Source organism: Chrysoperla carnea, chromosome 2, assembly GCF_905475395.1.
Source record: "Chrysoperla carnea chromosome 2, inChrCarn1.1, whole genome shotgun sequence".
In the NCBI taxonomy this organism is placed as follows: domain Eukaryota; kingdom Metazoa; phylum Arthropoda; class Insecta; order Neuroptera; family Chrysopidae; genus Chrysoperla; species Chrysoperla carnea.
Genome location: NC_058338.1, coordinates 90,882,936 through 91,027,114, shown reverse-complemented (window position 1 = coordinate 91,027,114; position 144,179 = coordinate 90,882,936). Strand labels below are relative to the sequence as shown.

The 144,179-nt window shown below is 30.7% G+C and overlaps 13 protein-coding genes across 19 annotated transcripts; 5 read left to right on the top strand and 8 right to left on the bottom strand.

Annotated features, from left to right (window-relative positions):
• Positions 1 to 5,912: 5,912 nt before the first annotated feature.
• On the top strand, positions 5,913 to 10,355 carry LOC123291910 (peptidoglycan DL-endopeptidase CwlO). 2 transcript variants are annotated; one of them, XM_044872372.1, is made up of 3 exons: positions 5,913 to 6,091; positions 8,604 to 9,343; positions 9,377 to 10,355. In XM_044872372.1, exons 1-3 carry the CDS (start codon positions 6,073 to 6,075, stop codon positions 9,614 to 9,616), a joined length of 999 nt encoding a protein of 332 aa, XP_044728307.1. In that variant the 5' UTR covers positions 5,913 to 6,072; the 3' UTR covers positions 9,617 to 10,355. The 2 variants fall into 2 exon arrangements, with proteins under 2 accessions (XP_044728307.1, XP_044728306.1); XM_044872371.1 differs by having other exon boundaries at positions 8,604 to 10,355.
• A 1,659-nt stretch (positions 10,356 to 12,014) lies between these two features.
• LOC123293037 (bile salt-activated lipase-like) lies at positions 12,015 to 12,340 on the bottom strand. Its single transcript, XM_044873753.1, has one exon. It carries the CDS (start codon positions 12,243 to 12,245, stop codon positions 12,015 to 12,017), a length of 231 nt encoding a protein of 76 aa, XP_044729688.1. The 5' UTR covers positions 12,246 to 12,340.
• Positions 12,341 to 13,103: 763 nt separating this feature from the next.
• Positions 13,104 to 14,070, bottom strand: LOC123293036 (acetylcholinesterase-like; the record flags this gene model as incomplete). Its single annotated transcript, XM_044873751.1, has 3 exons — positions 13,932 to 14,070; positions 13,442 to 13,824; positions 13,104 to 13,382 (listed from the first exon to the last, which is right to left on the bottom strand). Coding segments are annotated over exons 1-3 (786 nt in total), but the record flags the coding sequence as incomplete, so codon positions are not given.
• A 6,461-nt stretch (positions 14,071 to 20,531) lies between these two features.
• Positions 20,532 to 23,711, bottom strand: LOC123293035 (bile salt-activated lipase-like). The gene is made up of 6 exons (XM_044873750.1): positions 23,406 to 23,711; positions 22,962 to 23,102; positions 22,637 to 22,793; positions 22,147 to 22,529; positions 21,742 to 22,086; positions 20,532 to 21,002 (listed from the first exon to the last, which is right to left on the bottom strand). Exons 2-6 carry the CDS (start codon positions 23,052 to 23,054, stop codon positions 20,532 to 20,534), a joined length of 1,449 nt encoding a protein of 482 aa, XP_044729685.1. The 5' UTR covers positions 23,055 to 23,102; positions 23,406 to 23,711.
• Positions 23,712 to 32,659: 8,948 nt separating this feature from the next.
• LOC123291888 (atlastin) lies at positions 32,660 to 44,117 on the bottom strand. Of its 3 annotated transcripts, XM_044872332.1 has the most exons (11): positions 43,974 to 44,117; positions 43,759 to 43,906; positions 43,086 to 43,321; positions 42,873 to 43,022; positions 40,618 to 40,773; positions 40,215 to 40,503; positions 38,076 to 38,260; positions 37,772 to 37,993; positions 36,377 to 36,591; positions 34,305 to 34,371; positions 32,660 to 33,106 (listed from the first exon to the last, which is right to left on the bottom strand). In XM_044872332.1, the coding sequence occupies exons 2-11, from the start codon at positions 43,811 to 43,813 to the stop codon at positions 32,969 to 32,971; spliced, it is 1,713 nt and encodes a 570-aa protein (XP_044728267.1). In that variant the 5' UTR covers positions 43,814 to 43,906; positions 43,974 to 44,117; the 3' UTR covers positions 32,660 to 32,968. The 3 variants fall into 3 exon arrangements, with proteins under 3 accessions (XP_044728267.1, XP_044728268.1, XP_044728269.1); XM_044872333.1 differs by lacking the exon at positions 43,759 to 43,906 and having other exon boundaries at positions 43,974 to 44,115; XM_044872334.1 differs by lacking the exons at positions 43,759 to 43,906; positions 43,974 to 44,117 and adding an exon at positions 43,438 to 43,456.
• A 5,001-nt stretch (positions 44,118 to 49,118) lies between these two features.
• LOC123291908 (septin-2) lies at positions 49,119 to 58,207 on the top strand. Its single transcript, XM_044872367.1, has 8 exons — positions 49,119 to 49,284; positions 52,761 to 52,896; positions 52,964 to 53,272; positions 55,074 to 55,224; positions 55,291 to 55,456; positions 56,534 to 56,690; positions 56,765 to 56,840; positions 58,013 to 58,207. Exons 1-8 carry the CDS (start codon positions 49,278 to 49,280, stop codon positions 58,106 to 58,108), a joined length of 1,098 nt encoding a protein of 365 aa, XP_044728302.1. The 5' UTR covers positions 49,119 to 49,277; the 3' UTR covers positions 58,109 to 58,207.
• Positions 58,208 to 63,143: 4,936 nt separating this feature from the next.
• Positions 63,144 to 85,040, top strand: LOC123291877 (serine/threonine-protein kinase ULK2). Of its 2 annotated transcripts, none has more exons than XM_044872314.1 (15): positions 63,144 to 63,277; positions 63,386 to 63,478; positions 64,388 to 64,471; positions 77,311 to 77,347; positions 77,542 to 77,592; positions 77,826 to 77,951; positions 78,015 to 78,088; positions 78,959 to 79,119; positions 79,194 to 79,345; positions 79,408 to 79,530; positions 80,650 to 80,707; positions 80,772 to 81,036; positions 82,153 to 82,674; positions 82,737 to 83,022; positions 84,679 to 85,040. In XM_044872314.1, the coding sequence occupies exons 1-15, from the start codon at positions 63,188 to 63,190 to the stop codon at positions 85,032 to 85,034; spliced, it is 2,478 nt and encodes an 825-aa protein (XP_044728249.1). In that variant the 5' UTR covers positions 63,144 to 63,187; the 3' UTR covers positions 85,035 to 85,040. The 2 variants fall into 2 exon arrangements, with proteins under 2 accessions (XP_044728249.1, XP_044728248.1); XM_044872313.1 differs by having other exon boundaries at positions 80,581 to 80,707.
• Positions 65,928 to 74,193, bottom strand: LOC123291890 (slit homolog 3 protein-like). The gene is made up of 5 exons (XM_044872335.1): positions 74,028 to 74,193; positions 70,266 to 70,800; positions 69,517 to 69,792; positions 68,589 to 69,042; positions 65,928 to 66,338 (listed from the first exon to the last, which is right to left on the bottom strand). Exons 1-5 carry the CDS (start codon positions 74,093 to 74,095, stop codon positions 66,052 to 66,054), a joined length of 1,620 nt encoding a protein of 539 aa, XP_044728270.1. The 5' UTR covers positions 74,096 to 74,193; the 3' UTR covers positions 65,928 to 66,051.
• Positions 85,041 to 86,463: 1,423 nt separating the features above from the next.
• Positions 86,464 to 97,273, bottom strand: LOC123291895 (uncharacterized MFS-type transporter C09D4.1-like). The gene is made up of 6 exons (XM_044872341.1): positions 96,889 to 97,273; positions 94,381 to 94,747; positions 93,939 to 94,159; positions 93,435 to 93,538; positions 91,723 to 91,833; positions 86,464 to 86,797 (listed from the first exon to the last, which is right to left on the bottom strand). The coding sequence occupies exons 1-6, from the start codon at positions 97,243 to 97,245 to the stop codon at positions 86,494 to 86,496; spliced, it is 1,464 nt and encodes a 487-aa protein (XP_044728276.1). The 5' UTR covers positions 97,246 to 97,273; the 3' UTR covers positions 86,464 to 86,493.
• Positions 97,274 to 102,749: 5,476 nt separating this feature from the next.
• Positions 102,750 to 122,469, bottom strand: LOC123291873 (5'-3' exoribonuclease 1). Of its 2 annotated transcripts, XM_044872306.1 has the most exons (22): positions 122,395 to 122,469; positions 120,849 to 120,980; positions 119,741 to 119,835; positions 119,282 to 119,660; positions 118,286 to 118,447; positions 117,759 to 117,879; positions 117,427 to 117,689; positions 117,194 to 117,315; positions 115,367 to 115,733; positions 113,675 to 114,132; positions 112,577 to 112,714; positions 111,817 to 112,093; positions 111,244 to 111,391; positions 109,875 to 110,178; positions 109,547 to 109,742; positions 108,110 to 108,431; positions 106,643 to 107,133; positions 106,404 to 106,571; positions 106,186 to 106,341; positions 105,315 to 105,725; positions 103,963 to 104,310; positions 102,750 to 102,973 (listed from the first exon to the last, which is right to left on the bottom strand). In XM_044872306.1, exons 1-22 carry the CDS (start codon positions 122,467 to 122,469, stop codon positions 102,845 to 102,847), a joined length of 5,262 nt encoding a protein of 1,753 aa, XP_044728241.1. In that variant the 3' UTR covers positions 102,750 to 102,844. The 2 variants fall into 2 exon arrangements, with proteins under 2 accessions (XP_044728241.1, XP_044728242.1); XM_044872307.1 differs by lacking the exon at positions 103,963 to 104,310.
• Positions 122,470 to 124,593: 2,124 nt separating this feature from the next.
• On the bottom strand, positions 124,594 to 127,202 carry LOC123291917. Its single transcript, XM_044872379.1, has 3 exons — positions 126,875 to 127,202; positions 126,524 to 126,734; positions 124,594 to 124,982 (listed from the first exon to the last, which is right to left on the bottom strand). The coding sequence occupies exons 1-3, from the start codon at positions 127,058 to 127,060 to the stop codon at positions 124,594 to 124,596; spliced, it is 786 nt and encodes a 261-aa protein (XP_044728314.1). The 5' UTR covers positions 127,061 to 127,202.
• A 1,428-nt stretch (positions 127,203 to 128,630) lies between these two features.
• LOC123291913 (retinol dehydrogenase 14-like) lies at positions 128,631 to 135,961 on the top strand. The gene is made up of 3 exons (XM_044872374.1): positions 128,631 to 129,004; positions 129,143 to 129,679; positions 135,566 to 135,961. Exons 1-3 carry the CDS (start codon positions 128,729 to 128,731, stop codon positions 135,728 to 135,730), a joined length of 978 nt encoding a protein of 325 aa, XP_044728309.1. The 5' UTR covers positions 128,631 to 128,728; the 3' UTR covers positions 135,731 to 135,961.
• Positions 135,962 to 137,692: 1,731 nt separating this feature from the next.
• Positions 137,693 to 143,968, top strand: LOC123291900 (F-box only protein 9). Of its 2 annotated transcripts, none has more exons than XM_044872353.1 (8): positions 137,693 to 137,772; positions 138,463 to 138,540; positions 140,059 to 140,190; positions 140,253 to 140,418; positions 140,485 to 140,630; positions 141,730 to 141,893; positions 142,012 to 142,453; positions 143,398 to 143,968. In XM_044872353.1, exons 2-8 carry the CDS (start codon positions 138,505 to 138,507, stop codon positions 143,587 to 143,589), a joined length of 1,278 nt encoding a protein of 425 aa, XP_044728288.1. In that variant the 5' UTR covers positions 137,693 to 137,772; positions 138,463 to 138,504; the 3' UTR covers positions 143,590 to 143,968. The 2 variants fall into 2 exon arrangements, with proteins under 2 accessions (XP_044728288.1, XP_044728287.1); XM_044872352.1 differs by lacking the exon at positions 137,693 to 137,772 and adding an exon at positions 137,888 to 138,021.
• Positions 143,969 to 144,179: the final 211 nt, after the last annotated feature.

The following is a 144,179-nucleotide window of genomic DNA, read 5'->3' as shown; positions in this document are numbered from 1 at the left end:
TTTTCATCTTTAATTGTTTATAACTTTTGCATTTTTTTATACGCCGAAAAACGCTTCTAGCACATTTTTCCAGACATCGTTCCGATTACAACCAGCTATCACACGTATTTTTACAACCATTTTTTCTATTTTTCACCAAATTAAAATTGTTGATTAGACTATACGTGGTAATAAAACTATTTTGTCTCGCTGTAATATTTTTCTAATGATAATTGATTTTTCTGCTCCTTATTAGAAAAATAGAACTTATTTTTGATTACACATGAAATTTATTATGTATATTTGTAAATTTAAGATTTACTTACTAGTAATTTTCATTATTGAAGCAAAATAAATTTATATGAAAAGTTTTAAAAGCAAAATAATGTATCACGTATTTCTAAACTACACAAAAATTGCTAAAAATTCACTTTTTAATGATTTTCTTTAGGTACTTTAAAATGTATTAAATAAAATCACATATGGAAAAAAAATTACTTTTTACAACACAAAAAATCAAAATTGTATTTGTCGAGTTGGTTTGGAAAAATATACTTAAAATTAGCCTTTAGGTAAATGCAATTTCAAATTCAAATCTGTAGTTGATTCATATTTAATTTTATTTATAGTTTTAAAATAATGTCTTTTGCCTTATCTTATTTATTGATTGATATTTTCTAGTTATGGCTAGTCTCACACGATCATCATTATTGAGCCAATATCGATATTAAACAGTATATGGGTCACTCTACGATAACAGGTATTTTTTCATAAAGAAAAGCGCCACGATAAAAAATTTTTCATTTTTTTACCGTTTTATAAGAGACCAGGAATTTTTTGGTCTCTTCTAAAACAAGTGAACAAAATTAAAAAATGACTAGCTATCTTTTATATATATGAGTATATTAAAATGTGAATATACAGGTCACACTAGAAGACACGCAAAATTATGGCTAAACGGCTTAATTTTAATAAATTTTCCTTCAGAAATAGTTGGAACGTTTGTGACTTTACATTTTAAAATTATTTTCGTAATATACAGGGTGGCCAGAAACGAAAAATGTCATTAAAGTTGTATTTTTTTTTAAATGGAACTCCTGTTTATTATTTTATTTCCAGTTCAGTTCTATGATAAAAATAAAGGTGTTTTTCATGTTTACCTCACTTTAACTTCACGGTTTTCCAAATATTCTATATTTTAGCAAAGCGTATATCAGTTTTTCAAACCAAATTTAACTTGGAGTCTACTAATCGATTGAGTTTCTTGTCGCAACTGCGAATAATTGAATTACGTACACAGATTGTCCCAAAATTATGACTAAAGAATTACAACTTTTAAAGGATAATAGCTTGTTTAACTTAAATATAACACATGGTTTATGCAAACAGCAAATGTAAATTGTTGCTTTTAACTATCAAATACCAGCAACTTTCCTAGGCAGCTAGGGTTTCCTCTCTAGCACGTAGACCAAAAAGACCTCTGTGCCCTCTTTGAGACAATCCTGTCACCCGAGAGGTGCTAATTTTAGCATATGAAATAATCCCTCATTCTTTTAAGTGAACCATTAAAGCCATTCTGCCATTTATTATGAATAAATGCGTTGCATCGAGATTTATGATATAGTTGCTTACTGTTGGCTTCTGTTAACTTTTAATAATATTTATAACACATTTTGATAAGCGAAATATGAATTTTAAGGTCAGTTTTAATGACGAAATTCAAATATATCGTTACGGATAAAATGATCCCTTTTATATTGGTTAAAATAATCCCTATTTTGTGTGTAAAATTAGAATAGGTAAAATGATACCCCGTCATGTGGCGGGTCTTGAATGTGCTGATTTAGATGCTTTTACAAGTGATTATTGTGTTTAAATCATTCGTTATGCAATTATAAAAGAACAATTAATATTTTATGTGAACTGTTTGATAAAAAACGCAATGGGATCATTTTACCCACTATTTTTACAAGAGCGATAAAACGATACATGTCAAGAAATATTAAATAGTTTTAAAATTGCTAATATCATCACTTAAATAAAGAAACAAAAATATTTCTACTTTATACATATCTCGAATAGTATGACTATAAATTACATTTTTCTAAGGGGGGGGGGTGGTCTATAAATTACATTTTTTTTACATCTTTTCCTACTTTTATTTCAAGATTATTATCATTTTTAAGAATTAGCAACAATTATCCACCCTAGAGAAGATTGTATATTTATTTTTATTTCCAAAAATAAACATTATCTTTTTATCAAAAAACCTATTTTCAATCACTTGCAAGAATTCATTCAAAAATAAATTTACTAAACAAAGATGAATAAGTTAAGACCTTGTAGAATTAATCTTGAAAGGTTATCTCACACAGATTGCAATTAAAACATGACCTTAAAATTTTATAATAAGTGTATCGAGAAAAAAATTTAAAGGTAGTAATTATTTTATCTAATAAATTCCTCAATTTAACAAAAAAAAAACATATATATATATAAATACATTCTTTCTATTTATTCGATAAAACTGAACTAACTACTAACTAGGTGGGTAGATGAGTAATAAAAATTATTTTAACTAACATATATGGAAGAATATTATATTTATTTTATAGTCCAAGAGGTACATTACAAAAAAATCATAAGTAGTAGAGCAAATCTAGTCCATCGCTGGGCACCGGTTATTCAATCTACTCAGTAAACACTCCAGATTCAATTTACTTAGTAAACACTCGAATGAGAGTAAGCAAGGGAGGTATGTTCTGAGGTGAGACTCCCTCAGTGTAAATACAGAGTACCTACCAATTATTTTTTTTTAAATTAGCACATTTATCTGAGAAAAAATAACTCTGTGCACAAAAAATAAGGTGACATTGTATTTATTTTGATAATTCTTTATTTATTCTTCCAAATCAATTTCATCCCCTACAAAGTAATCCCCCCCCGATGTAATGCATTTATGCCAACGGATTTTCCAATCTTCGAAACACTAGTTGTAGTCACTTTCCGGGATTGCCTTCAGTTCCATCTTCGCTGCGGCTTGAATCTTCTCTATAGTATCAAAACGGTGTCCCCGGAGCGGTCTTTTGAGCTTGCTGAACAGCCAGAAGTCACACGGCGCCAGATCAGGTGAATACAGTGGTTGCGGAACGATATGGGTTGAGTTTTTGACAAAATGATCACGAATTATGAGTGTAGTATGGGATGATGCATTATCGTGGCGTAAAAACCATGAATTGTCTTTCCACAATTCCGGCCTTTTTAGGCGGATAGCGTTACGCAAATGACGCATAACGTTCAAATAATATTCCTTGTTGACTGTTTGGCCAGGCGGAAGGAATTTATAATGCGCAACAAACGCGCGCAGTTTAAATTCAAATGTCACCTTATTTTTTTGGACATAGTATATTATAATAATGAAATACAAATTTAATTCTTTTTGTAGATTGAAAAGCAACAGTATTTTCCATTATTAAAATCACATTTAAAAAAAAAATACTATTTACTTTTTCAATTCAAAGTAACCCTCGAAGAAATTCAGAGATGAATGAATAACCAAACAAAATTATCCCCAAAAACACTATCCCCCTCCCAAACCTTATAATTGACATGTGTATAGTAGCTAAATTGAAATTCCTCCTGTAATCCTTTTAACTACAGTAAACTATTTTCTGTTTAGATTTTAAACAGGTAGACACTCTGTACTTTTTTTATGACTTCGGAACATACCTTTCTTGTTAAAAGACATAAAGAGTAAACCAAAGTTAAAGCCTGCCCAGCAGTGATCTAGTCTATTATGATTATGGCATATAAAAAAGAACTGTGGCGTTCACGGATTTTTATTTCAGGAATCGTACAATGGGTTATTAAAAAAAAATAAACCGCGGAGTGCTATTAAACGAGAGAGTGGAAATTGAAGATAGGGGTGAAAAATCACCCCTTTTGATTTTTCCAAATATGTATCTCGTGAACTAAGCAAAATTTCAAGAAATTTTGTATAAAATTATTTGTTGAAAATAAAATTTTACATCGGATTAGTACGTTTTAAAAACTAAACAGTTAAAACAAACAGGAAAAAAAAGATGAGATATTTGGAAAGAACTAAAAGAAGCTCTTTTTCACCCCATTTTTTCTTCTTTAATAACAAAGAATTAGGAAAATTCGGAAATAAAAACATTTTTTAATCGAAAAGATAAAAAAATAAAAATAAAATTAATATACAGTTGTGTGTGTGTTGAGTATATGCATACATCCTACTTCTAAGTATTATGTACAGTAACATGATTATTGTCACAAATAATGCATGAATGTATGAGCATGTTTTTATGAACTCGACTATAATGGCCATATACTACCTTAAGAATAATTTCATACCTGAGACACGTTTTGCTTTGATATCCAAAAGTACAATACAAATGTGTCTAAAAATATGTAATAAAATTCCAAATGACATAAGAATATTGCAATTTAAACTGTTAAAAAATTAATTAAAAATTGCTAGTCGAAAAATTGTATATTCAATGGACAATTTTTTTTATTTCACATTTTTTTATTTTTAATAATACATTGTTTCACAAAGTTTGTATACTTTTATTGAACAAACAAATTAATTATTATAGGTATAAAGTTAGCGTAAATTTCTTGAAATTATTTGGAATAATATAGTCCTTAGGCAGTCCAATAAGGACAACAATGAGCAAATGAGCAAGGACGCTATTGTGAATTACGAAAGCTAAGCATTTTTGTCATACGCTTAAAATTGAAGATAATCTGTTCTTTTCTTTTGCAGTATGAGTATGGTTTTCGAAAACGAGTTTTAAAAAATTCTTGGTATATTTTAAAAAACATCTTCGTAATGCTCAGTGAGCATTTTTCTAAAATTACGCGTCTGGCTGAATGATTTTAAATTTTAAGGTAGTACGAGGACCAAGGCAATTTTTAATTTAGGATTGAAAATATTTGCTCCTTATTTTCAACTTAGATGATGAACTTGCTATGGGCCAAAAAAGCCCATTATTATAATCCAGTTTTGAGGTGATTTTTGAAAATTTCAAAACCTTGACAATATGCAACAAAATGGGCCAGAAACGTACAATTGGAGGTTTTCGGGATCACTGATCACTATTCTGAAGTCAGAATTTCGATATATCCCCCTCCTCCTGGTGTAATTCACCCCGCTGTTCCAAATTGAATATTTACAGAAAATTGCAGTGTTAGGTCAACGAAGGACGAAAAACCCCTAGAAGGGTAGAGTATATCCCCATTCTAACTTCGGAATCGAGATCAGTGACCTCAAAAACCCCCGAGTATAATTTTTTGCACCATTTTGCCGAATATTTACAGAATTATGCTGTTTTGAACAAGCGGGACGAATAACCCCAGAAGTGGAGAGTACATCTTCATTCCAACTTCAGAATCGTGATCAGTGACCCCAAAAACTCTCAAGTATACTTTTTTGATCCATTTTGTTGAATATTTACAGAATATTGCAATTTTGGACCAGCAAGGTAAATTACCGCAAGGGGGGGAGATTATATTGAAATTCTGATTTTTGGAAAATTTCAAAAATCACCTCATAAATGGATTCTATTGATTTTCATATATAGCCCATAACTTTCTAGCGGCAAAAATTTGGATGTAGATTCCGATATATGGACCTTCCTGATCATTTAAAAAAAAACTGGCCCGATAGGTTGAGGTCCAAAAAAGTTCTCTATGAAATGCTAAAATGACACGACTATAGTTCAAATAAAAAGAATTAAATTTTTATTTAAAATTGTCTTGCTGCTCGTATATCCTTAAGATAAAATTTTTTGTAAAAAAAAGTGATGATATATCTCTTGGACTATTTTAAAGAATCAAACAACGCATGCGTTTTGTTTATATTATTGGAAGAAATAAACCAGTTTCTTTTTATTGCATATAATGTTTGTAACTCGAAAATACTCAATAAACTGATTCTGTGGTTAGACCGATCCAATAAAAAGTGTGTATATTATTCAATTCTTCTTTTGTGTGAATTAATAAATTATATTCATTTTTTTAAATTTAATAAATCAAAAATTTAATTATTAAAATTAAAGTGAATTAAAAATGTTTTCAAGTTTAACAGGTAATTGTAATAGTTTTCTTAAAAAAAAGTTAGAAAGTTTTTCTCTTTTCTTTAATAAATTTTTGTATATATTAATAATATTATTTAATTTATTTTATTGCGATGTTACAATATTTTTATTGTAACATTTTATTATAATATGTAATAGGTATTGACCTTCATACTAAAGGCATTACGTAATATAATTTAATTGTTGTGTAGGGTATCATTTCCGTGGTTTATTATTATTATAATTATATATGAATATATTAATAATTTATGTTTATAAAAACTAATGATATAAAAAAATCAATTATTTAAAAACATATATATATTTTTTGTTTAAATGTTTATTATGCGTATATTTAAAAAAAAATAAAACGCATAATAACAATCAAAACGCATAATTTCTACGCAGTTATGAAATGCGTACACGCATTATTTGAATTTGAAATTGAGCTCCATTTTTTGAAACATAACTGTTCACTACATGTACTAAATTTGTAATTCGCCGCCAATAATAATTAAAAAATATTACATTATAAGAAAAAATATTTTGTTTATAATAGCTCAAGTCTTTATCTATCGTATAGTGAAGTTTCGGTCATAATTTACCGTGTAAATTTTTGTGAAAAATTTATTTTCAAATGGTAAAATTTGTTGGCAGTCTTACGAGAAAGTAACTCCCTACCAACTTTTCTTGAATTATACTACCTGTTATCGATTAGATGGAGTAAAAAAAAAACTGAAAATTAGTTTTTCAAAATATTTAGATTTCTGTTTTTGCAGTAAAATATATAATTTACCGTGAAAATTTACTAGCAGGAAAATTTGTTCTTAATGCAGCAAGTAAATATTTTGATTTAAGACAATATTTTCTTGTCAAATACTTATTTTATTGAATTAAGGAGGCCCTTTGGCCGCCAATGTTAATTTTAAAAAAATGTACAATTTACTTTCAGACAGATAAAGGACTACCTTAAGATTTTTAATGGAAAAATACATTACTGTAATTTCAAGAGCAAAGAAAATCATAGACTTTTCTGTGATTATATCTTGAAATTATTCGTTGTTTATTATATTGTAATATTTTTCTCGAGCACTCGGTACGCTTTATTAGGATATTAATTTTCATTTGATATGTAATTATTTAATTGTTTAATTAAAGTTGAACCCACTCGGTAAGAATATACATGTATAGTGAATTTTTGCATTCCAATCTTATGACCGAATCACAATAAGTTCGAGTTCGGTTTTCCTATAAAATCAAGAAAATTATTTCTTTATTAACTTTGCATTTTTTATAAAATGTATCGAGCGTTTGTTATTATTACAGCTTACTTTGTAGAACGTTTAACTTTGTTTTCTATACATACTCATATTAAACTTGAATTAACCTAGAATTAACTAGAAAAGAAAAAGCATTTTTAATCATCCAATCATTTTTAATTATTTTAAATTGTCTGCTACGATTCAAAACTATTTAAGCAGAGAAAAGGTCGATTTTTTTGATTTTTTGATTTTCTGATAAGTTAACTTATAAGAAATATTCCCGGAAAATTTGAAGCCATTAGGAGCAAAACATTCCGCGTCATAGACAATTGAGTCTCCCCTCGGACGCTCGGTCCCTCTGACCGTCATTAAGCGATTTTGTAGATCATCGGCTATTTTAAAATTGTTCTAGATATGGAACCCTAAAATCGCACTTGAAACATAGCTAAGAACACTCCCTGTTAAATTACCTTTCAAACGAAACAAAAAACATCCAAATCGGTTCATCCGTTTAGTCACTACGATGCCGCAGACAGACATACACACAAACACACAAAGCGGTCAAATTTACAACACGTCTTTTTGTTTCGCGGGCTAACAAAAAGAACTATTTTTGGCAAAAACTCAAAAATTTAATCAGAGTTTTTTGTTGTACCTTTTAGTACAGTGAAATAAGTTATATATTAAGGAAAATGAAATAACCCCCGCTCGCTTTTCGCTAAAACCTAGTAGAATGTGTTTCTTGAGCGTCAAATATCATTAGTAAGTCATATGCTAGTTCCGCAAATGTTTCTATTTGGTAATAATAAATCGCTTCTTAGTGAAATTGCCTACGAAGTTGTTTTAAAAATTAATAAATAGGCAATTTGTATTGCTTATATGTTATGGGGGATAAAATCTTTGACAATTTTCTATCTTACGCATCCTTCACGAGAAAGCTTTTTTAATTATTGTTTTTAATTTGAAATTTTTATTGTTTTTAAAAATTGAAATTTTTGTAAAAAGTAACTTTTGTAATAATAGAAAATAAAATTTACTACAATTTATCATTTTACCATTTTTTTGTTATTATGTTTACAAATATATTTATGTTACCATTAATTTTTTTTATATATTACCTATTAACAATTTAATTATTTTTAAATCGAGGCCTTTATATCTAGCCCCATAAGAAATCCAAGCCCGAATTAATCGTACTATTTTCTCGCTCTGATTTTATCCTGGATATACTAAATATATGTTAATTATTTTTTTGTCTCAGGTTCATTCAAGAGCATAGGCGCAAAGACTAGCGCACTTTTTGAACGCAAAAAGAAAGAAGTCGCTGAAATTGTTGAAGAAAAGGAAAAAGAATTAGTAAAAGCAATCGATGAAACAGTTAAGAAAACAGCTGAAGAATTGGAAAAAGCAAAATTAGATGTTGAGAAAGTTGCAATCGAAACCGGTACTGAAATTAAGGAAACGACATCTGCAGAAGTAGCCAAAGCCGGTTCAGAAATTGAGAAAAATTTACACGAAACTGCTAAAACACTTGATAATAAACTGAAAGATACTGTGACTAATGTTGATAATAAGCTGAAAGACACTGTAACCAATGTTGATAATAAATTTAAAGACACAGTGTCAACTGTCGACAATAAATTGATAGAAACTGGTAAAGCAATTGATTCGAAATTACATGAAACTGAAGAAACTCTAAAGAATACTGGAAAAGCTCTGGATTCAAAACTAAAAGAAACTGAGAAACATGTAGCGGATAAAATAGTTACAACTGCAAACACAATTGATACAAAAATCGCTGAAACTAAGAAAACCGCAGCTGATACAGTAATTAACACAGGAAAGGCAATTGATTCAAAAATCGCAGAAACTAAAAAAGCAGCAGCTGATAAAGTAATTAACACAGGAAAGGCAATTGATTCAAAAATCGCAGAAACTAAAAAAACAGCAGCTGATAAAGTAATCAACACAGGAAAGGCAATTGATTCTAAATTACAAGAAACAGAAAAAAATCTTAATGATAAACTCGTGAATACAGCTCAGACAATTGATAATAAAACAGCTGAAATTGGTAAAAATATTGATAATAGTTTGAATAAAACCAATCAAAAAGTTAAAGAAATCGATAATGCAATTAATACGAAGATTCAACAAGCGAATAAAACGACACACGATACCTTAAGCGATTTGAAACAAGAAGTTGATACCAACTTAATAAATACTTCAGATAAGCTTGCCACAACAATAGGTGCATTAGATGCACATCTCAAATAAATGCGAGCTTTTATAAAACGCTTTTGTTGATATGGATGTCTGCTTTTTATATAAATTTTTTAGTATATAGGAAAATGAAACATTTTTATAAAGTGTTTTAAAAATACGCTTAAGTCTCAATCAAACATCAATATTTTAGAGCCATATATAATTGCCGTTTTATGCGAAGTTTTTGGCAGCAATATATTTTAATATCGAATATTTTACGTTTGAACTTAACCATGGACGAATAAAATTGAATGTATGCATGCGGTAAGGTCAGGGATGGCGAACCTTTCGGAATTCTTAATTAGGCCATAGACGTGCCGTCAAATAATTTTGACTTCGCGATTTTAGGGATTCGCAATTAATTTTTTTTAAATGATATTTCCTACACAATATATCGAGCAAAAACAGCTAAACGTGGAGATTTATAGTAACGTAGTTTCTTCAAAAATCTCCTTTTTGAAAGGTTTACTATCTCGAGCAATGACATTTGCAGATCGAGTAATTTGCCGCGCTCGTATGACAATTACCAAAACATTTAATCATAGACGTCGACTGTTTATTTCTGTTTTCATTGTACTTGTAACTAATTGCTTTGGCTCTGATTCGTTTTTTGACTAACAGATTTTGATTTTCTTTCCTCTGAAAGCATGGGTGTTGACAAAGGGGGGTAGGTAGCTTAGTTCCTCCCCCTCCAATTGCCCGATTTCTTTAAAAAAGTAAAATTCTACTGAATTCAAAATTTTAGTTATCGGGTGGGTTTAGTATGAAATTAGAATCAATGACCTACAAATTTTAAACTCACCATCTTTTATAGATTTCACGGGAAAACAAAGTTATTTAAGAAAAAATGTTTCACTTTTTTATATGAAACAATTTTTACATTTAAACTTTTGTTCTTCCTATTGTGGTTTACAAGACTCAATAGACCAATGTGGCCCATTTACGATTTCAAACTCACTTTATAAGTCCTGTGCACGATATAAAACAAAATTTCATATATATCTCTTTTTGTTTTTGAGTTAACGGACAGGCAAACGGAAATGAACTAATTACGTTAATTTTATGAATACCTATATCAAAATTTTGTTTGTAGCATCAATATTTCTAAGCATTACAAACTTGGGATTAAACTTAATATTGAAATGCCAGTGTATAAAAACTAAATAAAATCATTTTTAACAACAAGTTTTTTGGAAAAGGTTGCTACGATGAAAGGGGAAAAATGAGTAGTAGAAAAAGAAATTTTTAGGTAAGGGCCCCTACAACGAAAAAAAAAAAAATAGGCCACGGTTGTCACCACTATAAATCCAGATTCCAGTTACTGTTAACCCCCAAAATTTAACTCTAAATGAACACGTGATTTCATTGTTTTCAGGTAAATTATAAAATAGGTCTAGTTTTAAAATTTTCGGTTTTGATGTCATCTACTCAGCTCATTTTATAAGTCCATGAGATTCATGTATCAATTTTGTTTGAATAGTGAAATTTTAGTCCACAGCGCTTGTTACCTTCACAATATTCACATGAAAAAATTTTATTCTTGTATACCTTACACTTGATGAATTTTTTTTCAGCTATCATTTCTATGTAAATTTCGTTTTATTTTACCAAATGGAATTATTTCAAATTTTATCCGTCCCCTGCAAATTTTTGAATTTTTTTACGTAGAAACTTTGAAGCCTTTAAGGCAAGAACATATATAATAAGAAAATGAAATCTCCTATGCCGAGCTATAAGCGCCCGTGGCTGAATTTGCGGCGCCTATCTGGCGTTGCGTAATTGGTACAGCGAATCAGGCTGCCTTTCTCTCGAACGAGAGTAAAAAAGATGTGCCTGATGTGCAGTAAAAAGTACGCAATGAGATAACAAAAAAGAATGACATATTTTCGAGTTATTCCACTTTTAAGTTACGATATTTCATGACATCAAAACGATTTTATTTGCAAAAAAAAAAGTATCCAATTTTAAAACATTAATCGATATAGGCAATATACATTACATATTTGTATAATTTTTGCAGGGAAAATAGTTTTGATTTCGTGAAATATCGCAAGTCGACTAAATACATCTCTTTCTACATAGAATTTACTAAACAATTCATCACGTGCAAGAAAATTTTTACAACTATAAGTACACTGTTACAAATTTTAGAGTATATTTTATTTTGTATCTGTTTTATTTTGTATTTTATTAAATAAAAAATTTGTAATAAAAAATATAAAAACAAATTTTTATTTATCTCAAAATAATCTCCATTAAAAATACTAATTTAAATATTAAATCCTTAGCAATATTATGATACTTCCAGTGTATATGGCTTCTTTTCTATCCGTATTAGAGGGATTTATTTATATTGGAGATACTTAGCATAATTTTTCCAATATATCTTGTCATTCAATATTGATTGATATTAACGTAAACTCGAGTGCGCAATAGCAGCTTCCACATAAAGCTGATCCCAAAATTTCATACGATCTTTAAACAAATTCTGTTTAAGAGATAATTTTTTATCAATATCCATATAAAATGGTTCTTCCAATGTATATGGTTTCCATTCTATATTTATGTAGGCGTCGTAATCGTCTGGAGTTGGTGGATTCGGATTGGAATATTTAGCAAAATTTGTCCAATATGTTGTCATTATATGTATACCAATCGCTTCGGGTGTATGTGGTATAATACAAGGTGTTTCAGGTGTTTTAAATAAATATGTGATTTCGTCATAGTGATTTGTACCTTTATATTCGGTACCGTGGCGTAATCGTTCGCCATTGATTGATGTATCAAGTGATATACAATAATTGTAAACTGGAATCTTATGCTTAGCGTAATATTTTGCGGTTAATTGAACTTTTTGGGCAAATGCAACGTCTGTAAAATACTGAAAGAAATATAAAAAACTGTGAGCAACGGAGCCCTATGGATGGAATATCTAATTAATAATTGACACTACTACGTGTGAAATTTACAAAATTATAAAAAAAAAAAAAAAAACGATGAATTTTTTGGGTACGGAATCCTCGCAATTGAAAAATATCGAAGAACACTCTCGTTTGAAAGGTAATTTAACCTTTCAAACGATATAAAAAAATCCTAATCGGTTCATCCGCTAACGCGCTACGATGCCACACACAGACAGACACATATGGCGGCCAAACACCCCTTTTTTGGTTCTGGGGTTAAAATAGCTCTTCCTTAATAATCGTTTACTCCTCTATTTCAAGGGGGTTATAGCTTGACACAAAGCCTTGAAAATCCTCTAAAATGATTACAACATAACGAGTGAAATTTACAAAATTAAAAAAATTTTTCGTTTTTCCACTGGAAATATAAATGACCAAAATGGAAATAGAAGGACGGCTGGCTTGAGCAGAATAATTCTATTCTGGAATCAGGATAGAATTCATCATCAGAAATTTAGTTTGTTACTTACGTCACAATATTTGTCTAAATTGGAAAGCGATGGACAATCACCGTTGTAATAAAATTTCTTGATTTTATCACTAAATTCCTTTACTTGTTGATCTGTCCGCAACATATTTCTCAAATCCCTCGGGATTAAAAGAGTATTATCGATAAATTGTGGTGAAATTTTTTGAAAAAATTTCGCATTTAAAAACGATAATCCCTCGTTTCTATTCACACCAATCATAATTGGAACATGATGAAAATTTCCGGTAGCCATTTGACATTCAGGTTTTTTTGAAATAAACGATCCAAGTAATGGCGGTTGTTCTACAGTCGGTGTGGCTGTGCATATTTCTGCTACCATTCGTTGCTAAAAAAATATGACTATGTACTGGGATCTATGAAGAAAACGCAGAAGTCTAAACTAACCGAAACTGGAAATATAGCATGTTCTTGCTGGATAAATCGTTGCGGCTTGATTTGTTGTAAAAATTTTAAGATTTGTTTATCATCATTGGATTTACAGCCAAAAGCACGAGCCAATTCATAATCTTTACGTATTTGAAATGCCCAAGGACATAAACCAACACCACTTTGTATGATAGCTTTATGAAATAGGCCTTTTGTAAGAGGTGATAAAGTCATTAAATGGACAGAAGCACCTCCAGCACTCGAACCAAAAATTGTAATATTATTCTTATCACCACAAAAAAATTCAATATTATGTTTTACCCAACGTAAAGCTTGAACTTGATCCTTTAGACCTGCATTACCAGGAGCACCTGCTTCTGGGTCATTTAGCTTCAGAAAGCCTAAAGATTGAGAAATTATTTATAAAAATTCACGATGCCTAAATACGTTTCTAACGGGAAGTTGAGTTTACAAAATATATTAAAGAACAAGATCTGTTGAAACTAACCAAAATAACCTAATCGATAATTTAATGTAACAAGAACAACATCTTTTGCTACTAAAAATTCAGGCCCAAAAAGCTCACAGCTTGAAGAACCTTGATGAAATTTCCCACCATGTATCCAAACCATTACAGGAAGTAGTTCAGCATGCTCTTCTGATGGTAACTGTTACAGAAATTTTAGCATTGATATGGGTATGTCGTCACATCCTAAATGTTACTAATAGATTTTAAGCAAAACAAAAATTTTTCCTTCTATGAGTTTTAAAGCAGCTTTGTTAAAATTGAAAGGTTGTTTCCGCAACCAGACATTAAAGGGATTGCATCAGTGGTCTAAATTTAAGCAACCAGCAAAAGCGAACAATGTTTACTCCTCAGTTTTCTTAGCAAACGACTATGTAAGGAAAAAAAAGGTCAAGTTGGTGAAAGAAATTTTTTTTCTTTTGCTCAAAATCCAGTAAAAAATATACGACATTATTATAATTTGCTTACATACGGTGTATAAACATTTAAAAATAAACAATTTTCATTTCCACCTGGAGTTTTCATATCACTATTTACAGCAAAACATGCATCACTTTCCATACTGCAATCTAAAATTTCATCACTCCAAGAATCTGGGGGTACTGGAGACTAAAAACAATTCATATTATTGTTAAAATTGATCGCACCATAATGGCGGAAAACGGTTCGTCATATTCTCGCTTCTTTCTCAGAAAAGGAAGCTGGAAAATATAGTTAGGTGCCTAGGTCTGAAGTAGAAGTGAGCAAGGCAATTTGCTCGCCTAGGGGATAATCTTTGGGCCATACATGTTACTGCCTGAACTTCCCAACTTGCCATGGTTCAGGTATAATAAGGGCCAGAGAAAAACGAGAGTTCACCATATAGAGAGATTACTTAGTTTAGTAAGTGCTCAATGTTTTTTTTTTTTTAATACGTACCAAAAAACGTAAATGTTCAAGCGGGGGTTTTGCATATGGAATACCTTGAAAACTATGATACGATCTCCCATTTAAATCTGCACATACTTTTCCAAATAATTTACCCTGATGTATTTCAATTACTGGTGTAGCAAACCATGTATCATTTTTACCACAAGGGCATTTTTGTTGAGCAACAGTATCCGGCCAAACGCCACATTTTTTCGTAGTTCCAGAAGTTTCGGTTTCTTCTTTCTTATTAATAGAGCAGCCACACTCGTTATTTGTTAAGGCTAGTTGAGTTTCGCTAAGGTTTCTGATCGGTAAACATTTACATTTACAGACTTTACTCATATTGATTTTTTAAAGAAAATCACTCAGATATAAAAATTATTTAATAATCATTTTTTAATTTTATTCGTCTTTTTTATATTTTTTATATATATTTAAAATTCACCCCAAAGATTTTGACAGAGTTGCTAACTAAGCTAAGCCTACTATGAGATTTTCAGGTAAAGAAAGATTGACGTCAAGTCAAAATTTCGTTTTAGTCTAGGAAATTACGTGCAAATTTTATTATGAAACTTTACTGCCAATCCATTTGGTATTGATAAAAGGTACCTAAATAACCTGGTAGTCTAAATTGGAACTACTTAAAAAGAAACCCACTTCCTGCTTAATTAGTACGAATTTGTATCGCCAGTTGGCGGAATTTATCTGATTTGAATTTGAATATTTTGATTGGCCTTTAAAAATGGTAAGTACATTTGTTGCTATCTGGTAGTTTAAATTGGAAGTACTGAAATCGGACCCACTTAATGTTTTAATTAGTACGAATTATAATCGCCAGTTGGCGAGTTGTAACTACCAGTCATCAATAGTTCTTAACTATTGAGGCTAGATTTTCTAAATGACCTAGGACGAAATAGGCATGGGAACAATAATAAGAATTGCTGAAAGCTGGAAATACTTCAAAAGACAGCACAATATGATTCAGGTTTCTAAGCAAGCACCAACACCGCTGACCAATCATTCAGGTTATCCATACCTTCTGGCAAGTGAAATGAAAAGCTAATTGAAGTGTCGAATATTTTCCTTTCCAATAGGAAAGAGGAATAAATTGATCCACAAATTTGGATTAAAGTGGAGCTAATTACGTTAGCACGCGAAACTAATTAAATAGAAAATATCTATTTTGCCAGGTAATGAACGGTAACCGAGATTGTCATCTCGGTTGACTGACAATAATCATTCGTTATCGAATCAACATTCATTTTCAAGAGGAAATATGCTTTTAGATATGTAAGGCATACCGTTATAATTTTCTCTAACAATAAGTGAAAGAGTCATCCATAAAGAAAGCAATTATGAAGAAGTAAAATATTGTTATTAATAAAACAAGGCTCGTACTTGCCGTATTTGGTGTAAATTCTGATTTGAAGTGTCGGTATTTGGTTGTCGAAATGTTGCCATGTTTATTGAAAAGGAGTAGCCACCAAAACTGCAAGTTAACAGGTGCTGAAACATTTAAAAAAATATTTAATAGCCAACTGAGGAAACTACAGCACGCTATTTAGATATCTTCTTGGTTGAACTTTTCAGGCCAACACACAAAAAATCATTATACGACTTGCTGAAAATTTCTGCTAACGCCTCGTTCATAATCTAGTCAATGCGTAACGAGTAAGCAACCGCTGATATTTGAGAGATAGGTTCATAAGGAAATTGACGATGGAAATTTCGTTCATCAAAATTAATAGACCTTTTTCATGAAAAACAGAAATGCTTTTTGATAATTTTTTATGAAAATATAGGTCGAGTAGAGTCTGTAACTCAAAAATTACGCATTTTTAACAATAAAAACACTATGGAAAAAATTGTAAAAAAGTCACAATATTTGAAATATTTTAAAACGATTTTTTTTTGGTTCCACCGCACACGTGATCTGTGATGTCAATCCGACAAGCAATGACAATAAAACAGTGTCAACAGTTGTATTAATATATCACTATTATCAACTTTAAATGACGTCAAACCAACCTTCGTGTAACATCGTGTGCTTCCGGATCGTTTTCGCCAATTTTTAATGATTTTCATTGTTTTCTCGGTCATATGGCTTCAAAAAAATCGGAGAAAAAAATTAGTCCATTTATCAAGACATTTAATTTGAAAAAGGTCTATTCTACTTGTATTCTTAAATAGGTGTACCTACATTATGATAACATCGTTCGGGGAGATGCGATCGCTTTTGAGACATTCGAACAGATATATTTTTGTGAAGGAACCCATCTGAACTGTGAGAAAAAGTGTGTTAGCAAAATAAAAACTCAATAAAATTCTTTAAAAAAATGTATTTACATATAAAAAGTTAATTTTCACGATATTATTTTACATTAAATTTTTTATTTTTATTTACAATTTTTCAACCATATTCACATGCAAAATTTACAATATAAGTACATGCAGGACTAAATAATTTAGTGTTTACAATATGAAAATTTGCAATCTAAATGGTAAGACTGGTAGTCCTGCTTTAATAAATATCTCTTCTAATAATAAATTAAAACCACTAATTGGTAAAATTTTTTGGTAATGTATTACGATTTTTTAACATTATTAATTTTTTTTTAAATAAACTTCTTTATCAACTTTAAATAAAATTAAAAATGAATTAATAATTTTTAATCGGTGCCAATAAAATATTATATAGAAATACACCAAGCATATATTTTTATAAAATCCAAAAAATATAAATTTTTTGATGAACTATTTTTTTAGTTAAACTTTTCTTTTTGACACGTATTTCCTTTCAAAATAAATGAAAGATTAGGCACTGCGGTATAAAATAACGATATTTTCATTTTATTAAAATTATAGACCAGTTCAAAAATTAAAATCTCGGAATTATTTCGATTACTGGCCCTTAAACGTAAGTATTGCACAGTAACGTAGGATGGCGGAACCACTGACATAAACGCTGAGCAACTTCGTACATTATTTCCTGCGAGAGTGAGAAATTCAACTCATGGGAACAATATTTAAAACTGTAACCTTTCGTGGGCCCGCATAGAGATTCGAGGTTTATGTTTTTTTGGTTTTCAAACAAAAGTCAATTTTGTGGTATATTGCCTACCAACCCTGGTTAAGAAAAACCTTTTCAAATCGTTCAATCATTTTTAATACAGTGGAATCCTCAGTAAAGTTGAAAAAAATGTCATTCCCTTCCAAAGAACCCCTAAATACGCGGTATCCCGAATTATTTAGACTTTATAACTCGAACAAAATGCTATTTCCCTGTAAGTATGACATGTTCGAGTTGGTAGACATGCTCATCGGATCGGTGCAGCATTATTGGCGAAAAAAATATTTTTTTAAATAATTATTAATGTTATCAAGTGTTCATGGTATCTGCCAAATTCCCTGCTGCGTATTTTCAGAACGATAAGTCAAATATGACATCATTATGCTCATTTAAAAACGCTGCACGTTCGAAAAAAATCGTAGAAAAAAGTTTGGTCGACTCGTCAAAAGGAAGCCACCTACAAAGTTTCAAGTATGTATTTATCATTTTTTTTAAACCGTGATGTCCCAAGGTCTAAAACTTTACACCGATTTTAAAGTTTGTAGCATAATTTACCTTTCATGCACATTGTAATAAATACCAACCCCTAAGTAAACTTAAAATTCCATCGAAAAAATTCCGATGTTAATTTTGACTGGTTAGTTTTTGTTATTACTTAAAACAAGCGAAATTCTAAATGCATATAATATGTTTATGTTAATATATCCGGTCTGGTTTTGTTTACTTTTTCATTTTTAATGTTATTTTGGTCATTATCAGAAGCCAGTAGTTTTATATAGCGTGTATGAGAAAACGATTGAATTTTGCATCAACATCACCCGGGAAAAACTAGATTATAATCAGGATATCTCCGTTGATTTCTTTTAATCATCAAGCATCAAGCATCTTTCAATCATGTTCTCATTCACTGTATAAGAAATATCAAAATAATTTTTTATAAACGAAAATTCAACAGCTTTTGGATAAGCGATGATTATTTTTCGTTACTTTAATTTCGACTTATATTTCTTGCTTGGCGTACTATTTGATGAAAATCGTTTAACGTTTGCCAATTTTTAATAAATGTTGAAAGTTCGTAAAAAATATTTGAGCCTCCCTATGTCATTGTGAACAAATTCAAACGAAATTTTGATATGCCAATATTATTAGAATAAAAGTGGCAGTGAAATTATAGGCATTTGAAATGAATTCAATTTTTATAAAATAATGACACATTACAATACTTTGAACTACTTTTATCATTTCGTTTTTAATCAAATGTAATTGAAGTTCTAAATTGGCACACTGAACGAGTTTTATTTATTTATTTTTTATTTTAAAAGAAAATGTAGAAAATAATGGTTCTTCAGGTACATTTTTAGCAAAAGTTAATTGCATAATTCTATATGGAAAACCTGCCCCACTATATAAAAAGGACGTGAAACTCGAGTGGAGAGGGTAGCAAGAAAAAAGAAGCCTATCTGGGCGAGACCCAGTCCTCAGTCGTTGCGTAATTTGCACTACGCATCAGGCTGTCTATGTTTTGTTTTGAATCAATTGAAAGTGATTGAAAACAATTTTGAAGTGATTGAACACAATTGAAACAGTGTAAACATCTCTTTCTCTCTCGTTCGAGAGAAAGCCAGCCTGATGCGCAGTGCAAAGTACGCAACGACCGATGAATAGACCTCGCATAGATAGAAAACAATTTCAATTGTGTAAACATCGCTTTCTCTCTGGTTCAATTAGACCCCGCCCACAGATGCTTAAACCTCGGCATAGGAGTTTTACGCCCTTGTTATATGGGTTCGTGACCTGCCCCGATAAGACTTAACAGACATAATCCTATATTTACAGGAATTTACCACATGGAATTATTTCAAATTTTATCCGTCCCCTGCAAATTTTTAAATTTTTTTACGTAAAAATTTTGAAGCCTTTAAGGCAAGAACATATAAGAACATGAAACCTCCTATGTCGAGCTATTAGCATCCGTGGCTGAATTTACGGCGCCTATCTGGGGTTTCGTACTGGGAATCAGGCTGCCTTTCTCTCGAACGATAGTAAAAAAATGTGCCTGATGTGCAGTAAAAAGTACGCAATGAGATAACAAAAAAGAATGACATATTTTCGAGTTATTCGACTTTTAAGTTACGATATTTCATAACATCAAAACGATTTTCTTTGCAAGAAAAAAAATATCCAATTTTAAAACATTAATCGATATAGGCAATGTACATTACATGTTTGTATAATTTTTGCAGGGAAAATAGTTTTGATTTCGTGAAATATCGCAAGTCGACTAAATACATCTCTTTCTACATAGAATTTACTAAACAATTCATCACGTGCAAGAAAATTTTTACAACTATAAGTACACTGTTACAAATTTTAGAGTATATTTTATTTTGTATCTGTTTTATTTTGTATTTTATTAAATAAAAAATTTGTAATAAAAAATATAAAAACAAATTTTTATTTATCTCAAAATAATCTCCATTAAAAATACTAATTTAAATATTAAATCCTTAGCAATATTATGATACTTCCAGTGTATATGGCTTCTTTTCTATCCGTATTAGAGGGATTTATATTGGAGACTTAGCATAATTTTTTTAAATATGTTAACGTAAACTCGAGTGCGCAATAGAAGCTTCCACATAAAGCTGATCCCAAAATTCCATACGATCTTTAAACAAATTCTGTTTAAGAGATAATTTTTTATCAATATCCATATAAAATGGTTCTTGCAATGTATATGGTTTCCATTCTATATTTATGTAGGCGTCGTAATCGTCTGGAGTTGGTGGATTCGGATTGGAATATTTAGCAAAATTTGTCCAATATGTTGTCATTATATGTATACCAATCGCTTCGGGTGTATGTGGTATAATACAAGGTGTTTCAGGTGTTTTAAATAAATATGTGATTTCGTCATAGTGATTTGTACCTTTATATTCGGTACCGTGACGTAATCGTTCGCCATTGATTGATGTATCAAGTGATATACAATAATTGTAAACTGGAATCTTATGCTTAGCGTAATATTTTGCGGTTAATTGAACTTTTTGGGCAAATGCAACGTCTGTAAAATACTGAAAGAAATATAAAAAAAAACGTGAGCAGCGGAGCCCTATCACTAAGGTCATTTTTTCCCCTCAATACATGCTCTCTAATGGAATTATAACTTCATATTTTAGAACAGATGGAATATCTAATTAATAATTGATACTACTACGTGTGAAATTTACAAAATTTAAAAAAAACCCGATGAATTTTTTGGGAACGGAATCCTAAACTCGCACTTGAAAAATATCTAAGAACACTCTCCATTAAATTACCTTTTTCATTAGAACCTTCTCTAAACTGAATTTATTTTCGGAATCATTGTCTATTTTTTAGTTTTTTCGGGTACGGAACCCTAAACTCGCACTTCAAACATAGCTAAGAACACTCCCCATTAAATTACCTTTCAAACGAAATTAAAAAAAAATCCAAATCGGCTCATCCGCTAACGCGCTACGATCCCACAGACAGACAGACACATATGGCGGCCAAACACCTCTTTTTTGGTTCGGGGGTTAAAAAAGCTCTTCCTTAATAATCGTTTACCCCTCTATTTCAAGGAGGTTGTAGCTTGACACAAAGCCTTGAAAATCCCCTAAAATGATTACATCATAACAAGTGAAATTTACAAAAGTTAAAAAATTTTTCGTTTTTCCACTGGAAATATAATGACCAAAATAGAAATAGAAGGGCGGCTAGCTTGAGTAGAATAATTCTATTCTGGAATCAGGATAGAATTCATCGTCAGGAATTTAGTTTGTTACTTACGTCACAATATTTGTCTAAATTGGAAAGCGATGGACAATCACCGTTGTAATAAAATTCCTTGATTTTATCACCAAATTCCTTTACTTGTTGATCTGTCCGCAACATATTTCTCAAATCCCTCGGGATTAAAAGAGTATTATCGATAAATTGTGGTGAAATTTTTTGAAAAAATTTCGCATTTAAAAACGATAATCCCTCGTTTCTATTCACACCAATCATAATTGGAACATGATGAAAATTTCCGGTAGCCATTTGACATTCAGGTTTTTTAGAAATAAACGATCCAAGTAATGGCGGTTGTTCTACAGTCGGTGTGGCTGTGCATATTTCTGCTACCATTCGTTGCTAAAAAAAATATGACTATGTACTGGGATCTACGAAGAAAACGCAGAAGTCTAAACTAACCGAAACTGGAAATATAGATTGTTCTTGCTGGATAAATCGCTGCGGCTTGATTTGTTGTAAAAATTTTAAGATTTGTTTATCATCATTGGATTTACAGCCAAAAGCACGAGCCAATTCATAATCTTTACGTATTTGAAATGCCCAAGGACATAAACCAACACCACTTTGTATGATAGCTTTATGAAATAGGCCTTTTGTAAGAGGTGATAAAGTCATTAAATGGACAGAAGCACCTCCAGCACTCGAACCAAAAATTGTAATATTATTCTTATCACCACAAAAAAATTCAATATTATGTTTTACCCAACGTAAAGCTTGAACTTGATCCTTTAGACCTGCATTACCAGGAGCACCTGCTTCTGGGTCATTTAGCTTCAGAAAACCTAAAGATTGAGTAATTATTTATAAAAATTCACGATGCCTAAATACGTTTCTAAAGGGAAGTTGAGTTTGCAAAATATATTAAAGAACAAGATCTGTTGAAACTAACCAAAATAACCTAATCGATAATTTAATGTAACAAGAACAACATCTTTTGCTACTAAAAATTCAGGCCCAAAAAGCTCACAGCTTGAAGAACCTTGATGAAATTTCCCACCATGTATCCAAACCATTACAGGAAGTAGTTCAGCATGCTCTTCTGGTAACTGTTACAGAAATTTTAGCATTGATATGGGTATGTCGTCACATCCTAAATGTTACTAATAGATTTTAAGCAAAACAAAAATTTTTCCTTCTATGAGTTTTAAAGAAATCTTTTTTTTTTTTGTTCAAAATCCAGTAAAAAATATACGACATTATTATAATTTGCTTACATACGGTGTATAAACATTTAAAAATAAACAATTTTCATTTCCACCTGGAGTTTTCATATCACTATTTACAGCAAAACATGCATCACTTTCCATACTGCAATCTAAAATTTCATCACCCCAAGAATCTGGGGGTACTGGAGACTAAAAACAATTCATATTATTGTTAAAATTGATCGCACCATAATGGCGGAAAACGGTTCGTCATATTCTCGCTTCTTTCTCAAAAAAGGAAGCTGGAAAGTATAGTTAGGTGCCTATATAGGTCTGAAGTAGAAGTGAGCAAGGCACTTTGCTCGCCTAGGGGATAATCTTTGGGCCATAGATGTTACTGCCTGAACTTCCCAACTTGCCATGGTTCAGGTATAATAAGAACCAGAGAAAAACGAGAGTTCACTTAGTTTAGTAAGTGCCCAATGTTTTTTTATTATTTTTTTTAATACGTACCAAAAAACGTAAATGTTCAAGCGGGGGTTTTGCATATGGAATACCTTGAAAACTATGATACGATCTTCCATTTAAATCTGCACATACTTTTCCAAATAATTTACCCTGATGTATTTCAATTACTGGTGTAGCAAACCATGTATCATTTTTACCACAAGGGCATTTTTGTTGAGCAACAGTATCCGGCCAAACGCCACATTTTTTCGTAGTTCCAGAAGTTTCGGTTTCTTCTTTCTTATTAATAGAGCAGCCACACTCGTTATTTGTTAAGGCTAGTTGAGTTTCGCTAAGGTTTCTGATCGGTAAACATTTACATTTACAGACTTTACTCATATTGATTTTTTAAAGAAAATCACTCAGATATAAAAATTATTTAATAATCATTTTTTAATTTTATTCGTCTTTTTTATATTTTTTATATATATTTAAAATTCACCCCAAAGATTTTGACAGAGTTGCTAACTAAGCTAAGCCTACTATGAGATTTTCAGGTAAAGAAAGATTGACGTCAAGTCAAAATTTCGTTTTAGTCTAGGAAATTACGTGCAAATTTTATTATGAAACTTTACTGCCAATCCATTTGGTATTGATAAAAGGTACCTAAATAACCTGGTAGTCTAAATTGGAACTACTTAAAAAGAAACCCACTTCCTGCTTAATTAGTACGAATTTGTATCGCCAGTTGGCGGAATTTATCTGATTTGAATTTGAATATTTTGATTGGCCTTTAAAAATGGTAAGTACATTTGTTGCTATCTGGTAGTTTAAATTGGAAGTACTGAAATCGGACCCACTTAATGTTTTAATTAGTACGAATTATAATCGCCAGTTGGCGAGTTGTAACTACCAGTCATCAATAGTTCTTAACTATTGAGGCTAGATTTTCTAAATGACCTAGGACGAAATAGGCATGGGAACAATAATAAGAATTGCTGAAAGCTGGAAATACTTCAAAAGACAGCACAATATGATTCAGGTTTCTAAGCAAGCACCAACACCGCTGACCAATCATTCAGGTTATCCATACCTTCTGGCAAGTGAAATGAAAAGCTAATTGAAGTGTCGAATATTTTCCTTTCCAATAGGAAAGAGGAATAAATTGATCCACAAATTTGGATTAAAGTGGAGCTAATTACGTTAGCACGCGAAACTAATTAAATAGAAAATATCTATTTTGCCAGGTAATGAACGGTAACCGAGATTGTCATCTCGGTTGACTGACAATAATCATTCGTTATCGAATCAACATTCATTTTCAAGAGGAAATATGCTTTTAGATATGTAAGGCATACCGTTATAATTTTCTCTAACAATAAGTGAAAGAGTCATCCATAAAGAAAGCAATTATGAAGAAGTAAAATATTGTTATTAATAAAACAAGGCTCGTACTTGCCGTATTTGGTGTAAATTCTGATTTGAAGTGTCGGTATTTGGTTGTCGAAATGTTGCCATGTTTATTGAAAAGGAGTAGCCACCAAAACTGCAAGTTAACAGGTGCTGAAACATTTAAAAAAATATTTAATAGCCAACTGAGGAAACTACAGCACGCTATTTAGATATCTTCTTGGTTGAACTTTTCAGGCCAACACACAAAAAATCATTATACGACTTGCTGAAAATTTCTGCTAACGCCTCGTTCATAATCTAGTCAATGCGTAACGAGTAAGCAACCGCTGATATTTGAGAGATAGGTTCATAAGGAAATTGACGATGGAAATTTCGTTCATCAAAATTAATAGACCTTTTTCATGAAAAACAGAAATGCTTTTTGATAATTTTTTATGAAAATATAGGTCGAGTAGAGTCTGTAACTCAAAAATTACGCATTTTTAACAATAAAAACACTATGGAAAAAATTGTAAAAAAGTCACAATATTTGAAATATTTTAAAACGATTTTTTTTTGGTTCCACCGCACACGTGATCTGTGATGTCAATCCGACAAGCAATGACAATAAAACAGTGTCAACAGTTGTATTAATATATCACTATTATCAACTTTAAATGACGTCAAACCAACCTTCGTGTAACATCGTGTGCTTCCGGATCGTTTTCGCCAATTTTTAATGATTTTCATTGTTTTCTCGGTCATATGGCTTCAAAAAAATCGGAGAAAAAAATTAGTCCATTTATCAAGACATTTAATTTGAAAAAGGTCTATTCTACTTGTATTCTTAAATAGGTGTACCTACATTATGATAACATCGTTCGGGGAGATGCGATCGCTTTTGAGACATTCGAACAGATATATTTTTGTGAAGGAACCCATCTGAACTGTGAGAAAAAGTGTGTTAGCAAAATAAAAACTCAATAAAATTCTTTAAAAAAATGTATTTACATATAAAAAGTTAATTTTCACGATATTATTTTACATTAAATTTTTTATTTTTATTTACAATTTTTCAACCATATTCACATGCAAAATTTACAATATAAGTACATGCAGGACTAAATAATTTAGTGTTTACAATATGAAAATTTGCAATCTAAATGGTAAGACTGGTAGTCCTGCTTTAATAAATATCTCTTCTAATAATAAATTAAAACCACTAATTGGTAAAATTTTTTGGTAATGTATTACGATTTTTTAACATTATTAATTTTTTTTTAAATAAACTTCTTTATCAACTTTAAATAAAATTAAAAATGAATTAATAATTTTTAATCGGTGCCAATAAAATATTATATAGAAATACACCAAGCATATATTTTTATAAAATCCAAAAAATATAAATTTTTTGATGAACTATTTTTTTAGTTAAACTTTTCTTTTTGACACGTATTTCCTTTCAAAATAAATGAAAGATTAGGCACTGCGGTATAAAATAACGATATTTTCATTTTATTAAAATTATAGACCAGTTCAAAAATTAAAATCTCGGAATTATTTCGATTACTGGCCCTTAAACGTAAGTATTGCACAGTAACGTAGGATGGCGGAACCACTGACATAAACGCTGAGCAACTTCGTACATTATTTCCTGCGAGAGTGAGAAATTCAACTCATGGGAACAATATTTAAAACTGTAACCTTTCGTGGGCCCGCATAGAGATTCGAGGTTTATGTTTTTTTGGTTTTCAAACAAAAGTCAATTTTGTGGTATATTGCCTACCAACCCTGGTTAAGAAAAACCTTTTCAAATCGTTCAATCATTTTTAATACAGTGGAATCCTCAGTAAAGTTGAAAAAAATGTCATTCCCTTCCAAAGAACCCCTAAATACGCGGTATCCCGAATTATTTAGACTTTATAACTCGAACAAAATGCTATTTCCCTGTAAGTATGACATGTTCGAGTTGGTAGACATGCTCATCGGATCGGTGCAGCATTATTGGCGAAAAAAATATTTTTTTAAATAATTATTAATGTTATCAAGTGTTCATGGTATCTGCCAAATTCCCTGCTGCGTATTTTCAGAACGATAAGTCAAATATGACATCATTATGCTCATTTAAAAACGCTGCACGTTCGAAAAAAATCGTAGAAAAAAGTTTGGTCGACTCGTCAAAAGGAAGCCACCTACAAAGTTTCAAGTATGTATTTATCATTTTTTTTAAACCGTGATGTCCCAAGGTCTAAAACTTTACACCGATTTTAAAGTTTGTAGCATAATTTACCTTTCATGCACATTGTAATAAATACCAACCCCTAAGTAAACTTAAAATTCCATCGAAAAAATTCCGATGTTAATTTTGACTGGTTAGTTTTTGTTATTACTTAAAACAAGCGAAATTCTAAATGCATATAATATGTTTATGTTAATATATCCGGTCTGGTTTTGTTTACTTTTTCATTTTTAATGTTATTTTGGTCATTATCAGAAGCCAGTAGTTTTATATAGCGTGTATGAGAAAACGATTGAATTTTGCATCAACATCACCCGGGAAAAACTAGATTATAATCAGGATATCTCCGTTGATTTCTTTTAATCATCAAGCATCAAGCATCTTTCAATCATGTTCTCATTCACTGTATAAGAAATATCAAAATAATTTTTTATAAACGAAAATTCAACAGCTTTTGGATAAGCGATGATTATTTTTCGTTACTTTAATTTCGACTTATATTTCTTGCTTGGCGTACTATTTGATGAAAATCGTTTAACGTTTGCCAATTTTTAATAAATGTTGAAAGTTCGTAAAAAATATTTGAGCCTCCCTATGTCATTGTGAACAAATTCAAACGAAATTTTGATATGCCAATATTATTAGAATAAAAGTGGCAGTGAAATTATAGGCATTTGAAATGAATTCAATTTTTATAAAATAATGACACATTACAATACTTTGAACTACTTTTATCATTTCGTTTTTAATCAAATGTAATTGAAGTTCTAAATTGGCACACTGAACGAGTTTTATTTATTTATTTTTTATTTTAAAAGAAAATGTAGAAAATAATGGTTCTTCAGGTACATTTTTAGCAAAAGTTAATTGCATAATTCTATATGGAAAACCTGCCCCACTATATAAAAAGGACGTGAAACTCGAGTGGAGAGGGTAGCAAGAAAAAAGAAGCCTATCTGGGCGAGACCCAGTCCTCAGTCGTTGCGTAATTTGCACTACGCATCAGGCTGTCTATGTTTTGTTTTGAATCAATTGAAAGTGATTGAAAACAATTTTGAAGTGATTGAACACAATTGAAACAGTGTAAACATCTCTTTCTCTCTCGTTCGAGAGAAAGCCAGCCTGATGCGCAGTGCAAAGTACGCAACGACCGATGAATAGACCTCGCATAGATAGAAAACAATTTCAATTGTGTAAACATCGCTTTCTCTCTGGTTCAATTAGACCCCGTCCACAGATGCTTAAACCTCGGCATAGGAGTTTTACGCCCTTGTTATATGGGTTCGTGACCTGCCCCGATAAGACTTAACAGACATAATCCTATATTTACAGGACGAAAATTTTTAAATATAAAGATTGAAGTCCCTAAAAAATTTGAGCTAAAAAGCTTTGTTTCTATATTATTTATATATAGGTTGTTTTATTTTAACTTGACATATATGTGAAACTCGAAAAATAAGTTTAATCGAGCAAAATGCTTCAAGCGTAAAATGTTAGTTTTAAAGGCGCACATCTTATAGTATGAAGCATTTTTTTTTTTAAATCGAATACTTAACACAGTAGTTGGTAGCAAAAATTTCGTTTTTTGCGGGTTTCTTCATTCAATTTGAACGAAAATGTGGTCTTCATAGAAAAACAAACCACTTTTATAGGAAAATTAACTTCGAAGAGTATCTAGATTTCACAGAAACAATTATACGAAAGAACAATTTTGGGTAAAACTTTGCAGCCCGTTTTTGCCTAAGCTGTACGGTTTGCGGGAAAATGTTTCGAACAAAAAATGTTACCTTTTTAATTAATAACAACTTTCTAATTTAAAATGTTCAGCTATCTATTACCATGTGACTATACACCCAATCTTTTTTGCTTAAAGCATTTTTATTGATAAAACTTATTTTTCGACTTTCGAGTTTCAAGCATATCTCAACTTAAAAAAAAAACCCTGTATACAGACAAAACTAACATTTAACATAAATGGGAGGCTCATTATTGAATTTCTAAAACTTTGTAAGGATCCAGAATTACCAATAAGGTAAGTTACTATTTTTTTTGTAAGATCTATTAGTAAACATCGTTGTTTTTATTGTTTATTAAATAACATATCGAGGTTAACATGCTCAAAGAAATTAAACCAAAAAAGAAACCATAAAAACAAAATTAGACAAAAGTACATTTTAAAATAATCGTTTACACATTTCATTTTAATTGTTCCCGGAAAAATGGATCACTTATAATTATTGCTTCAACCCAGTAAGGCTCCTTCTTTAATTTAACCTCATTTAACATTTGCAGATCGACAAGGCAGCAGAATTGATTTAGATTCATCCTAAATACTTTATTTCCTCGATACTCGATATCAGTACCACGCATAATCCAAATCAATGCGGTGTGTCTTTTTTTTTAGCTTAGAGGCCCAGTCACCGCGGAGCCTCTAAGCAGTTGCCTAATTCGTCACTGCTCGTGGAATTTATGATGGAAATTAATCATAAGCCAGTTTATTGATTCACTATGCTCTCCTTAAAGTTTCAAGAAGCTTTTAGAGATCTTAGAATTTATCAGTGAAGAAATTTCGAGCCACAAATTTTCGTAGAACCAATTTTAATATCCGTATTGCCATGTTTTGCTAACTTCGAGTAACAATGGCATTTATAAAATCAAAACAAATACATTTTCACATCATTTACCAAAATCAATCCATTCGTTTAGAATATCTAAACATCTATCTACCTTTTTTTTACTTCACTCTATCATTTATTCGGGATTAAACTTAATCATTGAATTTATCCTGTCGTTAAATCCATTCCTATGTCTCTCATACTTACGCACACAGCTAAAAATCAGCTTCTCACTCTTGATATACGCACAAAAAATTATTAAATTCGCAAAAAAAGCTGATGCAATACATTACGATGAGACTTGATACTTTTTCTGAAATAAACAAAGCAAAATGAATTTTTAATTAAAACGTTGAAATATTTTCTAATGTCTGCATGCTATCAAAAGCTTGTAAATCTCGAAAATATCGAAACATCAATCAATTTATAGCTACTAAAAAAATTCAATCAATAAAGGTTAGAAATGAACACTACTTAGGTTAAGGTTAGGTTATCGTGGTTGTCATGGATACTGGATACATGGATACATACTTAGATCATAGAGTCCGTTGTGATACCGAAAAAGATTTGGCCCATCCCCGGCCAATACTTTATGAATCATTTGCAGCTGTTAAAGGACAGTAGAATTGTGCTTTGGCATCAACGAACGTCAGCCTCTTCGTGGCAAGAGCTGGGCAGAGACAGAAGATGAGACATCGTTTCTTCCTCCTCCCCACTGTGACAGCTACTGCAGTAGTCATGATACACTGCCAGGCCCAATCGTGCTTGCCGCCTAGTCTAACAAAACTTAGTTCTCAATAAAATAATTCAATATCGAAATTAAATTTATTTGGGTACATAAACTATTATTGGATACCTTTGGTTTAATTTATGCCAAAATCATTAGCATTTTAAAGGATATCAATGAACGACTAGGATATCATTGAACGACTTTTATGGTTAACGGTTTTACCTAAGTTATAATTCAAAAAAATAAGAATGCTATGAATGGTCAAAGTTTGTCGAAATTTTACAAGCCTTTCCTTCCGAGAGGATATGATAGATACTCTCGTTTAAAAAAGATATTTTAGAACTTTTCTGAGAGTATATTTCTCTTTCCGTAAAATTTGATAAAAAAAATAGCTGTTTCCATCAGCAAGGATGACTTCAAAGCGCCATTATTTCCTTCTATTCTAGGTAACAATCAAGCGAAACAAATATTTCTTTATTCCATAGAACGGCATCTTTCACGCTTTGGACTCCCAGCCTAGTAGAGGAATACAATTTTCGAATTTTTGGCGGATTAATGATGAGGTGAGGAAGTTTTGTTAATGAAAGAGAAATTACATTCTAAGAAAAATTGGTGCTCGATACATTACATTAGGTGTATAAAGAGCTCTCGCGAATTAGGCAGCCAAGTTACAACAGCTGAAATCTTTAGCCACCGACCGATGACCAATTATTATCGTTTGCGTTCAATCGATCGAAATAGACCGACAACTTACCATGGAGTTTCGTCTGCTTTGAAAATTTCCATGTTTGTTACAATTTGAATTCGCTGAAGTTGTGCGCGATCTGACTATTGAGCAACTAGGCTGCCTAATGCGTGAGTGCTCCTAATAATTATATAATCATGCTAAATATTTTTTAAATAAACTAACAAAAGAAAGACGTGCACTTACATGTAGTTACAACAAAAAGAAATATGAAAATAAATTAATAAAAACTTAGGTACACATACACATAATCACGGATGTCTATACTACAGTTAGATCGCCAACATATGTTTAACATATAGAGCCCCATGGCGGACGATAATTTAACTTTATAAACAAACTAAAAAGTAAAGCCTGACAAATCGTTTCCACAGAAAGGGTGCTCAGCTCTGTGTGATACTGTTTACAAATTATTCCTATAAATAACGAAAATATGATGGTATATTCATCTTAAATGCCACACACTGTAGATACGGTATAATAGCTTTCATCTGTAGATATTAGCCACTCTGATGGTATATGAATCTTACGATATTAATTGCTAGCGACTGCTCGAAGTGAATAAGCCTGACTGCATTTATTTTATAATCAATTTTTAATAAAAAAAAATCATAAATTTGTCATAGAATTGACTCTTCGGACTAATGATACAGTAGTTAAGAATTTAGCGATTTGAAATCTATTTTGGGTTCGAAAGTTATAAAAATTAAAATTAAAGGGTCGTATAATAATTTGTTTCGATATCTCTAACCATCGCTGACGCTAGGAAAAATATTAAGAATCGTCCCTATTTGTTAATTTGTAGTAGGCTGAGTTTTAAGTTCAGATCTCCGTTATTATCTTAAAAAATGTGAACCATCACCCTGTATGACTGTGCAAAATTTCGTATCGCTATCCCTAGAAATAACGAAAATATAAGGGTGTCTTCATCTTAAATGTGACACACTGTATAAAAAAAAACCTGATTACTTGCAGCGTTCACGCTCTTTTCATGTTTAGTCAGACTGAATTAATTTTAAATTTATGGAAACTTTCTAATTCTAGTTAATACACTTTTAGACTTGTACACTTTTAAAAATACAGTGGACCCGCGGTAATCTGAGCAAGATTTTGCAAGGTGGTGTCGAATTATCGAATTTGTCGGACTATAATGGAGTACTGTCTCAAACCCCCTGTAGTCCGGAACTTTTTGAAAAGAATACTTTGTAATCCGACAAATTACATATCAAAGTGATAAGATTTGAGATATATATTATAAATGCAGATTTATAATAAATCTGCATTGTAATTATCGTTATAGTTATGTCGGATTGCAAGGGGTGTCGGATTACCGCAGTTTACTGTATATTAGTATAGACATCTGCGCACATAAAAAAAAAATTTAAAAAAAAAGAGAAAACAATATATGAATGCATTTATTTAACAGTCATTAAAAAAAAGAAAACAAATCATAATATAAATAACTTGTATCCACAAATGTAGTAAACAGGTGCAAATAATATAATAATTGATAAAATGAAAACTAAATAAACAGTACAAGGAGATAAACATTAATTAATTAATTAATTAAATTATTTTTTAATTAATAATAATAATAATAAAACAAATTCACAAATACCTAGTTTAGTTGGGGATACTCAGTATATATTGTTTTTTTTTTTAAAAACGGTTTTTGTTTTAAATCTGGTATTTAATATAAAGATTCGTAGAGAGCGGTACGGTATTTTTTTAGCTGTTTTTTTAATGTTTTTTGTTTTTTAGAGTATTTTAGTAAATTTTCAATACCGTACGATGTAGAAATGAATTATTAAAAACATTCAATTTTTAATTAAGATAGTTATTTTTTTAGAATGTTGGTTTTTTTTTTGTTTGTTTGTGTCTATAGAACTACATTGAATACAAGGAGAATCACGATCGATGTAATTTGCCATTTGGTGTTGAAATGGAAGACGTTGAATTTGAACCAGATACCACATAATCGACGGCATTTGCTGTTACATGTTGTATACTTCGTTCCATTACGCCTTGATATATTGGTTTCATTCCCTACGGGAAAAACACCTTTATTATTTTCCGTTTATCGATCGAATTTTAGGTGAAAAATATTCACACGTTTAATTTATAATTTTCAGTGCCGTTTCGCGATTTTCTTACATTAGTTCAATATGATGAATCAGTTGTATAAAAAACACAAGTGTAAGTTCAAAGATGATCGAAACATGTCTAGATTGCTCATCAAATAGAAGTAATGAATTTTTTTCTTTGATATTCGTAACTCCAGCATAAATGCGTTCTGGCAGAAGATACAACCAATAAAGAACACAATTTGACAAATATGAAACGTTTGAATTTACGACTAAATATAATTTAAGTGAGTCATTTCAAAAAGGCTGAGAATTTCTTAGGTCAAGATATAGCCTTCTTAAAGCGGGGGTCTTTGGCCCCAAGAGAGAGCCAAAGATGTAGCTTCTGTCTCAAGTTTTAACAGGTTCCAGAAAGGATAGAACCGGTATTAATCTACAGATATTCCTTAGAGCGTTCTCCGAACTTAGCCGATTTTGACGATCATAGATTATTTTGTAGTTGTTCCGCATACGGAACCCTAAACTCGCACTTGAAACATAGCTAAGAACACTCTTCATTAAATTACCTTTCAAACGAAAAACAAAAAATCAAAATCGGTTAGGCGTAGTTAATCTTTCTCTTAAATAGTGGACGATATGGTTTTTGTGATTTTTAGACTTAATTCTTTATGTGAGCAGATATTCAGCCATTCTGAAATCAGTTTCCTCGATTAAAACTGGTTCTACTCTTCTGGAATCAGTACAAACTGGAAATAAAAGCTATATCTTTGGTACTCTATCGGGGCCAAAGCTCACCGTTTCGAAAACGCGTAATAGGCTTACGATTGACAGCACGGTTTTGGCTCACTAAAACTACTCTTGGCCTCACACCTATTATAATGTTTGTAATACATGACAAATGACTTCCATTAAACATCGATATTTACCGAGCTTGAATCCGTGTGACAAATACCTTCCTATATTAACTAAAATTTTTTTGTTTGGTCTCCTTAAACTTAATTATTTTAGCTGAAAGCTGACACGTGAAATTTTGTGCTAATTATGTACTAATTGTTCAGAATGTGCGGATATTTAAATAGTTAAACAAAAAAATGCTGGGCTTAATTTAAAAAAATTTTCTGGTGTTAAGGCGCAGTCAAAAATATGTATTCAGTACTTACTTGATCCCATATTAAATTGGCTAGGTCATCTATTTGTGCACCAATTTCCCGTAATTCACCACTATACCTAAAGAAAAAGAAAAATAATTAATTAATCTTTTATTTTTTTTAATGATACTAACTGCATAAAACACAGGTTTCATGCAATCATTTTCGACTTAATACCTAAACTGTAAAATTTTTTCGAGAGATTGCATTAATTTTTATTATTTTATAATACGAAGCAGGCGACAAAAAAGCTGGTCAGTCAGGTTGAAATATATATTACGTTAAACAAAAGCACTAGCTCTGTTTTGTCTTACTATTTATTTCCATAATTAAAATGTAAATAATAATTAATTTACTAACTTTGTTGAAAATTATTAGATTTTAAGACGCGTGCTCTTCGTCTAATAAAAGACAAAGTTTTATCAATAACATCCAATTCACGGACTAATACATAGAGTGTCCCGTAGTTCAATAGCCATAGTTTAAGAGCGTATTCTTGGGATAATTTTAAATCGAAAGTGTCTTATTAGTCACATAACGAAATACATAAAATAACCATTCTAAGGGAATCCTGAATAGCAGCTCCGATTTTGATGAATTTTTTGAAATGTTTCTTTTTATATATTGTTTAAAATCAGAAATCTTTCAGAGGAGGGAAATTATCTGGAGGGGGTAAATGTAATGTCCCGACTGGTAGGTTTATTAACGCCCAGACTAAATCGCTAATGATAGAAGTTTGAAATTTCGAGATGATATTGATTTTATACCATAGGTGTCATTTAACAAAAGATATTTTGAAATATATCACTCTAAAAGAGTGAAATAGGGGATGAAAATTTGTATGAAAATATTTAGAAATTATTTTTTAGTTCTCTATTTAACCGATTTTAAAAATTCTTTCACCGATATAGTGCTACATTATCAGCAAATAACATGGGCTGTATTATATTATCAAAAAAAGTTCCGCACCAAAGGTAAAAATCCATTAAAAAGTGAAACCGTATATATTTTCATCCCTTATTTCACCCCTTTAGGGGATGAATATTAAAAAATCCTTTCTTAAATGACACCTACAGTATAAAATCAATATCCTCTCGAAATTTCAAATTTCTAACATTAGCGACTTAGGCCGGACGTCGATATATTAGTCAGGACATTGCCTTTTCTCCCTCCCGATTATTTTCCTCCACTGAAATGTTTCTGATTTTAAATAATATACAAATATCATTTTGAAAAAAAAAATTATCAAAATCGGAGCTGCTATAGAAGACTCCCGAGTAAAAACATTCATTGATGCGACTATATGTACTTTTGTCCAAAACCCAATCGTTAAGGAGTTGCACTATTTTTAACCAATAAAGTAAAGACATTGTTGAAAAAAGTAGTTTAATAAATTTTTTGTATTGTTAACACAAAGAAAGTTTTGGTTCAATATGCTCTCACAACACATCATTGCTTTACTAATAATTTAAGATTTAGCTCTTTGAAGAGTATCTGGGTTTACCTCGTATGGATGCAAACTATAGGCATAATATTTTGAATTATGGTTTGTTTGAATATACTACATTTTTCATTTACCCCCATGTTAATAGTGTACATAATTCCTTAACTATTCGGTTTTGGACAAAAGTATATAAGGTACTCATCGACTTAAAATTGTCAATAGAATACGCTCTTAAACTGTAGCCTTCGAGTTACGAGACATCCTGTATACTCATCAAAAGTATTAACGAAACCTTTAAAAACATAAAATTGAAAAATTTTATATTTTTACAAAAGGGCTGTATATCTGCGAAAATTCATCGAATTTGGAACCGTTAGATATAGATAAATTATGTTTTTTGGCATTTAAAAAGAACGATAAGTAGGAAAGTGATTAAATTTTTTTACAAAACTATATACAAGGGCTTAAAACAAGACAGTTTAAGTTTTCGAATCATAGGAATTTTAATTCAAAAATGTCAAAAGCTATTACGGGAATTTTATCTAGCTATTTTTCAAGAAAAATAAACGAACTTTCGAATGGTCTTAAAATACTTTTGATGAAAAAAAGTTAAACTTAATAATAGTCTGTGATAACTTACCTAATATATGCCCATAAAATTAATGTAAGTAAGGCAACGCCCATTGCTAAATTACATGTATTAGCTAAAGAATATACACCAAATAAACCAAAGACACCACTCAAAATATAAAACATCACAGATAATGCACAAAAAACAGCTGGAGTGCGTGCTGCTTTAAATATATTTTTACTTTCATTGTGAGCACAAAATTGATCGTACGTTTCATTCATATCCTGCAAAAAAAACCATGTTATTCAAATTTCTTTTAATTTTAGCTCATCTGTCCGTGGGACAACAAACAAAATAGCGACGATATATATTATAAATTTTGTAGCCCAAGAGCTGGTGACATATTTAGAGCACGGATTTTATCTAATATATTATTTCTCTAACCTGTTTTTTTGTCGGTACCAGAGAAAAAAAATCTTCAAAATAAGGAATCCCTTATTTGTTTATCAAATTGCATAATTTACCCCTCATTTTAAAGCTTATCGTGACGACTAACGAAAAACCGACCCACGGTCTAAAAATGAACCGCTTTGGTGCACACTGCGGAATTCCGCACGGGTAGAGTAGTCTAGTTATACAGGTAGGATCATTTTAATCTATTAAGGTAATAGCTCGTTTTGTAGGTAGCCAATCAAAAAATAACTTAAACAAAAGTTGCAGAATTTGGTGGGGAGGGGGCCGCATTATCTGTTGTGCATCATGTTTAGATATCAGATCAGACCTGGTTCTTCGGGTTGCTTTAATAGTCAATTTAGATCCTATAAGATAAGATAGATAAAATAACACTAAGTTACAGGCGATCTTTATTCCTTGATGATTTTTGTCAAAAAAATTTTTCTAAAGTAAGCGTCGTGTTTTCTTCTGATTAAATGCAATAATGACATATTTTTAAATTGCACTTTCTCCGAAAGCTAACGTTTTTCGAAAAAATGTTTTAAATAAAAAATGTATGAGGATGAGCTTTCTAATTTAGACTGTTATTCTTCTATCTCTTACCTAACGAAAGCTAACGTTTTTCGAAAAAATGTTTTAAATAAAAAATGTATGGGGATGAGCTTTCTAATTTAGACTGTTATTCTTCTATCTCTTACCTTTTAGGATCTATATTGAATATTAAAGCAACACGGAGAACTAGGTCCAATCTGATGCCAAAAAGTGATGTTCCTGCAAACAAAACAACCTGGAGAACTAAATCCAATCTGATTTCAGAACATGATGTTCCCCATCAAACTTTTTTTAAAGTTATATTTTGATTGGCTAACTACAAAACGAGCTATTTACCGAATAGACACAAGTATCATAGACTATACTTTTAAGCTATATAACTAGATGGGTCAAATCAGTGCTCTAAATGTGTCACCAACTCTTGGGCTATAAAAAGAAAACGGGTGATATAAGACTTACTTTTTCTAATTTTGCTCTATAATTTTTACTAAATTCTTTTCCACCCATTTTACGTTTTGTATCAAATTGATGTAATGCTTTATCCATAATTCGTAAATGTTCTGATTCTAGATGACCTGCACTTAAATACGGTTTTGTACCGCCACATATTTCTTCCATTAATTGTTGATATATTTCTTTTGCTTCTGCAACAGCTGTTAAATTATTTGCTTCTGCTGTAGCCTATTAAAATTCAAATTATCATCAATAGATTTTTAAATTTACTATTCCAGTGGTGACAGAGAGGGAGGAGTGCAATACTTACAACAAGCATTGATTTTGGTTCGGGTAATTCGTTACCACTATATATTGCCATATATGATTTAAAATATTGTACAAGATCTCGTGCTTTAACACGTTGTCCGTTTATTTCTTTTAATACTAAATTTTCTGGTGCTAACAACATTGGAACTAATATTAACAAATATTTCTTAAATTCTGATTCAATATCTAAAAAACCGAAAATAAAATTAATTCAATATTTATTATTACTTATGGTATGAGAGCTGGCAAACGTTTTCGAAAGTTCATTTTAGGGATATTTCTTTTCTTACTGCAATCAGGAAGATATGAAGTACGTCTTGTATCTGAGGGCAATTACATTAATTAAGGATGTACGAGCACCAAGACAATTTTAAATAAAAGGCTTGATTTTTTTTTTATATAATAGGTTGGCTGATAAGTCCCCGGTCTGACACATAAATGGCGTCGCTAGTATTAAATGCATATTATTTTTATATAGTACCAACCTTCAAATGATTCGTGTCAAAATTTGACGTCTGTAAGTCAATTAGTTTGTGAGATAGAGCGTCTTTTGTGAAGCAACTTTTGTTATTGTGAAAAAAATGGAAAAAATGGAATTTCGTGTTTTGATAAAATACTGTTTTCTGAAGGGAAAAAATACAGAGTCCGGAAACTCATTATCAAGCCAAGTTTTTGCTTCCACTGTATTTTTTCCCTTCAGAAAACAGTATTTTATCAAAACACGAAATTCCTTTTTTTCCATTTTTTTCACAATAACAAAAGTTGCTTCACAAAAGACGCTCTATCTCACAAACTAATTGACTTACAGACGTCAAATTTTGACACGAATCATTTGAAGGTTGGTACTATATAAAAATAATATGCATTTAATACTAGCGACGCCATTTATGTGTCAGACCGGGGACTTATCAGCCAACCTGTTAGAGTTGGACTAAGTCTAAATCAATTCTGAAAATTTTAGGGAGGGAGGGGGGTTGCCCAATTATTTAAACAAATAACTGACTTTAAAAGTGAGCATATTTGACATTGGTTTTATAAAAAAGTAAAACGGTAGATGGATGATATATTTTCATTAATTTTTCCAATACTAGTCGGCGGAAATTTAAAAAAACTATATTAAAGTTAAAACCTTAATAAATTATTGAAATCAAAAAATCCGTGCCCGATTAATTAAGGATGTTTGAGCACGGTACTGGGGACACAATTTAAAAAAAATAAAATTTTTCAATTTTGATGGTGAACTATGTTATAACTTGACAATATAAGACGAAAAGTAAGAATAAAAATTTTTGAAATAATTTTCAAATTATGGAAAATAAATTTTTTTTTAAATTATTTATCTTTCGATATTTTGAAAACCAAGGCAGATACCGAAAAATTGTATTCTTATTTTTCGTACATATTCATTAAGTTATAATAAAATTCATCATCAAAGTTGAAAATTAGGTACAAATAATTTCAATTTTAAATCTAAAATTGCCTTGGTGCTCGTACTACCTTAATGCGATGAGATAAGTCGTATCTGTGGATTTTTTTGCAACTGCCTAAGTCCAAACTCATTCGTCATTTTAAAAAATGCCAATGGATTTTGTAAAGATTTTTTACCAGAGAAAAAATTGTTTGGGAATCTCGAATGAAATTTTGAGTGTGATATGTATGCCGAATGTTTGAGCTTCATAGTTAGCAATTTCAAGAGCACGAAAAGCATAGAATTTAAAAAAAAAATCGACAAATTTTTGGGTTACGGAATCCTAAACTCGCACTTGATATATGTCTAAGAACCCTCTACATTTAATTATCTTTTTCCTTAGAGCCTTTTCCAAACTGAAACGATTTTGAAGATCATCGCCTATTTTTTAATTGTCTCGTGTACGGAGCCCTAAATTCAGACTTGAAACATAGCTGATAACACTATTAAATTACCTTTCGAATGAAACAAAAAAATCAAAAACGGTTCATCCATTTAGGCACTGCGATGCCACAGACCGACAGGAACACACACATAGCGGTCAAACTTATAACGCCCCTTTTTTTCGTACGGGAATTAAAAATTGAAGCCAAAAACTCATTGAGATAGTCAGGTAAAAGCAAATATGATACTTGGATGAAAGAAATATACACATACTTATTACAAACTTACCAACTAATCTACCATCAAAATTTTGATTGGTGGCAACTTTTAAACCTGGATGTGGTAATAAGAAACATGCAATTTCTGTAAAACATGATGTAATATGTTTACGTAATGCCTGTAATTCTGGATGTTGTTTATCGTTAATTCTTAAACGTCGATCTAAAATTTTTTTACCACCAACTGCACCATATTCAGCTTCATATGGAAAACTCCAATCTCTTACCAAAAATTGTAGACGTTGAAATGGTGCTTTTCCTGTATCGGCTAACGCTAATCGACCATATTCCGTAAATAGCTAAAAATATAACACAAAATGAAGTAATTTGTTACTAAAACAAAGAAACGCGCTGAAGAATAAGACGCCCTAATTAAATAAGGCTGGGTCTGGTTGAATATAATAAGAATTTACCTGCAAATGTTGTAGATCATCTTCTTGAATATTTGCAGATATATTGTAAACTTGAACTGAGCTCACCATTGTGCTAAGTGCAAATACAGTAGCGCAATCTCGTACAGTACTCTCGCTGTCAAATGTACCTTGTGTGTCTAATAAAATAATAGCTACCTAAAAAAATTAATAATTCTTGTGAATATTCAAATTCAAGGTTAATATTCAATTTTATTCAAGGTGGGACAGGAAAGTGTAATATTTTGAAATAACTGTTAAAAGAAATTTTATAAAGGACCTCGCACGGTTAGATAGGAAAATGACTTTCTGTGAAACTTTTTATTGCAGTAATCATTCAATTAGGTTAGGTTATTCAAGAAGAAAAAGCGCGGAGTGCTTTTAAATTCGGGGGTGGAAATTGAAGATGTTTATTTTTATTTAATAAAATTCCATGAACACCTTAGTTCCTTACTACCCTGTTTTTAAGATATAATCAATAGCCTATTAAGAAAATCAAGTACTCCTGAAAAAAATTAATTTAGTTTTTAAGCAAATTTTATCGCGTTTTTAAATAAATTCAGTTAATTTAGTAGGCTAGGTTAGAGTAGATGTCCTGGGGTGGGACGCACATAGACCATGGAACCCGTTGTGATACAAAGAGTTGGTCCATACCCGACCATTACTCCATGAACCATTTGGAGTTGTTTAAGAACAGCAGGAGTATTTTGACGTCAACAGACTTCAGGTCGGAAAGATCGTCAAAGAAAGGCTTCGGAACGACTACGATTGTATTCAGATCATATATGTATTGTACTTCCACAAATGGGTTCTTCCCTCTTTCTAAGATTGACCTTTTTTAAGAAGATACTCTCTTTGAGGAGCAACTTGCAGTTTGCAAACGAAACTTCCGAGTGTCTATTAACCCTTGTGTCCGACAGTCTTATGCCATTTCTAGCAAGCTCGTCGGTTTGTCATCCGACCCGATGATTGTCACCATCGGAATCGCCTCGGGGGACAATAGCCAGAGATCTGAGATAGTCTTTACTTTCTCCCGTAGTGTGTATACTATTTTTCTGCTTGGTGCCACAGGACGAAATTTGACACTTTCAGTCCGGAGAGAAGAAGAATAGTATTTTCCCCAGTATTTAATTTTCTTAAATGCTTTTTTATGCATACTCTGTCACAAAAAATACACGTGTTTTACCATTCTAACTGTTATATCTATAAAATTATATGTGAATTACATGTACTGTTATAGTAATATCACTTAGAATTATTCAACTTTTGCGTTTATTATGACTTGTGTATATTAAGATTTGAAAAAATAGATGGAATTTCTTTTAACAACCGTTTTAAAATCGCTCACTTCTCTGTCCCACATTTTATTATATTATTCTCTAAATTCAAAAAACATGAAAAATTAATTTTATTATTGGATAGTTTCCAAGTTTTATTGATATATCCTGGTTTCCATAATAATTCACGGCCAATCATATTCCCTAATAATTAAGTAAGACTTTTCCGGTTTGACCCCTGACCATTCAGTAGTTAAAATCTCATTCGTTTTATTTTGTAATCATTGAAAAATGTATTAAAATAGTATACATAAAATTTCATTCAATTTTGGCAAGATATTTAGTTTCGTCATTATATTTAAATTTGTCATCGCGTAAAAACATCGCAAAGTTATTAAAAGAAATTTAATCTATCATCGCTGGAAAATAGACAATTCTAAACCAAAGATTACATCTTATATATTAATACTTTAGCAAGTTTATTTTTGTCCTACCCTTATCTTCCTTATTCCTTTATCAAATTCCAAGATTCACCCCTCATTTTCAAGCTTATTATCTCTAAGTTTGACGAAAATATACTCGCGGTCTAAAAATGTACAGCTTAGGAAAAAGCACGCTTGATAAATAATTTGAACGAAAATATATCATAAATTTAAATAATAAGTTTATTAGACAAACATGTTAGTTTTTATAGATGTTCTTCCTAATACAGAGGATATCATTAACCCGGAACAATAGACATTTTAAGCTATTTTTATATAAAATATTTTTTAGACCTGTTCTCCTAATACTAATTTAAACAATTAAGTTGTTGTTTTTTAGCATGGGTACAGTGTATTCACGGGTACCGGTAGCACAGCGGAATTTCTCGCGGGTCTAGCTACTTTTTATGAGGCAATACTTTTATGGTTATGTTTAAATCATGTTTAGAAAATCGTGATTAAAAAATCGTGCATTTAATATAATAAAACTTTACAATACCTTTTCACCTGAAGGTAATTCAGTTAAAAATGGTTCTGACCACATTAAAATTCCAGTTGTATCTCGTTCTGATCCACCACGCCATGAAAATCCTTCTAATGGTTCATCGTCACCACCAAGCCATTCTTTACTCCCTTCTGAGGTTACATACTACAAAATAATCAAACCAAAATTCACAATCACAAACTTTCAAGTAAATATTCGAAAATGTACCTTAGCATACATATACCGTAGAAAAAAGTCCAGAAGAAATGATTTTCCTTTTCGAAACGCACCAGCCACCGACACAACGACAACATTTCGATCACGTATTTCTTTTCTTAATAAAATATTTGATAATGCATCTTCATCTAACTTAAAAGCATGATCTTCCGTCGAAAGTACAACAGGTATTGCATGTCCCGATATCATTTTAATTGTATTTTCCGTAAATCTTACGGGGCTTTGCCCTAAAAAAAATTTTTATAAAAATTTATTTGGAATATTTCCAATTTATGTACAATTTTTTTTACAATATTTATAAATTTAGAAAAGGTCCTTGACAAATATGAAGTTTGTTCCTAACCTTATATTTCATCTTAACAATACTAAGAATTTTATGAACAATTTTAAAGAAAAATCTACAATAAAACACTTTATTTGAATGAAATTCGTACCAAATTGAACAATTAATTAAATAAAAACCATAACTGTAAAATCCCCATCATTATTTTTAAAAATACAATGATTTGGCACTTTAAAATTGTCACATAAATTTTTTTTTATTTTGATTTTTTTCCAAATAATTTCATTTTAAAACACAATTTTTTCGATACATATTTTTAGATAATACTTCACACAATCGTTAACTGAATTTTCTTGGAATTATTTCATTTGAAACTCTTACCTTCTTTTATTGTTTCAATTTCACCTATGTGTTTACGTTGTTGACTGTCAGACATATTGGTTGTTAATAAAAAGTTTATATAATAATCTTTTTGAACAAGATAGAAATTTTTATGCAGCAGGGTACTTAGTCTGATTGATTCTTTGGACTTTGAGTATATAAAAAAATGCGAAAAAATAATTAAACTGAATGTTTTCTTCAAATATAATTCTTACCCTTCTTTAACAGCGTAGTTACTTAAGTTTTAAGTCGATTGAATTGTAATTGTTATTACTCAGCATTTGAATTATGTCATACACGGTAAATCCAACTTATTTTTCAGGAAGGTAGGTTGGAAACTTTAGACGAAAATAATGCATTTATCTTTCAATTTGATAAAAATACTCTGTTTATTGAACTTTCATTTATATATCTCTATCCTATAAAACTTGTTTTTGTAATTATATGTTTCAGTTTTTCTTGATTAGGTGGGTATGTGACGTGGTTCAGATTCAACCTACGTAATTAAGAAGCTTCTTAAGTCATGAAATGACATGTCCTTCAAATGTTGTTGTATGGAAACTTTTTAATGAGACCCTTGAAACAAGTTCAAAATAATCTCAAACAATTTTAATTTAGCTCAAATAAAAATATAAATAGAAAATTTATTTATCTTAAAGAAATCCACGTGAATAAATCGTTTTAATAACTCTTTGTTAAGTTAATTAATAGTATGTTAATTTATTTAGATTCTGTAAACTAGGCCATAATAATGAATTTTTAAGATTTTTTATGTTACTTGTGTTAGCACCAAAACCCGATTTTTGTACTACTAGAATAAATGCTCAAAATAGTAATAAATAATGAAATATGGCGGAATATGTTTTAAAATGACTTTAATTCTTACTTCTCGTATTCGCATCCATTATTCAATTTTCAAATCAGATTCAATTGTACACAAATTTACTGTTATACTCTTGAGAATTCTAAAAGTTAATGATTGGATAGCGCTATTTTTGTTCTGAATATTCAAAACAGAAAAATACTAGTTCTGAGCAATTTTTTATGATAATGTCCATAATCGGGTAATGATACTAGCTTATATATCATCAACACGCATCTTTTTGTAACAAAGAAAATAAAATGCGTGCTTAACAATCGTGTAATAATGAATTCCAAATTAATTACAAAAAACCGCCCGAAGTATGTGAGATAAACTCGCGCATAAGCATTGAGAGATTTTTTTTCTAAGTTTAGGAAAATTATTTTGTTTTTTAAAATGGGACGAGGAAAGAAAACTTAGCGATTCTTTGTAAAATATTTCAATCTCTAAACCGATTAAACGTCCTCTGAATCAATTTATAGAACGAAATTTGAGTTTTTAATATGTTCTTAGTCAATAGTGAATGTATTTTAATTTTTTGAGAAAACTCTGACGTGAAATAAATTGGAGATATATTTAATTGAAATCTAGACCTTAATTCAACTTGTCGAAAAAATTAAATTCTGAATAATTTCGTTTATGAATATTACAATAAGATTTTAATTCATACCTACTTAATGAAAATTGCGAGAGCTAGTTCAATAATAAAAAAATGAAAAAGGAATTTTTTTCTATAGAAGAGCTTTTCTAAAGTATAGGCAATTAGTTATACAAATATGTATTAATATTTGTATGTACTACTCTAATAATAGAAGACAATATTTAGAGCATATATTTATAAATTGGGGGCACACCTGCGGGGTACATCTAGTTAAACTACTTAGAGTTAATAAATTAGGCCATTAATAAAAGGAACTTCCTATAATATTTCAATTTTTATTGAAAGTGGGTATTATTTTATTAAAATTTAGAATTTGAATAAAAAATTATATTTTTATACTTAGTTATATGAAATTTTATCCGTTCAATTATATTAATTATGATATTTTAATTTACTAATTATCTACATTTATATTCGACATATAATATACAGGATGTCCTGAGACTTATTGCAAAAGTTTTATAAACGAATTTCTTGGACAATTTTAAGTTCCTAATACACTTTTGCATAAAATTATTAAGGAGTCAATGTTTTATTTTATTTAGTTGATTTTTAATAAAGTTCTAAATCATACTTTTCTAATATAGGTACTTGATAGGCATGTATTTAGATACTTATTTTTAGAATGCTTTGATAAATTTTATGTATTGGAAACTGTTTAGATATTTTTAATTTTTCAAGTAGCTATAATTTAGTTAAAAACGTGATCGACAATTTTTAGTTAACCAAAATTATGCGTATAAATAGATTAATTAAAATGGTAAATATAGAAAAATTTCTGTACTAACGAAATAAGCAAGTGGAATTAAATGTAATCACACGTTAGCGGAATAGATATAATCATAAAAATTATTTTCACGTTAATTGTTAGGCGTGAATCCATCCAGTGAGAGGCACTTGGAGCAATTGATCATTCCTCTTGCAAAATAGTAAGTGAAGTCAATATTATTTACTCAAAGATATTTTGAGATTTTCAACTTTTTTCTAAGGAGAAAAGGAAATGAAAATTTTATTCGGCTCCGATTTGGATACATATTATTTATAGAGTACTTTTTACTCGAAAAATGCAAAAATCCAGATCATTGACAATAAAAATAGTATATTTCGACATACCTTCATGGTCCAAGATCCCAGGACCTCCCGACCTTACTTATTTTCTGATGGACAAAATATGTACAATAGAGTAGTGCTAGTGTGTACAGTGAACTGTGATCATTCGAAAACCACACCCCTCCTCGTAAATTCGAATTTTTCCTAACGACTAGAAATAAAGTCAAATTAACAGAATAGTTCCAAAAATTGCATTACCCACATCGCAACCCTCCGGAAAATGAACACCTATAACATAAAACTACTTAATTAGCCCATTTCCGTATGTCAGTCCGTCTGTCTGTTTGTTTTGCAACTCAAAAACAAAAAAGATATCATTACATGGGTTAAATTGGTTTATTTTCTATAATTTTGTTTATAAGTAAATTTCCATTTACTTATACTAACCGTGGTATTTCAAATTTAAATTATATAATTCCAATTGATTTGGCAATGATGGATGAAGCTAGAACAAAGTCAATTTGTCCAATACATTATTAATCGCTATCGTGAGACCAGACCTGGCGAATTAATGTAAGCGTGAAACTTGAATGCATTTATAATTGGTAGATTGAAAAATACACAACGCGCAGTCGAATACCTAACATTAAAACTATGTTATAAATAAAATTTGAATATTTCAATCAAATTATTTACTTTGAATTTATTTAGTAACGATCCACGCGTCTGTACGACCATTAGTTTTTAATCTCTAAGTAAAAATATCGATTTCTAAAATCGTTGTGTAACGTGATAGCTGATTAGTGAAAAGTCAGCTGCTTTCAAAGATATAACTTTATATTTTTCTAACGATAATTGCTTTCAATTTATTTCTTTTTTTTTTTTCAAAAAAACTTATGAGGTATTTTACTTCAAATTACCAAATTAAAGCGAGTCGTTTTAACTGGAGTTGTAAAAGGGAAATTTCTTCTAATTGACTTACGAACTACAACTCTGAATGATATAAAAAAGATTTTATGGTTTATGGTTTTTTTGTTTGCTTATACCTTTGGATTTTTATACCCTTCTTTAACCGCTATTTCATTCCAAAACCTTTCAGTAAATTAGAAGAGCACATCTCCCAATAGGAGACTCCAGAAAATAAGAAAAAATGAGAACCGCATTGTTCCGGATATATTTCCCCAGACTGGAGAAAGCCAGAAATCTGCTCAATTATGTATACTAGATTATTTGATCTATTTTACCTATGTTTTTTCTCCTGCGAAACTCCCAATATTTGCAAAGAAACTCTATAACCATTCTTAAAGAATCCCACGCGATTGGATAAGAAAAGCTTTCTGTGAAACTTTTTCAAACCACCCCCAAAATGTTCTTCGCATCGTTCTGATCAAAAGCTCTGATGGCCACAAAATTTTTTATCGCTTAGTTTTCGAGCTACGGGTGATCAAAGCTACATATATAGTTATAGTATATGACTACCTTAGACTTAGACCATTAAGTACATAGACTGAGCATCGTCTATCTTTTCATACAATGAGAGATGTGCCAACATTTGAGGTAATTACTTAAGGGTCAGTTAGGGACATTTATTAAAAAAAAATACATTTATTAAAAGAATATAGGGACTTTTATCAAAAAAATATAAATTAAATGTAGGGAAATTTATCAAAAAAACATACATTGAATGCCAAATTTTCATATCACAAAATGTTTTACATAAAACATCGTGATTTCACTGAACTTTTTCGCTTTTGACTTAAAAGATAGTTATCACGTATCACTTTATATTTTCTCTTACGAATCTACTATGACAAGTATGACAACAACACTTGATATTTCCACGCCGCCGTGATGGATTTGACCCAAGCAATTACCTCAAATGTTGACACACTTTAAATCGTTTGACGCTAAATCATGTACTAGTTGTATTGATACTGTGTTGTATGATGTATTATAGGTATTAAGACGGTAGTCATGTACTTATAACTATAATATATGATTAGCTTTGATTGACTGTAGCTCGAAAACTACTCGTTAATAAATTTTGTGTTGGTGAGAATTGAACATTTTGGGGGCGGTTTGAAGAAATTTTAAAGAAATCCATTTTTCCATCTAATCGTGCGAGGACCTTTACTTCAGATTCTGTTATTTTAAGGATATTTGATAACAGGAACATAATAAATTATTCAGTTTACCAAGGATGTTTGAAATTGGATATTCGAAAAGTCTTAAAATGTCTTATAATGAATTCATTTCAAACAATGCTTTAATAACATTGAATTATTTAATAATATTTTTGAAAAATGCAACCCATATACAATAACAATAAATTCGAGTCACTCCTACTAATATCAAAGCACATAGTTCTAGTACTTACATGTATGTATTACAGTGCCTAAATAACACGTATGGAGAAATTAGATATAGAAGTTTTTATTTAATAAGCATTTGTGTGCAAAAAGGGGAAATTATTATGTTAGAGAGATTATTGATTTGTTTTGATACCGAGAACATACTACAAACTCACTCTCACAATAATACATGCAAGTACAATATTGCGCGGGCGTCACTGTTTTTTTGTGTGTAGTATTTTCACAGTGGTACAAATAAGTTAATAAGTTTTTATTCCATAAAAGACATTTTATTAAAATATCTAAATATAAACAATCTATTATTACTGGTGGTTTTTTGTTAATATACAATTCATACGTGTAATTATTGAATTAATCGTCTATTTTAAATTTGTATTATTAAATCGAACGACTGATAAATAAGTTAAATGTTTGATTAGTTGTTAAAAGTGTTTTTGTATCAACAATAAAGATGAAATTCATTAAAATTTATATTGTGGAAATTTAAAAGTGATTTTCAGAATCTTTTAAGTGGTTTTGTTTGTTTGTTTGTTTTTTTTCTGGAATACAGAATTTAAAAACGGATTAATATAGAATGTCGGGTAAGAATAATTGTTTCTTGTATTTGTTTAATAAATAAACAATACAAAAGGAAATTGCTAGTTAGGTATTTATAATAATAGATTTTCAAAATTATTTACATACTGTATTATTTTTGTGTAAATATAGGGTGGTTGCTGAAAAATAATTTAGCAGGTGGTAAAATTTATAAAAATATATTAAAAATGTTTTTCAATGAAAATCACAGTAAGGGAAAAAATATCTTTTTGAGTATTTCAAATATTTTTATGTTTTGTTTATTATTTTATTATCAATATCAATACATAGTATACAACAAAGTCGCTTCCAACTGTCTGTCCCTATGTATGCTTTGATCTTTAAAACTACGCAACGGATTTTGATACGGCTGTTTCTAATAGATAGAGTGATTCAAGAGAAAGTTTTTTATGTATAATACATGCATAATATAGTAGAGAAACACTAATAATTTTAGAGGCTAAACGAAATTGTGAACAAAAGGAGTAATCTTTGTATTTAAAATTGAAATTGCTCGGCGAAGCGGGTAGTTCATAGCTGGTTATAGGTATAAAAATAAATCGTTTTCATATCCATTTAAATGTTTTATAAATTTTTCCACATTCATTATTAATAAAGTTGCACACAAGGCTAAAATATTCTAAAAGGAAGTGACTAGCGTTCACTTTGGCCTGAACACTTGTACCATGCGAGAATCGAATCCAGTACCACTGGAATTCCGGGAAGCATTCTCACGAAATGATGTGTAAAATTATTTTCTCATTTCCGCGCAGAAAGTGTCAACTTTCTGCCTACTGTGCAAAACGAAAGTTGCCACTTTCCGCCTTCATTACTTCCAAATTGCGATAGAAATTAAGATGCCATTTAAAAAACCAATTAAAAACCGTTCCCAAAAAAATGAGTGTATGCAAATATTTGAGACTTACGCTTCAAACTTTGAGCGTGGATTCTGTTAGAACTTGGGAAAATTAGACGAAAATAGAGAATAAAATTTTTCAATATATACCATAGTTTTTGAAGTATATTAATGCCTAAAGATGCGAAAATCACTTATGGAAAAAAATAACACACAAATATCATTTATTCCATCACTTTAAATGTATTTTATGGGAAAACGAGTGCCACTTTTTATAATTTTCTTTATAGGAAAACATTTGTCATTCTTTTAACTAATGAATATTAGTTTTCCAAATTAATCTTAGAAAAATTATTCTTGTTACATAATAAAACATACCTTTAAAAACACTTCAATATAGGATTTACATGTTCCTATAAGACGATTCTAAGAAAACGTGATTTTTTGGGAACGTTCTTAAGTTGTGAAAAGTTCCTCAAAATCGTAAACATGAATCATAAACAGCAAGACAAGAAAGATAATGAATGCTGCTTCTTTGTTGAATCACACTGTATCTGCATAGCAGCATAGGTATTTTGTTCATTTTGTTTAAATTTCTCTGGAGACCTAATCGTTCGGTCCCTGATGTCATAAAATATAAAGTTTATTTGGCACAGAATTATTTAATAAAATATAAAAGCAATAAGCTTGGTAATTAACGAACGTTCTTGCTAGATAGATAAATTATAAGATAAATTATTAAACTATAAAATAATTAGACCAAACCAGAGATGTATTTGTTAAGGTTCATTAGTTGAATTAATAATGATAAATGTCACAATAAATGTATCATAATAATATGTTATTACATAAACATATGTCTCTTCCTACCTCCGCCTACTTTTAACGAATGCATCGCAGGCTAAGTGTCTATATCTAAATTATTCTTTTATAAGACCGGTCCTTAGCCCAAAAAATTGGCCGGGTCTGAACCTGACGCAATCACATCAATTCTTGGGATTCTTTCAAAAAATCTTTTCTAGCCAAATCTGACAATTTGTGTTCATGTTTATTTGTATTCGTTTATATCGATTTACGAATCCGAAAACCAACCGTTAAATCGAAGTAAATCTGAATGAGAGGATGGTCGAAGATATAAAGGTGTTTTCTCTACAAAAACTTTACAATTATGTAACGTGTATTGCCTATATCGATTCATATAAACAATGAATTCATTTTTAATATATCAATCGATATAGGCAATACACATTACGTAATTATATAATTTTCTTAGAGAAAATCGTCATAATGTAGTGAAAACTTCTCAGTAATTTTCTTTAGGCCAATGGTAATTTTATTTATCGAATAAAAATACAATCTTAGAAATAGTGATGAGCAAAATTATAGTCTCGATCTTGCAGTCTTGGTCTTGCAAATTTTTCAAGACTACTCCGTACGCAATATGCCTAGGATAGCGGGCTCGATTCCCACCGTCATATTAAAAATTAATTTAATTAATAGTTAACCAATTTTATTTAAACTTGTATCTTACCTAAATTTTTTTAAGGCATCCAGATATTACAGAGTATATTAACAATTGACTTTGTTTGGAATTTCTTTTTTTTTTGTTTTTATGTATAAAAATTTGTTTAGGTATCATAGAAATACTTTTCCATATTAAAACAATGTTTCAGATACCGGTTTATCAACATTTAAATTCCAATAGTATGTCAAATAAATAATTTTATTATCAATAATTAGAGTTACAATTCGCATAACAAATTTGAATAGCAAATTTTTTTATATTATAACTAATTACATTTATTTGCTTATAATGGAAAAGAAACCTTTAAGTGGCACAAAACCTTTAAGCACAATTACTACAATTATTCGGGTAGTACCGTCTTTAACCCAACACTAGCTCAAAAATGATCGAAAAAATGTATGAAAGTGAATGGAGAACGAATACATGGTCCGTACGATTTGCCTATCCTAGCGAAAAGAAAAACTTCCTATCTAGAAGTTTTAACACAGAATATATATATAGCTGCAGCAGGAATTTCTCTCGTCATCAAATATGAAAAATAAAATTTTATGGGAACTATCTATAGAAGTTTTGTGCAAAAAACCGTATTTTAATTATAAATGATATCGCAATTAAGGGCTATATACAGATATGGGGCTACAAACAACCTCAGTTATAGTCCCTTAGATGTAAAAAAAAGTCCTATCCCACTCTAAGTCGTTTTTCGAAATTTTTACACAATTCGTGACCATGGGGGATGGGTTCGTAATGTTATCAAAAACAAAAATCTAAAAATATTGCACATTTGCCCAGGAATGATCTTTTTTGTCTCACAATACCTATTTTTGAATTATCTTCAACTTTCCTATTTGATGTTATCAGCGAAAATCAATATTTTTCCCAAAGAACCGCTTTTTTCAAAAATTTTCAAAAAAGGTCGTTCCGGGGCAAATTTTTGTGCAACTTTTTTGGATTTTTGTTTTTGATAAAATTATAACCAAAAGTTGTTTTCCATATTGAGAGTCTGAACTATTATCCCAGATAAATAATCATATTCGTAAGTTCCCAACTGTTTTGTTTAATTAGATACCAGATATGATTCTTGACTTTGTTTTATACAGACAAGGGAGAAAGAGACTATATTGGATTTGCTACACTGCCAGAACAAGTACATCGAAAATCAGTGAAACGAGGTTTTGATTTCACATTAATGGTTGTTGGTGAAAGCGGCCTTGGTAAATCAACTCTAATAAATAGGTATTTAAAATTATTTAAGTCGATTTTTATCGGATCTATAAAATTTTATTTTCTATTCTGTTTACAGTTTATTCTTAGGCGATTTATATAAAAATCGACATATACCTGATGTGAGTGAACGTATTAAAAAAACAACATGCATTGAAAAGAAAACAATGGATATTGAAGAGCGTGGAGTAAAATTACGATTAACTGTTGTGGACACACCCGGATTTGGTGATGCAGTTAATTGTGAGGATAGTTGGCGAGTCTGTACAGCATATATTGATGAACAATTCCGTCAATATTTTACTGATGAAAGTGGTTTAAATAGACGTAATATACAAGATAATCGTGTACATTGTTGTTTATATTTCGTTCCGCCATGGGGCCATAGGTGAGTCATAATTTATATGGGGATATTGCTTGGATGCTAGTCGCAGAAACGAAACACCGAAGTTTGAAAATTTTAACAGTAAAACGGATTTGAATGCGGTTTTCTGCATTCGATTCGTAAGAACATCAGGAAATTTTGTGAACTAAATTGATTTATAAGAGATTAAAAATATGCAATTTGCATAAATAATATGCATTTTAAATTAACCGCGTAAATATACTAAATTCACAATTCGGTTAATAGTGATGAAAATGGTTCCAAACTTAGTACTCGGAAGTTTTTGGGATCGATGAGAAAGACTATCGCGTCAGGCCGTCTTTTGAAGTTTTCGGGAAATTCTATATAATCAGTCCTAACTATAAGTCAGCAACGAGTTTGAATCGATTATCTAACGAATTTCCCAAAAACTGCTAGAGACGACGGAGATACCGTTCACCCTGGGCATCAGGTACCTTGGGGACCAATTCTGATACCAATCTGATATTCGTGCTCAGCGACTCCAAAAACCCCGGGTAACAATTTTTAACTTAAAATCAGGGTTCGAGGATATATATCAATGGATATATATCATGATATATATCCGATATATATCACTTGAATCAATACAAAAATAATTTTAAAAATTTAATATTATTTAGTAATTTTTGGCGTTTGTTACCGTATTTCTACTTCCCAAATTTTGATGGCATTGGAGTAGAGTTAAAACCTACTAATACTAAGCTCAAATCGTGTCGTGTCAGAAAAAGTTCGCACAATTATGAAACGACATTTTTTTTTTATAATTAACAGTTTATTACGAATGACTGATGACTGATTTATAATTAAAAGATTGATTATACTCTAGAGTTATTATTTGTAATGTTTATTGTTTTGTTGCCTAAGTGTAGGTATGACTGATAACAATTTATAAAATTGTTTTTTGTTTTAAAGTTGATTTTTATTTATAAAAATTTTATTATTTTTAATTGATTTTGCCTGATCTAGAAGAATATTTTATGTTTTGGTTTCATTTGTCTGATTTGAAGTGTCTAAGTAAATAAAACCTTTAAAACATTTTAGTTTTTTTTAAATAGCAAAATTTTGATATACATATATCGGATATATATCGGAAATATATCAAAAATATTCGATATTTTAATATTTATAATAAATATCGGATATTTTCGAACCCTGCTTAATATGCACATTATTTTTAGAAAACCGCATTCAAATCTCATGTCTTTTTTAATAAGCCTTAATTTAAATAGTTTTTTTTTTAAATTTCCTCCGACTAGTTTTAGAGAAATCTATGAAAACATATCATCCATCTACCGTTTTACCATATAAAACCAATGTTAAATATGCCTACTTTTGAAGTCATTTATTTATTTAAATAATCGGGCAACACCCCCCCCCCCTCCATAAAATTATCAGAATTGATTTAGACTCATCCCAACTTTATATTTAAAATTGCCTTGGTGCTCTTACATCCTTAAATTAAATACATCCTTAAATTTTGTATACTCTAGTAACTTTATTGTCGGATATCTTTACCCAGGTGCACATTTGTGATTCATATTTCCGCCTTAAACATTTTCTGAGGGTTGATATGCTTTATCGCAAAGTATGGAAATGGAATGGATTATGCTCTTGCAATTGTATAGACAACCGTTTTTACTTTCTTGTAAAAACATTTGCATATAAAATTTTTTATTTCCAACAACGGCGGCATTCAGATGATAAAAATCGATATAATATTATAATATATTTGGGAGAAGAACATGAATCACGACTACTGACTAATAAAAATTTTTGTTTACAGTTTAAGACAAATGGATTTAGAATTAATGAAACGATTACATAGAAAGGTGAATATTGTTGTAGTTATTGCTAAAGCGGATACTCTTACAACAACTGAAGTAAAAAAATTAAAAGAGGGAATTCTTGCAGACATAGAAGAGCATCAAATTCAGGTTAATATTTGAACAAAACAGTGAAAAATTTATCAAATTCGATTCCATAATAAAATTTCGTTTTAGATGTATCAATTTCCCGAATGTGATAGTGATGAAGATGACGAATTTAAACAACAAGATCGAGAGCTTAAAGCAAGTGTACCGTTTGCAGTTGTGGGAAGTAATACTGTTTTAGAAATATCTGGAAGAAAAGTTCGAGGTCGTCAGTATCCATGGGGTGTAGTCGATGGTAAGTAAAATTGCAAGAAATCTTTTTACAAAAACATTGATAACTCAGTTTATAATGGTAAATTTTACCAAATAAAACAAAAATTATATTTTTTTAACAACTAACTTAAAAGGTTTTGAGATATCTCTTAAAATATTTCCGAAATATCGCTCTTGTACACGATTTCAGGCAATATCTTGGAAATTATATTTCGGCTGCCAGATCACTGAAGCGTGTATCAAGTGGAAGTGATGGCTATTCATGAGGAATGTATAAGACTGAACACCCTTAGGTGCAGGGACATTACAATCTTCACCGACAGCCAAGCAGCTCTTAAATCCTTCAGCTCAGTCTATCTAACGTCAAAGGTAGCACAGGACTGCCGTACCGGGACATTCCAGGAAATGCTGCCGGACACAAGCATCAATAAATATCCGGGAATTCCATTTGCGAACTGCAAGTTGCTCCTCAAAGAGGGTATCTTAAAAGGGCCAAACTTAGATGGAGGGAGGAACGTACTTGTGGTATTACAAGACAGATATGGTCTGAGTACAATCGCAGGCGTTCCGAAGATCTTATATCACTTCCAAGGACCTCTGTTCGCAAAATTGTTGCGGCTATTACAGGACACTGGTTGGGCGGCAGGCATGCTGAACGCCTGGGCCTGGCAGTGTATCACGATTACTGCAGGAGCTCTCACAGTGGTAAGGAGGAGGAAACAATGTCTCATCTTCTCTGTCACTGCCCAGCTCTTGTCATGAGGAGATGGGCTTACTTGAGCCAGCCTCTCTTTGACGACCTCTCCGACCTAAAGTCCGACTACGTCAAAGCTCTTCTGCTGTTCTTAAACAGCTCCAAATGGTTCATGGAGTAGTTGCCGGGGATGAGCCAACCCTTTTTCGGTATCACAACGGACCCTATGGTCTAAGTGTGTCCCACTTCAGAGCAGCCCCTTTAACCTAACCTAACCTAGCCTTGGAAAATATTCGCTACATTTTGGAAAGATTTTTTTACATTTTGGAAAGAAATTAATCGCATCTTCACAAATAATTTAGCATAGTGTATCTGGGAATAAATTAAAGAAAATCTTTTTTTCAGTTGAAAATCCTAAACATAGCGATTTTGTAAAATTACGCACAATGCTTATATCAACGCATATGCAAGATTTAAAAGATGTAACGCAAGATGTCCATTATGAAAATTTCCGAGCTCAATGTATTTCACAAATATCTCAGCATGCTTTGCGTGAAAGAGGGTAAGTTTCAGTTTAATAATTTTGTAATAATAATTTTGCTTGCGCAAGCTAACAAATTATTCTTTCGATTACAGGAAATTGAAAAGAGATTCAGGACCAACATTTAATGAAAATGAAACTGATCGACTTTTATTACAAAAGGATGAAGAGGTAAATATTCTTAAGTTCTCCGTTGAATTTATCCAGGCATCCATAACCTGCATAGTTTACAGTATACCATCAAATTTTAGCTTTGCTAAGTTTTCCGGAACACTTTAACAAGAATTGAGGCTTTTTTTAGTACGTTTCAACTGTGGGCAACTTCAAATTCATAAACAATCAATTTTTTTAATGCTCTGTTTCTAGAAGCGGAGAAATTTTAGACTCTTCGCCTTTTAGGATCGATTTAAATTGATAAGTGATTCTAAAACTATTTTCTAACTGCAAAGAATTTAGTCTCAAGTTTTTAGGACTTAACTGAGAAATAATAGTTATTGAAATAAATACGATAAAAGAAATAAAATTGAATATTAAAAATTTTATTCAAAAAATATAATTAGCAAGTGAAAACAAACAATTGACTGAGTTAATTGTTGAAATACCATGTAAAGACAGAGTTGATTACGCAATCGCTTGTTTTTTTACGTCATATCAGTAAAGAAAGGTAGCCAAAAATACATAAATACATACACACTTAACTGATATTCCCATATAATACAAACTATATAATTTGAGCTCTCACGTGTAAACAGTGATGCTAACGAAAAAATGTGTCAAACAAAAGTTGTTTATTTTTTATAAGATACATTTTTTACATTTAAACTTTTGTTTTATCTCTAACGGTTTACAAAATGGGTCCTACGGACCCAAGACCCAATTGACCTATGTTGCTCATTTACGAACTCGAACTCACATTTTATATCCTGAACACGCTATAAATATATCATCTTGATATCTCTTTTCGTTTTTGAGTTATCGTGTTGACAGAGAGACTTACAGACGGACAGAAATGGCGGACCGGAAATGGACTAATTAGGTGATTATATGAACACCTATACTAAAATTTTGTTCGTAGCATCAATATTTTTAAGAATTAAAAACTTGGGACTAAACTTAGTATACCTTGCATGTTTCATATACATGGTATAAAAATCATACAACAGACTTATATTTCGAAAAATATCCATATTTCAATTGCAATCATCATCAGTAGTTAAATTTATTATTATTTTGAGTGCCCTGATATTTAATTCAATAATAATGTCTCATCTCTAAATCAATAAAAATGCATTCTTATTATAAGAACTAATCTGATTAAGCTAATAATATTTTTGTTTTTACAGATTCGGCGAATGCAAGATATGCTAGCACAAATGCAACAAAAATTAAAATTGACTGGACAAGAAAATAATAAACAAGATAATTTAATAAATGTTTAAGCAAAAAACGACTTTAGTGGATTCCAGCCTCAGCGCCCTTAAACAAACTAAAAGAAGTCGTTTTCTTTCAGTATTATTCAAACGTGATACAATTTTAAATTAGATTAGCTTAATTGATTAAGTCTTTGTTTATTTTTAATTCATTCACGTTTAAAATTCATAAAATATTTTTTAATAAATTTGATAAATAATACTTCTGGCTACAAAACGACATTTTAATTATATTATTTGGGCACCAGAGGCGTAATGCTTAACTGAATTTACCTATAATGGCGTTAACCTTGGTTTTTCACGTATGTACAGAAATATTAGGGTGGAAGTTAACCAATTTTTTTAAGAGGGTATAATTAGATGGTCATTTTCAATATAAAAAAGGGACGAAAATAAATTAAAAGGATCAAATTTGTAGGACGGAAGCCCATACCTAAAAACATACTGATTACATCACCGTTGGGACTTTGTTTATTTGTTTTTATGCCCTATTTCACAAGAATTAGAGAATTCTAGGTAAATTTTTTTTTCCAAGAAAATTTTTGATTGCAGCCTCAAGCTTTAAATTGATGGGTATTCGTTTTTTTTTATTCAAATTAGTCGATCGATCGTAATCAATAATTTTCCGAGCTCCATGAACGCAATTTACGATACCGAGAATAGACTTCAGTAAAGGTGTATTTTCATGCTGACGCTTGACCCTGAGTTTGAGCGTCAAATTTGGTCACGTGGTTAGCTTAGGCCGTGCTGTCATTTGGAAAAAAAACTTCGCAGCGTCACATCGTCAAAAGCTAAACATAGCTTAGCTCTTTATTCTCAGGAATGATTTTGGCAGTACTGGCGACATAAATTGATATTCAACTCTTTATCATTACCAAGTGTTTTATTAAAAATAAAGTTTGAGGATTACGTTTTGTATGAATATCTCGATATATCGACTTTCGATATTGATAAACTTTTTTTGTCGCTTATTTTTACAATTTAACGCTGACGCTTGACGCTGGACATATTTCTATTTTTTTCAAATAGATGGAGCCCTAATTTAATGCTCAAAGCCCGTGTCAAGCGTCATCATGAGGTAACCTCTTATGAAACTGTACAACAGGACATAAAATGAACTCATATACAAAATCTCAACAGTGATAAAATCAGTAAGTTTTATAGGCGTGGGCTTGCGGTCTATTATTAATTATCCGACAACGGTATTTTTCGTAAATACACATAAACTTAACTAGCCAATACATGTTGTTGTATCTCTTATTTTTCAAATTAGTTAATACTCGAAAAAACATACTTAAGTTTTGACCCGCTTATCCTCTAATTTGAGATTATTATGATATTTTATCGAATAGTTCGAGTAATTTTAAGAATCGAATTTGACAATTGTTGTCCAAGCGACATGTTTTTTTAGTATATTGTAGAACGTACGAAATTTCTAGAAGTAAGTATTTTTAATGTTATTAAATTTGTATCAATTGTAAAAAAATATTTATTTATTTATGTTTTTTTTAATTTATTTGCGGGAAATTCGTCGTTAACGAAGATTTACCGACTTTATTCACGTTTTATTAGAAATAAATTGCAATCATTTCGTAAAAATGACCAATACCGACAGAGTCGTAAACTCTACGAATGTCAACGTCATGCTGATTGTTGGTCTATATAAAATATTAAGTCTTTGATAAGACAAATCTATAAATATTTATGTCTGTAGTAAAGACAACCATTATTATCATAGACTTGTAGAATATGTTGATTTTCCTTCTATGATCTTATTACCCAACTTCAAAAAAGGAGGAAACTTGAGAGTCAATTTAAATGTTTTCTACTTTTTTCAAGTTCGAATATCAATTTTAGGAATATCGACCGTGTGTTAACGTTTCTAATTATATATTATTGCGCACAATTTTTGTATTCACGTTATTTTAACGAAATAATTGCCTTAAATTTCTAATCTTAAAAAAAATAAGTGAGCTAAATGTTGTGCAATAAAGGAAATTACATTTAAAAGCTGTTATTTATTTATAATAGTAAGAAGCGATAATTGTTTGAAATAGACAAAGATAACCACTTATCTAAGATCAATAACGAAGATTTTAATTTGAAACTTATCGCTTCGGTTCTCACAATGAAGTATGGGAGACATTATATTGTCTATACTTCAATTATTTGCGGAACACATTTTTCAATTTTGTTATTGATAAACGTAGTTATCAGTACAAACTAAAATTTTTAGTATTCTGTACAAAAAATTGGAATAATGGAATATTGATTGAACCCGATTGTGGGTTTGCAGTTGCCTGTGAAAGAAAGTAATTAGCATATATCATGTATTCCAAATTTGATTTTATTTTTGAGTTTTGGAAGAAAAAAATCTTTGACCTCGCAAGCTTGACTTGCATTTTCAGCCAGCTTTCCATTTATTTTTAATAATGAAAAACTGATATACACCAAAATACATTTGATAAACGCTCTGATAATTGTGGTTCAAATTACATGTGTAGATAATTTTTTGATACATTCATACAGCCAGTAATTGTTAATATTTTTAGATAATCATTAAAAATTGCAAAAAAATAGAGTGATTAAAATAATAATTCCAATTTCTTTTATATTTCGATTTCATTAAATTAATTAAAATACATCCCACCGTTTGCTGTTTTTTTTTGTATTTACATTAAATTATATTTTGTATTGTATAAAAATTATTAACATAAATAATATTAAATAAAGAATGAAAAAATTGTTTTGTTTTTATTAATTTTCCCATCAATTTATCATGATGTTGCAGAAAATTCATTATCAAATTTTTCATAATACAATGATTATCTTTTTCAAACACAAATAGAAAGCTTTTATAACACCTTATTACTCTTGGGTTCTTGTAGAAAGCATACAAAGATCTAAAATTTCTATTATAACAAGTGAAAACAAACAATTGACTGAGTTAATTGTTGAAATACCATGCATAGTCAGTGTTGATTTCTTTATCACATTATACATACAAACATGTGACGTACATACATAACTGATAATCAAGTATAGTACATATAATAAAATTTCCGCCTAATTGGCGCCCTCACGGGTAAACAGTGATGTTTGCGAAAAAATGTTTCATACAAAAGTTGTTTAATTTTTGATAAGGAGCATTTTTTACATTTAAACTTTTGTTCTATCTATAACGGTTTACAAGATGGGTCCTACGGAACCAAGACCCAATTGACCTATGATGCTCATTTACGAACTTGACCTCACTTTTTACGTCCTGAGTACGCTGTAAAAATTTCAGTTCGATATCTTTTTTCGTTTTTGAGTTATCGTGTCCACAGACGGACGGACGGACAACCGGAAATGGACTAATTAGGTGATTTTATGAACACCTTTTTTTCCTAGCATCATTATTTTTAAGCGTTACAAACTTGGGACTAAACTTAATATACTATGTATATTTCATATATACATGGTATAAAAACAGTAGGGTATTTTACTCTATATGAGTGGTGAAAAAAAATCAAAAGTTCTTAAATTAATAGTAGGACAACATGTATTATAAATAGTAATCATATGTCTAGAGTATTAGGAGAGCATATGTAAAAACTAACATGTTTGCCTAATAAACTTATTATTTAAAATGCTTATATTTTTTGGTTCAAATTATTTGTTTAGCGTGTTTTTGCCTAAGCGGTAAATTTTTAGACCGTGAGTATATTTTTCGTCAAACCTAGACATGATAAGATTGAAAATGAGGGGTGAATCATGGAAGTTGATAAGAGAATAAGGAAGATAAGGGTAGGACAGAAAAAAACTTGCTAGAGTAATAATATATATAAGATAGGTTAGGCAAAAAGCATTCGGAAAATGCTACTTTTAGTTCATAAAATAACAAAATCAATTTTAAAGTTCAATTAAAAGTTTTCAGTTTTTGAATCTGTTTTTAAACACAATGAAATAGTAGCCGCCATGTTATTACGTCATACGGCTGTGTAAACTAAAAAATTAAAATTATAAACAATTATCAAACAAAATATCAGCGCATCTCTATTGAATCTAACTGAGATAATTTTCAAAAAATGGGTGTAATACTCTATTATGTTATGTTAAAGTTTGCTCGGTGAGTCTTTTGGTTGAGATTCGTGTAAGAGGTGGTAGGATTTTCAAAGTGAAGTATATCAATTATCTTGCTCAAAACACTGCCTCGATTTCTATGGTGCAGGTAGTATTAATCTGGTAGTATGGTATATATATAGAGGTCTTGTAGGAGTTTTAACTAAACTAGGCATATGAAAATACTTATGAGAAATAGATAATAGATGGCTCATAATTAGCTTCAACAACGGTACTCCTATTTAGTCATTTATCAGTCATGATTTCCCTGAAAATATAGACTAATGAACCATATTGAAAGTCAACGAGAAGAATTGGGGGTGCGTTACAAATCTGTGTTATAACTCCTAGAACACGATGGGCTTTGGAGATGTCTGATCTGTTTATATATTTTATAGTAGGTAGATACTTTTCAGCCCCTTTCCGCCCTTTGAACAATCAAAAATCCCCTTCCAATAAAAAGCATCCGATAATAATAAGCGTATAATGTGAGGGAAATATCAAATATCAAATATGTCAGCTGTACATATGAGCTATGAAGTTTAAAAAAGTCAATAATAGATGGCTCTATAATAGTTCTAAAGTATCATTACATAAACATTAGTATGTCTATGGATTTAAACCTAAATTACGTTTTACACGATGAAAATGGTTGAAAGTAGTACAATGGTGTCAAATTGATTTGCAAATGTGTTTTTATATTCTTTTTAAAAAGAAACAAATGTCATCAGAATAATTCTTTTAAATAAATTCAAAATGTGATACTCAATAAAAGTAAACAATAACTGTAAATAAATATCTTTTCGTAAATAAACATTTATAATTATCATTTAAAGTATGTTTACAAAATAAGAATTATTGATTTTAAGTCATTAAAAATATACCTTTTTTTTCTTATTTTTTAAAATGTGTTTTTGATTTAAATTATTTTATTTGTTAATATTTAGTGCAATATTTTAAGTGTTTAAATAAATTATTTCCAAAATGGAAATTATCGGTGATTATGAATATAATCCGAAAGATTTAATTGGGCATGGTGCTTTTGCTGTTGTTTTTAAAGGTCGCAATCGTAAGGTAAGGCACATTATTTATATCTTTTAAATGTGTTTTTATTTGCATTTCTATTTTTGTAAATATGCATAAATTACAATACATTGATGTTTTTATTTCATGTTTATATAGAGTCCAGACGAAATTGTTGCGATTAAAAGTATTACAAAGAAGAGTTTAGCTAAGTCACAGAATTTATTGGGAAAGGAGATTAAAATATTAAAGGTATGTTTTGTTTTACAAATTTATGTATAAAGTATTTTTTTTAAAAGTGTGAAGAAAAATAAATTATTTAATGAACTGGGCCGGAAATGACAGTAGACTTATAATATTCGATGAAAATTACAGAAATTTTGTAATTAAAAACTTCAAAAATTGTTGTTTTTATCCACATTCAAGAAAAAATACCTTAATATAAGCGGGAATAAGGGCGTTGTAAGGATGTACGATTATTAAGTACTGTCAAATTCATTAAAAGTGTGTTAATTAAAATGTTCAAAAAATGATACATAAATATTTATTTTAAATTTTTAAGAAGCTGCTTATTATCAATTAGTAAGTACATACCTATCTGTCGGATAGACGTGTATCAAATAAATATAGATCGATAATATAATAGCTCGAAATTTATTAAAATGACACTACGATTAATCATATTGATAACAGCTGATAAAATACAATAGTTCTTAGGGATTTTGATAAATAATTTCAACCAACGAAATTAATTCCTAACTACTCGAGGATCTAAAAGCAACCCTAAAATAATCTTCTGTAGCTTACTTGACATCATTTTTGCGAACGAGATTTGTTTATAAGTTATTTTAATCAGTCTATATTTAATGTAAGTCTGTTATACTGAGCTATACTAGTTTCAATAAATTGGCTAAATAGCTATAATCACACGGATTGATTTAAAAAAAATTGTGATCCGCTAAATTTTCTACAAAAATCCGATATAACTACTAGCTCGATCGGATCGTTTTGTTTAGATTAAATAGCGGATCCGGCGGATTTCAAATTTTCCATTTTGCAAATTTCGTCTTTGAGACTTTCCAAGAGCTTTAATATTAAGCAGCACATTTTATAAGCAATTTTTATTTTGGATGAAATTTAAACAAATTTTTGTGTGTGTAGGAACTAACAGAATTACATCATGAAAATGTGGTTGCACTTTTGGATTGTAAGGAATCATCCCATAATGTATTTCTGGTCATGGAAGTAAGTATTATTTTTAAGATTTTTTCTTATATTAATCAAAACAAACAGGATAAAAGGGGAATTTTTAAGTAATATGAACCGGGATGTAATTTTTTGTTATTTTTGTTTTTGAATTCTATTCCGAATCAATCCAAATCAAATCAATATCCGAATCAAAAAAGGAGTGTTATAAGTTTGACCCCTATGTGCCTGCCTGTGGCATCGTAGCGCCCAAATTAACAGATTTTGACTTTTTTTATTTCGTTTGAAAGGTAATTGAAAAATGTTCTTAGCTATGTTTCAAGTACAAGCTTAGGGTATCGTACCCGATAAATTTGTCGGTGGTTTTTTAATATTTGTAAATTTCACTTGTTTATAGTTTAAACCGAGAAAATTTAAACTGAGGTAATCTTTATATACAGGGTTGGGCAGGGAGGTATGGATGATTTGAAATAACAGTTACACACTCATTTTTAAACGATACTCAAAATTTATTTTTTTAATGTGTACTTTAGATGTTGCCATTTTAAAAATTAAAGAGGAAAAAATTAAAACATTGATTACGTACGAAAAATAACATCTGTTAAATACTCTACGTTGTGAGAAGTTGTCCATACTCCTTTGAAGCATTGCACGTGGTACCGCTCGAATTTCTTGTGTTATTATTTCACTTAGGGCTTCAAGTGTACGTGGTTTGTTTATGTATACACGTGCTTCTAGGTAGCCCCATAAAAAAGAGGCACAAGATGACAGGCCCTGTGACCGAGGAGACCACTCCACATCTCCACGCAACGAAATGTGGCGCCCAAGGAAGGTCTGCCTCAAAAATTCCATAGTAGCTCTTGATGTATGGCATGTCGCCCCACCTTGTTGAAACCATACTGTGTTGGGGTTGATACTTCGTCTTCTCAATTGTGGCAGAAAAAACTCACGCAGCATCGGTAGGTAACGATCTGTATCGACAGTGACGATTCGATCGTTTTCTTGGAAAAAGTAAGGGCCAATAATGAAGTTTCGACTAATGATACACCAAACAGTCAATTTGTTGCTGTGTAGAGATTTTTCATGGAGTTGCCGTGGATTTTAAGAAGCTCAATACCTAAAGTTCTGCTAGTTTACCACTCCTGACAAATGAAAATGGGCTTCGTCACTCATAATCAAGTGTGTGGACAAAACGGACAGCATTTAACAGATTTTATTTTTCGTACGTAATCAATGTTTTCACTTTCCACTTTCAAAACATTCATACCTCCCTGCCCAACCCTGTATTTTCTATATATTCGAACTTTTATAAGTTCTTAAATTTTTATAAAAGTTTTGAACTTGCCTGATTCATTTTTAATTAAATATGCAGTTTTCTAAAATTTTTAAATTTATGAAGATTATCTCTGGAATGAAACTTTTACACAACCTTTACAAAAAATTATTTTGATTTGTTAATTTTTTTTTATTGAAATCAAAAATATATAATCACAGATTAAACGGTTTTTCTAATTTTCTTTAAAAATAAAAATACACAAAATAAGTATGAAATGGCCATGAAATTATGGAGGTATGTATCCTCTTAATCCTCTTCTAATTTTTCGGCGTATACAAAAAATTTATTCATTTGCAACCACACTTTTAAGCGGTTCAATTTCAAATTCATTAACTTTGGAGATCGGTCGAGATGGAGGCCGCCGTTGTCGATTTTTAAAGTACGCATCAATTTTTGATTTATTTAAATTGATAATTATTGCTGCGCCCGTGACTGTAATTATTGTTAATAATATTCCAATGATTATGTTATCAATTTGTGATCCGGATAAACCTTGGCTTGTTGTAGATTCCATTTTGTTTTCACTAGTCTCAATTTGATTTTGTGTCGGGGCTAAACGTACTTCCATTTCTAGAAAGAAAGTTAAATATTTATGAAATTTTTATCACATAAATCGATAGTTCAATAGTATTTGAAATATCTAATAATAGTTTTGAAAGATTGGAGGGGTGCGGCAATCAAATTCCTTGATTGTGCCCAAGTCCTCAGAGACGTTTGAGTTCGTTCAAATATAAAAACAGTTGGAGCCGAAAAACAATCAAATCTTCTCTACTGGAGCAGTCTTCTCTCAAGATGGAACCGATTTTCTATAGGCTTTCACTAGGTCTCCACCAATTTGCTGTATGAGTGGAATCGTAGGAGATTCCCAAAATTGTGGAGATATGGTTTAATCACAATGTTCAATCGAAAGATAAATTATTCTGCTCAAACGGGTTAAAGACTTAAGGTTAATGGTCTCGCCGTGCCGATGCACAGCATGAACTATCGAATGCCTTCTATCAAAGTAGAATTGAAATTTTTTTCGGCATTAAAAACCACCCCTCTTGCGACAGTAGGCTTTTCAATAAAGATTTTAAATGTCTTAACTTAAATTAGAATTAGAGTTTTTGATTTTTCGACCTTTCTTATTTCTCGACCAGGATTTCTCGAGTATCGCGATAAATTTTGAAATTTATAATAAAGCAATATGTTTTTTTCCAAACTTTTGCTTTATTAGAAATAGGTAGGCTGATAGATGATTCTTTAGTTAAATAAAAAATAATTAGTAAAATTAAATCAACAAAATTACTAGTACTATGAAAACTTAGTTAACTAAACAAACATTTTGTTCATTCTCCGTCGATGTTGGCTGCATAGTCACTAAAACTTTGTAATTTTTTTCAAACGTTCGTTACCCAACATACTCAAATCACTGAAATTATTTTTTTATTAAATTTCTAATTATGTGAGTGGGAGTAGTTTCAGCTGCCTGAATGGCATTTTTAGTTGAAGTTAAATAATTCATTGTTGAGTTTGAGATCCTCTTCATTATCTTGGTTTCCGATGTCGAAAAATTCGGTTGTATTAGAACTTGAGTTTGGATATAATCTATTATCCAGGTATTTTTTTTATTTACTTAGCATACGGAATTGTATTCTCGATCCCGTCGACTAAAGATAAATTTTTCGAGAATTATTGAGCAGAAACCCTAATTAGAGTAAGAAAAAGTTACTTGGCCAAACTTGTAGACTTTTATTACATACGCTTCTGGTATGAACTCGGAAACGGCAAACATGTTTAATAAACCATTTTGGTATCTTTTCTTATGCTTCTTTCTCTTATGTTTATACTTTCCATGTTTGAAAAAATCCAAGCATATTGGTTAAAATTTGAGGCACCTTTTCGCAATTTCAAGAGTCATAGGTTAATCTTTTGCAACCGTCGTAAAAACTAACTTTGTTTTTTGAATAAAAAAACTTTTTTTATAAAATAGTCATAAAAAATACAGTCGAATTGAAAACTTTCTCCTTTTTTTGAAGGCGGTTAAAAAATGATGCTAATGATATGAAAAAAAAGCGAATTTAGAAGGAGATCGATTATTCCAGAAATATTTGTAAATTTTATACTTGATCAGAATTTATTTGATTTGCTACGACAGCTCTAAACGCTGTAGTTTCCCCTCTATTGATAGCTGGAAGAGGACGCCTCCGCCGAACTTGTCGTCGCTTTTCACGGTATAGTTTAATTTTCTCTGAGTTAAATTTAATGATAATTGCAATTAACGAGATTAAAATTATTGATACTAATATTCCGATAAGTTTATTGTTAATTTGTGTCCCGGTTAATCCTTTGCTAGTTAATGGCTTTTGTTTAAAATTTTTGTAAGATTTGGTTGTCGGTGGTTCAATTGCCTCAAGCTCTATGTCATCCATATCTAGAAAGGAAATAATTCATAACTTTTTTCGACATGTTTCGAAATTTGAAACCTGTACGAAAAATTTTGAAAAATATCTTCCAGTTGGTTTTTATCAAGTATACAAAAATTTCATGTCAGTAGCTTGGTGAACGTACTATGAAGTTGAAGCGTTTAAACGGCGGGGTTTGGCCTATGGTTGGACAAGTTTCCATGGTGCTATTTAATCTTTAAATTTTGTTTTACATTATTTTGGTATTCGAATTAGACTGACATTTAAATCCAAATAAACGATAAATCCAAGATGGATATGGCGCGGGGGGGGGGGGGTGCATTGACATTCCATGGTGCGTTATTTAGAAAGGCATGATAATGTGGGAAAAATACTGTGCTGTTCTGAAAACGAATTTAATTTTGCTCATACTTACTTTCATTTTCGTTGAGTGAGTCCGCCATGGAATATTGATTGGAACGTGCATTATCGTTTTGAATATTTTGTGGACTTACAGAATCAGACAATATTGAGTTCGTATCCAATTTAACTACTTTTTTTGATTCCGATATGCCAGACGATAAATTAGCAACAACTTTAATTATATTTTCCGCCGTACTATTAACAACAGCATCTCCAGTGTAATTATTTTGAAGTTTTGTATTATCCACAGTAATTAATGGCGGTACAATAATCTCTGATATTTGAAGTGATGCATTTGATAATAATTTACCACATTCAATATTTTCCTCGTAACCTTTATTTGATATAACAATTTTCTCTAATTTTTCATGTGCCAAACATATTTCATGACTTTTTGGTTCGAATGATTTTGGTAATATGATTGCAATTAAATCGGGTAATGTTTTTAAAACTAGTGGATTTAATTCCTGTAATAAAATACAATTATTTTTATTGATAAATTGAAAGTAACCTGGTAGTTTAAATTGGAAATACTGAAAAATGGTCCTCTTTCTGTTTTAATTAGTACGAATTATTATCGATAGTTGGCGAATTAGAATTTGAACATTTAAGTGCAAGCAGTGCCATCTGGTAGTCTAAATTGGAACTAATGAATTGAGAATCGAGATAGTTCAAAAAAGTGATTTTGGGGGTAGTTTTTAATGTTTTTCTACCTCTTAAATAGAATTCAATATTTTTAACTATTTATACTTCAAATTTATGTCAAAACGAACTTATATTCAAAAATGTAGGCTTCCATTTTGAAAGTAGTTTAAATCTTCATTTAATTGGGCTATGAGTAGTTTAAATCTTCATTTGATTGGGCTTTAGTGAAAGTAAAAGAATGATGTAATTGATATTTCCACCGATTTTAAACTATTAAAGTAGATTTTCGTACTTACTTTCAAATTATTTCCACTTAAATCAATTGTATCCAATAATGGTGTTCCAGAAAATATATCATTCGGTAAAAATGATATATTACACGAAGATATGTTTAAATCATGTAATGCTGGTGCATTTATTAAAGCCCCGCTTTCTGGGATTTGTAATTGTGTGTTATTATCCAAGCGCAGTATAGTCAAAGCCATATTATTTACAAATAAATCGGGACTTAATACTGTTAATCGATTATCGCCTAAATCTAATACTTCTAAATGCTTTAAAACTACAAATGCCTGAAAAACAAAAACAGCAAGTGAAAATAAACAATTGACTGAGGTAATTTTTGAAATATCCTGTATAGAAAGTGTTGAATATCAGTGCTTGCATTAATTTTTAAACTTTTTCGCGGAAAAATTTTTTTTTTTTTAAACGACAACAACTTTCTAATTTAAAGTAAAACTTTCTAATTTAAAGCTTTTCATTGAGCTCTAAAACCTAGGTCAAATTTATGCCTGCGTAAGATGTGCACCTATAGACCCAACATTTTTTGCTTGAAGCATTTTTATCGATAAAACTTATTTATCAAGTTTCAAGCATATGTTAACTTAAACAAAAGCACCGATTACTTTTGCATTTCTGATGTTGTAATAATGAAATTAAATAGCCAAGAGTAAGGGCAATTTTATTTTGTATGAGCTTCACAAAGCTCCAGAATGACTCGGTATCCCCCGGTTCAGTTCTTTGAATCATTCATAGATATACTTACATTTGGATGTAAAATTGAAATTCGATTATGATTCATGAGCAACGACATCAACTCAAATAAATTACGTTCTTTAAAACAATTTTCACCAATTTCCGTGATATTATTACTAGTCAATATTAACATTTTCACTTGACTTGAAAAACCATGTGGTATATCTTGTAAACCACGTCCCGTACAAATTGCATCGACCAAAGATGGCGCACATTTACATTCTGCTGGACATGTTGCTATTGGTGGGATTATACGTTCTGTGGAATTTAATGGGGCTACAACTGCTGGTAGCACTTCTGAAGATGATGTTACATTTAATACAGATGGTTCTGTTGAGGTAATTGTAAGATTTGATTGAAGTCGTACTTCTAAATCTTTTTCAGAAGTCGTACTTGTATTATTAGCGGTTTCTGTTGAATTTACTATCCCGGTTGTGTTCGATATTGAAGTCGTATTGCTAGGACTCAGTGATGGGACTTCTGTTGATTGAACTGCTGCGACTAATGGTATTATTGGTGTCTCTGCTATATCCGCAGCGGTATCTCTGAGAACAAATTTGAATTTTAGAACAGACGCTAGATGTACCCTGGTGGGAAAAAATATTTGAGGAAAGAAATTTTACAAATCGGGGAGGGGGGTAATATTACACACTCAACTCTCCTGGTGGAAAAAATAATTAGCTTATAGATTAATAATCCGGATGTTGCCAGAAATCCTTTTAGTCCAATTTTTGTATATCCCTCCCTCTCCCCTGAAACATTTAAATGTCAATTTTTTGAACCAAATAGTTTTTCAATAGTTTTTTGGGTTAACGTTAAAAAGACTCCTTGTGACTTTTTCCTAAAGCTCACCGTTTTGGAGTTATTAATAATTTAATGTTTGGAAAAACCCCAGAAAGTTTATTTTCAAAGCTGTAAATTAAAGCAAATAAATTAAATTTTTAAGCAGTTCAAAATTTTAAAATCATCTATGAACATCTTTTATAAAGTTCTGAAGAGTAATTACAGATTGTTTGATTCTAAAGCCTCAATTTTTCAATTGTAAAAAATTGTTATCCCCTCTCCCCGGATTCAATTTGGGGTTCTTAGAAAAAATATTTTTTAGAATCTTCTCTGAGCTTCCTTCCTTCTGTGAGCTATAAATAGGCCCATTCCGTTATTAATGATTTCACCAAAAACTAAGTTTGGAATTAAACTTTCAATTTGGTTTTTAACCTCCGGCGCAAAAGAGGGGTGTTATAAGTTTGATCTCTATGTGTGTGTGTGTCTGTCTGTGTCATTGTAGCTCCTAAACGGATGAACAGATTTTTTTTAAAGGTAATTTAATGGAGAGTGTTTTTAGCTATGTTTTAAGGAAATCAGTTCAACCTAGAGAGAGGTAGAAGGAAAAATCTGCATTTATCGAGGATTTTTATAATTTTGTAAATTTCACTTGTTATCTGGCGTTCAAACCAATTTTTTTAAGATAAATTTATTTTTATTTTACTTAAATTATTTGAAAATGAGTAAACTTGTTTAAGTGGAAATTAAAAAAAAAATTTTACTATTTTATGACATTATTTTTTTCAAGAGAAAATTTTATCGATGACTAAATTATTTACTTATTGTCAATTCTAATCTATGAAAAGTCTATTGAAATTTACATATGTTTACTGGAAAAACCTATGCTACTATGAAAATCGATAATTTATGAAATTTGCGCATTGATAATGATTACTTAATTTATAATTATAATTAATTATTATACCTAATAGACCGCGAGCTCATAATGAAGCGAAATTTAATTATGGTTATAAATGAAAATGAAGTTTTTTTTATTAATAGAAATTATTTTTTCGTTTTTCCATTATACTTTTTTACCCGCCGTTTATGTTAAAATAAAGTCACGTATGAACAAAGGGAAAGATGTTTAAAATGGTCAAAAGGGTTGAAAAATAGAATAATACAATTTTTAACCCCTTCGGCAGTTGCAAATATTCTGCCCTTTGCTCCTACATATTAACATTTTTCCGATAACTTTCTTTTAGCATAAACGATAGAAAAAAAATTATCATGAAATTCTAAGCATGAAAATAAAAAATTCAATTTCCATTAATTCGAAAATCGAACCACGATTAAAACTTCATATTTCGTTATTATCAAACTTATCTTTATCAATTTTCTAAATGGTAAAAAGAAAGGTACAAAGAAAATTATAGAAATTTTGCTTCATTGTGAATTGACGAACGAAAATTGTTTATCGATGAATCAATAAAGTCGTTTAAAAAATATCTGAACGTTTTATGCAAATATTACATGCATCTTTTAGCGAAATATATTTTTGTGATAAGAAAATAGAAAATGGGGTCACAATCTGTTTCAATAATTTATAATGTTTACTTATTTCATATCTTTTCTTCATGTGTCAAAATTCTTTTTAATCGGATATTAACATAAAATCTTCTAAATTGTTTAAATACAAATAATTAACTGAGTTAATTGTTTAAATATCCTGTATAGAAAGTGTTGAATGTCACAGCTTGCATTAATATTTTATAAATTAGAAGAGTTAAAAAAACTAACACAATTATGGCGGTCTTTCGTTTCACAAGACCACTAATTGAAGCTATCTGCAAATTTTCAAGTCTATCTTTTATAGTTTTGGAGAAAATGGACACTTACGAACTTGGGATTAAACTTAGTATACCTTAATATATATTACATATATAGTAATACAGGGTATAAAAGTGAACACCGGAGATAACAAAAATTTCTTTTATGTTCAATACTAGCCAATAACCGCCCGCTTCGCTGGACAATGCTTTATAAATAATACAATTATTATTCGCAAGAATTATAAACAAATATTACATAATATACCCCCTGCCTTTTTGACTCCCATTCCTCTACCTTTAAAAGGATGATTTCAACATAACTTCGATATCAGAGTTCGTTTCGCAAGGGATTTAAGGAGGTCTTTGACCTGATGTTAACCTTCTCTTATGTTACGGTATTCAGTCTTAAAGAATTTTTGTGGTATTTTTGGTCGCTGATTACAAATCCGATGTCAGATTGCACGGATTTGGTCACTTCTACTAAAAACCGCGCCATTTTTGCCAGTAATTAAAAATTAAAATTTTTTTCTGAATATTGTCTCAAAAACTACCAATACCTTGATATAATTATGTAAATTTATTATTTCCAATGTCAATATTTTATTATATTGGATTGTAACAAAAATATTTTGTTTTTTGTGCCGATTTTCGGAATACGTGACAGAATTCGTGTAATCTGACATCGGATTCGTATTCAGCGACCAAAAATATTTCTAGATGACAAATTTAATTCAAAATAAGCGTTTCAAAAAATTTTTGGACTCATATGCCCCCCGTTGAGACCCTGTTCCTCCCTATGACTAGGTTAAGTTGGCTGAATGTTCTCCTTGGGGTCCTATAAACACGATACAAAAAGTTTCATTAAAATCGGTGCTGTTTCCCAACTTTTCCACTATCGACACTTTTTCCGGCTTATTCACTGTATTATTAGACTCTCACAAACTTTATGAAAAAGTTTTTGAAGTCGAAGACCAGAAAACAAAACTAGTTTGCAAAATTCAAAAACGTATAATTTTAAAATCATCAGATCGTAACAAATTCTTAATGAGGTATGGTTCTTAAAAATTCTATGAAAATTGTTTTTCAATTGATTTTTCGCGACATCAAGGCGCCACTCAAAAATTGTTTTCAATTTTAAACAATTATTTATTTATCAAATATTTTTAAAATAAACTCACCCTTCATCTGTACAATAAACTTTTTGATTGAGAAAAATTAACAATACAATGTATTTTAAAATAATCATTTTTTTTAATATTTAAAATGATAAAATTATTAAATTGTTAATACAATACTACTATAGCGACCGCGATCACTTTTTAACAATTATCTTTGACGAATATAGAAAACGAATATTATAATAATTATTTCTAAAACGATATGATGGGAGAACTTACTTGATTTTATAATCTTATCTAAATATTTTGTTATCTTCGCTAAAATAAATAGAGAAAAATAATAATATATATGTATGCAATGCCTATATTCTCTTGTACCGTTTTTTATGGAACAATTTTTATTAAAATTTATGAGTGTATGTTTAATTATGTACTTACGAAAAATTTGAATAAGGATTTTGAATTTTTGAAATACGAGCATAATTATTTCAAAAAGATTCAAGCTTGAGTTCGCATTTCCTAACATGTCTGTCAGTTAGTATTTTTCAAAGCCAACTCATAATCCAGTACAGTTATGGACTGACCCAAAAGTTTGTGACACCAGATTTTTTTATTCAGTACCTAAAACATGGATACAGCGACGTTTTCTAAAAATGAAACTTAGCTAGATCGATTTATCGCCCCAAAATTCCCGGCATACTGATTTTAATGAAAATCGTTGGAGCGTATATATATATATATGTGTGTGTGTGTAATGTGACAGAGTAATCAACACTGTCTATACATGGTATTTAAACAAATAACTCATTCATTTGTTTGTTTTCACTTGTTTAATAGTGCATTTTCTTCTTCAGCAAGATATCAAGCTGAAATTTTTATAGCGTGCCTAGGAGGTAAAAAGTGAAGTAGAGTTCGTAAATAAGCGACATAGGTCCATTGGATCTTGCATCCTCATAAAAAAATAAACAACTTTTGTCTGAAACATTTTTTTGTAAAAGCCGTTACAAAAAGCAAAAAAAGTATTTTCCAAGATGACGGCATATATATAAATAACTATATATATATATATATATATATATGATGGACAATAAAGAAGAACTTAAGCAAAAGGATATAGCTAGAGTTATTAAAAAAATATTAATCGTAAGGAAGGAGAAGTTAGAGTAACAATTTGTTTTATTTTATTTTTTATAAATATAATGTATGATTAAATTAAAAGCTGTAAATTGATAAGTTTTAGAGTCAAATAAATAAATAATAATAATAATAATAATAATATATATTATATATATATATATATATATATATATATATATATATATATATATAAAATAATTTTTTTGCTTTTTGTAACGGCTTTTACAAAAAAATGTTTCAGACAAAAGTTGTTTATTTTTTATAAGAAATATTTTTTACATTTAAACTTTTATTCTATCTCAAACGTTTTACCTACGGTCCTACGTAACCAAGATACAATTGACCCATGTTGCTCATTTACGAACTCGACTTCACTTTTTATGTCTTGAGCACGTTATAAAAATTTCAGCTTGATATCTCTTTTCTTTTCTGAGTTATCGTGTTGACAGACAGACGGGCGGACAACCGAAAATGGACTAATTAGGTGATTATATGAACACCTGTACCAAAATTTTGTTCGCAGCATCAATATTTTTAAGCGTTACAAACTTGGGACTAAACTTAGTATACCTTGATTTATATTACATGTATACATGGTATAAAAACTGTTTGCAACAAACGAATAATTTTTTTTCTATCAATCGTAGGTAGGTACTTTGACATAAACCGGCTTGACGATAAAACACAGACAAGTCCAACGTCACCAAAATCATCAAATTTTAATAAATAGAACGCATCATATGGGCCAAAACGCAAACAAGTCAATAAAGTTTTCGGTTACGGAACCCTAAACTCTCACTTGAAACATATCTAAGAACATTATCCATTAAATTATCTTTTTCTTTGGAGCCTTTTCCAAACTGAAACGATTTTGAAGATCATTGTCTATTTTTTAGTTGTTCTGGATATGGAACCCTAAACTCGCGTTTGAAAGTAAAACTAAGAACACTCCATTAAATTACCTTTCAAACGAAACAAAAAATATCAAAATCGGTTCATCCGTTTAGGCGCTACGATGCCACAGACAAACAGGCAAATACACACACATAGCTGTCAAACTTATAACACCCCTTTTTTGGTTCGAGGGTTAAAAAGCAACTAAAATCATAAAACGCTATGTAAAGCTGCTTTTTTTGTATGTTATTTGTACTCATAAGTTTTATAATAAATGAAAGAATTCATTGACAACTTTAACAGCAGAGAATATACTAGTAATAACGTTAGAACACCCTGTAACTCGCAAATTATGTTCCTTGAAATTGACAAATAAGTATAAATTCCCTGCCTGTTTTTAAGAAAATTAAAATGTAAATAAAAACTATGTTCATTGATTAGATAGATGGCTCGTAAAAATTTATATTTTCAATTTTCAATTCCTGGTAATATTGAATCACAATCCGGAAATAGATAATATTATGAAATCATAACACAGGGATTTTATCTACGTTTATTAGACACGTCTGTGCCTTTGATTTGATATAGGCCATTTACACTCTTGATCTTTTCAATTTTTTCGTAATTGAAGTTAGATTGTCAATCTTGATTGTAGAAGGTGGATTGCCGAATGAAACCGGTTTTTGGTACCAACTACTACAAATGAAATTTCTGCAGAAAAAATTCATAAGCATATTACTTCCTCCATCATATCTAGACAGAGGCATTCAATAGGCAATTAAACCCATATTAAATTTTTGAAAAATGTATCAATTAAATTCTATAGCTATAAATTAAATGCTAAATAAATCATTAAAATAAACAACAATATTTTTAATTCAATCGATAAGTGCCATAAAAAGATTTAAAATTTTATAATTTTAATTTTCGCGCTTAATTTGGACGAAAACGCTCGACGCAGTGGACGCCATATTGCTCTGTGATAATGATGTCAGTTAGCTGTGTAAACAAATGCGCTGATATTTTATATGATAATTGTTTACAATTTAAACTTTTTAGTGTACACAGCCATGTGACGTAATAACATGGCGGATACTATTAAAGCTATCTTAATTATATATTTTTTAATTTTTTGATATTACTGATACGTTAATTATAATTTTAATAAACTAATGAGATGCCGAGAATTGAACACATAACCTTCGAATTTCAACCATCCCACCTTATAGACTTAACCATAGAGCACACACATTATGCTCAAATTCTCACTCTCCATTGATAAATTTTAATTATTTCTCTGTTTTCATTTCAGTATTGCAATGGCGGAGATTTAGCAGATTATTTAAACGGTAATTATTACTATTATTTCAAAGCTTTTTCTTGAATAAATTGAGAATAGGAAAGATTTTTCGAGCTTGCTTTTGAAAATACATTTTATGTTAGATTTTAATATTTCAATAACTTTTAAATCTAAATCTTTCTTTTCTCAATACATTTATGGTACCTCGAAAGATGGTTTGTTAATTTTTGTTTATATTTTCAGTTAAAGGAACGTTAAGTGAAGACACAATTCGTTTGTTTCTAGTTCAGTTGGGTAAGAATCGAAATTTGTATTATTTTTATAGAAATAACGATTTTGCGGGCTATTCCGTTAACTGAACGGCTAATTCAGATAGTTGTCTAAGAAATACACATAGTAACGACTTATGAGCAAAGGCACTGTCCCAAAATCACAGAAGTTGTGGGTTCGATTCCCGCTTAATGTGAAGAATGTTAACTCATTTTCTATTTTAAGAAATTATTAATAGAAAAATTATTTGGTTTTAGCCGGAGCAATGAAAGCTTTGTATGTTAAGGGTATTGTGCACAGAGACTTAAAACCGCAAAACATTCTATTATCGCATAATGGTACAAAAGTATGTCCTCAACCATCGGAAATCAGACTTAAAATCGGTAAGTTCTACCGCTTGAATTTTAATAATAAATTTTTTGCTTATTTAAATTTGCCATTTTTAGCGGATTTTGGATTTGCACGTTTCTTACAAGATGGTGTTATGGCAGCGACCTTGTGTGGATCACCTATGTATATGGTTTGTATTTATTTTATAGTCTTAAAACTAACTAGGACAAGTGCCAGTTGAAGGGTTCCGTAGCTTTTTAATTTTGTTTATGACCAATGACCTGGAGCCTTAGGGGCCATTTATTAATTACGTAAAGATGATTTTGGCTATTTGCGCGCCATACCCCCATGTAAGGATACATTCGATTTCTCGGAGCCCTCCCTCTCTTCTTATGTAAGATTCTATCTCGTTTTTCAGAATAATTAAAATGCTGTTAGAAAAGGATCAGTTACACTAAAACTAACAGTTTATTATTTTTAAACTCACTTATTTTTAAAATTTTAATAAAGAATAAATATTTAGTAAAATAAGATGTAAATCGAAGTGTACATTATAGAATGGAGAAAACCCTCCGACAACCAAAATGGAACTAAATTTCTAATATTAAATTTGAACTTACCAAATATTACATAAGAATAGGTTTAACCCCACCCCCTCAAGATAAAAACATGTAGAGATTTGTTAATTCCCCTCCCCCCTTTTTTTTGACTCTTGTGTAACTAATTAATGATCCCTTACTACAGCACTTGATAAAATAGAACAAGAATAATTAAACTTTATTTGTCTAACAATTCAACTTTTTATGGCGTGATAAAAAGTAAATGCCATAACTTTATAAACCTGTATCCACATTAACGACTATGTCCATTTCAAAGAGTAGATCGGAAATGTAAAGTTTTAGTGTTAAGTATTTCTTTCAAAACACCTCCCAAAATGATTATTATAAAACATTGAAATCGATTAAATTATCGTTCCGAATCCTTTCTTTACAAGCCAGGCTCACACTCGACCTATAATTTGGCACAAAGCCAAATAAACTAATTTACGTTTTGTTTGTAGGCACCTGAAGTAATCATGTCGATTCAATACGATGCCAAAGCCGATCTATGGAGTTTAGGTACAATTGTATTTCAATGTTTAACAGGAAAAGCACCATTTCAAGCGAATACACCACAAGCTTTAAAACAATTTTACGAGAAAAATGCTGTTTTAACACCAAAGTAAATTTTTCAAATTTTCATTATATTTTTTTTGAATTTTTTTTCTCTAATTTTTGTGTTTCGCTAATTTTTAGAATTCCAGTTGAAACAAGTCCAGAACTAGAAGACTTATTACGTGGATTATTAAAACGAAATGCACGTGATCGAATACATTTTCATACATTTTTTAATCACCCATTTTTACAAAGACCAGAGCCCACAAAACATCAAAATATTCCATTATCAGGTTTGTATTTTTAAAATTTTTTTTCTGGAAGAAATATTTTTAATGTAAAATGTTTATTTCAGAATTATCAACCACTATATCAAATTTACAACTAAGTCCTCCAGCCGGTGATGGAAATCATTTATCACTACGAATATCTGCTACACCAATACCATGCGGAGGAAAATCTTCGCCATCACATCCAGGTATATTGATTTCGTTGTGCTTTTTGGGATTTATCATTTATTCGATTTCATCACAAATTTCTATGTATTTCTTAATATTTTTCTTCTGCATTTTTTGGGTGTACTATTGCATGTTTTCAAAACAGAGACTGCTTTAACAGAGAAAAACTTCATTATTTCATTTTTATACCCTGAAATATGAAATATATATCAAGGTATACTAAGTTTAGTCCCAAGTTTGTAACGCTTAAAAATATTGATGTTACGAAAAAAATTTTGGTATATTGTATTCATAAAATCACCAAATAAGCCCATTTCGGGTTGTCCGTTCGTCTGTCTGTTCATATGTCCTCACGATAACTCAAAAATAAAAAGAGATACCAAGCTGAAAAATAATATGAAAAGGTAGTAGTTTTTTTTTTTTTTTTTAATTATCAATGATATTTTTTTGAATTTGTATTAATAATAGATACGGGCCTTACCTGTTTGTTTTTGAAAATTGATGGACCGCCGCTGACATTTGAGGTGGTTAGCGATCAAAATGAATCCCCGTAGGTATTAACTTGCCGGGCAGTAATTGCAGAATTAACATTTTGGGTATTTTTCAAAAAATTAATTAAAATTACATTTTTAGTTAATTAAATTTTTAATTCTGGAATTACTGCCAGGTAAGTTAATAAAAAAAAATCATTTTTTGACTATAGAGAACGGATAAAGATACAGGGTCGAGTCTTTGCAAAAAACTTATTTTTCCTAAAAACTGACCTTTTTTTCAAATAAACCCGCTAAAAAAGATCGTTACCCCCGCTAGAATACCGGAGTAGGAACCAATCAATTGGTTACACAAAATTATTACTTAAAATCTATCAGATAGCATTAGTATTACAATCGAAAGTAGGAGAGGGTACTACCTTACACAGTCTGTATCGATTGAAAATCTCTCAATTTTAAATTTTCCCACTTTCTTTTAGTAGACAGTATGTGTATAGTTAAAAAAAAAAAAATTTCTTCCATTAACCGCATACTCTTAAAATTTTTAATTACTAATAAATCAATAATTAATTCATACAGACTCACCTAATTCAATTAAAGAAACCGGTAGTGGATCCAGCCCAGAAATGACAGATGATTTTGTTTTAGTTCCTGCAAATTTACCATCCGATCATTCTGCTTCGAGTGCTATGAGCTATGATAAAACGTAAGTAATTACATATTTATCTCATCTCCTGCAATTTTTTAAAAATTTGGAATATTATTTACAGATTTCGATATAGACCGATGCAATGTCCAAGTCCCACAAAACGAACAACTGGTGTATCCACAAACACGGTTGCAACACAACAATCAATTCCAATTACGAATAATGTATCAGTGCCTGCTACCCGTCCTGGTACATTACCCATGTCTGAACCAATACCAGTTCCTACAATGCGTGCAGCATATGCGCGTATGCGAAGTAAAGAATATTCATCGGATCAAATGCCTTTAAAATCTGCGCCTGAAGTTTCATCCATCGATACGAATATAGTAAGTTTATTTTGTATAATCTGTGAACTTCATTTTTTTCCATTTGGTGAGATTTTTTCTTCTGTATGATTAGTAAGTTCTCGGTACTTTTGAGGTGAAATGATTCACAATAAATCAAGCAAATGCTTTTTAGGAGTGTTAATAATAATAATAATACATAGGAGGGGTACCGGAAATGGACCCCTAGCACTTAGGCCAAGAGATTCTCTGTGTTCTCTTTGAGAAAAACCTGCCACCCGAAGCTTGTTATCCGGGGTTTCTCTTAACATTCTAAACGTGATGGCCTGCAGGTAAAAATAATATGTACTCCAAAAATCAGACCATTTTTGACCCGAAATTTCAATTTTTGGCACAAAAATGGAAAACTAAGTATTTATCGTCCGACTGTTTTCTAGGAGGTATTTTTGGTCGCTGACTACGAATCAGATGTCAAATTGACGGATTTTGTCACGTATTCCGGAAAACGTGCCTTTTTTGCCAAGAATTTAACTTTTTTGGCATAAAAACGGCAAACTAGGAATTACCGTCCAAACTTTGCTATATTAGGAATTTTTGGCCGCTGATTACGAATTCGTGTTTCGATTACACGGATTCTGCCATATCTTCTAAAAATCGTGCCATTTATGGTCAAGAATTTCATTTTTTTGACACAAAAACTGCAGACATCAGATTCATAAATAGCTGAATGACAAAATTGGATGAAAAATACTAAGTTTGTCGTTTTTGTACCAAAAAAGTGAAATTCTTTGCCCAAAATGGTTTGATTTTCGGAATACGTGACATAATTCGTGTAATCTGACATCGGATTCGTATTCAGCGACCAAAAATACCTACTATATGACAATTTCAAGCCCAAATGAGCATCTCAAAAAAAATTTGGGCCACATTTGCCCACCGCTGGGGCCCTATGCCCCATCTGATTAAGTTAAGTTGGCTGAATGTTCCTTAGAGTCCTATAAACACGTTACAAAAAGTTTCATTAAAATCGATGCTGTTTCAAATAATCTGTATTAGTCCCTTTATTTCGATTGTTAATAGAACTAAAATTAGCTTTTGATTTTTTTTTGGTCGCCCATCTCTAAAACTTAATTTAAATAAAATCTATTCATATTTTAGACTCAAACCAATGTAAGTAATTCAATTCCACGATCGCAACCAATCAACATGAAACGATTAGATCGTCAACATACTCATCCAGACATAAGTTCACTATCCCCGCCATCTGTACTGTTTACATTGGGCACCCCACCTGGTGGACGCCGTCGATCGGCCTCTGGAAGTTTATCTGAAACACCACCGCCACCAAATTTATGGCAAGTGTCCCCGGTAACAGTACCACGACATACTCCAACTGGTTCACCGTTACGACGATCGGGTAGTTGTACTACATCGCCAATTTTAACAGGACCTTTAGCCGCACTTGCCCAACATATGAACAGTCCAACTAATAACACTTTATTGGATAACAATAATATACGACATTCTCCGATGATACCATTTGCAACTCGCGCCATGACACTTCCAGATATATCAGAAGCTGGAAGTTTCCATAATGTGTATGATATGTCTGAATTTCCTAATCTTGAACCACAATACTTCTTTCAACCACCAGAGCTACCTGAAGAAACTATCCTGGATGTAAGTACACAAAAGGAGTTTCTTCAGTCTGAAAGTTATTAAAATACTGTTCAAATTTTCAGAGGGAACATAATGAAATATTAGCCAAGTTAAATTTTACACTTGCGCTGTCTGAATGTGTTTTAACATTAGCTGATTTACGAACATCGCCATTTGGAGCTGTGGAAAGTGATACAGATAACACAGCCTCAGTGACTGAATTAATTGGTGTTGACACAAATACTGTTCGAAGATTTGAACAAATGGTATTGTTAGTACGAGCTATGCAATATCTTGGACAAGGATTGTCACTTGCTAATGAAAGTCTCAAGTCAGGTAAACTTAGTTCATCTGCAACTGCAAAATTTGGTAAGTTCAATTCTTTATTATATGTATTCGTGAATCAAACCTTGAAATTCCTTCCACTGTATGTATAAAAAAACAATTTAAAACAAGGGCTTTTTTAAGGGTCAGTTTTCGGGATAAAATGTTTAGCTGATACAAAGATTTAGATTCAATGTCTGTTTAAAATTAGAATACAGGTTTTCCGTTTTAGCAAGTCATTTCATTGGTAGATTGATGAAGATTCAGTTTAAAAGTTTGTCTTACGACTTGTGTGCGTCTTTTATAGCTAAAATATTGACCTGTAGCCCTTGGTACCATCTTTCAGTTTGTTTGACTTCACTGGAAGCTGTGTTAACGTTTACCGCTTTCTTGACATTCCAGGTGGCCAAATAATCTGTCAATTATGGTAGTAACCTTGAGAGTTTGTATTTCTCTAGGTTATAGCTGTTACTTTCAGTATTCTTCCATGTTGATTTAGGGCTTTATATAGAATTTTGGGCGATATCATAAAAATCCGATTCCTACCAATCGTCAAATGAATCGATTTATGTATTTTTTTGTCAAAATTACTCTATAAATCAGATTTTATCAAATTCCAAAACAAAAATTTCTCTGTAATTTTTAAAATTCCCAAAAATCGAAAAAAAATATGTTGTTTCCTATTTCGATGAAACTTAGCACATAAGGTAATTTAGACCCAAAAATTACGGGAATCGCAATTTTTTACATTTCTAACCCTCGAACCAAAAAAGGGTGTTATAACTTTGAGGGGCTATGTGTATGTGTGTCTGTCTGGGGCATTGTAGCGCCTAAACGGATGAACCTATTTTGATTTTTTTTTTTTGTTTCAAAGTAGGCAATGATCCTCAAAATCGGTTCAGTTTGGAGATTTTTTAAATATTATAAATTTCACTTGCTTCTAAGGAGAATCACTTTAATAAAGTCGCAAAACGAAGACGATGTTTCTAAAATCCATTCAAAAATAGGATTCTCGAGATATATTCTTACGCCTAAAGAAAATTGCCAAAAATCGAAAAAAATATGACCTCCGATTTCTATAAATCTCAGCACACAAGGTAATTTTGATCATAAAAATTATGGAAATCGGATTCATTTGATGATTAATTGCCTAGATTCTGATATATCGTCCAAAACTCCTTACGAAGAGCGATTTTTTAGAAAATATTTGTCTATTAGTCAAATAAACTAAGTTTAGGTATCTTTTACTCTAGAAAATCCAAAGCAACAATTTTTTCCCTCCATTTTCTATGTTATAAAACGGGGTATAAATAATATTGTTGTTTTCAAAATATCGCCTAAAATTCTAGGAGGAAAAATACAAAAGTCAAGTTTATTATGGCTATAATTTGTATGAATTTCTAAAACATTATGGAAAAGTATGATAAATTATGCTGGAAAATTGGCTATCATAGACCTTTTCATTTCAATTACGATTTCACTTCGGACCGACAATAATAAGTTGGACAAAGATACAAGATATTTGGTATTCATTTTATCACGTTAGTTTTTTAACAAACCGTCCGAAACAAAAGTAATCACTTTTTAAAATGAAAAGGTCTATTAGAAAGTTATAAGCTCTATTCATATTTTAGATAATATACTAATAAATTTATTTTATGTTCACCATTTTCTAAACAAATTGAACAATTTTTTTTATAGTGGTAACCACATTAAATAAAAAATTCCGCTCGACATTATCACAATGCCGTAAAATGAATGGAAATAATTTATTACAACGTGCTGAACAAGCAAACATCACCGCTGACAAACTTTTATACAATCATGCTATAAAAATGTGTCAACAAGCCGCCATGGATGAACTATTCGGTACAACATCCGAATTATGTTTTAATCGTTATCAAACAGCACAAATCATTCTACATAGTTTATCGAGTCAAGTGACACATCAAAATGATCGTAACGTGTTACAAAAGTATAAAGAGGCAGTTGAACGACGTATTTATGTGTTAAAAGAACAAGCTAAATTAAATATTATTGCTAATGATCAAACATAGCATTCATCTAATCTTTTATTTTTATTATGTAATTAATTGAATTAATTGATGATAATTATATAATTATTTAAAAACAAATATTATTATAATATTCTTATTAATATCGTTATGTAATATATAATGCAATAAAACAAAAACGTATTGTCTATAAAAACAAAATGCTACAAATTAATACTAAATGGTTTATTATTTCTGTTTATTAATCATTCCTTTCTTCTTTAAAATTATTTATCTTTGTGTTGGCAGCTTTTTTTACTCGACGGAGCAACGCAAAGAAGTTGTAATAATTTTATCAGTCTATATATGTATGTTCCTATATGGCACACTAGATACCAAACGCATCGACCGATTTTGATGATTCAGACTTCAATCGATTTGTCTTAATCTTGCAAGTGCTACTAAAGATATGGAAGCAAGGAAAATTCAACATGGCGATCACCAGACGCCATGTTGTGCAAATGCGTGGGCCGATTTTGATGATTCTGACGTCAATCGATTTGTCTTAACCTCGAGAGTGCTACTGGAGATACGGTACTAAAATTCATGTGGTGCACTAGAGACCAAACGCGTGGACTGATTTTGGTGATTCTTACGTCAATCGATTTATCCCAACTGTGCAAATGCCACTGAATGTATGGCAATAATGAAAATTCAATATGGCGACCAATGGCGCCACCAAAGTGTTGGCATTATTAATGTTATCAAGTGATCTTAGTGTTTGACAAATTTCCTGCTGCGTTTTTACAGAAAAGTAACTCAAATATGACGTCATCATGCTCATTTAAAAACAGCTTTTTCAAAAAAAATAGTAGAGGAAAATTTGGTAGACTCGTCAAAAGGAAGCCACTTACGAAGTTTCAAGTATGTATTATTTATCATTTTAAAAAACCGTGGTGTCCCACGATCTAAAACGATAATTTCTTCGAGGTAAAAATCTACTTACAAATGAAATTTACAAAATTTAAATAAATTTTAAAATACGGAACTCTAAACTCGCACTTGAAACATATCTAAGAACACTGTCGATTAAATTACCTTTTCCTTTATAGCTTTTTCCAAGCTGAGCCGATTTTGAAGATCATAAACTCCGAACCAAACTAAAAATAATCAAAATCGGTTCATTCGTTTAGGCTCTACGATGCCACAGACGTCTGTCTGTGTCAGACAGATACACACACACATAGCGGTCAAACTTATAACACCCCTTTTTTTAGTTCGGGGGTTAAAAAGGATTTTTTTGCAAATTGAGATATTTACGGAGTTAGTTTAACTTATCATTTTTTATGTCTAATTATTTTTGCTTCATCCATATAAAATTTATTTTTACAAAATCATTGTCTATTGTTGAAGATTTATATAATTTTAAGCATTAGAAGGCATGTGAATGCTCAGCTTTTGGCTGAATGGGTAGATTAAATAAAAAACATGGTTTTATTTGAGAACTCAATCTTTTATTTTATCATTTTTCACTACCAGCTGATAATTGATATTGTTTCTTTTCGAGTATAATGACAGCTTGTCGTTTTAATTTATTACTAACTAAAAATGATAAAATCACGCTAATCATCATAAACGCACACAACATGACATGATACAAAAATTCACCATAATATTCAATAATATCACCAAATAAAACAATGCCCAATACACCAGTGAATGTAGAAAATGCAGACATTAAACCAGCAGTATTTGCTTCTGGTTCGGGATATGTTAATTCAACAGCATATTCGTATGCCACACTTATAAATGTTGTTATAAATAACCTGAAGTAAAAAAAATAGAATCAATTACTTTTAGAATAATTTAAAATTATCAAAATCATCCGCTGAGATATCATATTATACAGGATGTGTACTTAAGCTGACTACATGTGGAAAACTTTTTAAATGATATTTAAATACTAACATTCGGCTGATCATTCTTGACATCGATTGTACAGGATGCACTAATTGAAAAAAATCGACAGGAATGTTAATCGTGTTTTATTTTTAACCCCCGAACCAAAAAAGGGGTGTTATAAGTTTGACCACTATGTCTGCCTGTCTGTGGTATCGTAGCTCCTAAACGGATGAAACGATTTGGATTTTTTTGTTTCGTTTGAAAGGTAATTTAACGGGAAGTGTTTTTAGCTATGTTTCAAGTGTGAGTTTAGGGTTCAGTTTCGTATCCGGAACAACTAAAAAATAGACGTTGATACTCAAAATCGGTTCAGTTTGGAGAAGGCTCTAAACAAAAGATTAATTTAATGAAGACTGTTTTTAGACGTTTCAAGTGCGAGTTTAGAATTCCAAACTCGAAAAATTTATCGGGGGTTTTTTAAATTTTGTAAATTTCACATGTTTGTAAACAATGGTTTAGTAAAAATGGTAGGAGAGTTATAAGACATTTTTGGGTAAATGTTTGAGGTATTCTGAAAATTCATCAGATACCTCTCCCATAATATCCTAATACAAAAATGCAGACCTGTAGGGTAGCGGTATCTTAGAACTCCTATATTAGCAAACATATAAAATTTTTTGTTGCCAAAAATATTTTTGCGGCAACTTGTATTTTTTTTTTAAATACAAAATTGATAGCTCTCTAAAAAGTCATTGGACAAGTGAAATTAAATAATGATTTAATATTCAATAAAATGAGTAAAAAACAATCAAATCGGAAGTGTTGTGTTAGTAATTGTGAAAACACACCCAGTAACAATCCAGAATTGCAATTTTACCGTTTTCCTGGGTATTCTCATGAATTGGAGAAAAAAAAGTGGGTTATAGCAGTACATAAGGGTAAGTAAGTTAATTTTTACGTCTGTAATCATGGACACTGTACAAGGACACTCAACTCCATGTAAGCAAATATCTGTCTAAAAAATATGGTAGTAGTATACCTTTTGCATCGTGATAGAGAAAAGAGAGTAAGGCGCGAATTTAATTTTAAAATATAACGCATTTATGTAGTATTTCGTTCGTATGTTCGCATCTGTTCGTATTTATTTCGTGCAATGCACTTCGCTAAAATTTATCCTATTTCGTTGACAAATTTTGTCAATTCTCTCGTTTGAGTTGATTATCTTTGTATAGTGTCCATGTCTATAATCATTATTAAGTTTATGTAAAGTATATACAGGGTGTCCCGTAAGTACCCCAAGCTTTTGCATCAGGTAGAAAATAAAATTCTATGACGAAAAGTCCTCTTCCATTTTTTTACCGATGCACGATGCACAATCAGAAGCTTTGTACTTATGGGGGACACCCTGTACAAATTAATAATATAATTATTATAATAATAATAACCACTGTTTAAAAAATTAAACAGGAGATGGCGTTTTACTTTACTAGCGTATACGATTTTGATTTAGTGATAAGATGCGATTTATCCAGCTTAGCACATTTCGTTAAAATAGATTATCGAGTTTATTATATGTTATTGTTGGATTTATGCTTTCATGGCTATTGGATTCATTGCTCATGCTTTAAAAAATAGGAAGTTAAAATAAATATAAATTGTATTATTACAAAAATATTATTTATTATTTCATTTTTTTATTTTCTCATTTAACATTTGTTCACTAACAGCTGTTAATTCATATGCTTTTTTTTCCGTTATAGCGACAGCTTGTCTTTTTAATTTATTGCTGACCATTAGTGTTAAAATCACACTAAGCGATATAAAGGCACATAAACCGACATGATACCAAAATTCACCATAATATTCGATAATTGCGCCAAATATAAGAATACCCAAAACACCAGTGGTTTGAGAACACGACACCATTAAACCAACAGCGTTTGCTTCTGCCTCAGGGTAAGTTAATTCAACGGCAAACTCGAATGCCACACTTATAAATGTTGTTATAAATAATCTGAAGTTAAAAATTTAATTAGTTACTTTTAGAATAATTAAAAATTATTACAATCATCCCACCGATTGATTTGATTATTGTTTAGAAGAATTATTATATTTATTTGGTATTAATCATAGGAAATACAATTTATATTTATTGCCTATACCCAGAAGATATTTAAATAACTTAGACCATTAAGTTTCATAGACTGAAGGATTTTAAGCGTGGCCACATCTGAGGTAATTGCTAAGGTCAAATCCATCATGCCGGCGGTGTAGAAATGTCAAAACAAAGTATTGTTGCCATACTTGTCATTGTAGATTCGTAAGAAAAATGTAAAGTGATACGTGATAAGTATTTTCTTAAATCAAAAAGCAAAAAAGTTCAATTAAATCACGATGTTTTATGTCAACATTTTGTGAAATGAAAATTTAACATTCGATATAAGTTTTCTTGATAAAATGTCCCTATATTCTTTTGATAAATGTATTTTTTTTAATAAATGTCCCTAACTGACCCAAGCAATTACCTCAGATGTTGGCACACCTCTCACTGTAGGGAAAGATAGGCGATGCCCAGTCTATGTGCTTAATGGTCTAATAATTATAGCCTACTGTTTATATACACTATACAGTATATCCCAGAAGTGCTTGGTCACCCTTTAATAAGGTCTTTCTTTTAAGGCAAGTCAGAAATAGAAATATGTTTCCCACAAAAGTTGTCTCAGATCTCATGTTCAAACATGAGATCTGAGATATTCTTAACTTTTGCTCCCTAGATGTGTTATTTATATCATTTGAAGTTGTACAAGTTTCATCAAAATTGGTTCAATAGTTTCACTTTTTTAATTTTTGTGAGCGAACAAACTAATATTTTACAGGTTTATTAATTTACAAAAATCTTAAATCTTAGTCAGGGCTACTAAATCGATCATGAGCGAGTTCATATTTTGGCTCGCACTTAGCCGATTATTGGATAGGCTGTGATCATAACCATTTTTGAGCGCTGAATCCACGCCTGAATTAGAGTCTACTCAAGAACATTTATATTAAAGGACGTAAAACTAGAGTGGGAGGGTAGCAGGAGAAAAGGTGCCTATCTAGAAGAGTCGAACGTTGCATACTTAGTACTGCGCATTCAGCTGCCTTATGTTTTCAATCAATTGATTTCAAAAGCTTTCAATCATTAAGACAGCCTGATGCGCAGTACAAAGTACGCAACAACCGATGACTAGACCCAGCTCAGATAAGCGCCTTAAATTCAGCCACGGACGCTTATAGCTTGGCATAGGAAGTTATATTTTTTTTTGAAACTACTATTTATTCAATAGTTGTGCCAAATAGGCAGTATAAGAAGATACAAAGTGAGTTGTGTGACTTTAAATCAGTGTTATATTGGGTTTATACTGCAGAAAAAGTGCATTATCAAATATCGTCTTCTCTTTCTGTGAATTTGGCACCCCCCATACATTATCTATCTCTTACTAACTACAGAAAAAATATATAACGGTTTCTAAATTAACAGAACATGCGGTCGCTTTTTTTTGCCGTAAAAGCCCACTGTTTTTGTTCTTAGAATACGCGATTTTCGTATATCCAACGTAAAAGATTTCTATTCAAATGGGTTTATTGGGTTATTCGTATTGAAAAAAACTAACCCATCAAAACCAAGTTTTTATTATACTCCCTTTCTTTGTTAATTTTTTTTAATTTTATCACCACGAGTCACCACAAATCTGCCTGCAAAATTTCAACTTGATTGGATCACGGGAAAAGGTACGAACCCACGTGAAACTCAAGTGGAGTGGGTAGCAGGAAAAATGCGCCAATTTGAGCGAGGTCTCTCTGTACTGTGCATCAGACTGTCTTTTGTTTTCAATCAATTGAAAATGATTGAAAACAATTTCAATTGTTTTAATTGTGTAAACATCGCTTTTTCTCTGGTTCGAGAAAAAGATCTGATTCGCAGTACAAATTACGAAACTTCCGGTGATTAGATCCCGCCCAGATAGGCGCCGTAAATTAAGTCACGAATGCTTATAGCTCGGCATAGGAATTTCACGTTCTTGTTATATGGGTTCGTGGGAAAAGGGATAAAAATTGATCCCATTTTTTTTTTTCGGCAGTCAAACAGACGAGCAGACACTACGAGTTAAAAGAAAGGGAGTAAAAATATTGATGAAAATATACAAAAATGTATTTATTATTAAAAAAAAAAAGAAACTTTATTACTCATGTTTTTATTTTATTATTTAACATTTTTTCACTAACAGCTGTTAATTCATATAATTTTGTTTCTGTTACAGCGACAGCTTGTCTTTTTAATTTATTACTGACTAAAAATGTTAAAATCACACTAACTGACATAAACGCACACAAACTCACATTGTACCATAATTCACCGTATTTTTCGATAATGTCACCAAATATTATAATACCCAATACACCAGTGGTTTGAGAACAAGTTTGCAGTAAACCAACAACATTAACTTCTGCTTCAGGGTATGTTAATTCAACGGCAAACTCGAATGCCACACTTATAAATGTTGTTATAAATAATCTGAAGTGAAAATTTAATAAAGTAATTTTAGAATAATTACAAATTATCACCATCGCAAAACAACATCGAAAAAAACGATATTGTAATAATAAAGAATATATTTTTGGCTGATTTCATCATAAACTTTGAGTCTACATTTAATGTAGACTCAAGAAACCTAGAAATAATCTCTGGAATATACAGCTTAATTTTGTTTCAGTTTATGATATAATGGCTCATTTAACCGAAAAAACTATTTTTATGACTTGACAAATGATACCCTAATTCTTTCTAAATAAACCTTAGATAACTTACCCTAAAAATGCACTGGCTGCAAAAACTAATGTATATGATTTTGTCCTCAAAGAAATCATGAAAAGAATCAATCCAATCGTACTCATTATGATAACTATAATTGCTGTTATTCTGAAATAAAAAAATATTACATGATTTTTTTTTTTTAAATTACAAGACAAGATTTTAATTTATTGATTTTTTAATCCATATTGGTCAATTATAGCACCAAAATTTTAAATTGGTTAACATTCGACTTAAATAATGTTTACAGTAATATAGGCTTTTGTCCACTAAGAATAAATCGATTGGATAAAAGTTTTTAAAGATTAATCATGATATGTAGATAACAAAACACACAAAATTATTTTTTATAAAAAATAAGAATTATTTTATTATGATTTTTATAATATAATTTTAGTTAAATTAGAAGTTCAGTTACAGTGGCAGCAAATAACAATTAGTAAGTATTACGCTACGCCATGCCAAACGCTATGTAAACATTATTACATTTTAATAGAATGAAGCAGGTTATTTTATTACAACTGCTTAAACGTACATACACAAAAATGATTATATGCCAAGCCGTGATGTCATTCAAGACGTCATGGTACTCTATATTGTTTTCGAAGTAAATTTGAATTGGTTTTTGAAAATGTAAAATACATAATGCAATAAAAAGGAAATTTCTACTAATTGACTTACGAACTAAAGTTTTGAAGGATATAAAATAGATTCTATTGGTCCAAGAGGCGAGTAGTTGTATTTTACACATGCACGCCTCCCAGTGTGGCTACGATTTACATTTACATTTGCAAAAATTCCAGGGTAAATTTGTTAGAAAATATTATTAAATTTTAAACGGTGGCTTTTTTGTGACCTTTGACACCGAGTAAATTTTTTCCCAGGTATCGGATCGATGAGGACTTTTATATTTCATTTATGATGGTGTTTGGAACAATCCTACCAACTTTGATCTGGGTGTGAATTTTTCTACCTTTGGATGTTTAATTTGTTTATTTTATGGTAATTTGTGTGTTATATGGTACCGGCTAAATGTAAATCGTAGCCACACTGGGAGGCGTGCATGTGTAAAATACAATTACTCGACCGCTTAGAATCGTTTTGGTATCTCTGCTATCGAATGAATTTTAAGGGTCCTCGAACATGTCTACAAAACTCGAACAAGTTTACAAAGATGTTATTTATATAATATTTTTAATATTCATCAAACGACTCCATTAGATAAAGTATTTAAAATGCCAAAATGAGTACATTTTGTTTCAGTATTTTAAAAATATGTTTAAATCGATAATTGAAGTTGCCGAAAATTTATCTTTGTTTATATTCAAATATTTATTTAGTTTTTTTTTCTATCATTTATTTACATTATTAAATAATGATTTTATATCATAAATATCACGAAGTAGGCACGGGTACATCGTATATTAACAGATACAGAAAAGGTTTTCCATTAAGATTGTCCAAAAATTAAAGAAAATATTTAATATAAACTAATATTGAGTACATTAAGAACCATAATTTCGAAAATGTAAATACGCTAAACTTTTTTGCTAAAATTTGAGCATAGTTTAGCGTAATTACATTTTCAAAATTATAGTCCTTAGTCCTCCAGAGACTCGCAACGAATCATTCGTAATGATATCGTGAATCTTCGGAAAACAAAGGAATTGTCAGAATACGTTAAAAGATAGAATACTATTTGTACATACTTGTACTTTTTCGTTTTATCCAAAATATATCCTATTATTGATGAACCCACCATTCCAGCAATCGTAACTACTAAACCAACTTGTCCTGCAAAAACTTGACCACCCTAAAAAAATTTAATAATGAACAGAAGTAATTAAATTAATTGCATTTAGTGTATTTGCCATTATGTAGTGTCACTTGCAAGTAGAGCTGTAATAAACCGTATGTACCGAATACTGAGTAACGGAACGCCTTCTAGTATTGAGTATTGGAACGTTACTCACGAATTTATCTCGTTACTCAAATTTTTTGTTTAGAATAAATATACTTTGACTTATACAGTTGAACTATATCTGACATAAAATCTTACCAAAAGAAATTTCATTAGGTAATATATAGGGTAGGCCATTTTGATCTATACACCTAAATATCTCGTTTTGGATATCCTCCTCCCCCCTAATTTACCTCTAGATTCGTGCATTTTTATTGGCAAATACCCTATTGCATTAAAATTGATGTCTTACCGCGAAATATACCAATATAACTTGATTTAGAAACGTACAAAATGAATTAAACACACCCAATGTTACTCCAAAAACCGCTAATAAAGTTAAAAACGATTTTTGTTTTAATAAACGTTTAAATGATTTAACTGTTTCCATCACTGAATTATCCGATGCAGCTTTTCCCTCTCGGATTAAGGCTTGAGCTTTGCTTGGCGGGTATTCGGGTTGTTTTTGACAAACTATAAAAAATAATGCTAAAATTAATTTCATACTTTAAGAGATTTTATGGTTTTTTATTGAATTTTTTTCGGTGGAAGCTCGAAAAAAAAGAAAGCTTCGAAAAGATTTTTTGCTAGCAATGAAAGCAATTGAAAGGGATATTTTTGGGTATGATTGCAGTAAAAAGTATATATCGCGAAGGATAAAAAAAAGTAGCAAAGAAAATAAATTTTTAACTTACATATAATTGTTAAAACCAATACAACGGTTGTAATTATCGCATTTAACATGAAAAAGCGATAAAAATCTTTTCCAATTGAATCTAATTCTTCATGATTTCGGATCATTAACGGTGGTAAAATAAATCCTAATGCCATACCCAATTGTTGTCCAAACACACCTAATGCACAAGCCGTGCTAACTTCATTCGCACCAAACCAAACGGCTGCAAAACTTGATGGCGTACTAATTATAACGAGTTGTGTACAACTCAATACAAATTGTCCCATGAATCCAATATAAAATTTATCTGGATCCGCTGATAATACTTTGAACCAACAACCTATACAATTTCCTAACGATGCCGTAACCAATGTCGCACGCATACCCTACAAAAATTACGCCAAAACGTTCTCATTGTATATTTTGTTAAGTATATTGATAGGGGAAAAATTATTCATGTTCCATACATGTAATTATTCTTTTACAAAATTGTTTAAATACACTCCTACATGTCTCGAGAATGATTTCTTGTACCGTTTCCCTTATTATCTGTTCAAAAAGGTCTACATTTCTAAACAACCATTAATATTTCTATCGAACCGAACGTTTTCAATTTATGAACACCTGTACATTCCTGTACATTCAATGTCAAAAATGAATAGTTGAATGTTAACATATTTCAAAAGCAGAGATTTGTATAAAGAATAACTTTTTATTGTAAACCTTATAATAAACAAGTGAAAACAAACAATTGGCTGAGTTAATTGTTGAAATACCATGCATAGACAGTGTTGATTACTCACTCTATCACATTACACAAACATACATGTCACACATATATAACTGTTATACCCATATAATACATACTATACATTTAACGCCTAATTTGCGTTAATTGTTACCCTCACGAGTAAACAGTGATGTTTACGAAAAAATTAAAGTTGATTATTTTTTTATAAGGAATATTTTTTACATTTAAACTTTTGTTCTATCTCTAACGGTTTACAAAAAGGGTCCTACGGATCCAAGAACCAATTGACCTATGTTGCTCATTTACGAACTCGACCAAAATTTTTACGTCCTGACTGCGCTGTAAAAATTTCAGCTTGATATTTTCGTTTTTGAGTTATCGTGTAGACAGACAGACGGACAGACAACCGAAAATGGACTAATTAGGTAATTTTATAAACACTTATACCAAAATTTTGTTCATAGCATCAATATTTGTAAGCGTTACAAACTTGGGACTAAACTTAGTATACCTTGCATATTACATATATGCATGGTATAAAAAGTTTTCCATGTGTAGTCAACTTAAGTAGACACACTGTATAGGCCATCCGCATTACTAATAGTTCAATTAATTGCCTATATAAGTAAAAATTTATATTTTAATTGTTTGCCTGTAATAATATACGTAAATGTAAATAGGAATCAATTCCTCCTAGGAATCAATCCATACTGTTACGTTATCCTAAACACTGCATAAATTGATTTATTCAACTTAAAATAACAAATGTTTACTATTTATATTCAAGTAACTTCTAAATGATTAAATTGAAGTATGCAAAAGAAATGAAACATTTGCATCTCGATATCTTCACAAATTATGAGCTTTGTACCTTCAATATCTGTTTGCTAGAATAGCAACACGAGCAGTTATAAAAACGAACATTTATTGGCATTACATAATGCTAAATAGATCTGTAACATGCGTTGACATTGACATCCTGGAAAGCACGTTGAAAATCTGATATATTTAAACGAGCAATTCTTGCATATATCAACAATCTCGGAAATGACTCCAAAGATTTTCTTGAAAATTATCATACAGGGGGTTTCGAGACCGAAAAATCGATCTAGCTAGGTTTCATTTTTAAAAAACGTCGTTTTATCCGTGTTTTCTGGTAAAACTGAAACATCAACTGCAAAATATGACTTTTCCTGACATCTATTGGCGAGTATATACATTGTACGTGGTTCGCTTCGCATGTATTGTTTAGTGTGAAGTCCGTGTTATTTTGTCAGTTTTAGTTGATAGAAGCTGTTGTGATATATACGTATATAGTAGTTAACGAAATTAAGTAGATTACCGGAACATTCAAATTGGTATTTGGGTGGAGAAATTTTAAACGGTTCTTATATTAGTGATAAAATTTGTCATACAGATATTGTGTGTTAAATTTGACGCTTGTGTTTCCGAAATCAAGACACTAGTACAGATTACAGACACTTATTAAGACAGGAAACCTATTATTTAAGCTAATATGTAATTACTTTAATTATTCTTTAAAAAAAACGAACAGGTGTGTGTTGATATTTAAAATTTTAATACCTACAATCAAAAAACTAACTGGAGAAAAATTTCATTCAAAGATATTGGATGTATAATGATAAGTTTTGAACTTATTTAAAAAATAAGAAAAATAATTGCACGGACAAAATTAAATTTATCACAGAAATTCATTACATTAAAAAAATAAAATTTTATGGACAGTCTCATTATGGATTAATTTAGATAACTTACATATTTATCCATAAAATAAGATGCTGGCAATACCAACGGTAAATACGTAATCAAATAAATCAACGAAGTATAATCGACCATTCGTGAAGTGATACCATAATAACGCATCGTAATATTCGTAATAATCGAATACTGTACCCATTGTATACCATTTAACGCTGTAATAATTATAAATAACGCTAATAAAAACCAACGTTTTTGATAAACTTTTATCACATATTCTTGTTCACATTTTCTATGAATATTATTTTGTGATTTTACAATTAAAACACTACATGTATTATTTATATCAGTTAATTTTTCCGTTTCACTATTAATCGTATCATTTTTTTCTAAATCGTATTTCTCCGAATCCATGTGTGGTATTGCATTTGTATCCTTTATCATGTTTGGTGTTTAATTTAATTATAATAAATTTTTAAAATAATAGAATTAATTTAAATAGTTATCTTGTATTTATAAACAATTAAGAGAAGGACAATAAATTTAATAATATCATAAGTAAATAAGAAGTAATCTCTGTATTTATTATAAATTAAGACAAGATAATGTTTCAGAGATTTATAATTTTAGTTTATTTTTTCTACAGGATGGAATTGTTAAAATTAATAATAAACCGTGATTCGCATCTTTATCCCTGCAAATTAAATTACTTTGTAATCAGTTTTGATTGCCCCCTTGTAAATTCCGAATTAATTATGAATGCAAGTATTAATACAAACGTGTAAGAACAATTGCCTATTGAAATAAAACATATTGTGTTAAAAAAAATTAAAAAAAAAAAATACTTTTTTAAGCACAAGCTTTTATTGTATTACTTAATAATAATAAACTTTATTGATATGCCAATTGGCTAATCAAAGTAATACATAGTTAACATTATATAACTTATACACAAAAAATCAGAATAAAACTGAAAGATAACATATTACAAAAATAAACATCATGAAAAATATAAATTTTAAACCAAATGTCCAATCAGAAATAAATGAATAAAATAAAATAAAATATGGTCACAAGTACAACAGGCAAACTGAAATTCAAAGATATTGTGAGCGCTTGTCCAAGATGAAACGCAAATATTTATACACTGCTTTAAGATCTACAATATTCTTAGCGTCCAAAATCAATTACGTATTAATCAATTCGCGACTTTAAAGATCGTCTCTTTCATTCCCTACTGTCCCATAGCACTCCTCTATAAGATGTTCAATTGTTTCAATTCCGTTACACAGAACACAAACCCTATCCCCGCTTCGGTTTTTCTTATTTTCCCAAGCAAACCTGTTCATTCTGAAAATAGCAATAGTTCTTCTTACATCTCTGTCTGTTAAATTTACATACATTGCTCCACCCTCATAGTGATCCAATTTTGAATACAAATCCAATGAAACCTTATTCCTCACATCCAATAGCATTTCTTTCAGGAATTGTATTACTTATGTACTACTTATAATAGTCATAATATGAGTCACTCATATTATGACTATCCGTAAAAGCTTGAGGCGCTCAATATACCTTTTAATTTTAAAAAGTGATTACCTTTTGTTTCGGACAAAATTTTAGCTCAATCGGTTGGCGATAACTGCTTCAAAATGGATTTGCAAGATCTCATCCGGACAAACGTACATATGTATATACATAGTAAGTAAAATAAAAGCTTGTAACTTGTAATAATGAATAGTAGGTAGTTAATCATTTACTTCCACCACGACTTTGACGTCTACTGCTTGAATGTGTTGTAATTCCGAATATTCTTCGAAGAAAGGCATTTATCTAGCCTCAACCGAATTTCCACGCTGGTCCGTCTGTTTTCCGAGTCGGTGGTACGTAAGTCTGTCGAATGTCCTGGTCAAGCAGGCTCCGTCCCTGCACCGTAGCGATGTGGAACCTACTAAAAGAAAGAAAAAAAATTGAAAAATAAACTTCAAGGGCTGTTACTTGAAGACAGTCTGATGCGATCTCAATGTACGAAGGGTGCCTTTAATGACAGCCTTCTGCATAGAAGAGATAAGTTGACGAAGATGAGACCTGCAGACCGGAATTTGAGAAAGATTCGTCTCGAGAGTGGGACGAATTCCGCCTAGGCAACCGATAATGAGGACAACCATTTTGACTTTGTAGCCAGGGTGTAGTTGTCGTAGTTCTTGTAAGAGATCAAGATATTTAGTCCGTTTTTGCTCCTCCATCGTGACTATGTTCGTTTCTGCAGGCGCAGAGAACTTGATGACGTACATAGTCTTAGATGAGATATCCTGGAGCACTATATCAGGCTTAGTAGCAGAGAGCTGCCTGGTAGTTGGGAACGAGAAATTCCAGAAGATAATGCATTTTTCGTTCTTGACGACGGAGCCGATCTCGCCTGGAGCATATGGTAGGACTGGCGTAGGGTCCACTTCATACTTGTGTCTCAAGAAGTAGTACAGCACGCGGAGGGCAGCGTTATGGCGATGTATGTAGGTGTTCGTGGCATAAGAAGGACATGCCGAGATGAGGTGCATCAGCGTCTCCGGCTGAGATTTGCACGCTCTGCACATAGTGGTGGAGACTGCTTTCTTATATACATACTTTTGGTAAGTTAGCGTCGCTATCACACCATCTTGGGCAGCGATGATAAAGCCTTCTGTTTCGGACTTGAGTCCAGCTGATCGGAGAAAAGAGAACGTAAGATCAACGGAAAGACTACAGGTGTCTAGATGACGGTAGAACATTCCCTGATGATCACGATTCCGATGATCTTCGAAGAGGGAGCGTATTTCAGCTCGTTTCACAGCTGAACGAAGTCGAGATTTGGAGAGAAGGACCACGTTATCATCAAGATCACGATTAGACGGATCAAAAGCAAGGCTCAATTTAGACGTTGCATGTTGTGCTGCAGAGAACAAGAATGCTCCTTTACCCTGTAACTCGTGATCGCGCACGAGTTCCATAAGAGGGTCAGAACTACCCTATCATGTAGACATTCAACATTATTATTATTATTATTATTATTTTTTTTTTTTTTTGGTAAATCGAATGTTGTTTAACAGCGCCATATTTTTCAGTTTTTAAACCTGGCTAGATCGATTTTTCGCTTCAAAAACCAACAAGAATTGCTCGTTGAAATATATAAGATACTTTTATAAGGCCTACAAGTGCCAACACCGACAAAGTCGTCTAGATTCCTACACATCTTTTTGTGGAATTATGTCAACTGTTTTAAAATCATTAATTAAAATATTTCGCCATCTCCCAGTCTATTAATGAGTTAACAAAAAAATTCGTAAGTTTATTGTTTGGCCTATTGATTTTTCCATGTATGCAAAAAAATTTTTAAATCGATAATGAATTGATAAATAACAGATATTCCTTAAGATAAATGTATAAAAAAGGTGTTCATGAAAAGATTCTCTGTACTCTATTAATAAGCTTTTTAAATTTTAGCCACACAGTAACTTTTGTTTACTGTTCAGTTAATTCATATTTATTCCATTGTTTTAAATGTGTAGAAAAGTGATTGGCTCATTAAAAGATTGACAACACATTTGCTTGTGTAATAATTAAATCAAATAAAAAATTTTTTATTAAAGGACTAAAAATCATCATTAAGTTTCAAGGATCGAATATAACAACCTTCGCGTGTCTATTGTTTTCCATAAATAGTTTCGCTTTCAAATAAAAAGACTGCCAAAAACCTATAACTAAAGTATATACAAGGTGGGCCATTTTAATCTATACACCTAAATATTTCGTTTTGTAGTTAACCAATCAAAAAATAATTTAAATAAAATTGCAGAGTTTGATAGGGGGGGGGGGGGGGGAGAGGATCATGTTCTGACATCAGATTGGACCTAGTTCTTCGGGTTTCTTTAACAGCCAATTTAGATCCTATGCGGTAAGATATAGAATAACACTTTAAATTAGAAAATTGATCCACATAAAAAACTAACAATTTTTGTTCAAAACATTTTTTCGAAAAACGTTAGCTTTTGGAGGAAATACGTCTTAAAAATATGTCATTATTGCATGCAATAAATTTTTTTCTTATCATTTTACCGTATGAGTATTACCTTTTCTCTTCGTAGGAAATGTCTTACATAATTGTATTCCAGCATCTTCCATTCAGTTTTTTTTATAAATTTGATTATATTGTCTCTTCCAAATAGGGGGGGGGGAGGGGTAATAAGGTATTTCTCGAATAAAACTTTTAAGAAATATGTATCACTGACAATTCTTTATTATTTTTTTTTTTAGCAAAATGAGAATATAACTTATTTATTGAGAATATATCTCTGCGTCACAAAATGTGCACAGGTTTTACCATTCTAATTTATTACTGTAAGATATGTTACAGCTATATCACTTAGAATGGTAAAACCTGTGCACTTTTTTGACGCAGAGTATACCTACCATACGTATAATAAATAAATAAAATTTTGGCAGCGTTCATAAAACTTGATTTCGGAAAAGCGACAAAGTTTTTTTTTTTTTAATTTTCAACTTTTTCTGTAAAATATTTATTTAACCATCTGGTACTCATTCTTAGCTAGCACAACGCTGCCTATTGACAACCATCAATAGGCATCCGGGAGTTCCGTTCGCGAACTGTAAGCTGCTCATCAAAGGGAATATCTTAAAATCGGCCAATCTAAGATGAAGGGAGGAATGTACTTGTGGTACTAAAAAATAGATATGGTCTGAATACAGTCGTAGGCGCTTCGGCGATCTTATATCGCTTCCAAGGGCCTCTATTAGCAAAGTTCTTGCGGCTGTTACAGGACACTGGCTGGGCGGACAGGACACTGGCTGGGCGGCAGGCATGCTGAACGCCTAGGCCTGACGGTGTATCGTGATTATTGCAGGATCTGTCACAGAGGGTAGGAAGAGGAGACAATGTCTCATCTTTTCTGTTACTGCCCAGCTCTTGCCATGAGGAAATGGAATATTGTATGCCAGTCTCTCTTTAACGACCTCTCCGACCTAAAGTCCAATAACGTCAAATCATTCCTGCTGTTTTTAAACAGCTCCAAATGGTTCATGAAGTAGTGGCCGGGGATGGGATAAAACTCATTATCGGTATCACAAAGCACCCTATAGTCTATGTGTGTTCCACCCCGGAACAGCTACGCCAACCTAACCAAACCTATGATCAAACCTATCATTTTCTCTATCCTATTATTTTGTTCTGTACAATACTGTATTATTAATGAAAAACCAAAGTCTTAATTGAATTATAAAAAAATTTTATGAACGCGACCATTGTCTATTGAACTCTTTTTTTTAATAAAATTTTTTCCCTTTTTATTCTGTATACAATTTTTTTTCTTTCTTAACTTTTCAAAATCAAATCTGAGGTATTTTCCCACAGAATCAAAAATTAAAAGGTATCACAATACAAAACTTAAATTAAAATTTCATAAAAATAAAATAAATCTTGAAATTTGAAACATAATTTGAAATAAAATAATTTTTTATATGTTTGTTATACGGTGAAACTATTTCACATATAAAAAAAGTTTTTTATTTTCTACAAACAATTCTCATGATAAGGTCTTTTCTTTTGAATGAATGAAGAAATTTGTCATTCTAGGTTTAGAATTTATATTTTTTTTTCCATTATGAATTAATATGATTGTATACTTTTATTGCTAATTTTTTTTCCAATCATTTTGATTATTTCTAGAATTTTTATTTTTTCTGTTCTTTTGAGTTTGATTTTTTCTTGTTTTTCTTACATATATTTTTGTGTTTTTTTTGTTGTTTAATGTCTAGGAATTCTTTGTAAAAGGTTGTAAAATCTTTAAACAAATAAATTTTTTTTTTTTTTTTTTTTTTTTTTTTTTTTTTTTTATTAAATAAAATAATTGCTAAATAAAGGAGGGTCAAATTTTTTTAATTATAATTGAAACATAATTGAAAAAATACTTAATTTAAATAAATCATGAAAAAAAATGCATTATTTTTGTTTTGTTTTTCCTTATTCATTCACAACCGCGTTACTAAAGTTTGCTGCAATACGCCATTTTTTCTGTCGATTTTGTTTTCGAGTATTATTACTACTATTGTTTGTAGATTCTGTAGTATTTTTTTGTTTTGCTTCATTTTTCTAGAAAAAAATAAACGAATGAAAGTTAGTGATTTAATCTTCACCAATAATCTAAATGTAATTGTTTTCTAACGGGGATTTTGACATGGAACAATTTTTATAGCTCTAGGGTCAGGCGTAATATTTGGCAGTCATTTCAGAATGGCTGAAAGTTTGAAAGAATATTGTCAATGTATGGTCTAACGATGTTTTCGTATACGAAAATTTTCGAAGCGGGACACTTCTACAAATTTTTTAGGTCCCTCAACAACCTCTTAAGGTTTTTCGCTAACCCCCTCAATTGTCGACGGTGGTCCATCAACTTTCAAAAACAAACAGAAACCCGTCGTTTCCGAGAAAAAAATTTATGCGATCTTGGGTCTTGGCTTCGTAGGACCTATCTTGCAAACCGTAAGAGATACAACAAAAGTTAAAATGTAAAAAATGTCCCTTGTAATAAAATAAACAACTTTTGTACGAAATATTTTTTTATCAACATCATAGTTTACCCGTGACGACACTAATTTTGTCAGAAAACAAGTATTCATTTTCTCTCCACTTAAGAAGAAGCTTCGAGTGGCTAGTTCCATTGACTTTTATTGGAAAAGTAGGTGTTTTTTATGTGAAAAATAAGCGAATAAAATAATGTAAAGAAGAAGGTCCAAATCATCAAGATAACAAATCAGCTAATGAACCATTCTGACGAGAATATTGTATTTTCCAGAAAATTTGGATCAAGACCAATAATATGCTTTAATTCAAATTATATATTTTTTGTTTACACGATGGGTCCTACGAACCCAAGACCACACAAATATTTGTTTTTATCTTCTTTAAGCAACCTTTTAATAAGGCAGTCGAACAATTTGTATAAAGTGTGACTGGTCCTGGAGTCCGAGATATGACGATTTTTATACGGTTCTCTATTACAGCCATTCTATGAAAATGAATGATCTAATAGCACGCCTGCCGTAAACTTATTATTTCTGAGATAGAAAGCAATAACTTACCTTTTCAGTATTATTACTAACAGTCTGTGAATTATTCGAATTATCAGTAGTGGATTTATGGCGATTATTTTCTGTATGAACAGTTCGATTTGTACTTTTTGTTGGACTTTTCATTTCTGAACCACCGGACATTGCACGATTGCGATGTTGTTTAACTGCTTGAAGTGGAACAAACGTACTACACACATCAGACGCGGATGTATTACTTCGTTGTTGCTCTAATGGTTTATTATTATCTTTTGATTTTTTGTCTTTTGACAAATCTTGTTGAAAATCTTTTTTAAAATAATTTGTATTTCGCTTATCATTTGGGAAATTTTCATGATTTCCTCCGCCGCGTGCGTTTGACTGAAAAGGATACGAAAATAAGACACCGAAAAATCACCATGACAAAAAATACGATACGATCCATCAATATAAACTTTTTATAAATAAATATTCAGGGTGTCTTTTTTAAGTTAATATATATACTTGAAACTCGATAAATAAATTTAATCGAGGAAAATTCTTCAAACGAAAAATGTTAGTTACAAAGACACATATCTTATAACGGCATCGAATTCGATCTAAGTTTTCAGGTTCAATTAAAACCTCACTCTGATTCATAGCTGACAAACATTAGATGAACGCTTTAAATTAGAAAGTTGTTCTTTATATATACGCAAACATTTTTTTTTTTGAAACTTTTTTTGGTAAACCGAATAATTTAGACAGTAATTGATAGCAAAAATCTAGCTTTTTGTGAGTTTGTTCATTCAATTTTAACAAAAATGGTCTTTATAGAAAAAAAAATAACTTTTATTGTATTTTGTGGAAATTTTTTTTCGAAGAGTGTCTAGATTTCGCAGATTATACAAAATAACAATTTTGATACAAAAAAACCATTTTGAGAAAAACTTTTCAATCCGTTTTTGCTTAAACTGTACGATTTGGGGAAAAATGTTTCAAACAAAAAATGTTACCTTTTTAATCAATAACAACTTTCTAATTTAAAGTGTTCATCCATCGATTACCAGTTATGGAGTAGAGTGAGAAGACGTACGATGTACGTTGGCTATCTAGTCATTCTGTATTAATGGGTAATAACTACACTGTGTGATATTCCCGTCAGGTTATTGTCAGTTTCAAACGATAGATGATTTGTCGACAGCACACAAGTATAAAAGTTATATACGTTCATTATTAAAAAGTGAAAGGTGCGCACCAAAAGCATAAAGAAGTCATTCGATCACTAGATATTACTTCTCGTATTTTTTTCATACCGGACGTTTTTATGACAATCGATTCTTAAGGAGCAAACTCCAATAAACTCCAATAATATGATAACTTACAAAATATAACTAAGAACATACCTTAAAATAATTTTGATTATGTTGATTCCCCTTTCGTCCCGAATTATTATGCTGCTGCATATGAACATTCCGTTGAAACCATTGTTGTGGTGGGGATGGTAATGATGAATTCGGTTGATTTGTATAATTCGTAACGACATCCATTAATGAATGATCTAACAGGGCTAATTGAGCAACACTTTCCGATGCTTGTTCCCTTGTTGGACATACAGCACCAATTAAACGTTTACCATTTGGTAAAACAATTTGTGCATGAATTAAATTTTCTGGACCGCTAAGTATATACGTATATCGTGGTATTCCTAATCCTAATAATTGATATCGATTTAATAATTCAATTGTATAGCTTTTTACAGGTACTTGTTGTTGATTAATAGAAATTCGATTTTTTTCGGCTGATACAGTTGCATGCTAAAATAAAATTATAATTTAAGTTAGAAATTACCTAGAAAAATCGATGATGAATGCTAAGATATTTTGGGTCAAAGTTTTTATTAATGCGCTGGAAGAGGTGCCAAAAATATTCATTTTAAAAAAACAATCTGAAAAATAATTGACTTTGCAAAAAACTGCAAATGTTTTAATACTGTATAACGCAATGCTGGCTGAACTTAGTTACAAGCTTTTATTTAACTTGCAATGTATGTATGTATGTTTGTGCGGGTGGAATCTTACAACTCAATTTTGAAGCAGTTATCGTCAACCAATTAACCTGAAATTTTGCATTCACGGTTAGTTTGGATGACATTGTATGATAAGGTTAGTGCCGTCCAGATTTTCTCATCGCTTCCACCATATTTGATTTATATATATAGCGGGACGAAAGTGGACACATTGACGCCCATAGGAGAGAACTATTATTGTAACATACCTTAAATAATTCTTCAATACTAATTTTTTTTGGCGTGGACGTGTCAGTTTTTTCAAAATTAGTATATTTTATGGGTGACGGTTCTTCTTCCTTACTTTTATTATCGTCCTTAATTTTCAACATAATTTTTAATAATTCAGTACTGCTATTTGGATCCTAAAAAATACAGAAAAATTATGAAAAAAAAATTTGGAGATATATCAAAAAAGAAATTATACCTCAATTTTTTTAAAACTATTATTTTCATTTGACTTCGCAGGAGATTTAACCGGTAAAATCGATTTATTTTCATTATTTTTATTTTCCGGTACATTATTTACAGGATTTGGCGGATTACTAACGATCGTTTGAGGAGGTTTCTCATCTTTTGGGCCATGCATATTTTTCTAGAAAACAAAAACAAATTGTATAAAACTTTGCGGAAGATATTTTTTATATAAACGAAAAATATACTTACGCCCAATTGATGTAACTCATTCCAAATAGCTTGAAATTCTGATAAACCTTGTTTTTGATCCTTTTTCCTTGAAACATTCGTTTTTGATAAATTAACTGGTGGTCCAGATTCTTTCGGTAAAATTGATGATCCCGTTTCTTTAGGTAAATTCATTGGAGGTCCTGTTTCTCGAGGTAAATTAATAGGAGGTCCACTTAGCCTTGACTCAATTTGTTTAACATTAGTTGGGGCAGGATAATTTTGTAGGACTTGATGTGATGATCTTCGATCGATATTATCTACATTATTATTCCAAACAGCAAATGCTGAATTTGGTTGTGAATTTGAATCCTTCCCTCTCCACGAATTTATATTGGGAGATTGTGAATTTGAATCTTTTCCTTTCCATGTACTCATGTGAGCAGATTGATTTGTATCTTTTATTCTCCATGAATTAATGCTAGCAGTATTTGAATCTTTTCCTTTCCACGAGTTACTTTGTTTTTGATCAGCTAAAAACATAAATAATTATTCAAATTAAGATTAGCATTTTTCTGTGGGCTGTATTATGTATGCATTTTGTTAAAATATATTCCCTTCAAGACCCACAATAAAAATATTTAGCTAGATTATAAAATTATTATTAATTAGCTAGACCGGTTTCGATTGCTTTGGCAACCCTCTTCAGTAGCATTACTTAAAAATAAAAAATAAAAATAGAACTACAACGCCCTAAACCCAAATAATAAAATATTAAAAATTTTAGAGCATTGCAGATCTATTTTACTTTATTTTTAACGTATTTTGGTAATTTATTTTTATTTTTAAGTAATGTTACTGAAGAGGGTTGCCAAAGCAATCGACGCCGGCCTAGCTAATTTATAATAATTTTATAATCTAGCTAAATATTTTATTGTGGGTCCTGAAGGGGATATATTTTAATAAGATGCATAATAGGGTTTTATCGTTAGTCAAAAATAAATTATGAAATTTGAAAAAAGTTAAAATTTATGTAAATATATACTTAAATATTTTGATTTCGAGTCATAAAAGCACATTTTTCTTTTAAAATATTAAAATTAAAAATCATAATTTTTAAACTGTCACGTGACCTAAAACGCGGACAAACCCTGCTGTGATGTCATATCGGTATGAGCCATATACCATCAGTTAGTTCAGTGTAGACAGCTGGGTATAATATATCCATAGATAATAAGTATTTATATTTATTATAATCGGATGTCTATTAATATATCTGTCAAACTTATCTGTGTTATTTCGTATAATGATACCGATATTACGACACCAAATTGGATGCCCGCGTTTTTGACAGTTTAAAAAAGGTTTAAAATTTAATTTAAGTTTTTGGCATAAAATGTGTGTATTTTATCGGAAATAAACTTTTGGTGGCTTTTTATTAGCAAAATCAACATTTTGAAGTAGTTTTTCAAAAATAGTAGAATACCCTATTCTAATAAGAGATTTTACCGTTATTTCCACCAGTTTTTATCCTTTCTAGTCGAACACCATATGAAATATTAATCAAAGATTGTGCAGATATTCGATAACCACGATTTGGAGAACAATTCAATGTTAAACCACCATTAAACTCCTGATCGAAGACAACATCGTATAAAAGTATCGGTTGATCGTTTGTACAAGAATTTGTTGTTTGTTGTTCATGTATCCCAATTACTGTTCCTTTTAGTCCAACCGGTACAGTATAACATTCACGTACAAATACGACACGATCATATAAATAAAATGTTGCTTTTGAATCGGGACACAATGAACCCATGTTTATATTTGGCTAAAAATAAATCACAAAGAAATTTTATATAATTATGAAGATTGTATCTGTTGTAAATTATGACTTTAGACCAAAATCTATTCGGTATTTTTTTACCTGAATAATAAAGTACCTGGATGACCGAGCTTTGCTCGTTATTTATTTATTTTTTTGGTAAAATCGTGTTTTTTTGAAATTATAAGCGACGTTTTCTAAAAATGAAATCTAGCTAGATCGTTTTTTCGCCCCCAAAACGCCCTGCACTGTTTCATGAAAAACGTTTGAGCCGTTTCCAAGATTAAAGTTTCCGAGATAAAACGACGTTTTTTAAAAATGAAACCTAGCTAGATCGATTTTTCGCCCCCCAAAACGCCACCCACAATAAATTTCATAAAAATCGTTGGAGACGTTTCCGAGATAAAACGACGTTTTCTAAAAATGACCCCTAGCTAGATCAATTTTTCGCCCTAAAAACCCCCTGCATTATGAGATTCGTTTCCGAAGATATTACATAAGATAAAATGGGTCCGTAGCAACTAGACCAAGGAGTCCTCTGTGCTCTCCTTGAGAACAACCTGACACCCGAAAGGGAGACGTCTTTGGGTAAGAGATGCTATTTTAAGCAGATAAAGCTATATAAGATTATGTCGATTCCAAATGCCATGCAGAAAGCCCACAGCTTCTCTGGCGGGATTTATCCCAGGATTGATGAATCCAAAGTTTCGGACCCAAACATTCTAAACCTGACGCCCTGCAGAATTCTGCAGGTGCAAATAACAGGCCCTACAAGTGGGAAAATCGGAGATCATCATGTTAAGAAGGTGGTATTTCAGTCGACAGTATCCTTCCTGTCGGGAACCCCACCACCCTTCAAACCCCACCACCCTTCAACTATGCTCTAACGAATTTGAGGCGAGCACAGTCTAATGGCCTAGCCGTGCTTATACACAGTTTGGGCTGTCACATGCCTTACGCAAAGTCCAAGTAATCAAGATGGATTTGTCGTAGCCATTCCTTGGCTCGGTAAATTACGGAACATCTTGCTTTGGAAATGATAGGATCAGGTGAAAGGGGTGACCGAAATGGTAAAAAAACGGTAAAGGATAATTTTTCAAGAAATAAAATTCAATATTTACCATATACAGAAGACGTGGTTTCACTTGCATCGTGATAGCTTTACGACCTTTATTTGATAAGAAATGTTCATCCGTAGCTTTTTCAATTTGTGACACAATTTCAGGATCTAATAATTTACTTCCCGTTATTTGTCGTTCAATAGAATTGTACGGTTGTTTTATAATCCAGGCTGCGATTTCTTTAATTTTATCCTCTCTAAAAAAAAATATTAAAAATAATACAATTCAATCTCATACAGAACTTTATTTTTACGCGACTAAGCAACGCAAAGGAGTGGTAATGTGTTTATTTTATTTTATTTTATTTTTTTTTTTAATCTTTACATACCCAACTTGCGTTGGAAATATTTCAGCCTCAAAAAATACATTCGATTGTGGGTGATCTGCCATATAGATAAACAATTCGGGAGAGAATTCCATATAATCTCGAACCAATTGTATTGCCTTCAATGAATATAACCATTGATTGCCATCCCGTTTTGTATATCCAGGGATTTCTTCATTACGTTTATTAAATTTCAAATTTAAACCAATATTTGTTCGGCATACATTTTCTGGTACAGTCGATACACGTTCACCAGGTATCACAAAAACACAACCAGTTATTCGAGAGAATAAATTCGTACTAATTGCTAAAAATTTAACAAATTTTTTAAAATTAACAATAACAAAAATCAAAATGAAGCTAATTATTTTCTTGGATATTCGTGATTTTAGAATGTGATAGTACAACTAACAAGCCGGGATGCATCGGAAAAGTTAGGAAACAACACCAATTTTAATAAAAGTTTTGGTAACGTCTTTATAGGATCCCAAAGGACATTCAGCTAACTTAACCCAACCAGAAGGGGGCATTTTGGCTTAAAATTATCCTCTATTAGGTATTTGTTGGTCGCTGAATACGAATCCGATATCAGATTGCACAGATTTTCTATCACGTTTTCCAAAAATCGTGCCATTTTTGGGTTTATAATTTCATTTTTTTGTCACACATACGTCGAAGTATTTACCGTCCAAATTGTGCTCTAAAGAGTATTTTTGTTCGCTGATTACAGATCTAACGTCAGATTACACGGATTCTGCCACGTATTCCGAAAATAAACTAAGTATTTGTCGTCCAAACTGTATGTGCTCTAAGGGGTATTTATGTTCGCTGATTACAAATCATAAAATTCGTGTAATCGAGCAGCGAATTCGTAATCAGCGTCCAAAAATACCTCCTAGAGCAAAATCTGGACGATAAATATTTAGATTGCCGTTTTTGTGACAAAAAAAAAGAAATTATTGGCCAAAAATGGCACGGCAAATTCGTGTAATCTGACATCTGACAACAGAATTCGTGTAATCTGACGACGGATTCGAATTCACGACTAAAAATATATACTAGATGACAATTTTAAGCCAAAATAAACATTTGAAAAAAATTTTGACCACATACGCCCCCCACTGGAACACTATACCCCTTTATGACTAGGTTAAGGTGGCTTAATGTTCTTGGATTCCTATAAAGACGTTACAAAAAGTTACATTAAAATTGGTGCTGTTTCCTCACTTTTCCACTTTCGACACTTTTTTAAGCCTTACTCATTGTATTAAAAGTTCGTAATGAAGCTCAAATTTTCGGTTTATGATAATTTTGATGTTATTTTTAGATTTTCTCATAGAAATACGATATCTTTAATCGCTTGTTAACTCACCTAAACGTTGAGATGCTTTGTAACTGGACATATATTGTACTTCTAATTCTTTTTCCATGTCTCGAACCTTTGTAAAATCTGGTTCAGGGAATGCAGTTATAGCAACTTTTATTCGACCAGTTTGCTTAATATCATTATGACTAATAATCTAAAATATACCAAAATAAATATATCACCCAATATCAATAAAAATAAATAAATTATCCAGCAGAATCGTTATGGCAGATTGGCTCGGCTATTTTTGCTAAAAATTTGATTCAACGTAGTAGAAATATACTTAAATATTCTGATTTTGAATCATAAAATCACATTATTGTTTTATTATATTAAAATTAAAAGTCGTAATTTTTACTCAGTATATCACGTGACCCAAAACAAGAGCCGCCATTATGTGACATCATATAGGCAAAAATAATGTGTATTAATTACTAATTTGTTTTTGGAAAATCAACATTTTGAAGTACTTTTTCAAACAAAGTAGAATACTCTATTATGCCAGTTTTTATTTTCAGCCAATTTGGTCGAAAGTAATTTTCCATAAAGATTCTGTAGAGCCAGCCGTATCATACATACCACTCCCTCAGAACCATAATGTGGAATACCAAGCATAAAACATTTACTACTAATAGGATAAACTTCATTTACATTCTTATATTGCACATAATTTGGATCGTATACTTTTATATCTTGCACAGTGACCTGATATGGGAAACTATCCGCCATATTTGACCATTGTTTCTCCAATGTAAATTTGTTATTTATACCGAATATATAAGAGCGGCCAGTTAATAACAGAGCATGAATTACGACATCTGTTTCTCCAATATTGATACCTAATCGATTTATGTATCTAAAAATATTTTATAGAATAGAAAAATTAGAAAAAAAAATGCTGCTAAGTGTGATTTTCTGGTAAGAAGAAGTAAGATAGTAATTATTCAGATGATATCATTATTTTTTGTAATCGAAATTGCGCATGGGATGATTTGGAAGTAATGCAAGAGGGAGCATTTCTCATCTTCAAAAACAACCGACTATTCGAAACTGACTGACCAACATACCGATACAAATTTTAAGGCACTTCTAGACGTGCTAGAAAGATACGATTTTCGGCATTCGACAAGGATTGCTTAAAACCAAAGGGAAAAATCGAAAAACTTCAACTTTTACATTGCATCTCCCCTGAAAATGGGAAAAATACTCGGAAACCGATAAAGCTTGTATTCATGCTTTTCTGTGATGCGGAGCCAAGGTTTTGAGCCGCCTCAGGGATCAAAGAAAGACTCCTTGCGAGAACAGCGAATATTTTATAAAGAGATATAAAAATTCTTACCTTTCTGTAACACCACGAACGGACGATTTCCACATAGTCAACAAATCATTTGTGTTATCAATAACATGATATTTTTCATCGGAAACTTGAGTATTCGATAATTCATACCGGAAATTCTTATTTGAAACAGTTATCACTCTGAAAAAATGTAATTTTGATTCCATAAAAATAATTTAGAAATACAGTGAAATTTGGTTAAGTGGAACCTGGATAAGTGAGAAACCTTCTAAACTGAAATTCATGCAGAGGTCCCAACACTTTGGCACTGTATTACCTCTGTTAGTGGGACGAAGCAAACTTCTATATTTGGGATTCGTTCTTTCGATTTCATCATCATGGTTACCTCTATAACTGAGACAGCGAGTGAATTTTATATGCGTTAACCTCTGTAACTGAGAACTAAAATAACATAGTTTTGTTTGTTTACTTATTTATTCTTATTCTACCCTCAAATTCTGCACTTAACTAATTTTGAGCCTCAATGACCCTCAGTTTTAGTTTTGCTTTACTATCGTACGGATGTTTATTTGAAAAATTTCGAAACAAAGGCTCAAATCGTTATCAGTACTTTAAAAAACTTAATAAGTTAATACCCGTTTATGAAAGTGGGATCACTTAATGTACCAAATTCTACTCTTTGTAGAATAATTCAGAATAAAGATAAAATTCAATCACAATGTTTTAAAGGACAAGCAAAACTAAAACGTGTACGTTTATCAGAACATCCTAAACTTGAACAGTGTTTCCTAACATGGGTCAAGCAACTTCGTAACAAAAACGTTCTGGTAAGTGGACCGATGATTAAAGAAAAGTCACAAAATTTCGCTCGATAATATTTAATTTGATAAAACATCATTTTATTTATAAGTCGCAAATCTATAACTAAAACAACCTATATTCAGGCCTCTATTAATGGAATCCTCTGTAAATGAGACAGATATTTATTTATACCTGAATATCTGAGATACTGGGTAAGTGGAATACCTCCCTTGATGTCTCCCTTAGCCAGGTTTCACTGTTTCAAAAATTAATATTAACATTAATTGATGTCAAATAATTATTTTTCTATGTTTTCAGAATTATATTAATTATACCTACTTTGCTTCAGTTAAATGTGGCCAATTAACCCACACAATTTGCCCTAACAATTTTTCCGCTAACTCTTCTAAAGGTGGTGGTTTTTCATCATTTTCTATATTCAATAATAAATTATCACTTCGACTTGGTTGATCAAACACACGCACACCTTGTTTCTCTAAACTCGGTGTATATTTTAAATGTTTAAATGTCGGAAAACCTGGATAGTATGTATCAAATTTAGCACCAGGATACAATCCCTTAATTAATTTATCAGCCGGTACACGAATATCATTATAGGTAAACAATTTAAGTGTGGTATGATTATTTGTAATCCTTGGAAAATATTCAGGAGCTTCATATGTTCCTTGACTTTCTACAACATATTCATATAATAACATTGGTCCATGGCTATTTCGATGTCTTTCACTAGATGTTAATTCTTTATCACAGGATTTCATTGCATCAAGAAGATCTTTCTATAAAAAAAGATTTAAAAAATATTTATTTTTAAATCAATTAAGTCAAATAACTAATCCTGTACGCCAGGAAGAATAACACAAGAAAATTTAACACAGTCGTTATTCGCTGGAAAAGTGCACTTAACATTGAATAGAGTAAAAGCGTCCCATTTTACTATCTTAATTTTCCAGTTTTGATATCTTCTGGATAGGGCTTGTTAAAGTTGGGGGAAATTAATAAATAAACAGATTGGTAAAAGAAGGCTCATCATATGAATCATAGCTTAGAAATTTTGGCGCGAATAGCTCTGGAAACTGCTGCACCTAATCTTCAAGAGCGTTAACCGAATATCTTCGATCTATACTAAAACAGATGTCTCATTTTTTTTTATTGATATTCATAGAGTTTTGAAACTCAGAAAATAAAACAAGAAGATAGATCTATTAAAAACTTTTCCAAAGCTGTACCGCATTCTAAAAAAAATTTAAATAAAATATACTTTTTTAGGTTCAAGCCATGAAGGTTATAAGAAACCTTCATGGTTCAAGCTTATGAGTCACTACATGAATATTTGTAAAAGCTGGACGCGCTCAATTTAAAATATCAAGAATGATTCTTAGCGCCTCAAGTTTTTACAAAAAATCATGTATGACTAATTCGTAAGAAAAATTATTTTTTACTTTTTAGTACAGTCAAAGCTTATTCCTAAAAAAATATTTTTTATTTAAATTTTTAATTTAAAACTAACAAGTGAAAACCAGCAATTGACGTTAATTATTGAAATACCCTGCATAGAAAGTGTTAAATATAAGTGTTTGCAAAAACTTTGAAAGTATTTTCTAGAAATGTTTTCAATTCTTTTAGTTTTGGAGAAAATGGGCAACAGAGTTTTATTCTAATTTGCGCCCTCACGGGTAAACAGTGATTTTACGAAAAAAATCTTTGTACCTCTGTGTCACAACTGTATGTACACTCTTTGTCTCAAAAATCGCACGGATTTAATAGAGTATATATACTAAAATGTCCGTTTTTTATGACACAGAGATATATCTAATACGGTGCAAGCAATGGGAAAATAAGGCCACCCATACTTACAATAAAAATGCATTGTATTCGATTTACAAATGCATGTAAAATTTTAACTCAATGGGAAACCGAAAATTGGTTCAAATTTAACTTGCAAGATTTGATTAAAAATAACGGACAGGTTGAAACTAAATAAAAGCTTGTAAAAATATAATTTTAACTAACCTCTTCAATAAACGGAATTAATACAACAGCCTCCCATTCTTGTCTTTTACCATTGAGATCTGTTTGAAAATCGGTTGGATAATATTTATAAATCGGTGAATTTTCATCGGTCATCAATTTTTGATAGACTTCAGGTAATAAACTTTTACTGGCTGATGGTAAAACAGCCAATAATTGTTCGAATGGTAAAAATGGTCTGCCCAAATCGTAATGTAAATCCAAATTACTAAATTCTTTAATATCTGAGACGTATGGAGCGTAATGATGCGGATAATACCATGACCAAGAACAGCATCCATTATAGTAGTAATGTAGATTCCATTGTATGGCACGAACATATCCTTCGGCTTGAGATCGTAATACCTCACTGGATAAATAAAAATGAAATCTATTATTATGTATTGTAACGTTTCATTTGTTAAGTTGAACTTTCTCAAAGAACATATAATTCTGTCAAAGAATAATACCAACAGTAATGAACAAAAGCGCGGTAACTACACAGCGTTCGAAAAAAAAAATCATTCTCAGTTTTATTACTAAAAAATTTCGTTTTGTTATTACTTTTTATATGGAACTAGCTGTGCCCTTCCACACTTCGCGGTGGCATATTATGGTTGCTTAGAAATAGGTAAATATAAATAGTAAATTTGATAAAACTAGATAAACCCCTGATAAAAGAGTTCACATCTTTTAAACCGCTAAAATGATTTTCATGTAATTTACAGCTTTGAAAATATTCGATTGTTCGTCTCAATTTCACCCCCACTCTGCCAATTTACTGAATCAGGGAATGGATACGACAAGCCTGTTTTGATTTGCTGACAATATTACTGTGCTCGTCTGAAACTTAGTAGAGTTGAGAAGGATATTGCGAGTCTTGAGAATACTGTCGAGGACATGATTGAACTATCATCTACATAACATGCGGATCTTTGATGATCCCACTTGTAGAGTCTGTATAGAGGACGGTGAAATCTCCATACATTATTATGGTGAAAACCTCCATGCATTGCATTGTTATTTGCACCTACAGAAACCTGCAGTGCGTCAGGTTGAGAATTTTTCGAGTCTGAAATCTTCAATCCATCAATTCTGAGAGAAATCTCGCCAGAGAAACAATGTCGTTTCTGTGTGGCGTCTGGTCTCAATAGAATCCTAAATACGTGTCGTTTTCGGGTGACGGGTTATTCTCAAGAAGGGCACAGAGGACTCTTTGATCTAGCTTCTAGGGACCCATTTGCGGTACTCCTCTGATGTATTATCTTATATATTTAAACGAGCAATTCTTGTATATATATATATATATATCAACGATCTTGGAAATGGCTCCAACGATTTTCATGAAAATGAGTATGTAGGGGTTTTTTGGGGCGATAAGTCGATCTAACAAGGTTTCATTTTAAAAAAACGTCGTTTTATTCGTTTTTTCATGAAAAACTGAAACATACATCGCAAAATATGACTCTTCCTGACATCTTTTGGTGTATATCGTAGTTAATGAAATACAATGCAAATTATAACTCTTCCTGACATCTATTGGTGTATATCGTAGTTAATGATTCAAATTGGTATTTGTGTGGAGACATTTAAAACGGTCTTCTATTAGTGATAAAATTTGTGTCTTTTTAAGAATACCGAGCAAAGCTCGGTCGTCCAGATATTTATTATTAATGCAAAAATTAAATATTGATAATTGAATGAAAAGTATTTTATTGAGCAGTGATGCATACCCCCCCCTCCCCGTACGCACCAGCTTGGACTCAAGGTTTGGCCATATCTTTTTTTGTTTAAGGCAACCCCTTCTTCCCGTATGCATTAAATACTTACGGTGTAACATTTGCATATTCCAATTTATTCATATAGTAATCATTTTTATGTTGTTTGAATTCTCTTTGAAAGAATTCATCATCAGTTTCACCTTCGCTGGCATCATTCTCCGATTCTGAAAACTAATTAACAAAAATTTATATTACGGATACACAATTATACTAAATTTTAGAATGCTGAGAAATTATTTTTACAATAGGATATTAACCTATGATAGAGTTCTTATTGCTTACCATTACGTCCGTAGCGGATACCAAATCAATCAAATCATTTTTCATTGAAGTACTGGTAGTTACTTCTGCTTCCTCATTATCAAATGAAAACGGTTCTAATGTTTTTGGTTTTTCAAAGTTCTCTAATCTACGACCAGTTTTATCTTCAAAATATTTTAAATCTGCATAATTTTCCTCAAATGCGTCTGTATCGATAGAGCTTAATTCGTTTAAAAATTTACCAAATCGTTCTAAATTTAATTTACCACCTTCATTAATATATCCTAAAAAATTTTTAATGTTTATTATAATTTTCAGTTTTATTCGTTTGAAACAAAAGAAAGAAAATTTACCTTCAAACGTGGGTAAAACTTGCATATACGTTTTATATAATATTGGAAGAGCGTTATTGTGAATGTGCAAATTTGGTAAATGTGGAATGAAATCGTTTCCAACAAGGAAACCCATCAATACCTACAAAATAGATCGATTAAACTTGAGCTTGATTTTAAAACAAAACAAGCCATGAGTAGGGTCTGATCCGATTCTTGAGGGTCACACAAATAACTTCCCAGCATAATATATAGTTGCAAAAATTTAAGAAAAAAATAAAAATTTTTATTATGAAATTTTTTTCGGATCATATTACCGTTATTATTAATCGATCGACACCTCAACGAAGTCGATATCATTTTTTGTTTGCGTGATATCGACGACGAAAAAGATGATGCATACTTTTCTACAAGCTGACGGTTTCGGGGCAAAGGTTGCGACCTCACGAACATGGATTTAACTTTACACTAGCCCTTTTTAACAACTACTGTTAGACTTTTACAACCCAAAATGTAAGTTTTCAATGGAGTAATTATATAATACATACCCAATCATCGATAATGTTTTCGATACTATATTCAAAGTTCAATTTATCTTTCAATGATATAAATTCTAATTCTAAATATTCACGCATCAACGAAAGATGTAATAAATAAAATGTTATTTGTTCAGGAACGCTTGTTTTCTTTGCTTTTTTGCTAAATTTCACCTAAAAAATAAAAAATTATTTCGTTTCAAAAAGATATTGACATCAAACATTTTTTGATTTTCTACCTTCAAGAGATGTAAATGGTGTGCCATCTTTAACGACTGTATATAAACATTGAATAACTTTGACATTTGTTAACCGATTGAGATGATTAGACATCGCTTCAAACCGAAACAATGCGCTGAAATAATGGCGCTATACAATCGTGAAAATATCGTGGTCAACAAGCATTATCTGACAACACTATTCGTCGTTGGTGTCAAATAATGTTGAGCACAAAATAGTGAGAGATCGTCAACATGCCTTTTAGCAATGATCAAGGTTCCCATAAACCGGTCGAAGAGAGCGTGAAGGCCGTAAACCGATCGAAGAGACACAGAATCTAATTTTTAAAAATTGCATCAAATTGAATAAAAAGGACTATTTTACACTCTCTGGCGGCGATAATTAGCAAAATTGACGCATTTAGAGAACGGAGAAACCACAGGAGATCCATGAAACGCCATTGCATGTCAAAAAAAATAACTATTTGGGTCAAAAAGCATCAAATTGAATAAAACTGAATAAAAACAGTCGCTCAAATGGTTGACACAGAACCTGATTTTTTAAAGCAAATTTAGATGGGCGGAGAGGTCCATTTCACACTCTCTGGGGGTGTTAATAAGCAAAATTTACGCATTTAGAGAACGGAAAATCCATACAATATCCATGAAAGGCCATGGCATACCAAAAAAATAACTATATGGTTCCCTTCTTTTAAAGTTATTTAATGTTCACATACCGACATTAAATTTGGCGCACCCTATATGTAAACAAAACTTAAATTTCAGATACCTCTTCTCTTAATAATGAAAAATACGGTTCATGAGTACACAATCCAAGCATAATTAAATCAGCATCCAATCCATATAAACAATGTCGTGTATGTGGATCATAACCAGGTTGTGAACGTAAATAACGTATATAATCCATAATTTTATGTTCACCTTCACCGGGTGTTTCATGACCTGATAAAATTATTTTACAATTTTGCCATGATTTATCCGTTGAGATTTTATTTACAATAAAATATTTTAATTGTTCATGTAATTTAGCCATAAATAATGTTCCAGGTGTTATACAATTTGAATCGAATCGAGCTTCTGTTGGTAATATTTCACCTTTTGCTTTTGCTTTTTCAACTAATGTTTCAGCTTCTTTTGCTGAACGAAAACTGTTGAACAAATATTTAGATTTAGAAAAATAATAATTCGTTTTTAAAACAATTTGTTGAATTTACTATGTTATACTAACCGACGTCCACGTTGTTGATTCATTTTTGCACGTGGTGCAACACCATCAACAGCTAAGAAAAATAATTTTCGAGGACGTATCATTCGAAATAATACCTGAAATCATAAATATTTTAGTTAGATAATGAGAGACTAGAGCATGGTTAAAAAACAAATTTCACGTATGATTTCCGATACTCCACTATAGAAATCGGACATTATTGATAAATGTTAAATAACCTGGTTAGTATAAATTGGAACTACTGAAAACAGATCCGTTTTCTGTTTAGATTAGTACGAATTATTATAGTTATTTGGGGGATTGCAAAACCCAGTTATCTGATTTGAATTTGAATAGTTTTATTAGCCTTTAAAAATTATAAGTACAAGTATTGCTATCTGGTAGTCAAAATTAAAATTACCCATAATGGGCTCACTTCGTCTTATAATTAGTACGAATTATTATCGCCAGTTGGTGAGGTCGCAACACTCAGTTATCAATGGGACCAATGATCAAATGGATGGACGATTTTTGAGCCAAAATTACTTAATGTAAGAATTTTGTTGACATTAAAAGGAAAAAAAAGTTTCTTGATTTTTTCAAGTTTTCTAAGAGACCCTTAAAAAATCACAAACAACTTTTTGTTTCGGAATTTTATAAAACTCTGCTATAGTATAATTTTGAGCCAAAGAATACAAAAATATTCTTCATTTGACGATTAGTTAGAATATTTTCCGGATTAACCCGGAGGCTAGGAGGGTTATAAAAGAGATCCTTTCAAGGGCAGAAAAACGGCAAAAAAAGAAAGAGAAATTTGTATCCAGGCCCCAACAAGGCTTATTCCGATGCTGGGTATATGGTAACAGAAAAAACCCAAAATTTTGGATTTCTCTGATTTATCTTAAGTGTAGATATTGACATAATCCCAATATTCAAGTAAATATTGTTCGTTAGTTCATTATCTAAGATTTGTTGTTATATCCCAAACTTTCCTGATTTTTAAAATGGTTCTTGGCTTGTGGCCACTTTTTATATTTTACTCAGTGAGCGAACTTCTCAAATTTGCTGCTCGAAATCAGTGCTGCTCGAGCAAAAATTTAATTTGGATAGGAACAAATTCTATACTTACTTCTAAATAATGAAATATATCCTTAAATATTTGCTCTTCAGTAATCCGAAAATGTGGATTGTTATCGTCAGGATGACTGCAATTATGGATAATTCCATTCATATCTAAATATAAATTATCAAATTCTGGGATCTGCAAGGAAAAAATTAACATTATACTCTCACTTTGATTCACAATTTTTTATAATGACAATTCTTTGAACCGAGTGTCTATTGCCACCAGCCACGGATATCCGCGTCTATAATTTATATAAATAATACATGTACAGTTTGGCAACCATCTCGTTAGCCATTTAAAATATATGAAATAAGAGTTTTTATGGACGTTCTTATGTATATAACAAAGAAGGAATGTACTGGGTGTGACGCGTACTGTATCGTATGTGTACAACTTCGAGTGATGTACAAGTGATGAGACTGATCGACTGTGTTCATGTATACACATGTACAACTACAGATCAAATGATATGATTACGCGTACATCACGTTCAATACATTTTCTGAAGACTCTTTCTTTGTCTTATACATAAGAATGTCCAAAAAAACTCTTCTTACTTCATATATTTTAAATGGCTAACGAGATAGTTGCCAAACTGTATAATATATCATCTGTCTATAATTTCAGACACGCATTATCCGTGGATATACAGTTAGTCACGGATTGAGTTGGCCATGCCTTTAATGAGGTCGAATTAGCACGAGTCTGCGCGTTTTTTTTGACCCTGTGGGAAATTAAAGACACGGATATCGGATATCCGTGGCTGGTTGTAATAGCAACACTCTTCTTTGAAACTAATAAAATATCCTTTAACCTAATGAAATATCCTTTTTAGAAAAAACTTTATTTTTCGCAATATTTGAGCAAAAAATCTACTTATAACGCATACTCCTACAATTATCGACGTCTGGTGGAAGATGTTTGAACCTTGCCTTGCAGCATTGTTGGTCTATGTTCAAATAAGCTACGAATTTATGCAACCAGGCTCATCAAAATACGAAATAAGCTCATCAAAATCAAATTTCGATATTATTAATCAAATTAAAAAGAAAAACGAGTTCCAATGAACTAAGATCCGGCAACACTTTGTTTAAGAAACTTTTGCAATATTTCCAGAGCATCCTGTAAGATGAGTTTATTAAAAATGTCAAAGATATCCAAACAATTCTAATAATAAACTTGAACATCTTCTCAATTTATATTCGGAGTTTGATGAAAAATCTTAAGATTCTAAAAGGCTCAGACTTAGGTACAATTTCAAAACATTAAAACTCGAACATAAGTAGTTAGATATTATACTCCTAAACAAATATCTTCCAAATGTTAAGCGCTTTTAGTAGAAACCAGCCAAATGTCCTTAACTCAATAAAACAGGTGATAACTTTAATTTACAAAAAAAAATATGTTTACAAATATGTCACAAAATGACCCATTCCCAAAACATATTCAACTGGTGTGAAGAAAATAAGATACACTTTCAAAACTTATTGAACCCTCTTTAAAGGGTAAATAACAATAGATGTATTATATTATATAATAAAATATTTACCTGATATTCTTTTACAACTTCGCTTAAACATGGATAACGTTCACTTATATATCTAAAGAATTTTGGTACTCCCATTTTTAAAAACTTATATTCGTTTTAATTAAATAAAATATATAAAAATTAATTATTTTTTTAAAATATCAATAACTTAATTATGTTTATAATTTATTATATATATTTTTTTAATATGTACATGTATATATTTTAAAATACATTTCCAAAATTGAAATACATTTACTACACACTTGTCACAGAATATATAATCATAGATAAAATAATTTTTAATGTTCAATAAAAATAATAAAGCTTATGTTGTCTATAATTTATTTTGATGATAAATATGCCATCTATGAATTGGCAATTTAAGTTTTTTTGAATTACATTTCAAAACGCAATTACATGTAATAATAATATTATGCAATTTATATCATGTGATGTATTCATGATGGATTGATTAATCATTAAATTAATGATTTATGAAAAATTGATATAAAAAAAACCTAGTACAATAATGCAATCACTTGCAATTTACACAAATTTCAATAATATACACAATTTTCCTAGAAGTTACTCGTTGAAGAATTCCAATGTATAACAAATTATATTTACATAATTTAAAAAAATTCTAAAATCCTAGACTCACACTTGAAAATATCTAAGAACATTCTCCATTAAATTATCTTTTTCTTTGGAGCCTTCAGCAAACTGAACCGATTTTGAGGATCATCGCCTATTTTTTAGTTTTTCCTGGTACGGAACTCTAAACTCGCACTTGAAACATAGCTAAGAACACTCCCCATTAAATTATCTTTAAAACGAAAAAAAAAATTCAATCGATTCATCCATTTAGGCGCTATGGTGCCACAGACAGACACACATAGCGTTCAAACTTATAAAAACCCTTTTTTGGTTCGGGGGTTAAAAAACATCAGTGCAAAATCATCCGCCTTACCTTCTTGACCACCCAAATAAGGCTTCTTTGATCTCTTAAGAACTCTATTAGTTATATTATATTAATAAGGATATATACAGGGTGCCCTTTAATTTTTTATTACAAATAACGCATGAGTTATTTTTTCCAGTGCGTATTTGTTTGCCAGGCTAAATGATTTTGTCGAGGAAATTTTCTATTACAAAAATAGTTTTTGAAATGAAAATGGTTTTTTCTCCAATGTGAATTCGTTTATGCTGATTTAATAGCTATTTATAAAACTAGTTGCAACATGAATGTGTTTTTTGCATTAGATGTGAAGTTTCCCAACTTGTTTTCTCGCTACAGCCGTGATCGTGTGCCAAAAACACGTTTAATGTTTATTTGCAAAATTTTTTAGAATTCAGTTACGAAATGTTATAATTTTGACTCATTTAATTAGTAAATTTTCGTTGGTCCGTCCGTCTATCCGTGAACATATAATAACTCAAAAGTGAAAAGAGATCATAAGAAATTTTTATAGCGTGCCTAAAACCAAAGAATACAGATACATACATTCTTTGGTAAAACGAAAAAAGTGGTATTGAGTTCGTAAATGAGCAACTACATCCATTGGAAATAAATTTCGATTTTTGCCCCAATTTCCTAGATCAGTTTTTTTGTATTTTATAAATACGTATTTCGACTACCAAGTAGTCATCATCAGTATGAATTAGCTAATCGTAATTACTCTTATGTTACTGGTTGCTAATTTGGTGGCGGACTGCACGTGCAACCAGTAACATAAGGGTTATTACGATTAGCTAATTCATACTGATGATGATTACTCGGTAGTCGAAATACGTATTTATAAAATACAAAAAATTGATATAGGAAATTGGGGCAAAAATCGAAATTTATTTCGAAATATCCTAGAGTTCTCATTTATTTATCATTGATAATATTTACACATCCATTGGGTCTTGGGTTCTTAAGAGTCATCTTGTAAATCGTTAGAGATAGAACAAAAAGTTTAAATGTAAAAATGTTTGTTTGAAATATTTATTTGTAAAAATTTTTCGTTTCATTTTTTCACTGTTTACCCGTGAGGGTCAAATTAGGACAAAATTTTAATATCCTTTTTTTTCCAAATCTAGTGGTTTAATGGTCTTGTGAAAGATTCTCGAAAACAAAATTTAAAAAAATTATATAAAATACTTGTTTTTAAATGTTTTATTACAAAATATCACATGAAAATAGTTTTTCTCTAGTATTTAATTTAATGTCCACTATATTCCTAAAATACTTTCTTCTAATAATTCATCTTTAATAATGAATTCTGTATTTAATTGATTTTCAAGTATATTATTTTCGTAATTAATTGTGGATACATATTCGTAATTTTCATGAAGTGGTTCATGTTTAATATTAATATCACTGCTGTTGTTAAAAATTTCTTCTTCTGTTATCGAAGCACTGCTGTTGTCAATGAACCACTGTTGTTTTGCAGCATCAGTAGGACATTGTTCTTCCAGTTTATTTACCATTTTTTTGATACTTTGTTTATTGTTTCTTTGACATCGTTCTTCATTTACGTTTGACTTTGTATCAGCTTTAATATCTTGTAAGTTACGCGATGGAACTGACGTGTTTTTTAACTTTTTTCGTGGTTTAACATCTATAAAGTAATATTTTAAAAATGTACTAAATATGGGGTACTTTCGGTAGTGAAAAATAAATTATGAAATTTCATAAAAATTAAAATTTATGTAGAAATATACTAATCCAATTAATCTACGGAGGCCCAATGTTAAATTTGACAAAATTGCTACCAGAAAACAAACAATACGTTGTTATAGAAGAAACCAAACCAAGAAACATAGCGTTTTTTGTTTACGGCTAATCAATGGCTAAACTAACCGAAAAAATTCGCAAAAGTAAAAAAAAAAAAAACGGCTCACTTGCGATTAAAAAAAAATTAACGTCCAATGCAAAAAAATGAGAAAGTTCTAGATCTCAAAAAACCTGTCTTACTAGACGTCAATAAGTCCGATTCGGATGCGTAGGTGTCAAGAAAACTTGAGAGAAATAATAAGCGAAAATAGTCGTTTTTACATTTGCTTATAACTTTTTTCTTTTTCGATTTTAAAGTTGATATTTAGGGAAGTTATGAGTAATAGGTTCACAAATCTTTAGTTATTTAAGCAAAAAATTTGAAAATTTTTTGAAATATCGCATTTTTTCGAAAAAGGACACCTATCGTAAAATCTTTCCTCTTGTTCGAGGGATTATGGAAGAGCGGTTTTTCGGGTCTTAATCTCTTAGTCTAAATTTTTCGAGCATGATATTTTAGCAGCAAGTGAAAATTTTAATTTTTGAAGCCGAAATCGGGCCTCGAAAAATCAGAAGTTTTAAAGGTCTACGAGTTTTAGTTTTTACCGCAAAAAACCCATCCCAAAAAATGTACTTTTTCTTTGCCCGATTTTGGCATTAAAAATTAAAAAATTTTCCCTTGCTTCTAAAATATTATGTTCGAAGAAGTTTAGACGAAGAGATTAAGCCCCTTTTTCGAAAAATGCGATATTTAGAAAAATTTTCGGCTAAAAAAAAAACTGAAGATTTGTGAACATATTACTTATAATTTCACTAAATATCACCTTTAAAATCGAAAAAGAAAAAAAGTTATAAGCAAATGTAAAAACGACTATAAATCGGACTTACTAGACCTCAATCGATAGGTTTTTTTGAGATCTAGAACTTTCTTATTTAAATTTAATATTTTGCATTGTACGTCAACTTTTTTTTTAATCGCAAGAAAAGTTTTTTTGACTTTTGCCAATTTTTTCGATTAACTTAGCCATTGATTAGCCGTAAATAAAAACGCTATATTTCTTGACTTGTTTTCTTTTATAACAAAGTATTTTTTGTTTTCTGAGAGCAATTTTGTCATCCATTTCGTATATTAATTGGATTATACTTAAACATTCTGATTTTGACTCATAGAAGCACATTATTGCTTTATTATATTAAAACTAAAAGTACGAGCCGATCTGATATGTCGTCATATAGGCAAAAACTGTTAGTTTAGTGTAAACAGTTAGGTAAATATCTATCAACTTCAACTTCAAGAAGTAATAATTGTGTTCTTTCGTCAGTGCATTTCATTTGTACCTATTTATTTATTAAAATGCAAACCGGTTTTGTAAAAGCAAACATTACCAATTTCAGATAGCTCGCTGTTTTCAGTTCCTTGAACAAAATCCAGACTTTGTGTGTTCGTAAAAGTTGACTTGCTAGTATTTGGTGACAAGCTGTATTTTTCGTCAGTATGAAAAACAAATCTGGATGGGATGGTATTTGCTTTCATTTTAACTTGTTTTACAGTTCCCATTATTTTGTATTCCATATAATTCTTCATATCTTGCTCCAACTTAAATAATATGCATTAATTACTAATTTGTTGATGGCTTTCATAGTAATTGTAGGTTATGTTACCATCAACTTTGTTTATACATATACAGGACAAAAAGGCAAAGTATTATTAGATTATAATTAGGGGGTTTTACTTACATTGAAATGATCCTCACATAAAAACAATCGACTTTTAGTTGATAATGTCTCGCGTTTTGCGAGTTCCAACCAAACATTTCTCATTTTAATATCATCTGGCACTTTGATGAACAACTTTTCTGGAGTTTTAATGCTATTATTTGTACAGCTAGACGCTACACACCAACGATAGCGATTAAAATTCATTATTTTCCCAAAAAACACCAAATATTTATGGCTGTTAATGTTAATTGACTGTTGTTTTTACCAATATTACGTCACCTGTCACCAAAATAGCTAACAGCGTTTTTGCGGGAATAAAAAAGATTTAAAATTTAATTTTATGGCAAGAAAGCATGTTTACTTTGCCGAAATATATTTTCTTGTTGCTTTTTATTAGGAAAATCAATATAAAGTACTAGTTTCAGTTGAACTGAAAAGAATTTTTTAGTTAAAAACGTCCAATAATTATTAAATTTTAAGAATTTTTATTACAAACATAAAATTACAAATTGTGTTTCTCTTATTAATTAACAAATTTTTGTAATTTGTTAGATATCTGCTGCTCTGTTGTTTTTCTTTTTTTTTTTTTTTGTTTGTTAGACCCCATATAACAAGGACGTGAAACTCCTATGTCGAACTATAAGCGCTCGTAGCTGAATTTAAGGTGCCTATCTGGGCGCGGTCTAGTCATCGGTCATTGCGTACTATGTACTGCGCATCAAGCTGTCTTTCTCTAACGTGAGAGAAAGCGATGCTTACACAATAGAAACAATTGAAATTGTTCTTAATCACTTTCAATTAATTGAAAACAAAAGACAAAAAATGAAAACAAAATACGATCTGATGTGCCATACAAGTACGCAACGACCAAAGACTAGATCTCGCCCAAATATGTGCCTTTTTTCCTGCTACCCTCTCCATCGAGTTTCACGTCCTTATTAATTATATGGGCTCGTGGTTATAGTGTATTTACTAACCTGGAAATATATAATCTTTTTCATTAAAGTGTAATGAGAAAACTCTCATTCTGGGAGACACATCGTTTAATTAAAGCACATTTCCAGGCTTTTAATTTATCTAATTTTTCAAATTTCCAAATATATTTTCAACTTGGCCAGCCTTGTGGAAACTATGAAAAATCAGATCTAAATTTTTATTAGACTTACTACCACATCCTCTTACAGCACTGACGGACTATGTCTATTTTAATTCCATTTAATAATTAATTTTATACTCCTTCTTTTCGGGAATGAATCTGTTATATTATTCTATGATGAATACTATGAACCTTCATGATACTATGTTTTAATGCAACCTATGCAACTTGATTATGATTAGAAAAGAAATTGCATAAATAATACTTTTAAAATGTAAACTCACATAATATACTTATAAATTTGTTAGAAAATAGTATTAAATTTCAATTTACGCCATACGTTTAAAGTGAGCCAATACGTTTAAAGTTATTTCTGATTTTTCATTTGACCGTTTCTGATTTTAAATAATAAGTAAAGACTCATTAGTAGATTTTATTAGCTGTTTTTAGCTGAGATGAGCGCTCTGTTAATTTTCTAAAAAAAGAGCGCCGGCACTCTATTTATGATAATTAATTTTTTTCTTTAAGATGATAAGGTGCCAGTACTATCTTTTTTCAGTATTCTTACTTTCTAAATTGCTTAGATGAGGTGCTAGCGACACGGAACATATATTCAAAGTCCATCATATTATGAGTGGCAAACTGGCAACCTGTGCTGTTATCGTTGTAATTGTGTGTACTGGCAACCCTACTTTTACAGTTATACAAATAACCCATCTTCAGAAGATGATTATCAAAAAATATATTAAATAAAAAAAAATAATAATTTAAAAAAAATGCTTTCAACAGTGGCATACGTTGTTTTTCCATGTCTTCTGGGATTTGTTTTAGTCAGAAAATATCGAGAACGAACATGGAGTTGGTGTAAAAATAATGCTTCGCTAGAAGGAAAAATTGTACTTATTACTGGAGCAAATTCTGGTATAGGCTACGAAACAGCTAAAGAATTAGCTAGAAGGCAAGCTCATATTATTTTCGCTTGTAGAAACATTGATCGAGCCGAAGAAGCAATGGCTAAAATAAGAAATTCGATCAGTAATTGTAAAGAAATGGTAATTTATATTTTGGATAAAATTAATTTTAAACTAATACCCAAGTTAATAAACAGTAGATGATGTACAAACCCCTTCACAATTTAAGTCTTTGGTATTCAAGGATGTTCCCGAATTATTTTCATATTTAATTTTTAGGTGGCAATGCAAGTTGATTTATCAGATTTAAGCAATATTCGAAACTTTGCAAGTGAAATTAATAAAAAATACCCAAAAATTGATATTTTAATTAATAACGCAGGTGTATATTTACCTCTCGAATTAAATAAAGTGACAAAAGATGGATTTGAAATACATTTTGGTGTTAATCATCTAGGACATTTTTTGCTGACAAATTTACTTATAGACAATTTAAAACGTGCAGCACCAAGTCGTGTAGTTATTGTCTCATCTTTGCTACATGAAAGTGGTAAAATTGATCTAGATGATCTGAATTTGGAGATATTGAAAAAAAATCTAAAGAAATCACGAATGAATCCTGGCTATTCAAAATCAAAATTAGAAAATGCATATTTTGGTCGAGAATTAGCTACACGATTAAAAGGGTCAGGAGTTGATGTTCATACAGTTTGTCCAGGTTTTACTCATACTGGTTTATTTAGGGATGTCGTGAAATGGTATCATTATATTTTGTTTGCTCCAGTAGCATTTCTTTTTATGCGCACAGCGAAACAGGTAATTAAAAATATTTAAGATAAAGTCTTTTAAGAGGTTATATCCAGTTGCGAGAACAAAAAAACACGTTTTTTTTAGCTTTTTTGGGAAGACCATTTATTTTACATAAATATCAAATAGTATTCATGTAGGCCATTTCTTTAATTTTAATATCTCGTTCGATATCAAAAATTTGATATGGTATTGCTCCTGTAAGCGATCTCCTGGAGATCCGCCAAAAAAAGGTGTCCGGCGGTGAGCACCATATCTCTGGTTTGGGTTATGCAAAATGAAAAAATTCAGAAAATTTCTTTAGTCGATAGTTGAATACAGGCATTAATCGACGGAATTATGATTTCTGACAAAATGACGGCTTCCAAAAAATTTCCAAATTCAAAGTTATCTAAAATATTGAAATAGTTTTCAGAAATCATATTCCTTCAATTAATACCTGGGAAAAATACCTAAAAAGATTGTGTAAAAATACGAAACGGATCGGTCGAACCGTTTCGAAGAAATCTTGCTCAATGACTTTGAAAACGCTGTTTCGAGAAAAACTCGTTTAAAATTTCAAAAGACACTCTCAGTTAAAAATTTTGTTTTTATTTTTGTGCGTTTATCTCCAATTTAAATTAATCGAGTCCATAAAATGAACAATTTTGATGTTTTTTTTTATAGAGTTTAGAGATTAACTAGCTGACCCATCCACGCGCTGCTGTGGCTCAGTTTTAATATAATCAATTAGTAGCAGGGAAGCCCGCGTTGCTAAATGTGTAGTAACTCGAACGTCGTAGAGATCTATTGAATTTTGTAGCTTAGATCCCACCAAAAACATAAATGTGTAAAAAGGCGTAGATGAATTCCAATAAACTCAATTACGTCAGCCCAAAAAAGTTGTGAAATCCCGTAGAGAAAAAAATTATTCGAAAAAAAATTATAAAAATGGCATAAATTTATTGAGTAACTTTTCCGTAAAGAAACATTAAAGTATTACATTAGCAACTTTTCGGTGACTTCATACCTACACGCACCTGTATAGGAGAACAAAAGATAATCGTTAACCCCCTACTATCTCCCTCCTCCCCTCTAATGTTATGACGTTATAATTTTTTCACAACTTTTATTAAACATCAAAATTTAAATTTAAACAATCAAAGTATTCTTTAGATTAAAGTCAAGCACCTACTTAACAAAGGCCTAATTTTTTTACTAAAGTACGAAAATTGTTGGTTTAAATTTCTTGTGTAAGTTTCTCCTTAGTACGTATTTATTTAATATTTTACTTCGCAAGTTTTTTATTTTTAGATTCGTTTTTTGTATTCCGAAAACTTGCGAAGTAAAATATTAAATAAATACGTACTAAGGAGAAACTTACACAAGAAATTTAAACCAACAATTTTCGTACTTTAGTAAAAAAATTAGGCCTTTGTTAAGTAGGTGCTTGACTTTAATCTAAAGAATACTTTGATTGTTTAAATTTAAATTTTGATGTTTAATAAAAGTTGTGAAAAAATTATAACGTCATAACATTAGAGGGGAGGAGGGAGATAGTAGGGGGTTAACGATTATCTTTTGTTCTCCTATACAGGTGCGTGTAGGTATGAAGTCACCGAAAAGTTGCTAATGTAATACTTTAATGTTTCTTTACGGAAAAGTTACTCAATAAATTTATGCCATTTTTATAATTTTTTTTCGAATAATTTTTTTCTCTACGGGATTTCACAACTTTTTTGGGCTGACGTAATTGAGTTTATTGGAATTCATCTACGCCTTTTTACACATTTATGTTTTTGGTGGGATATCACTTCTTTTTGCCAGGCAATAGTATTTAAGTTGAAAGTGTTTGTAACAATTTTAACTCACCATTATGCATACATTGAATTACTGTTGAATACTGAGCCTCGTACGTCAAGAAATATGCCGAACAAGATGTCATCAAAATAGTGTTATTTATAAATATTATAATGAAAATTTCCTTTTCATATAACTGATATTGATTATTATATAATGCATTCTATATAATTTACGCCTAATTTGCGTCCGCATGGGTAAACAGTCATGTTTTCGAAAAAATGTTTTATGCAAAAGTTGGTTATTTCTTTATAAGGAATATTTTTTACATTAAAATTTTTGTTATATCTCTAACGGTTTACAAGATGGGTTCCACAGACCCAGAAATCAATTGACGTATAATGATCATTTACGAACTTGACCTCACTTTTTACGTCCTGAGTACGCTATAAAAATTTCATCTTAGTATCTCTTTTCGTTTTTGAGTTATCGTGTTGGCAGACAGATGTGCATATGGACAGACAGATATTATGTAACTGCAAATATTTAGGCCTTATTTATGGGTAATACGCACAGCTTGATTTCATAAAATAGTTCTGCACATGGATTGATCCTGAATATTACAACGGCTCATACAGGGGCCTTATATTTTGTAAGTGCGCATATTTGGGTCTTATATATTGGTATTGCGCACACTTTGATCCCATATAATTGTTCTGCGCATGGGATAATCTGAAATACAACAACTGCGCACACATTGACCTTAAATTTTGTAAGTGTGCATATTTGGGTCTTATATATTGGAAGTACGTACAGATTAATCACAAATTATAGTTCGGCCCATGCATTTATCCTAAATCTTACAACTACGCATACGCTGAATTTATATTTTGTTACTGCGCGTATGTAGGCCTTATACATTGCTAGTGCACGCAGTTGGATTACATGAAATATTACTGCGCATGGGTTGATTCTAAATATTACAACTGCGCAAACAGGGACCTTATATTTTGTAAATGGGCATATTTGGTCCTTAAATATTGAAAATGCGCATAAATTAATCTCAAATTATAGTTCTGCGCATGCATTTTACCTGAATCTTAGAACTGCGCATTAGCTTCATTGATATTTTGCTACTGCGCATATGTTGGCCTTATATATTGCTAGTGCGCACATGTGGATTACATGTAATAGTACTGCGCATGGGTTGATCCTGAATATTACAACTGCGCATACAGGGACTTTATATTTTGTTAGTGCGCATATTTGAGTATTATATCCGGCAAGTGCGCACAGATTAATCAATAATTATAGTTGTGCGTATGCATTTATCCTGAATCTTACAACTACGCATACGCTGAATTTATATTTTGTTACTGCGCGTATATAGGCCTTATATATTGCTAGTACACGCATGTGGATTACATGATGTAGTACTGCGCATGGGTTGATTCTAAATATTACAACTGCGCAAACGGGAACCCTATATTTTGTAAATGGGCATATTTGGTCCTTAAATATTGAAAATGCGCATAAATTAATCACAAATGATAGTTCTGCGCATGCATTTTACCTGAATCTTAGAACTGCGCATTAGCTTGGTTAATATTTTGCTACTGCGCATATGTAGGCCTTATATATTGCATGTGCGCACATTTGGATTACATGTAATAATACTGCGCATGGGTTGATCCTGAATATTACAACTGCACATACAGGGACTTTATATTTTGTTAGTGCGCATATTTGGGTATTATATCCGGGAAGTGCCCACAGATTAATCAATAATTATAGTTGTGCGCATGCATTTATCCTGAATCTTGCAACTGCGCATACGCTAAATTTATATTTTGTTACTGCGCACATGTAGGCCTTAAAAATTGCTTGTGCGCACACGAGGATTACATGTAATAGTACTGCGCATAGGTTGACCCTCAATTCAAGCAAGTCTCTGTCGAATGTCCAAAATCGCATCTTTCTATAATTTAGAAGTCCCTTAGAATCGGTATAGCTGAATCATTTATAGATAAATCAATTATAGTGGAAGTGATGGAAAAATAATAACGCCACTAACCTTACCATGTTTTGTTATCAAATCTAAACGTGTATACAAAATTTCAACTCAATCGGTTGAAGATATCTGCTTTAAAATTGAGTAATAACATCCCCCCCCCCCATTTAACAAAATATGGCGGAAGCGAAGAGAAAATTTGATCAAGTCAACCATAAAAATTCAATGTCATTCAAAGTCAGCGTGCTTACAAAATTTCAACGTAATCGATTGAGGGTGTCGGCTTCAAAATTGGGTTGCAAGATTATTTATTGTTGAACATAACAATACCATTGTTTTAAAGAAAATAAAATTCGTTGTCATAGCAACCGTTAGTAGTGAACACTACAAGACATACAAGCAAAATGGCTTAAAACTTCTTGTGAAATTATATTTATACTTTTTTTAAATTTAAGGACAAAAATAGTTGGATTTTGCATTAACGAAAAAAACAGGACTGGTTATTTACTTTCTCGAGGGAAAATGATTGTTTTTTCGAAAAAATGTTTCAAACAAAAGTTGTTTATTTTTATGTAAGGAACATTTTTTTTATTTAAACTTTTGTTCTATCTCTTACCGTTTTTCCGAAAATTGCAATTTAATTTTTTACTTTATTTGCTTTTCACGGGAAAACAATTACCTTTACAACAAAATTTTTCATACAGAATTGTTTAATTTTATGCAAGGAACATTTTTTGCATTTAAACTTTTGTTCTATCTCTTACAGTTTTCGCTATAAAAGCAAATTAAAATTTTCCTAATTAATGTAACATAATAATTTTAATATGTTTTCTACATGGTACTTTGAATTTCATAGGGTCTTAGTAATAAGATATATTTTATTTAATTTTTATAATATTTTAAGTTGGAAATATTGAAATACACAATTAATTTTTGAATATTTATTTAATATTTATTCAAATTTAATCAATATTTAATTAAAATTATATAAATAACAAATTTTTAAGCGTATTTAAGTTTTACCATACAAATTGTATAGGAAAAAAAACTAGCCTTCTGATTGGTTCATATTTTCCCATGTATTTTTAAATAGGGAAAAAATTCACCTTTAATTAGCGAAATTTCCCATTTCCCGTTAAAAATTTTGATATTTGGTATTTTTTCTGGGGTATGATTTTTCTCTAATTTATTTTAATGAAAACCGCATCTTTATACCATTTCTCAGTTTTGCTGTGAATTTATATCAGTCAGCAACAAAATTTCGGGGCGTGGCCGTTTTTTGACGCGTTATTGCTCGGAAACGATGAGAGCCGTGAACGTGAGCTTTGATTTACGGCGTCCCAGGGTATATATCTACTTAAGTTGAAAAGCGCAACATTATAGCTCAAGTAGTTTCTGAGATATAAGGGTGTGAAAAAGGGCTATTTGACGTCCTGTATATATAGTCACAACAAAAACATTGACATTTCACATATACATCATCATACATCATCATACATTACCCTTTCAATTTTCCATTTTACTTATCTACGCTAACGCACTGTTGTGCTATATGATGATTTCAAGAAAAAAAGACTTCTATAAAGTTTTCCAATTTAGCAGTGGGGCTTATAGGCCTTAGAAAATGTAAAAAACAGGCCCATGGAATAACTCGAGCGCGTCAGATATATAAACTGTGATACTCCCACGTATATCTGATAAATATATATTAAATGAAAAAAAAATCGACATGTCTATTAATTCGACCGTGTCAAATTTGATGCCCTGATCATGTTGTATATTTTTTTTACTAATCCGATCGTCTGCCCTCCACGCGCGTCCTTATATAAAGGGCTAATATTTGGTGGAGATACCTAGGAAGGTCCAAGGAACCTCAATTATTAAGCATAATTTAATTACTATACATAAAAATAACTCCACCGCTATCTATCGTGAATTTATCTAGCTTAACGCCATCTATTAAATAATTACATAAATTAAAAATAAGATTGAAGGAAATAGTTTAACTCACTCCGCCATCTATTGAAAATTTATAGAACATAGAAGTGAATTAAACCCTTATATATATAGATATATAGATAATTAATTTAATATTTTAATTTTAGGGTGCCCAAACAGTTATTTGGTGTGCAACTGAGCCAACATTAATAGGAGAATCTGGTAATTTTTATAGAAATTGTGCTAAATATAAATCAAAAGTGAATTTCAATTCACAATTACAAACATCCTTATGGGATATTAGTTCAAAGTTAGTTGGCTTAAAATCATAAAATAAATTAATAATTTTATTTAATTCGTAAAACATTTGACAAAAACAATGAATGAATGATTTCATTGTGTAGTATGCGTAATGCGATATAATATTTTTTTACATTCATACCTGACCTGTGGGTAATTCTACGGAATGGAAAGAAGCTTCTACGGTGGCGGAAAGTTTAATATGGGTTGATGTGTGTACAAAATAAGTTTTTGAATGTATTAAACACATAATGCTAAATAAAAATGTTCTAAAATAATTGTTTTTTTATTTTTCTAGCCGAGCGTGTCCTCAACTTTCTAATTTAAAGTGTTATTCTTACTCTATCCTTTTAGGATCCAAATGTTATTTTTTGATTGGTTAACTACAAAATGAGCTATTAGCCAAACTAGATTAAAATGGTCCACTCTGTATATACTCTCCCCTCATTCGATACTTTTTATTGATATAGCATTTTTGAGCACAGGGGACCCGGGAATCAATACCATTAAAAGGCCTTAAAAAAGTTATTTTTTATGAAATGTAAAATATTAACAAACATGCCGCCTATAATGAATTGCCTAAAGAAGACTACTTTATTTTTTGACCGATATTTCGTGGATAATCATATACTACCGTTTTTGTAATAAAATTTTCTTTATTTAGATATGCTGCATATTGCTTAGGGCTTTTACTTTCGAACTTACCCTTGATATTTCCACTAAAAGTAGCCTTAGTTACATTTCTTTAGGCAACCCTTTGCAGGGATATTAGTTAAAATTTTATATTTCATAAAAAATAACTTTCATTCGGTAAACAGATAGGTGAAAAGCGACCCTAATTCGGATTTTAGTCCTCTAGCTCAGGGCTTCTTAAACTTTTGTAATTCACGACCCCATTTATGATTGCGAGTTTCTTGACGACCCCATACAAATATAAAAGAAAAATAAATTAATATTTTTTGATGATTTATTTATTAGGTAACAATATACATATACATATGAAAATATATAAGTTTAGAATTCGTTTTGAAACATACAAAAATCTAAAATTAAAAATTGCACAAAAAATTATAAAATTGTATTTATTATAGTTTCAAAAATAAAAGTGGATTCTGACTGTCTTAATTCTCTCGAATATATTCAAGTAGTTGCGTGGAAAGTATTTAATTAAAGTAAAAGTTAAAAATATAATGAGATGGATGTGCCTGTTTTTTATTGCATAACAAATCAAATCTTGGTGGAATGTTTGAAACTGCTGGACGTAAGACCTCTTCAACATTTTTTATCGCTGAACGATATTGGGATTTAATATGTGTTAAAGCTGTTTTTTCAGCATTAATACCTAGAAATTTTGTTGATAATTATTTCTCGGGATTATTTCGGCTTTTAGAGATTGACAAAAATAAATTTATATTTTTTATTAATTCCAATAACATTTCATAATTCATAGTAAATGTTATTCAAGTTATTATAATACTCTTAATAGAAATGCAGGTACAAACAATCTTTCCGAACTAGAAGATTTTATGATATATTTATCTACGATAATTGTTATTTTATCTTTATAACAATAATTTTACAAGTTAAAAAACATTTTCTGTCAAATTGTATTTTTACCTCTCGCGACCCCAGAATTTTGCTACGTGACCCCAAATGGGGTCGCGACCCATAGTTTAAGAAGCCCTGCTCTAGCTTAATTTAGAGGAGCTGTACTTGTATGCAGTCACGGAAATTAATGATATTTCAATATTAAAGATGCTAAGAAGTTGATATCTCCAATATCTCCAAAACCACTTCTTCGACAATAACTCAACCAACATAAATATTTTCAAATCTCTAGTTCAATTTAGAGAGAGTGTACCTACAGGATCATGAAAAACTTCTCAACTATATATGTTTAAGTATTTAAAGTAATTAAAATGAAATTGAAGTGATCCACTTACTTAAGCAAGAATGGCATTTATTTCATAGAAAATATAACCTAATAGAATTTATATTGCGTGTCATCTAAAAAAATAGTCGAAAAATTATATTTTTCGAACTGTGACCATGGACCTATGATAATTAAACAAATGTTCGTATGTTTCATAAAATAAACTAGGTTAAGTAGTCCATTTATAATACGACCATGATATTATGATTTTGACAGCCTCTTAAGTATATTTGAAGTTTTCAAGTATTTATGAATTAATTTTTAATAAAAATTAAATTTAGATAATATTTTGTATTTAGTAATTTATAAAATATTTATTAAAGTACATTCTAAACTGATTTGAGTCCTTAAAAGAATACTAACCACATCTGAGACATTGTTGACATTATGGTAAAGTATTGCAATCATTTTTAAACATTATATAAACAAAGGATTCAAGAATAGAAAATTTTAAGGTCCCTGCAAATTGTTTGTTGAATTCATAAATTTTGTACTTATAGCATTATTTAATTTTCTTTTTTGTATTTATTGTTTTTGAAAAAAAATACATGTATAGATCATTTTGGCAACAATAAATTGGTATATTTTCCTTTATCCACAAAGATCCATTATTTGATACTTGTACACGACGTCATTCGTTTTCAAAAACTTAAAACTTCATTTTAAGACTACTCATGAAGACTTAAATCCTTGATAAAGACCAAAATATGTTTCAATTTAAATAAATAACTATCAGAATACTTATAAACTATCATATCGGTTATCATGCAACCGACGACTTCATGAAAGTCTTAGTTTTCAGATCAACTTCATTATTAATTTTATTTATAGACTCATTCACGAAAATCATCGATAACCAGTGATTATGATGAAATGGATAAACCATCAGAAGAAAATGACGATGAATCGGTAAGTTATATTCTTTAAGATAAGCTTAAATAAGAATGAATACCAATCACGTAAGGTTTCGGATTCTCCTAAGATCTAAGCGTATAAGGAAAAAAGGCTCATTTAATCATTAGAATATATCTTGTGATATTTGAAAGAATGAACTAAAGAAGCTTAAATCGATGAAATCGGTGCCTCTTTAAGTTTCATCTCAATCGGACTTAGTTTTCAATAAATTCATGTTAAAGCATACAATACACAGGCGGATACACTGACCTGACTAAGTCTTTCCTTTGCCGCACTACCCTCTGTTCTACTAATATTGCTATATTTGGTTTTTATGCACACTTGGCAAATTTTTTAGACAATGGAGAATCTTCGCCGTCTCCTGGAGTTTTCGGAAAATTTGTAACATAATCAATCCAAACTCGTTATCTGGGGGTTTTTGGGATCGTTGAAAACGAATATCGCGACAGAATTGGTCTCCGAGGCACCTGGTGCCCTGTGTGAGCGTCGTCTTCGTTCTCTATAAATTTCTGTTATTATTACAGGATTATAAATTCTTCACGTTATAATAACATTACTTTATGGAGACAGCGAGGATCCCATTCACTATGGGCCCCAGATACCTCGGACATAGATTCTGTCGCAATATTCTTGTGCAGTGTCCTCGAAAACTCCAGGAGACGACGAAGACATCGTTTATCCTGGGCATCAGGTACTTTGGAGAGCAATTCCGTCGCAATAATCGTGTTCAGCAATCCCAAAAACCTACGAGGAACAAATTTGGAATGATTTTCATCACTTAACCGAATTGTGAATTTAGTATTTACGGTCAATCGGTACATACGGTCAAATAAATTTAGGTCAAAAAATTTTCTGACGCTCTAACGAATCGAATGCAGAAAATCGCATTCAAATCCGTCAAAATCGTCTTACTGTTAAAATTTTTCGAACTTTTGACTGTTTTTAGTGTTTCGGATCCGCGACTAATACTTTTGTTGTAGAAGTCTTTTTTCAAATATAATAATTATTATTTTATATATTATTACTCTAGCAAGTTTTTCTGCCCTACCCTTATCTTCCTTATTCATTTATCAAAATCCATGATTCACCCTTCATTTTCAGCTTATTATGTTTAGGTTTGACGAAAAATATACTCACGGTCTAAAAATGTACTGCTTAAGAAAAATCACGCTAGACAAGTAATTTGAACGAAAAAATATAAATTTAAATAATTAGTTTATTAGGCAAACATGTTAGTTTTTACAGATGCTATTCTAACACTCTAGACATATAATTACTATTTTTAATAAACGTTATCCTAATATTAATTTAAGAACTTTTGATTTTTTTACCACGAATTTTTTCTACGAAATTTGTTGTTTTTAGCCACGGGTTACGGTAACACTGTTCGACTACAGTGTTCGTAGGATTCACCTCTGAAATTATTTAAGTATCTAAAAATCAATGATTTCTAATATAAAGTTTTCGTATGTTTTTAAATAGTTTGGCAATAAGAATAAATTTTTATTTTAGGTAGAAAATCTTTTGCATGCATTTCGCACTCAATGGAAGAAAGAATTAAATTCGAAAACAGTCAATCAAGGTCACAACTCACATTCAGCTCCTTCTAAAGTAAATAATAATCACAAAAGTGATGAGGATCAAGTAAGAATAAAAATATTTTATTTATAAATTTACAAATTTTTAAATTATTCTTGTTGTTAAAGGCAAAGGAATTGTTTTTAAAAGCAGCAGAATTGGAGAAAATGGGTAATATGTATGAGGCAATACAGCATTATAAAAAATCGGTGCAATTAATACCAGATATAGAATTTCGAATTTATGAAAAAGAAAAATCGAAGCAGAAAATTACGAAAAATGATAATAAAACAGGTAAGATAATGTTTTCTTTTACAAAAGGGTTGATACAAATAATTAAGCAAAAAACACAACTTTTAGATAACACTGATGTACAAACTTCGAATTTAAAAAATAATAATTTAGCCTCTGAAGAAGATTTAGACGATGAAGAAATAGATTTATTATCAAAATTACAAAAATTAATTGGAACCAATCGATTGTGTACTCGAGAATTTGATTCGGATGTAGGTGAAATTTTTATTCTATTTTTTTATTTTCAATATTTATATCTGTTTGTGCCTTTAACACCTCTACTGACAAGTGAAATTTACAAAATTTTAAAAACCTCCCCACAAATTTTTCGGGAACGGAACCCTAAACTCGCACTTGAAATATATCTAAGAACACTCTCCATTCAATTACCTTTTTCTTTAGAACCTTCTCCCAACTGAACCAATTTTGAGAATCATCGCCTGTTTTTCAGTTGTTCTGGGGACGGAACCCTATACTCGCACTTAAACATAGCTAAGAACACTCTCAATTAAATTACCTTCCAAAGAAACAAAAAAAAAAAATCAAAATCGATTCATCCATTTAGGCGCTGCGATGTCACAGACAGATAGACAGACACACACACATATCGGTGAAACTTATGACATCCCTTTTTTTGGTTCGGGGATTTAAAAAAAATTAATTCATTTAGGTATATAATCGAGATATTAAAACCAAAAAATCACCAAAACCACGCAATTTAAAAGTACATTTCCGATTTTTTGGGGACTGGGCGAAAACTGTTTGTTTGAGGGTATAGAAAAAGTCATTTTGGTCATAAAGTAAATTTACGCGCGTGAATTCGCTTACAAGTTTGTTGATATTTTGAACTATACTTATTTTTTGTCCTTCGACATTTTTGCCTAAACCTCGCCGTTTCTTAAAAAATCGTTATTTTGATAAACATTTGACACTGACAAAGTTAACGATTATTGTGTGGTTTTCATCAAATATTTCATTCAAAACCGATTGGATCTTATATTTAAATTATTTCTTGATTGGTTAACTACAAAATGAAATATTTAGGTGTATAGATTAAAATGGCCCATTAAGTATATGTTTTAACTGCTGTTTCGCTGATAAATTCATTTATTTACACCATGCACTACGCCAGCCTAACAAAACCATTAATTTAATTAAGTTTTTGTTGTGACAGCGGGAATCGAACCCGCTACCATATACATACCGCGTACACAATTGGTTTGGATTTAACCAACTGAGCTTTGTCTTCGACTAGATACTTTTTTTAAGATATTGAATATTTCTGACATTAGCCTTTTTTCTTTTTAATAGATCACTCATATTTCCGCTCTACCTATGGAAATCATTTTATACATATTACGATGGGTTGTTTCATCGGATCTTGATATGCAATCTCTTGAAAATTTTGGATGTACGTGTCGAGGTTTTTATCTATGCAGTAGAGATTCAGAAATTTGGAAATTAGCATGCACTAGGTAAGAACTTTTAGAGAAAACCATTTTTAAGTATTGGATGTGGTTAGCGGCGGACACATTTGGAGATGTGGTTGACTGTACCCAGTTTAAAATTAATTGAATATTGTTCCAAATGTAGAGCATGGAATGCAAATAGCGAAATATATGCAAATAGTGAATTATATCCATCATGGCGTGATATGTTTATCCAAGGACCCAGATTAAAATACAATGGATGTTATATAAGTAAAACAACGTATGTTCGTGCCGGTGAAAATAGTTTCCAAGATCAATTCTACAGACCATGGCATTTAGTCGCATATTATCGATATTTACGTTTTTTCCCCGATGGACGTGTGCTAATGTTAACCACACCGGATGAGCCAGCACAATGTGTGTCACAATTAAAATATCCAAATCCAAGAAATCCGAATGTATTAATAGGACAATTTTGTCAACATGAGAATTTTGTTACATTAATTGTACAGAAACAGCAAACGATGAAAACATTTTATCGTGAATATAAGAGGCGAACGGCTGATACAAGGAATTCTGATCTTAATACACAAATATTTCAACTTGTAAGTGTACAATTAATTTTAGGTTAATTTTTTCGTAATTAATTTTTTTAATATAAATTATGAAGAAAAATCTTCTCTTTTTTTAATATTTGACGAAAAATATCTGTATAAATAGCCGTATTCAGTATGTGAATTTTTACGTCCTTGCGCTATATAGCATCTACGACCGCAAAAAATTTCGCATTCAATATTTTTGAATTATTTTATTTTGAGTACATGTCTCTTTAAGATAGTATTGATAACTGGGAATGCCACTCCCCAGCGATAATAATTCGTACTAATTAAAACTAGGAGTGAGCCCAATTTCAGTTGATCCAAAAATTTAGATTACTAGTTGGCAATACTTGTACTTACCATTTTAAAAGCCAATGAAAATATTCGAATTCAAATCAGATAAATCCCGCTAACTAGTGATAAAAATGCGTACTGATTAAAACAGGAAATGAGTCGCTATTATTCTAATCAAAAATTAAGTTTTTAAAATTTGTTTATTAAATTATAATAGCACAATTTAATAATTTATCCATCAAATTTAATACGCTTTAATAGTAATTAAAAGTCATAAAAACAATTTTAAAAACTCACTTGAATAAAATTTAAATGTCAAATTCAATGATCATCTGTTGTTTAAATTCATAAACATAACTTTAAATTTCATTTTTTTTTTATCAAATGCCATTGTAGTTTCAATTTATACAGTGAGATCAATTCAAAAGTATCAACCCTTAATTAATAACTATTGACCTTATGTGATTATTGTTTTGAGTGAAAACACTTCGATTTAGATATCGAGGAGGAAGTTCAAAAATGCTACCTAGAGAATTTTATATTTGATCCCTTCACCTAGAGCCACCCTAACTTAGAAATTTTAAATGGCACCATGAGGTTCCTGAACCTGGCTTTACTCGGTTTGTTTTTAATTAATTAAAAAATTTTTCTTCTAGGAACTACAAATTCAAAATTATAAAAAAAGAAAAAATGTTTTATTGGGTTTCATTGATTATACGGTCGTTACAAAATATAAAAATGGAAGTCAAACATGTACAAAATTTGATTTAGGTCATACACGTTTTCCACCATTATGTTTTTCGAAAGTGAAAAGTTATACGGCAAAAGCGGAAAACATTTTACAATAGATATAAAATTTCCATTAATTTAAATATAATTTTCTTTACTTATTTAAATGCGTACTAAATATAAAAAAATTTAGCTTTGATAAAATAACTAACAAAGCGTGTAACAATTTCACATCCAAGTATTCTAGGATTCGATACATCCTAGATTTCTCATTTATTATCTTTGATAATAATTATATTTAGTAATGGAGGTGGGACTCTGTCGATTGGACTAGGACTTTCTTTGGTCTAAGTTCTAGGGACCACAAATTATTATTATATTCGGTAATTATACCTTAGAAAATTGTGGAATTTTTTCGCTTTGCTGTCTTCTATAAAAAGTGCTTACACTTAGAATTAATAAAATTTTCCGATTTGAATGCTTGTGCAAAATATTTAGTACGATTTTAAGGAATTAATAAAATATAATAAATTTGTAATTTTTGTAAATAGAAAATTATTGTACAGTTTTAAGATGGGATAAAAAATATAATTATAAAAGTAAATTTCCTTCAAAATGGAAAAACAATTTAAAAAATTGTAAAATTTAGCATAATTTTAAAAGACGATGTTACATTTATTTGCCTGCATTAAAATTTGTATGCATATAA

What these genes read in the sequence shown, in the direction of transcription:
- LOC123293035 (XM_044873750.1), bottom strand. Translation starts at nt 23,054, where the DNA reads ATGGAAAGTGATGCATGTTTTGCTGTAAATAGTGATATGAAAACTCCA. An exon ending in TTATCGATTAGGTTATTTTG is followed by an intron (nt 22,530 to 22,636) that starts GTTAGTTTCAAC and finishes CTCAATCTTTAG; the next exon opens with GTTTTCTGAAGCTAAATGAC. An exon ending in ATTTAGACAAATATTGTGAC is followed by an intron (nt 21,003 to 21,741) that starts GTAAGTAACAAA and finishes TATTTCTTTCAG; the next exon opens with TATTTTACAGACGTTGCATT.
- LOC123291873 (XM_044872306.1), bottom strand. Translation starts at nt 122,469, where the DNA reads ATGGGAGTACCAAAATTCTTTAGATATATAAGTGAACGTTATCCATGT. An exon ending in AAAACATTATCGATGATTGG is followed by an intron (nt 117,880 to 118,285) that starts GTATGTATTATA and finishes TCTATTTTGTAG; the next exon opens with GTATTGATGGGTTTCCTTGT. An exon ending in TAATTCCGTTTATTGAAGAG is followed by an intron (nt 114,133 to 115,366) that starts GTTAGTTAAAAT and finishes CTTTTTTTATAG; the next exon opens with AAAGATCTTCTTGATGCAAT.
- LOC123291888 (XM_044872332.1), bottom strand. Translation starts at nt 43,813, where the DNA reads ATGTCTGACAGTCAACAACGTAAACACATAGGTGAAATTGAAACAATA. An exon ending in TTTTGATGGTAGATTAGTTG is followed by an intron (nt 38,261 to 40,214) that starts GTAAGTTTGTAA and finishes TCGGTTTTTTAG; the next exon opens with ATATTGAATCAGAATTTAAG. An exon ending in CCAATTTAATATGGGATCAA is followed by an intron (nt 33,107 to 34,304) that starts GTAAGTACTGAA and finishes TTTTTCCCGTAG; the next exon opens with GGAATGAAACCAATATATCA.
- LOC123291913 (XM_044872374.1), top strand. Translation starts at nt 128,729, where the DNA reads ATGCTTTCAACAGTGGCATACGTTGTTTTTCCATGTCTTCTGGGATTT. An exon ending in TCAGTAATTGTAAAGAAATG is followed by an intron (nt 129,005 to 129,142) that starts GTAATTTATATT and finishes TTTAATTTTTAG; the next exon opens with GTGGCAATGCAAGTTGATTT. An exon ending in TTATGCGCACAGCGAAACAG is followed by an intron (nt 129,680 to 135,565) that starts GTAATTAAAAAT and finishes TTTTAATTTTAG; the next exon opens with GGTGCCCAAACAGTTATTTG.
- LOC123293037 (XM_044873753.1), bottom strand. Translation starts at nt 12,245, where the DNA reads ATGACAACATATTGGACAAATTTTGCTAAATATTCCAATCCGAATCCA.
- LOC123291895 (XM_044872341.1), bottom strand. Translation starts at nt 97,245, where the DNA reads ATGGATTCGGAGAAATACGATTTAGAAAAAAATGATACGATTAATAGT. An exon ending in CTTATTTTATGGATAAATAT is followed by an intron (nt 94,748 to 96,888) that starts GTAAGTTATCTA and finishes TAATTTTTGTAG; the next exon opens with GGTATGCGTGCGACATTGGT. An exon ending in ATTGGTTTTAACAATTATAT is followed by an intron (nt 94,160 to 94,380) that starts GTAAGTTAAAAA and finishes TATTTTTTATAG; the next exon opens with TTTGTCAAAAACAACCCGAA.
- LOC123291917 (XM_044872379.1), bottom strand. Translation starts at nt 127,060, where the DNA reads ATGAATTTTAATCGCTATCGTTGGTGTGTAGCGTCTAGCTGTACAAAT. An exon ending in TATGTGAGGATCATTTCAAT is followed by an intron (nt 126,735 to 126,874) that starts GTAAGTAAAACC and finishes ATATTATTTAAG; the next exon opens with TTGGAGCAAGATATGAAGAA. An exon ending in CAGCGAGCTATCTGAAATTG is followed by an intron (nt 124,983 to 126,523) that starts GTAATGTTTGCT and finishes ATTACTTTATAG; the next exon opens with ATGTTAAACCACGAAAAAAG.
- LOC123291900 (XM_044872352.1), top strand. An exon ending in ACAAAAGTGATGAGGATCAA is followed by an intron (nt 140,191 to 140,252) that starts GTAAGAATAAAA and finishes TTGTTGTTAAAG; the next exon opens with GCAAAGGAATTGTTTTTAAA. An exon ending in ATACACAAATATTTCAACTT is followed by an intron (nt 142,454 to 143,397) that starts GTAAGTGTACAA and finishes TTTTTCTTCTAG; the next exon opens with GAACTACAAATTCAAAATTA.
- LOC123291877 (XM_044872313.1), top strand. Translation starts at nt 63,188, where the DNA reads ATGGAAATTATCGGTGATTATGAATATAATCCGAAAGATTTAATTGGG. An exon ending in TTTAGCAGATTATTTAAACG is followed by an intron (nt 77,348 to 77,541) that starts GTAATTATTACT and finishes TTATATTTTCAG; the next exon opens with TTAAAGGAACGTTAAGTGAA. An exon ending in GTGGATCACCTATGTATATG is followed by an intron (nt 78,089 to 78,958) that starts GTTTGTATTTAT and finishes TTTTGTTTGTAG; the next exon opens with GCACCTGAAGTAATCATGTC.
- LOC123291908 (XM_044872367.1), top strand. An exon ending in AAATCAACTCTAATAAATAG is followed by an intron (nt 52,897 to 52,963) that starts GTATTTAAAATT and finishes TTCTGTTTACAG; the next exon opens with TTTATTCTTAGGCGATTTAT. An exon ending in GTTCCGCCATGGGGCCATAG is followed by an intron (nt 53,273 to 55,073) that starts GTGAGTCATAAT and finishes TTTTGTTTACAG; the next exon opens with TTTAAGACAAATGGATTTAG.
- LOC123291890 (XM_044872335.1), bottom strand. Translation starts at nt 74,095, where the DNA reads ATGATTATTTTAAAATACATTGTATTGTTAATTTTTCTCAATCAAAAA. An exon ending in TTTCAATTTTACATCCAAAT is followed by an intron (nt 69,793 to 70,265) that starts GTAAGTATATCT and finishes TTTGTTTTTCAG; the next exon opens with GCATTTGTAGTTTTAAAGCA. An exon ending in TAAGTGGAAATAATTTGAAA is followed by an intron (nt 69,043 to 69,516) that starts GTAAGTACGAAA and finishes ATTTTATTACAG; the next exon opens with GAATTAAATCCACTAGTTTT.